Source organism: Chanodichthys erythropterus, chromosome 1 (genome assembly GCF_024489055.1).
Source record: "Chanodichthys erythropterus isolate Z2021 chromosome 1, ASM2448905v1, whole genome shotgun sequence".
In the NCBI taxonomy this organism is placed as follows: domain Eukaryota; kingdom Metazoa; phylum Chordata; class Actinopteri; order Cypriniformes; family Xenocyprididae; genus Chanodichthys; species Chanodichthys erythropterus.
The window spans coordinates 4,740,982-4,862,877 of record NC_090221.1 but is presented as its reverse complement, the minus strand read 5'-3'; the positions used below and the strand labels follow the sequence as shown (position 1 = coordinate 4,862,877).

Here is a 121,896-nt window from a genome sequence, read left to right as displayed (position 1 = left end):
TCTAATACAGCTTTGAATTGTTGTTGTTTTTCAGTACATCAGAATGGGTCCTGTTTAATTTGTTTGTTTTTTCCTGAGCAAAAATTAAATATACATTTTTACCATGATTTAAAGAAGATACCCACTTAAATGTCATTCAGTGTTACAATCTTGTCAGGGATATTTACAACAAAAAAATCTATTCATGCCATAATTATCCTCATTTTTCAGCAAGATTGTTTTTACTTAAAATTATTATATATATACACACACATTATATTATATTATATTATATTATATTATATTATATTATATTATATTATATTATATTATATTATATTATATATATATATATATATATATATATATATATATATATATATATATATATTTTTTATATAATATACACACACATTATATATATATATATATATATATATATACACACACACACACATATATACTCATCAACCCAACAACCCCCTTGGTCTATAACCCCCATTGTGTAATTTGGGCCCTACCCATAATGAACCAAAGATACACACACACACACACACACACACACACACACACACACACACACACACACACACACACACACACACACACACACACACACACACACACACACACACACACACACACACACACACACACACACACACACACACACACAGGCACGCATGCACGCACGCACACACGCACTTAGTTTAGCTCACACAAATTTCACAATTCTTACAAAGCGTTCAGATGTTTTAGTTCAGAAAACCTTTAATAGTAGAATTAGATTTAGCATTATGACATATTTCAATAAATATTGTGTTATATACAGATATAGCAGAAATGGTACATTCCGTTTTTCTTCAAATTGCTCACATTTCTGTACAAGCCAAAAATATCTGCCATTTAATTCTATTCATGCAAAAAATTCCATGTTTTAGTATTGGAACATAAAAATAAGAATTTGCTGTTCTTTTCACTGCTTGGAAGTGCTCTCGGATTATGACAAGAAGCAAATGAAGAGATGCACTTTGTGCCAATACACAATAGAAGCAAATAAACCCCAAAATTAAGGCCATACCAACTTGTGCAAAAATAACATTTTACCCACAGTTTCGCGTACATAAGTTACATATGATCGCCATGCCAGTCATCGCTCAGAGTTCACCACTTCCTGGGCAGCTGCGATCAAATCCAAGGTGGCATTAATCAAAACAACGAACGGACAAATAAAGAAAGAACTAAACTCCACAAACAAAAGAAACATGCCTCAAAAGAAGATTCAGAAACCATCAGGACATTAAATTGATATTTTCATGATTATTAAGCCAAGGAACAAATCGTATTTGCATATAGCACATATTTCACATCACACTGTCCTTGTGTTACTTGGTATAACTCGTCTTGTATATTGCGTGTGAGAGGGCCCGGGGCGTCACTGCTGTCATTTACACACGGAACAGTCCGGCAGCATGGTGAATAGCCTTAAGCAGGGTTCATCAAGAAACAAATCGGTCGTTAACATCAACATGAAGCTCAACGTATTTCTACAAATGTTCTCTAAATGTGTTTTTGACTACATATTTGAGTTTCCCATTTCAGAGTCAAGAATGAGCACATCAAGTGTATAAAGCAACTTTATCACTTTCCACACTGTATGTACACTGTGATGTATATCATACATGGTGTGCCTCTATCAGTCTCACAGATGAAGTTTAACCTGCTGGAAGAACCATCGTTTTCAAACAACAATGATCATTAATACGGTTTGTAATGTCACAGATCCAGTCGTGAACACTCCTTTCAGCACAATTCATCACGTGTGAACATTCAAATGATGTGTGAAATGTGTTCTTGCTACATTGTGCTGCGTGTAGATAGCGTTTCACATTACAACCTTCTTCTCGAGTAGAACTCAGCTTCTGCTTAACGTATATCGTACAGCGAGGTCGAATATATATATATATATATATATAGTTTAATCCAGTGTCTTCACTGGTGAGGTATAAACCAGTTTTCAGATCACACATTTGAGCACTTTATCACAAGCCGATTCATTTGAGGGAGAAGATTTGACATTAATCATCAAAAAATAGCCCTTCAAATTTACCATGATGCCTTGAAATTAATAGAAATAAATTAAACGTGCCATCAATTACCTTCACTCTCAACTGAAATCATATACGTACAACAAAGCATTATGATACCACTATTTGGACCTAGATGGAAGTTCATTTTTCTAGCTAATATTTTCTGTCACAAAATGTACAAAGATATATGCTTGTAGGTTTTCTCCAATAAATGTCTGAAAAACTGAATAAATTACAAATGTTTCAGGTCTTACAAAATTGGTCAAACAGGATGAAATGGAGACAACAAAATCTAGTCAAACGTGAGTTTGAAAACCTGAAAGGCAAACGACTACAGAGTAACAAAACTGCTCTTTGGTTTTAAACAAACAAACAAAAATATCTATGTCACGCATGGCAAAATCTTGCATATCCAACACGGAGCATCTATCACACAGCCTGGACACATGCTCACTTTATATAATGGTGTTTCTCTTCAGTTCGGCAGTCAAACAAAACATTACAAAAGTGAAAAATGACATCTATATCATCTGCGCCACAAAAAAAGCCTCGCCATGCATAGGCAGCAAATGAGCATGACTGGAAGAGAAAATTGAACATGTACGAAATAGCATCTTTTAGGGCCTTCAGAATAAAACGGCCATATTCGACAAGATGAACACTGAAAAATAATTGCATATACGATTATTGCATAGAGAAGCCAGATGAAGATGCATCCTAAATTTCATAAACTAAACCTTTGTGCACTTCTTTATTCTGTTGCACAATGCAGTGTTTATACATATAGTTTGAAAAATCACTGTAATATACATTTGGTTGGAAATATAGATCTAGTATCATGGCACTGGCTGGACGGCTAAACCAAGCTTATAAAAATAACACCGTTGAAGTATGAGATATGAAAGATCCCTTCGCTTTTCTCTCTTCCGCCCGTTTCTGACATATTCCGAGATGATGAAAACGATGGCAAAACAAAAGAATGCAAAGCGAAAAAAATGCTTAAAGGTATATTTTATTTATTTTACATACTGTATATCTATATTTATTTAATAAATTATTTGTGTTTTTTCCCCCTTGTGGTTATTTTAGCATTTAATATAACAAACAATGAACACATGAATAATTTTTTTTTTTTTTTTTTGGTCAACTTGAAAGATGAGGTTTGGCACACGAACAGAACATAATCTGATGTTTTAAACAATAAATAAATAAATAAATAAAATTTTAAATGAGCACAGATAGAGGAACACATTGACCACAGCTCGAATAAATAATTTTTTTTCACTGGCACTCATCAAGATCCATTAATAATCGACATCAGAATGAAACATCGTAAGACCCCAGGACCAAAACAAATCTCGGTCTCTGCAACATTTTCATTGTGTATTCATGGAAGCCCCAAACTGCCTCGAGACCCCAAAAATGTTTCATTTTCAATGACTTTCTTATGGAAGTATTATCATTTAAATATATGATATATTACAGCAGTAATGTTTCTCCATATTCTCGCAATGCAGTGCGTCTTCAAGTTGCAAAAAAAGTTTTCCTCTTGGATTCCCAGTCACAAGTTCAGAAGTTCTTAAGTTGGATATTTACTTTTAGTCATTTTCATTTTTTTAGTAAATATATTGCCACATTCATATATCATGCATTTTACTGCATTGCTATTGCACAGGTCCGGATTATTCAGGAGGACAGGAGAGAAAGAGACGAAAAAAAAGGAATAAATACCTCTGCCGGGGACTCGTCATCACCGAAAGCGAGTGAGAGCACTGCAGTGAGAGAAAGGCGGGCACGGTGGGACGAGGGGAGGGGCATAGAGGCGGGTGTATTCTCTTTACTGCTTGTGAACATCCTCGCTGCGTATGATCTTGTAAATGATCCAGTAGAAAATGTTAAAAATGAGGAAGACCAGCGGAAAGGCCACACGCGACACTGTGTCGATCCGTTTGGCGCGGCTGATGAAGAGCTTGCGCATCTCCTCGACGGTCTTCTCAGGGGGGTTGGTGGAGGTGGGTGCGTTGTTGTTGTTGCCCTTGATGGCCATGCCGTCTTTGGCCTGGAGACACGCCGGACCCATGCCGTAGGCGGCGAAGCTGAATCTGCCGTCTCCCGCCTCGTCCTCCTGCAATACAGCACAGGTGTTGAACGGTCAAGAAACCCATTATACACACGCTCCACCTTAAAGGGGACCTATTATGCCCCTCCCCTTTTTTTTAACAAGATGTAATATAAGTCTCTGGTGTCCCCAGAATGTGTGTGAAGTTTCAGCTCAAAATACCCCACAGATCATTTATTACACCATCTTGTAAATTCCCATTTTTGAGTGGAAGGAAAAACATGCTGTTTTCGTTCATGTAGCTTTAAATGCAAATGAGCTGCCGCAGAAGAGGGCGGAGCCTGTACAGCTCGTGTCTCGGATACTCTAACAAAACATCTGATTGGTTTTGATTACCATCTCTATCACGCACAAGCTCACATGACACTGAAGTTCTTCTTCATCTTGTAAGTCATTTGCATGCGTTTTAAATGCCATAAAAGTCTAAACTTCTGATATATGGTTTTCTGAGTGCACAGCTCCTGTCAGACAGCACATCCTGTGAATCTTAAACTGATTTCTCTTACATGTTTTTAACTGTCAAATAAACACAAGGTTATGTCAAAAACAAAGTTCACAAACACAGTTGGTTATGTCTGTGAATGTAAACAGCAGAGAAAGAAATTGCACTCAAACATTTTTAATTCTCTCATTATTTACTCACAGAAACCATTCACACATCAGCAACAAAATATGGAAACCGCGTTAAAGTTGGAGTATGTATTTTTTCAACAATGCTGTTGGACATTGTTGATATTTGAAATCAACCCAAACAAACCCACCCTTCTCTTCATTGCTCCGCCTCCAAAACTAACCCTTCCAATCCTAACCACCCTGCTCCGAGTCGGTCTCAAATCCATTCGCTGCTGGCAGGCAAGGCAAGTGCACTAACAATGACACTAAACACAGCATTCTCTAGCGGTTGTCAGTGCGCAGTGGTTTACCTGCTCAACTCTCACTATTTGGCCACTGTTACACACGCAATGCGAGTGGATGTCCGTTTATCACAGCTGACGCGCACGAAAAATAAAGCACAGATGATAAACGAAACGACAAGGAAGCACAAAAAATGAACATACATTACACAAGAGTAAATACAAACATTGTTGTTCACCAACAGCACAGCAGCTCCAGACAATCGATGGCACTCAAACCCAGTGTTACTCACATGTGGAGCAGGTTCAAAGCAGCCTCCACATCTGTTTTCAGGCCTTCCCGCTTAGCTCTCTCCAGCGCTGGAAAGCTTTTCTAATATTAATGCTGGTCTTAAAGCACTTGCCCAGTCATAAACTTTCATTCCAGTGATATTCTTTTAAGCTCTCTTGTATTGTGCCTCTTTGTTCAAATCTTCTTCTTGCTCATTCTGTCTCCTCGACCGTCACACGCCCCCTAATGCTGACTGGTTAGACACTTGTTGTTGGTATCGACCTGACTAACTTTCAAACAGTCTTGTTGGAAAAAATACAGTGGAGTTTTAAATTTACCTTTATTGACTGAAAAGTCCATTCAGGAAAAAACGTAATAGCACAGTCAGCATTATATGATATAAATATGCACAATGCTAGAGACTTTGTAAACGGGTCACGTTCTGCGCTCGTCCAAGCAATGACACTGACAAAAGCACGTTAACCCAGGGTTCAGTGTAAAATTTATGAATATCCAGGATTAATTGTTAACCCAAAAGTATGTGCAGAGTAAAACGTGAAGCAAGATGGATTCAGTTTAGTGTTGTCAAAAGTACCGAATTCGCTGCCAAGTCGGTACTTTTGATAACACCAATTCAGTTTACCCAAGGTTTACAATGACCCAGGGTTAACTAGTGTGAACAAAGCCCTTTTCGGACAGGATTAGTTTCACGTGGGGAGGTGGAGTGAAGTAATTTTACCTCAGGATGTCTGTAATATTAATTGGCCAATTCGCATAGGACAAGACATCTCAGTAAAACTAGCAGAAGTGGGAGAGGTAACTCGATTTACACACATCATGTGGGTATACGTTGCTTCCTGATACAATGTGCGAAAAAAACACATATAATCTAAATATATAAACTATAAATAACAGTTAGGTCCAATTTATTAATTAAATTCTGATTAGATTATGATGGTAATAGGCACTTAGCTAAAGATAAAATTAGTTTTGTGCCTCTGACAATTGCTTCGATCTTCTTTTTGCTCTGAATGGTAGGTAGAAAATACTTGAGGTTTGCCACAGACTTGTCCCACCACCTACAACACAAATTAATGTTTCTTCAAGTGCTTTCATGTTTGAAAAATGCTCAGAAAACTACTTTTAAACAGGAAATGATGGAATTTCACCGTACATATTTACAGCGGGTCTATTCGAACTGGATTAGTATTACCTGAGGTAATTTTTACAGAAGGTAAAAGTCGCCGTAATCTTTACTGACATTGTCCGTAATGATTACCGAGATGGCATATTCGGATGGGACTAAAATCACTGAGAAGCTCTGTTAATAATTACTTTACCCCCACCTCCCCATGTAAAACTAATCCCGTCCGAATAGGGCTCAAGTGTGAAAAGCCCTCACATAATGCCAGTACCCAGTAATGGTACAAGCTGACGCCTCAAAAACCACTTGAAGCAATCACAACATTAATCCATACGACCCCAGTTGATAAATCAATATCTAAGTAAAGCAAAAGCGTGATTTTTTTTCCCGATTCTAAAGATTTCAATGGGCATGTCAATCACAATTAAGAAAAATGTGTTGCTGGGCAGAATTTCTGCTGAACTGGCTGGGGGGAAAAAAATCATGCAAAGCAAAACGATACGTCTAAGAATCAGCCAACTGCCATACGTGGGTTCATGAGCTTACATCATGCTTCACAACGTGCTCATGTTTACTTCAAGCGTGAACTCAAACGCACGTATGACCGCTGACAGGCACCAATGGTTTATATTAGAAGTTGCTATATCTGCGTCGTTCCGCTTCATCCACTGGGGTCATATGGATTAATTACTGTCATGTTCGTTTTGTGTTCGTTTTTTTGGGGTACTGTCCACTTCCATTATATGGACTCACATAGATTATTATTTTTCAGCAGTTCATCTGCAGAAAGAAAATCATATACATCTTGGATGGCATTAGGGTGAATAAATGATGAGAGAATTTTCATTTTTTGGTGGAGTATCCCTTAAGTCCTCCAGTCCTTTGAGGTGGATTACATGTTTTATGAGTATTAACTATTGACATGTGGCACAGGGTGCAGTCATAGGTCACAATATTTCACGTTTCAGTTAATGGACTGACCTTGCCTTGCTCCCCACCTCCACATGCTCTTATTTGAGATTCAGCAGATGGACTCTATCTTACACGTTAATGAAAACAGAACCAAAATAACCACCTCGGTTAATTACATTTCAGGGCGGGTAGATATTTCACCAAGATTGTGCCTGTTTAAACACAAACCGCAGAAGCGAAATAGGATCATTATGTTCGTAATGCATGTCTTCAATTTACAGGTGCAAACATCTAACCATCCCGCTCGCTTTTAGTGAAAGATCAGCCATTTTCTACGCAGGACTCCATTTTTAGACACTTTGTCCTCCTTCTGTCCTTGTCTTTCAGCCATCCCATTTATAACTGTTAATGTGTGCCGGGGTAAATGGAAGATCACACTAGGATGTGTGTGTGTGAGGGGTGATGTTATTCCACTGCCCCTTTGTTTTTGTATACGACGCTGTCTTTGATGCCAGGGTGCTACAACCTTTCCTTGTCCTTCAGCCGCACTGGCTCACCATTTGTAAGTATTACGGATGCTCGGCTTTATTTCTGCTGCCATATGATTAATGTGGTGGCTCCGAGACGTGACGTGGAGCTGTAAAGAGGAGCCGGGCTGCAGCACCGCTGCGTCCTGCGTCACTTTCCCTCCCGGCCCGGCCCCTGCCAGATTCATTACCCTCCCTTCCTAATTAAAACTCCGCCATTACTGCATTAGGCGTGCCAGCTGCGTTCCCAGTCCAACTGTTAGAGGCGAGGGAAAAAAACAATAAGCAGAACGCTAGCCTGCGTCCTCGAGGTTTTAAGCGGAGTGCGATATTACTGCCGAACGTCAGAATGCAGCTCACGGCAGCGTTTGCAAATCAGGGGTGTGGCATCCGCCACTATATACAGGACCTCTTGGCTCCTTCATCAATCAAAGCCCGTAGATGTGACTGATGTTTTGATGTCTTTTATTGGGATGTCGTGATTAACGACAGAAACTGAAATGGCCGTAAAGTAGCAGCCTCATTGTATATATCTATATACATTTAAAATGTTTTGCATCAGATGATCGGGAATGGGATGATTTTATATAAAGCATATATTAAAGTGAAAGTCACCTCTATCAAATACATTGATACCGGGGTGATGTACGACATTTATCTATCTGTGTAGGCCATTACAATGCATTGCATTTACATACGTCTGTTGTTTTATCACCTATGGGTGACTTGGAATGAATATTTTACGAACTGCATATGAAACAGATTCAGGCGTTATGCTGATGTGCGCAATGGTTATGAGTCTTGAATGAATATATGTTTACAAAAATGTGATTTTTTTCCTCCAATAAACATCTGTGGCCTCATAAATGCTGGGAATTCAAATGAGAAGCCGACAAATAGCATTTGTTTGGTGCATATCCCTAATGGCCAAAATCATTTTCAACCCTGTTTTGGGACAGCCACTGACATCAGCTGCATTGGTCCAATCACATCTAGAAACCTTTCTATTCCTGTCGCACTGTGCAGTGACCTCCAGGGTATAAGGAGAACTGCTGGCTCAAGAGCGACATTTTAGGCCAAGCATTGATTCTAAATATGCTTACTAATTAAACACTTGCCTTTTGTATTAATAGAGCTACGTCTTGAGCCGCATGCATTTTCTAATATCAAAGCATTTGGCAAAAAAAAAAAAAAAAACGTTTTTAAAACTTTCTGATGAAAATGCAAACGCTTTTTAGAGTTTTCTGCAAGATTGAGTGCAAAAACCTCGTCAATGAGAACTTTTTTTTTTTTTTTTTTTTTAATGCCTGAAATAAGGTTTGTGGTTAACATAAGCTCAAGATATTTTCATAATTTATTCTATGACATAAAATATCATGAAAAAGGCATTTGCTTATTGTCTAAATGGGACTACAGACACTGTCAAGGACATGAAACATTATGTCAAGCAGGAAAACTCTTTTACTAACTTTGGTTTGCTTGTTCTTGCAAACCATTTTAGGTATAATTTTCTAACTTGTACATTTTAAATAAAGATTGTCGGAAGCTTAGTGGTGGTAATGTTTAGGTTGTGCCACCATGGTGTAGTTCATTTATAGTCTACCTTCATTTTTTTCCTCAAAATTCATAAACGTTGTGTTCATTTGTAAAGATTATCTTGATGAACAAAACATGTAAAAATCCTGAATTTTTTGTTTGTCATAGAGCTTATTTTTCGCAATAATCCAAATGCCAATGTAAAAAACTTTACACGTTTTTTTAAAATGAACACGTTAATGGATGATAAATTTTTTCAGTTTTTTTTTCCTATCATCTTTTGGCTAGTGTTACATTATATGGTATTCATGCAAATGCTTTTAAACCATACAAGCACGATAAGACACAAAAGAGATCTCAAATCTGTACCGGTGGGCTGTCTGTGTGACACACATGACTCATGCGCACAGAAAGCCGCTTCAGACAGCACGCCGGTCGCATCGAGTTCTCTATCGTGCTTGAATGTACAAAAACACACAAAATTACGCCAAATTATCAATTATCCTCATAAGCACAGTCTTAAAGGGATAGTTCACCCAAAAATGAAAATTTGATGTTAATCTGCTTACCCCCAGTGCATTCAAGATGTAGGTGAATTTGTTTCTTCAGTCGAACGCAAATTATGATTTTTAACTGCAACCGCTGCCGTCTGTCAGTCAAATAATAGCAGTAGATGGGAACTTCAACTATAAGAGTAAATAAAACTTGCTTAGACAAATCAAAATTAAAACCTGCGTCTCGTGACGACACATTAATGTCCTAAGACACGAAACGATCGGTTTGTGCGAGAAACCGAACATTATTTATATCATTTTTATCTCTAATACACCACTATGTCCAACTCCGTTCAGCTTCCTGTTAGTGAGGTCAAAAAACACGTTCTGTTGACGGAATTGATGTCTCGCCCACATACTTCAATGAGCGCGAGACATCACTTCCGTTGTCAGAGCGCGATCAGACCTTACTAGCCGGAAGCTGAACGAAGTTGGACATAGTGGTGTATTAGAGGTACAAATTATATAAATACTGTTCGGTTTCTCGCACAAACCGATCGTTTCGTGTCTTAGGACATTAATGTGTCGTCACGAGCCACAGGGTTTCATTTGGATTTGCCTAAGCAAGGTTTATTCACTCTTATAGATGAAGTTCCCATCAACCGCCATTATTTGACTGACAGACGGCAGCGGTTGCAGTTAAAAATCATCATTTGTGATCGACTGAAGAAAAAATGTCACCTACATCTTGGATGCACTGGGGGTAAGCAGATAAACATCAAATTTTCATTTTTGGGTGAACTATCTCTTTAAATTCGTTAAAAAAATTAAGTCTTAAATGACCATAAAGTGAAAATAGGATGTGTGTCAGATCTGCGTCAGGTCTTAAAGTGACAGCAGCCTAATGAACATGCCGTTGTTCTGTCATTAATGTTAATCACTTTTGTAGCTTTAATAAGGATTCACCTATACTCAATTTATAATTTATGCAGTGAAAATTGTTCAGTGTTTCTTAACTGCACAGATACAGAAATTATTCATTTTATGTATATTTATCTGTTAGACCTACCTGAAAATCTTAAAGCACTGTTTACAAAGCTACATGGGTCAGAAACAATAACTTTTTTTGTTCATTTTAGAAGGGCAGGTAAAAATCTGAAGTGCTGAGCCCTGACATATTAAGAGCACAGCTAAATGTGACTTATTACAATAGGTTTATGTGAAGATTGTTTTAAGTTAAATTAAAAGTTATGTTTTTCAACATTGTTAAAGAGTTAGTTCACCCAAAAATGAAAATTCTGTCATTTACTACTTACCGTCATGCCGTTCTACACCCGTAAGACCTTCGTTAATCTTCGGAACACAAATCAAGATATTTTTGTTGAAATCCGATGGCTCCGTGAGGCCTCCATAGGGAGCAATGGACACCCCCTCTCTGAAGATCCATAAAGGTACTAAAAACATATTTAAATCAGTTCATGTGAGTACAGTGGCTCAATGTTAATATTATAAAGCGACGAGAATATTTTCCAAAAAAACAAAATAACGACTAATTTAGTGATGGCCGATTTCGAAACACTGATTCGCTCTGAAGCTTCCTGAAGCAGTGTATCGAATCATGATTCCGATCGCGTGTCAAACTGCCAACGGCTGAAATCACGTGACTTTGGCGCTCCAAACCACTGATTCGATACACTGATTCATAACGCTCAGAATTTTCCTGAAGCAGAGTTATGAAATCAGCCATCACTAAATAAGTCGTTATTTTGTTTTTTTTTGGCGCTCTAAAAATATTCTCGTCGCTTTATAATATTAATATTGAACCACTGTACTCACATGAACCGATTTAAATATGTTTTTAGTACCTTTATGGATCTTGAGAGAGGAAATGTCATTGCTCCCTATGGAGGCCTCACTGAGCCATCGGATTTCAACTAAAATATCTTAATTTGTGTTTTAATTTGTGTCTTACGGGTGTGGAACAGCATGAAGGTGAGTAATAAATGACAGAATTTCCATTTTTGGGTGAACTAACCCTTTAAAAATTATAGCTTTCAATTATACTGTAATGTTCAATGGTTATAATTAATGGCTAAAATTGAGAAATAAATCCATCAGTATCAGTGATTCTGGTCTTCATTCTTAGTAAAAAGATGCCATTAAACAAATATTTAAAAACATGCAGTCTGTGTTGTTTCTACATTATTTTGGAGATAAATGTGAAAGTATTACAATATAAAAATATATTAAAAACTTAAAAATGTTAAGTGCAATTAATCGGGATTGATTACATTATTTTTTTATTTATTTTTTTTATTTATTTATTTATTTTTTGTTGAGAGAACCAGAGTGATACCAACTTCCAAAAGTATGTCATCACTGCGGTTCTCAACCCAGAATTCACTTTTCTGTTGACTGTTTCTCTGTAGCTGGCCAGGCGTGCAATTTGATCGAAGTAAACACAAGTTAATAATAAAAATATCCCATCCATAATGCGGTCACTATTTGCATCTCTTATCGTCTGCAAACTCTTGCATTATCAAGGCAACGACTGATGCATTTGCATTACATTCCAAAGAGCTCCGTTATCGCCCCCACAGTGGACAACGAAACCATATCTGTACCGGCTGGGGCGGATCGACATGGAATAGAATGGTTAGAGAAAGGTTGGGAAGGAGAAAGGTTGAGCCTGGCGGTGGAAAAACAGCTTATTTCTTGGGTTTCTAGTATCTTGTGTGTGGTTGATTACACACTCAAGTCAAAACAACTCACCCAAATGTTATATTTTGGTCCCTACATGTGTCTCAGGTCTCTACTTCAAAGTAACTATGGGATTTTTCATCCCATTTTAGAAATCTAATCCTCTCCTGAACAACCGACATGATTTGAGTTGTCATTCATGTCTACAGCACAAGCAGTACTGCTACACTGCTGTCAGAGGTGTGTTAAACCAAGAATCCCTATTACTATATGAACACCACAAATAAACCCTGACAGCATGATCAGGTCCCTGACGCAAAGAGCTTATTTTGCAATAATGACCATCTGACTGTGCATTATCTCAGCTTAAAATAAGTCAACCAATATTTCATGTTTATTCATTTATTATTTTATTCGTAGGAGGCTGGATGTGCAGTCAGTTATGCAAAGTCGTCCTGGTCAACGGACATTACTCAAAAATATTTGACTGCTGAGTGATCTAACTAACCAATCAGAATCAAGTATTCCAGAGTCGCGTAATGCAACAACAAAAGACTGCAGTACTTTGCAGCACACTACAGTCCGGTGCCAAGTCCACTCAACACCTCAGGCTCTATTAAACACTCCAGAGCTGCACTATAATTCAGGCTGCACCAAACCAAATAAAACCACACAAATCAGCCTCACTCTGCACCTTTGCCACCCCAACTCAAGACGGCCAGCCAGAGTGCGACAGTGACTTAGTTATCTCCTCATGCTTATTTGCATAGACAATCACCCCTCGTATGAACGGCAGCTGCAGCGTTCAGAGTTCCCTATGAGCGATCCGCCCTGCATTACAATCAGCCCTAACGAGGTGATTACTCTCCATCAATAGGCTACTCACTAATATGCACTTGTCATTGTTAGGCAAGGCAAAGACATCTGCAGTCCAGAGGTCGCACTGCTTCACCCAGTTATTAATACAGCTCTGTCAGGCCATGCAGTCTGGCACAGGGGCATTCTGGTAGTCTGATGTACTCTGTTATGCACATATTGTGTAGCAATAAACAGAAGGGCTTTTCACACTTGAAATAGTTATTGTAAATTCTGGATAAATGGAATCATGGGTTATCTTGTTTCACTGCTCAAAATTTACCCATGGTTCAGAATTAATCCTGCACTCTAAAAAAGCTGGGTTAAAAATCCCAAGTTGGGTTGAAAATGGACAAACCCAGCGATTGGGTTGTTTTTAACCCAGCGTCTGGGTTAAATGTTTGCCCAACCTGCTGGGTAGTTTTATTTAACTCAACTATTGATTAAAAATTACTGTATTGCTTAATTAAAATGAACCCAAAGTATGTTGGAAATTAATATGTTTAATAAATGAACATTTATTAATAAGCTTAATGAATAATAATGAAACAATAAACATTTATTAAATTGCTTATTAATAAATGTTCACCTTTTCATTATTATTGTTGCCTCTAGTAATTATGTGTTGAATTTCCAACCTATTTTGTGTTCATTTTAAGCCAGCCATATAGTAATTTTTAAACAATAGTTGGGTTAAATAAAACTGCCCAGCAGGTTGGGCAAACATTTAACCCTACTGCTAGGTTAAAAACAACCCAATTGTTGGGTTTGTCCATTTTCAACCCAACTTGGGTTGTTTTTAACCAAACATTTTTTTAAAGTGTGGTTATTCGCAAGATGACGTTTCACACTGTACATTCCTAAACCTTTGGTTAATGGTCTTATTTGCATATTTGCGATGTCAGTGTCATTGATTGGATGAATGCAGCACGTGACCTGTTTACATAACTCTAGCATTGCGCATCATCGTGAAGAAACAGTCTCTTCTTTGTTTTCTGTCAGCATTGGACATTTTCCTCTCAAACACTGAATTTACAGTTTATATACAATGCCAGTGTTTCTGTAACTGTCCAAAGCAGGCAAATATGAGTATGTGATTGGTTGTCTGTTGCTGTAACATTCTAACATTGCATCGTTTCACACTGTATAAGTCTGGCACCACAATGCATTGTTAACACCAAAACAGGGTTTCATAACTCCTGGTAAAAAGTGGTGCTAACCCTGCTTCTAAATGACAAGTGTGAAACGTTCTTCTACCCAGGGTTAAAAGCGGTGTTTAGAACGAAGATGACCCAGCGTTAAGCGCAGTGTGAAAAGCCCTGAGTTGTTTCCAGTAAATAATCTAGATATTAGTCAAAATGCTATAAAAGTACATCATATTAAAGGATGAGAGCTAAATTAAGGTCTATTTATGCAAATAAACATAAACTTGCATCTTCATTTGAACCAAAGAATCTTTGCATCTCTTATGGTGTGTTCAAGTCATGTCAGAAAGATCGTATGTACGAGTTGAACGCACATGAATGCCACCACAAAGTTGTAAATACCAGCGGGAAGCTCGGGATTTTCGTTAAGCCCTGATCTTTATGAGTTGTGGGCATGTCAGTGAGAAACATGGTGGAATAACACAATATTTAGCAGTGACATTGTCAGTTTTTTTTTTTATTTAGAATAAAATAAGCAAATTCCCTGCATGAAATATAATAGCATTGTAATATAACAATATAATATGTAACAATTAAGTTTACAGAGGCTTCATAAATTAAAACACCAAAAAGCAAAACAAGCGTGATGCACATCCTTTGGACTTCATTTTCAAGAAGTAAATTTCAAAAACCTTGCTGTATTTTTGTGTAGTTAATGTAGAGAAGGTACACCGCCATCTTGCTCAGACGAAAACCGACTTGAACGCACCTGATGTCATAAACACGACTTCCCACTTGGTAAATACGAACTTCCCAGGAGGACGTGAACATACCATTGGTTTACTGAGTGTCTGATGCACACAAAACTGGAACATTGGCTCAATTATTATTAACATACTAGCATACTAGTATTTCTGTCATATCTTCATTTGCAAGAAATAGTATGAGTACAATAGTAGAATGCTATTACGTCAAATCACAGTGCTTCATGGGAGTCATGAGTATTCAAATGTTTTATTGTCACAGTTCTCTGATTGGTGGAAATTTCACTGCAGAATCATGGGTAATATAGTTCTTTTTTACCATGAACTCTACTGTTGAACATTTTTATTTAAAAAAAAAAAAGTTAATGGGAACATATGCCATTGATTAATAACAGTGGGTCGGTCTTTAATGGTTTATTGTTAAGTTATGGTTAAAAATCAATTCCTCTATAGAGAAAATGAACCCAACTGGTGCACTATATAGACACTTCCCATGCTTCCCATACTATCCAGTGTAGCTAGGAAAGGATTTGTGGAGGGCAGTGAAGCAACACAAATGAATGCAGTATGTCCAGACTTCATTTATACTACACCCATCCATACTATATAGAACACATTTTTTAATTGGTTGCAAATTAAGTAGTCATTCAGAATAAATATCTATTTCTGTTTTTTTGTTTGTTTTTTTTAGTGAGACTAAGGCGTGAGATTCAGGTTCCACATTGTGCAGTACCTGCTAGGACACTATACTTTATTATTAAAGTAGTTTCAAGATTTATAAATCAATAAATATTCAAGTGTTTTCAGGACAGCTACCGCTAAAACAAGCTTGCTCTGGTGTCAGTCCCATCACTGCTGAGCACATATCTCAGCGCTGTCCAGCAGGGGGAATCCTCTTTCTACACCCGACGCAGAGGTATATGCAGGAGGAGGAGGTCGATAAGCTCCCGTGGTAATGCCGGGGAGTTGTTTTATTGTGTAGTGCAGGGAGGTGACAGCTCCGGGCTGCAGTGCAGAGAGCAGGCACTGACTGATAGCCCCAGTGAGGCAGAATGAAGGGCTGAACCCCAGCCGTGGATCACTGTGGCTGGGGAGTTTCATTAACCAGGGGGTGATAATGATAATGCAGCAAACCTACTGCTGTGCTGTGCCTCCTGAAATGAAAAACACTCCATATACACACGAATATTTAATCATACAACCATGTTCACGTGCCATTACATGGAGGCTATCTGAGAGCGCTCCTGTTAATGGCTATCCAAAACCGTGGAAAACAGACGGAAAAATATTTTCCATTTCCTGCTTTTGAGAACAAAAATGATGACTGGCAAACATACTATACCAATGAAATATTATGATATAGCTACACTGCAGTTCAAAAGACTTTTATTCAGCAAAGATGCATTAGATTGATCAAAAATGACAGTAAACGACAGTTATATTTCAAATAAATGCTGTTCTTTTGAATGTTCTATTCATAAAAAACTAGAAAAAATGTTTTCACAAAAATAACTGGTTTCTACGGAAGAGGATTAGGGATAATAGCGATAATAAAAAAAAAAAAAAAACAACATCTCGAGATTAAGAGAACAAATTCGTTAAATTATGAGAAAAATGTCGTTAAATTTTGAGAAAAAATTCAAGATAAAATGTTGAGAATAAAGTCATTAAATTACAAGAAAAAAGTCGTTAAATTATGAGAACAAATTTGTTAAATTATGAGAAAAATGTCATTAAATTTCGAGCAAAAAGTCGAGATAAAATGTTGAGAATAAAGTCATTAAATTATGAAAAAAAAGTCGTTAAATTACGAGAACAAGTTTGTTAAATTATGAGAAAAATGTTGTTAAATTTCAAGAAAAAAGTCGAGATAAATGTTGAGAATAAAGTCATTAAATTACAAGAAAAAAGTCGTTAAATTACGAGAACAAATTTGTTAAATTATGAGAAAAATGTTGTTAAATTTCAAGAAAAAAGTCGAGATAAATGTTGAGAATAAAGTCATTAAATTATGAAAAAAAAGTCGTTAAATTACGAGAACAAATTCGTTAAATTATGAGAAAAATGTTGTTAAATTTAGAGAAAAAAGTCATTCAATTACGAGAAAAAAACTTGTTAAATTTCAAGAAAAAAGTCGAGATAAAATGTTGAGAATAAAGTCATTAAATTACAAGAAAAAAGTCGTTAAATTACGAGAACAAATTCATTAAATTATGAGAAAAATGTTGTTAAATTTCAAGAAAAAAGTCGAGATAAAATGTTGAGAATAAAGTCATTAAATTACAAGAAAAAAGTCATTAAATTACGAGAACAAATTCATTAAATTATGAGAAAAATGTTGTTAAATTTCAAGAAAAAAGTCGAGATAAAATGTTGAGAATAAAGTCATTAAATTATGAAAAAAAAGTCGTTAAATTACGAGAACAAATTCGTTAAATTATGAGAAAAATGTTGTTAAATTTAGAGAAAAAAGTCATTCAATTACGAGAAAAAAACTTGTTAAATTTCAAGAAAAAAGTCGAGATAAAATGTTGAGAATAAAGTCATTAAATTACAAGAAAAAAGTCGTTAAATTACGAGAACAAATTCATTAAATTATGAGAAAAATGTTGTTAAATTTCAAGAAAAAAGTCGAGATAAAATGTTGAGAATAAAGTCATTAAATTACAAGAAAAAAGTCATTAAATTACGAGAACAAATTCATTAAATTATGAGAAAAATGTTGTTAAATTTCGAGAAAAAAGTCGAGATAAAATGTTGAGATTAAAGTCATTAAATTACGAGAAAAAAGTCGTTAAATTACGAGAACAAATTCGTTAAATTATGAGAAAAATGTTGTTAAATTTCGAGAAAAATGTCAAGATAAAATGTTGAGAATAAAGTCATTAAATTACGAGAAAAAAGTCGTTAAATTACGAGAACAAATTCAAGATAAAATGTTGAGAATAAAGTCATTAAATTACAAGAAAAAAGTCGTTAAATTACGAGAACAAATGTTAAATTTCGAGAAAAAAGTCAAGATAAAATGATGAGAATAAAGTCATTAAATTATGAAAAAAGGCGTTAAATTACGAGAACAAATTCGTTCAATTACAATTTTTTTCTCATAATTTAATGACTTTATTCTCAACATTTTATCTCAAGTTTTTTCTCGTAATTTAATGAGTTTATTCTCAACATTTTATTTTGACTTTTTTCCCAAAATTTAACAACTTCAATCTCGAGATAGTTTTATTTTTTATTATTGCTTGGCCCTAATCCTCTTCCATAGGTTTCAACAATGATAATAATCAGAAATGTTTCTTAAACAGCAAATCAGCATATTAGAATGATTTCTGAAGCATCATACCACACTGAAGACTTAAGTAAACATACATAAACATAAATAAATAAATGAGTTGAGTTGCGTTAGTAGTGTGTTGAAACTCACAATTATGGTAAGGTGGAGTGATATTTTCCAAACACATGCGAAGAGGTTGACAAATCACAACACAATGGTCCAGCTGACCAATCAGAGCACATTGCGCTTTTTGGAAAGAGGAGCTTTATAGACATAGACAGGATCTAAACAGAGCTTTACTGACAGACTGGGAAGAGAGGTGCTGAAAAATAATGTTTTTTTTTAAACATTCAGCCATGAAAACCTATTCTAGTAGACCCCCCAATCAACTCTTTGAAAAAGGGCATAATAGGTCCCCTTTAAAGTATATTCATACAGAAATGTTATTTTAAATTGATGTAATATTTCACAATATTACTGTTTTTACTGTAAAATTGATCAAATAAATGCAGCATTGCTGAGCATAAGAGACTACTTTCAAAAACATGAAAAAGTCTAACCAACTTTTGAACAGTAGTTTTATAATAAAAATTATTTTGTCCAAATAAACAGGATTAGTTCACTTCAGAATTAGAATTTCCTGATAATTTACTCATCCCCATGTCATCCAAGATGTTCATGTCTTTCTCTCTTCAGTCGAAAATAAATGAAGGTTTTTGAGGAAAACATTCCAGGATTTTTCTCCACATAGTGGACTTCACTGGGGTTCAGCGGGTTGAAGGTTCAAATGTCAGTTTCATATGGAGAAAAATTTCATATGGAATGTTTTCCTCAAAAACCATCTTGGATGACATGGGAATTATCAGGAAATTTTAATTCTGAAGTGAACTAATCCTTTAAGTCAATGGACAAAGATGATTTTTGGACCCAGAATGGTGTAGTTATTTACCAGCAGTGTCTAACTGGTCCATGCTAACCAGCCAAACCCTTATTGCTTGTGTTGTGAACTGAAATCTGTAGCATTTAAACCAAACAGCTGGATTTGCAGTTTGCACCATTTGCCCTTGAGTCTGAATGGTGGAAGGACTGCTATCAGCGAGGGCTGTGTAGTCGGTCTCTGTGGATTTACCTGTATAGGGCTAAGGGAACCAGAGACTAATCTCACTGCACCCATTACATGCAGCCCAGAGGCAAACTGAGGATTACAACGGTGGGATTCAGGATTTATTCGGAGCTTTCTGAGCTACTTGAAAGATTTCACCATGCCAACTCACATTATTCTATGAATGGAAGGAGCATTAATGTTTTAACTTCAACTCACATTATGTTGGTTTCAGTCTCAGCATGCTAAATCAGGAGAGAAGATCAATCTGGCTTCCACACATATGACTCCCCCCTTCGGAAAAAAACTTTTTTAACTAGTGTTCAAAAGTTTGGGGTCTGTGAATTGCATTAAATTGATCAAAAGTGACAGTAAAGACATTTATAATGTCATGAAAGATTTCTATTTCAAATAAATGAACTTTCTATTCAAAGAATCCTGAAAAAATGTATCACGGTTTCCACAAAAATATGAAGCAGCACAACTGTTTTCATCATTGATAATAATCAGAAATGTTTCTTGAGCAGCAAATCAGCATATTAGAATGATTTCTGAAGGATCATGTGACACTGAAGAGTGGAGTAATGATGCTGAAAATTCAGCTTTGATCACAGGAAGAAATTACATTTTAAAATATATTCAAATAGAAAAGTTATTTTACATTGTAATAACATCTCACAACTTTACTGTCTTCACTATATTTTGATCAAATAAATGCAATAAATGTATGCCTTTAAAAACATTTAAAAAATCTTTCTGACCCAAAATTTTGAACAGTAGAGTATATTTTCATGTATATGAACCCACTGTGTGAAAAATATTTAGCATGATAATACAAATACACGTTTTTAAATGTTAAAAAATTAAAAAATGACTTTTTATCATTAAAGCTAAATAATTTAATTAATATATATGTCCAGAAATATTTATTAAATGTAATAAAATGTAGGTTTTGCATTAATTTCTGTGGAATTTTCCATTCAAAAATGTACATCAGCAATAAGACCTGAATGTGGCACTGTGCCATTTCCCTCAGACTCTGATTTGCTCTTGGATGCCCTGATGAAATATTTACTGTATTTTGCAACCATGAGAAGATTGAAGGTTTGAATCCAAAACACAGAGAATATTCAGCACTGTGCACTATTGCATGTGCATGGCTTGTAGATAGTGTGCTTGTACTGTAGGGTTTACCTTAAGATGCCTTCTCCTCCTGTGGAAGCGCAGCAGCTCCTTGTGTTGGCGTGCAATGAAGTTGACGGCCGCATACTCCAGCAGGGCAGAGAAGACAAAGAGAAGGCACACTGCCATCCAAATGTCAATGGCTTTCACATACGAGACCTGCAGCAAGACGAAATCAACAGAAATGGCAATGAGCAACGAAGAACAACTCTGAGTCACCGCCTGGCTCAAAGTTCACTCACTGAGTCACTCGCTTACTTAATACTCCAAGTGCTCAGTGAAGTTTCTAGTGAAGAAACTCGCAAATTATGCCCATTATAGGTAAGAATACCTTTCATCTGAATTCTGGAGAGCTTAAAGGACTGTTCTACCCAGACTGAGATAGGGGATCAAAGTGTTAATGAATAAAATATGTCAATTTTAAGAATTTAGGCTTAGCAGCACATCAACAGAGTCTTTATGCATGTTTTTTTTCAGATCGTGATCGCTGTCAGACAGTGGCCCAGTCTCTACGCATACAGGCGATTGAAGTGTGCTCTGGGAGACACGCTGAGAACTGCTTCTCTGGCCTGGAAAAGAGCTGGGCTGCCGGCCCGACCGCCTGGCTGAGACTCACTTTATTTGACAAGCCAGTGACCAAAGTGGTTGTGGAGTTTAGGTGGCATTACAGAGTGCACGGTTCACAAAGCATTGTTGAAATGACGGGGGGCGCGCTGGGGTGAGACAGCACTGATGAAATACTCCATTTGGATCTTCACCGCTAATCTCAGATGGCTTTATTGGAACGGTTAATTGAAAACTTTAGAATTATTTCCATCAATAACACCTACTATTATCAAGACCAAATCCAAGGATATTAAAGACACCATTAAAAACACCTGCATGGTCATTATAGAGAGTATGCATTGATGTCACTTTCCCGCCGGAACACGGCCTCTCAGCTGGACTGAGTGGCAAAAGAACCTGCTGGATGACTGGATTTAATAGGGGAAACTGAAAGGTTGGATTCAATAGTGTTCCTTATAACTTACCAAAGATCCAGTAATCCATTGATACTGACATGCAGCCAGGAATCATGTTTCCAGACATTTATATGTGCCTGATTTCGACACCGGGGAAGCAAATTTGCCTGTGAACACTTTATATAAATACAATATAGGTAGGCCTAAATCCAGGTGATCACTAATATCTCTGTTGTATATGGGTCATTGATGAATAAGGTTTTTAAAAGTGTAAAAAAACATAATGGAGATGTAATTAAGTTTGAAGTTTTATTAAGTGTTAAGTGTTTTTCTAATCAATTAACACTGCTTTTGTCATTTTTTACAAGATGGACAAAACATTTTCCATGTTTTATAGCGGTTGTACTGAATGACCTGATGTTTGAATGACCTTCATGACCATGTGGTCCTTTGCAGGTGTCTGAATGATATCACATCCTGTCACATGATATTGACCGCATGACTTGATCCGAAACGGTCCCTTTATATTGGTTACTCCAAATTTTCTGGACATTCTTTCTCATAACAAAGCAACGACTTCTACACATAATTTTGATAATGTTTTGCACTATGTTGATATATGATGTTATAAAAGAATAAAACTATATACATTTATTACATTTTAAGATATTTTAATCACAAATGAAATGGCTGTATGGCTTTTGGATGGTTAAACCGAATGACCTTTTGACACTTCAAAATCTTTAAAATACCTTTATATGTAGCAAAATATAATTAAAACATTTTGGATTCAATAAAAGAGATCTAGTTGTACTACCTTACATACTTTGGATGTCATATCTTTGTTTTTATTATTATTAAGGCCTTTGGGAAAAAAAAAAAAATCACGTTTGACCCATTTCTCGTCCAGCCCTAAAACTTGTAGTTTTTGTCAGTGTTTATTTAAAAACACCCAATTGCATAGAATATAAGATGGTAGATATTTAATTGATGAGTTGTCAAAACAATATTTACCCCAAAATCCAACATATTGACACAAAATGACAAAGGCAAATCCATGTTTCGCTGCCGAGAGTCCAGTTGTTTCTGTGAATTGCAGCGATCCATTTGCTTCACTTTTCTGTAGTCTGTAAAAATACACCTCAGATTTCTTGTCAAATCTATTTGTAGATAAACAATAAACAATGCCGCCACTCAGTCTTTTTGCCACTCAGCGAGTGTATCCGCAGAAGTCTCAAAATCCATCAAAACGATTGACTTAAAATCATCTGCCAAATATCAAAACTGGGAATAATCTCCCAAGACATTCATGTAAAATGCTTTCGTTTGATAAATCCAGCTAGAGGTATTCACGTCAACCTATTTAAACCTGAACGGTGTGTGTGCCAAGTCATGATGTGTGTAAATGATGATCAACATCTCAAACTACAGCAATATCCCATCTCATCTTAACGCTGCATGTAGGATCTGAAACTCTATGAAGTACTACAGCAAGCTGAGTAAGTACAACAGGTACAGAGAAATGATGATTACAATTTCTGTCCTGTTATGATTGATTGTGAAAAGTCCACAACAACCACACACACAGAAAAAGTGACATCAGAATTACAAATTAAATAAGATGTATTTAAATAAATAAATGGGCAATAATAGCAGGTCATTGAAAAATCATCAGCACAAATTGCAAACCGATCCTCTCTGAGAAAACTGCATTTATTTATTTAATAAAATCACAGCCTTAGTGCGGTTTTCGATTAATCATGCAGCCCTACGTTCTTATTCAGTTCAGTGTTGCCAGATACAACGATGCATGCGACACTGACATTTTTATCATTTTAAGCCTTAAAATGATATTTTATGAGGTTTGAGTTTGGTCAGGATGATGTGTACGCAGACAGGCAGTGGACGGTGATGGAGCATATTGCAGTGGTATACACCAAATAGATTAAAATATGCTGGAGACCCAACTGACCTTGGGAAGAGAAGCTCTAGATCCTGAGCTCTGGGTGGTCATGGTCAGCACAGTTGTGATGCCCAAACCTACACGGGCAGGGGCAGCATCCATGTTGATCCAGAAGGACACCCAAGACAAAATGACAATCAGGAGACTGGGAATGTACATCTGGATCAGATAATAGCCCATCTGTCTCTCCAGGTGGAAACGAGCCTCTATGCAGGTGAACTTCCCTGTAACACAAATAGTATGTGGCTTTAATGTGATTATCTAGTGTTTTTCTTTTTCCATAAAAAAATACCAGAACCAAATCATGTTTGATTCAATTTACAGTTTACCAAACTAAAATAGAGATACTGAATCGGAGCAAAACAGAGAGCTTGACCAGTGTAGTCCAATTCTGAATTAATGACTCTAGTGAGCCTGTTCTATTTAGTGAATCAAACTCATACTGTGCAACCAGTGGAGTCTGATTCCTGAACAAATGACTCTAGTTCAGTGAGCGAAGCAAACATATGCAGCTTACAGACTTCAATCAGTGTATATACTGACTGCTTTCTCCCATATGACAACATGTAGTTACAGATACACGTTATGTGTTTTGCCCTAAAGTCCAAAAAAAAAGCATTGCATTTTAGAAGAATTGTTTTAAATGATCATTTAAAGGGGACCTATTAAGCTCCTTTTCACAAGATGTAATATAAGTCTCTGGTGTCTCCAGAATGTGTCTGTGAAGTTTCAGCTCAAAATAGCTCACAGATCATTTATTATACAATATTGTACACCATTTTTGAGTGGAAGGAAAAACATGCTGTTTTCGTGCATGTATCTTTAAATGCAAATGAGCTGCTGCTCCCCAGCCCGCTTTTCAGAAGAGGGCGGAGCCTGGAAAGCTCGTGCATCGGATACTCTACAAAAACAAAACATCGGTTTGGTTTTCATTGTCATCTCAATCGTGGTCACAGTTTATAAAGCCATATATCAGTCTAAACACCTGAAGCACGTGCACAGAAAGCTGGTTGTCAGACGGTGTGTCCTGTGAGTACTAAACTAAATTCTTTCACATCTTATTGCACTTAAACTGTCAAATAGACACAAGGTTATGTCAAAAACACACAAAGTTCACATAAACACAGTCGGTTATGTCTGTGAACGTAAACGGCAGGGAAAGAAATCATGTGTATATTAGATCCGAGTATTAAAGTGACAGTAGCGTTCCTACTGCTATATATGCTGCTAATGGATTTTTATCATTATAGGGTGTGTTGTGCACACACACTGCTGACACACATTTATGTTCAAACACCATGTTAAAGTGAATTTTGCATAATAGGTCCCCTTTAATATTAATTATCATTAAATTATTTAAACAACAGAATTGCATTTTTTCTTCAAACATCCCGAACTGCTAAAAGGAATCGGAATTGGAACCAGAATAGTCATATCCCATTCCTAGTTTATAGCCCCATGACACTTCCATGTGTGTTCCCACACTATAACTAGACAGCTGAGCTGAAAATGTCAGGGTCAAGGTTCATTTAACTTCCACCATTTACTCAGCTGAACTGGAATTTTCAAGCTATTGCAGTTGTTACAGAGTTGATGCAGCATAAACCTCCAGATTATTTCCTTACTCTTGGGAATATTACGTATTGACTACATTGTTGCATTTATGAATATAGATAAAGACACAAAGGGAACTGCTAGTACTAAAAGCAAACAGAGGTATTGACTCAAACAGAGAGAGCAAACACTTTCTTTGGCCTGCAATGTTTGTTGATCGTAAACAGCCAAGCGAAAAACAGCAGAGATGCAACTGACCAGCACTAAAATTAAAACTACAAGAGTGTCTATTTTTCCCAAGGGACTGCAATCGGATGAGGAAGACAAACTGAGAGGAGGCTGGACTGCAGAGCTCAGGCCTGCTCTGCAAATCAAAATAGATTGCCACTAATAAATCTGAGAAAAACGACACTTTAATTTCTGGTTAATGCTTGACTGGGGAGCAGCAGAGCGCATGTACCGAGTCTGACTGTCCAGTGCTCACGCTGGAGGAACACGACTATGCAGAGAGAGAGAGAGAGAAACTGAGACAGTGAGTGATGATTAGAGAGTTAGGGCATCTTCAGGGTCTTTGATGCGCACAAACACAGAGGTGATAGGTGAAGTGCAAAGTAAGCACACTGAAGAAATATGACCTGTGGCCGCATATGAGATGAAGCTCAGACAGGAATGAGAAAGAGTGAGATAGAGATAATTGAGCAAATATTGAACCTTATTTAAAGGATTAGTTGAGAGACGATGAGAGACGACACCAATTTCATTTAACGATAACGTGACTAAAACTACACGTGCAATATCGTTGACGAAAAAAGACGAGACTGAAATGTGGCTAAAAGACTAAACACTTAAAAAATTATAATTTTTTGTTTTTGTTGAATAAAAGAGACAAAACATTACAAACTGTCTTTACGAGCGGTCATGCTTACGGTTGCCAGATTTCCAGAATTTAAACCCCCTATCAGAGCTTTTCTGTTAAAGAAAACGTTTTACTTAATCTTTGCTATTTGGCAACCCCGCACACAAGCCATCTCTACACTGAAGCGCGGATGATCTGAAAACACAGACAAGTAAGCTGGAGTTCAGCGCTCTTGGAAACTGACTGCACCCACACAAGCCAGAATCGCGCTACATTGTGCTGTTCTCGACAATATAACGTTATCTTTGTGAAAGTGGGTATTTAGCACTTACTAGCATGAAGAACAAATATAGACATACATAAGAACAAACATAGACATGTAGATTTAAGATTAAAACTCGCTTCGATACAAAAACATACCCTTCTGCGAGTTACTGTTTTTAATGTTGATCATATTATACCAGCAAGAATATTGCCCAAATATAATATAATATATAATTTCCCGAATATTAATTTTATACAGTTCAACAAACAAAAGGGTAATATGTACATTTTAAACAGTATTGTCAGTATTTTTGCTCTATTTTGCAACGAAAGCCACAGCAGAACTACAGCACACAAGCTGTGTTTCGTGAATGAATCTGTGGCTTTGACCGAATCGTCAATGATTCATTCCTAAATACCACCGCTTGCTTTGATACTGAAAGAATGAATGACTCGATGATTCACTCATAAAAACAGTGACTTAACTCCACCTACTGGCGGTTTTAATATAATATTTAAAAGTATCACTTAGTTTTTATTGTATTGTATCATTGTATTTATAGCATTTAATATTATATATATATATATATATATATATATATATATATATATATATATATATATATATATATATATATATATATATATATATATATATATATATATATATAAATAAAGGCATTATTTATTTTACAAAGGTATTTATAAAGGTAAAAAATGCACTAGAAAAATCGATTTGCAGTCTAAGTGGAAAAGAGAGGGTACACAGAAGGGTGTTAAATCCCTCAGGGGGTACGACACTCTAGTCTAGAAAGTTTGAGAACCACTGAAAGAGGGTATGTACAATTGCTACTGCTAAGAGTGCAGTGTCAATACAGCCTGTTAACTTGATTCAAATTTTCATAAGCTTACATGAATTGGTCTAAAGAGAAAATTATGACTATTTTGTCTAAAGACTACATATAAAATAGCTATCAAAATGAATGTTGGTAACTGTAGTTTGACTAAAAGTAATGACTAAGACTTGACAAAAATGTGATGACTTTACGTCGACTAAAGCTGGACTAAAATATGAAAGACTAAAAAGACTAAAATGTGACTAAGACTAAGGAGCATTTTCATCTTAAGATAAAGACTAAGACTAAATCAAAAATGGCTGCCAAAATTAACACTGATCTGAGCTTTATAATGGCAGTGAACGGGACCAATGAGTATGAGCTGAAGAAAGTGTCTCCATCCATCATAAACGTACTCCACACGGCTCCAGGGGGTTAATAAAAGACCTTCTGAAGCGAAGTGATGCGTTTGTGTAAGAAAATATCCATATTTAACAGGTTATGAAGTAAAATATCTAGCTTCCGCCAGACTGCCTTCCGTATTCAAGTTACAAAGAAAGTGTAACTGATGCAACGCCGTTTTTTCGTAAGGTATATACTGAAGACGGTCTGGATATTTTACATATAGCTAGATATTTTAGATATTGTTCATCAGAAAGAAGAAAGTCATATACACCTAGGATGGATTGAGGGTGAGTAAAGCTTGGGCTTATTTTCATTTGAAAGTGAACTAATCCTTTAAGTATTTAAATCTGACTGATATTAGTTAGTTCTGGGTTACCTCATGGAAGAAAAGAAAAGTGATATTATCTAGATCGGATATGGAAGAAGCATGTACACACTGATGCTTTTGTTATTGTTTCGATCAAAGCCATTCGCAGTAATCCTGAATAAAAGCTTCAGTGAATGACAACTGTTTTGTCATCAGCGAGACATTACAACATGTTTCATTTTATTTAAAACACGACTCTGCAAATGACAATGTATACGTATTTCACTTCATAGAAAAGGATGAACGACGAACTATAAGAACGACAAAGGATGGTACATTCATTCATAATTCGAAAAACCACAACTTATCCTGTGGTAACTCAAAGTACTTTTTTTTGCCACAACCAAGACTTATAATGCATACATAATGCACATAAATGTTTTATATTTATAATGTTTTAACTGTGTAAAGAGATTTTTTTTTAACATCGGACGTTTTCAAAACAATTCCTTTTTTAAGTTGCAAAACTGTTTACTTCCAAGTCTTGAATGAGACACGTCCATCAAAAGAGAGGGTCAAACACAGGATAGAAAATAGCTTTAACATAACTGTAACAATATAGTAACCTTTTTCAACCTTTTTAAAGTTCTCTTACTCCTCAAGCCTATTATGATATCAGATAAATGTGACAAAAAACAATGCTGAAGAAAAAATAAAGAAATTGTATCCATGTTTGAAAGAAAACAAAAACACAAACTCATTAGCTCAATGATAATAATTCAAGAAAGACAGTAAATCTGCTCTGACTGTCCCTGCTGTTTTGGCTGGCTTCTATTTTCGATCTGAACTTGTCTGGCCTTCAGCAATTTTCCAGTTTATCTGGAGTGTAACAAATCCTGACTGTCAACGCTGACTGAACAGATGGTATTTAACCCAATCGAAAGTTTATGAAGAAGATTCAAAGCAGAGCTGTGGTCCACAACCTTTCACTGAACCCATTTTAGTACCAAGTGCTTTGTAACAATGGATCCAACAATAGTTTGTGTCCAGTCACATTTAGTGCAGTGTCAGCTCTGAACAAACAGTACAGCTTCACATACAGATAAATATCACATGATGAATGACACTTACCTGTATTATAGTGCTTGGTACAATAGCGCAGATCCTTCTCTTCCTTCAGTATAAACTGAGGTAACGTCAGTCCGTCTGCTACCTGCACAGCTCCCTTCTCGTCCCACTCAAATATAAGATCGTTCATCGTGTAGCCAACTAATGGAGGAAAGATGAAACAATAGTGTTGTCCATGACAGCAAAAATAAGAGCTTTATTAGTGAGAGCAGGTCTGAAATTGGATTCGGCACCTATTTTAGCGAGTCGCCCACCTCATACACCTCTGAAAAAAATTATCTCAACATGCATTTCTTGAAAAATCAATAATATATGTAATGTCAAAATATAAAACAAAAAGCATGCATTGATTTTAATGGGAGAGATTTGTTACATAACCACCAAACCTGCTCCATCCGTCACCCACTCCAAATAATTTGCTCATAATTTTCAAAACGCAAAAGTTTCCCCTGCAGAAATGCGCTATAATTTGAGAATCAATAGTAAATAACAGAGAACTGTAATGGCAGGAAGGGCCGGAGTTGGCTAGTGCTCGAAGCGTCTCTCTGCTGACTGCTGAATCTACTTGAAGGCGGCCTTAAATCACTACGCTCTTCATCTGCTGGTGCCAGCCAGTACAACATCCATCTCTGCACCACTGAATAAATCCTCTCCATCTGGCTGAAAGGATCAGGGCATACTTACAGCTCTCCAGCTGCATTATACAGGTCTGCACATCCATAGGGAAATTCTTCAGGTCCATGGGGCAGGCCAGAATCAGTGTTATTCTGAGAACAACAACAGCCACGATCAGCAACAAACTACACAACAGATCAAATTAGACAGCTCTTATTTTCTTCCTTTTTCCACTGGTCAAATGGGTCAAATTTAAAAGGAACAGTTCACCCACATCAGTATTATTTTACCATTATTATATACTTTTATTGCATTTATTTATATTTTGAAGTAGCTTTGATTTTTTTATTTTAATTGTTTGTAATTTTAAGTTTCAGTAGTTTTTATTGCAAATATTTCAATAATTTATATTTACTTCAGTTTTAGTAACTTTAGTATTTACACTTATTTCAGTTAAAGGTGCCATAGAATCCAAAATTGAATTTACCTTGGAATAGTTGAATAACAAGAGTTCAGTACATGGAAATGACATACAGTGAGTCTCAAACTCCATTGTTTCCTCCTTCTTATATAAATCTCATTTGTTTAAAAGACCTCCGAAGAACAGGCGAATCTCAACATAACACTGACTGTTACGTAACAGTCGGGATCATTAATATGTATGACCCCAATATTTGCATATGCCAGCCCATGTTCAAGGCATTAGACAAGGGCAGCCAGTATTAACGTCTGGATCTGTGCACAGCTGAATCATCAGACTAGGTAAGCAAGCAAGAACAATAGCAAAAAATGGCAGATGGAGCAATAATAATGATTACATGATATTTTTAGTGATATTTGTGAATTGTCTTTCTAAATGTTTCGTTAACATGTTGCTAATGTACTGTTAAATGTGGTTAAAGTTACCATCGTTTCTAACTGTATTCACGGAGACAAGAGTCATTGTTATTTTTATTATTAAACACTTGCAATCTGTATAATTCATAAACACAACTTCATTCTTTATAAATCTCTCCAACAGTGTGTAATGTTAGCTTTAGCCCATTAGCCACGGAGCACCATCAAACTCATTCAGAATCAAATGTAAACATCCAAATAAATACTATACTCACATGATCCGATCTTTGTAAAGATCCATTTTGAGCGTTATATTAGCTGTGTGAACTTTGTTTGTGCAGTGTATTAGAGTCGAGAGCTCGGGGGCAGGGAACACGACTATTTAAATGGGCAGCAGCCTGAATCGGCGCATATTTAATGATGCCCCAAAATATAGGTAAAAAAAAAAATTTATTAAATAAATCTATGGGGTATTTTAAGCTGAAACATCACAGACACATTCAGGGGACACCTTAGACTAAAAAACATTCTTTAACACACCTTTAATTCACCCTTCGCCGGGAGTTTGATTGACAGGCAATCATAATGGCGAATCCGCCGGTTCGTTAGTTAGTATATTAACGTCTGTGGACTTGAACTTGAAAAATGACGTATTGATGAGTTGAAACAACATGCCTTCTGATTCTGATGTTCATTCATGTTTATTTCATGCAACTAGAAAGAAATGATTGGTTTACATGTCGCTTGAACTGAGGCGCTACAGCGATCTGTCACGACACATTAAATAACCACAAAATGGTATTTATTGTTTGAATTTCTTTAAAAAAAACTGACAAAATTTGAAAGTGAAAACTTGTCATGTCCTCTTTGCTCCGTGATGTATTTTTCACTGTGTGAAAACATGATGTGTGGCGTGAGAGCACAGTAACTAAGGGGGGGGCGATTCTTTGCGAATGGTCAATTGTCCGTAATTTTAAGTAGGTTTTTTTGTGGGGGTTTTTTGTAAATAATTACTTCTTAATTAATTAATCACAGTTAATGAGCCCCTTTGACTTCCATAGTTATCAACATTCTTCAAAATATCTTCTTTTGTGTTCAGCAAAAGAAAATAATTCATACAGGTTTGTAACAACTCATGGGTTTTCACATTGCGCTAAACCCCGGGTTAACTTCATTCTAAACACTGCTTTTAACCCCGGGTAAAGGAACTTTTCACAAATGTAATTTAGAAGTGGGGTTAGCACCACTTTTATGTGGTGTTAGAATATTACAGCTAGACAACCAATCGCATACTCGTATTTGCCTGCGTTGGACAGTCACGGAAACACTGCATATGGTATATAAACAGTAAATTCAGCGTTTGAGAGGAAAAATGTCAAATACTGACAGAAACTCGACAATTTGAGTGAAGAAGAGACCGTTTCATTCTTACCTTTATAGTCTGAAATGTCCACTCAGGCTAAACTCGATAGTACAGTCAGCTATACGAGGATGGGCAATGCTAGAGCAACGCAAAGGGTGCCGAGTTTATCCAATCAATGACTCTGATGCTGCAAATATGCAATTAAGAACGTTAACCCAAGGGTTTAGGAATGTACAATGTGAAACGTCAGCTTATAAATGCCCAGGATTAATTCTTAACCCCAGGTAAATTATAAGCAGTGTGAAACATCAAGCAAGATAACCCAGGATTCCGTTTTAATGAACCATTTCAATTGTGAAAACCTTATAGAGGGTGAGTAAATGATGACAGAATTTCATTTTTGGGTAAGGCAGAGTTAATAATCATAGATTTAATAGAGTTTACTTGTATTTCTTAAAGGGATAGCCACCTAAAAATGACAAATCTGCCCTTTTTTACTCATACTTATGTCATTCCAATTCTTTATGCTGTTATTTCCATACAATAGCGATTTGATTCATGTGAAAGTGGAGCGTCCCTCACTGAACAGAGGAGGGGGTTTGAGGCATCATCTGTCCCACGCCTATAATGCTGTTTTGGAAACGATGCCACGGCGCTGTAGACGGAGGGACACCACTGTAAGTGGTGAGGAATACCATCTACTCTGACAAGCATACTATGTGGTTAACTTAGTCATGTGACTTCAATAGGTGTATATTTGCCAGAGTTACTTCCTATGTTTTTACAACTGAGGATAGTGTTTGGATGAACACTGAAATGTCTTGTCAATTCTTTTTATGTAATCCAGTGACTTTAATAAAGAGTTTGAACATTACCTGGATGTTTTAAAAAAAAATCATGAATTTGTTTTTTCATCTAACGTTTATATTTTATTAGATTTCAGCTTTATTTTTAATTATTAAACGAAATAATTGTTTATTTTTAGTTAACAATAACAACACAGCACCCAATAATTGCAATCCTGTCATTATTTGCTCACTGTCATCACCGCAGCTCTCAAATCAAATATGGCGCGGGTCGTTTTGGTTTTACGAGACACCTGGTTATGAAACACTGGAGAACCAATAATGTTTGATGTTATTGATGTCCAACCTGAAGCACAGGTGCTAAATTTGATTTGACAGATGCAGTGGAGGTGAAGATTATCAGTGAATAACTTAAATTTCATTCTGTTCCTCACCTCAGACGACTTAAAACATAGTATACAGACCATTTTTTGAAGCTTGTGGTCCCTATGAATTGTTATTGTATGGAAATTACAGCAGACAGAATTGGAACAACATAAGCCTGTGAGGGCAAAAAGGCACATTTTTCATTTTTAGGTGGCTATCCCTTTAAGAAATACAACCAAACTCTATTAAATATATGATTATTAACTCTGCCTCATACGATCCTAAAGCTAGATAAAGAAGCAGCCCAGTGCAGAGCTCCGATTCAATCCTCACTCACGGCTGTAATTACGTCACTATCACAGGATAGTGGTTATTTACCTGAAATGTTCAATTTAACTGTGCGCTGTGGCTGCTGCAGTTTAGAGGGAGTTCACAGCTAAGACCAAACTGATCTGAAAGGTTCATTTGATAGTGTCAAGTTAAGAGACGAGGCTTCCCAATCCACACAGCAATTCGCCACAACCCCAGTCCTCTTTAATGCTACAATGATAAGACACAAAGTGAATTTGGAAATTGGAAATGTGCCAAGAAGGACACTCATATCTTTTTGCTTTAAGCTATTTCATTTTTTTTTTTTAAAGAATAAAGTATTTTTATAATACATACCACACAATTATTAGTTCAGTTTAAAATGAAAATTACCCTAAGATTTACTCACCCTCAAGCCATCCTAGGTGTGCATGACTTTCTTCTTTCTGATAAATCTGAGTTATATTAATAAATATCCTGACGCATCCAAGCTTTATAATGGCAGTGAATGGGGGCAAAGTGTTTGAAGCTCAAGAAAGTGTCTCCATCCATCATTAACGTACTCCATACGGCTCCGGTGGGTTAATAAAGACCTTCTGATGTGAAGCAATGCATTTGTGTAAGAAAAATATCCATATTTAACAAGTTATAAAGTAAAATATCTAGCTTCCGCGGGACCGCCTGCCATATTCAGCTTATGATGAAAGTGTAATGCCACTCACAGTTTAAAACATTTACGCTACGTCCTAAGCCACGCAACGTCAGTTACGCTGTTTTCGTATGTTGAATACGGCAGGTGGTCTGGTTAGATATTTTACTTTATAACTTGTTAAATAAGGATATTTTTCTTACACAAACATATTGCTTCACTTTAGAAGGTCTTTCATTAACCCCCCGGAGCCATGTGGAGTACGTTTATGATGGATGGAGACACTTTCTTGAGCTTCAAACTCTTTGCCCCCGTTCACTGCCATTATAAAGCTTGGGCGTGTCAGGATATTTATTAATATAACTCCGACTGTGTTCATCAGAAAGTCAAATACACCTAGGATGGCTTGAGGGTGAGTAAATCTTTTCATTTTAAAGTGAACTACTCCTTTACGCATGCATACAGTCGAAACTGTACAATTTCAACAAGATACACTACCGTTCAAAAGTTTGGGGTCAGTAAGATTTTTTAATGATTTTAAAAGAAGTCTCTCATGCTCAAAAAAGCTGCATTTATTTGATAAATGCAGTAAAAACTGTAAAAAAAAAAAAAAAAAAAAACGTACAATTTAAAATAATTTTTTTCTATTTTAATCTATTTTATAATGTAATTTATTCCTGTGATGCAAAGCTGAATTTTCCCTGGAGCATAAGTTTTATCAGCTGGCAAGTTTCAATGCACATTTAAGAGTGCAAGTTGCAACTGTTATTACTCTCTAAAAATGTTTGGTTAAAAACAACCCAAATGGGTTGAAAATGGACAAACCCAGCAGTTGGGTTAAATGTTTGCCCAAACTACTGAGTAGTTTTATTTAACTCAACTATTGTGTAAAATTGCTGTATTGCTTGCTTAAAATGAACCCAAAATATGTTGGAAATTAACATTCATTAATATTAAATATAATAGTTAAGCAATTAACATGCATAAAATTGTTTATTAATAAATGATCAACGTTTGATTATTATTGTTGCCTCTAGTACTTATGTGTCTGATTTTCAGTTTCCAACCTATGGGTTAATTTTAAGCCAGCCAGCCATATATATATATATATATATATATATATATATATATATATATATATATATATATATATATATATATATATATATATATATATATATATATATATATATATATATATATAAAGTAATTTTTAAGCAATAGTTGAGTTAAATAAAACTACCTAGCAGGTTGGGCAAACATTTAACCCAACTGCTGAGTTTAAAACAACCCAATCGCTAGGTTTGCATCATGTCAGTCTGTCATCATAGTTATGCATTTCAATTCACTAACTTGCAATTCGATTCAATATCAGTTATTTTGAATATACTGTATATCAGGTACAGTAGGCCTACATGGCAAATTTTCTCAAGAAAAAAAAATCTAATGCTGTATAATGGGAATCAGTTGGTAGGCTACTACTAAGAATTTTTTTTACTAATAAGGTTATAATAGGCCTGATAACTTTAAATTTATTTCTATTCCAATTCATTTTTTGAAATATAAACATTTAAATGGTGGCTGTAAACTTGACGGATTTATTCAAACATGCATAATATAGGCTATTGAAGAACATTTAAAATTATAATTAATATGTAACATGGTGCATATATTCATCAGAATGTTTCTTTCTAGAGTTCACTTTTCTAGCTGACTAACGAGTTTATGGTCACTGAATATGTTTTTCTGAGGTAAATGTGACATTACGTGACACTGTTTACAAGCTGTTATTAACGTCTTTCCACAGTTTAAAGACACACTGATTAAGCGATTATATCTCATGATATGGATTTCATTAAGTTGAACTGTATCTTTTAACATACCTTGAGTTGTTCCTTCAAGTTTATTTCACGCTGTAACTGGTATTAAAGCAGAGCAGAGGATCAGTTCACGTGTCAAAACGGTATGTGTTTTTTATTTATTTTTTTTCCCAAAGTAAAATGGGCAAAATATGAAACTTGAGACTTTGAGAAATATGACACTTTGTTTCATGTCAAAAGCAACAAACCAAAAATCATATTTTGCGATTTATTAGATGGTTACGTATCCTCGCGCTTTTTGAAGTGGGTATACGGAAATCCTTGAACATTCCTAGTGGGTATACGGCGTATACCTGCGTATCACGTAGATTACACCACTGGATCATATGACCCTTCAGAAATCATTCTAATATGCTGATTTGATGCTCAAGAAACATTTCTTATTATTATCAATGTTGAAGACAATTGTGCTGCTTAATATTTGTGTGGAAATCATGATACTGATGATTTTTTTAGGATAACTTTATGAATAGAAAGCTCAAAAGAACAACATTTATATGAAATCGAAATCTTTTGTATCATTATAAATGTCTTTACTGTCACTTTTGATCAATTAAATGTATTCTTGTATTGTATATGTGTTATAATTGTATATATTATTTGGCCAAAACATATCTGTTGATAGTTTTTTTTTGTATAATAATGATTTTATTTTTTACATTTTGCAGAAAATTCTATAAAAGCTGTTTAATGGCAGGTTCCTTTGCGACAACTTACCCCATATAGCGTGACAACATGGCCCACTACTAAACCATGTTATCTCAAAAGGTCAGCTGGTGTTTAATGAACTGTATGTCTTTTTTTTTTTTTTCAAAGGGCACACAGAAATCAATCCAATAAAGCTGGTGTGACAACTAGCCCCGGCCAAGTGTACAAACACACTGTACGATTAGATTATATATTGCTCTCTCACCTTATACTGTACAAAACATTCCCGTTTTTGGAGATCCTCAAAAGCTTGTTGTCAGTGGTAACCTCATGGAAATTAGCTCCCTTTTCATTGGCAAAGAACAGATCGGGTTTCCAAATGGAGTCCAACATGGAGGGATCAAGGTCAAGGGAGTCATCGGGATATTCGCTGTAGGCCAGCCGAGGGTCATTCCACTGCTGTCTCAGGAAAATGTTCACTCTGTAATCCTGTGGCGCACAAAGACAGCCATGTCAACCGATCAGAGGTGAGGAAGAGACACCAGCACATTTTATAAGCTAACATCAGGTTCAGGAACCTGTGAAGTTTCACAAAGACATGCTTTTTTTTTTTTTTGATAGTATGTCTAAACTTAGTCCAGGTAAACTTGGCATCATCCCACTATATATTTTGCTTGAGGTAATTGTTATTCGCACAGGCAGACCGGTGCATAAAAGCAGACACCGTAAAGCAGTGGCATTTCGCCCCAACACACTGCCATAATTGTCAATTCTTCTCCAAAACAGGCATGCAGTTATATCATTTCAGGGAGACCATTAAACTGTCTGGGCAGTAATGTACCTTGGGATGATCCGCACGGCACAGGATATACTGGATGACCTTTGCAATGGCAATCAGCTACAACATGCAAGGACATTTCAGGGCAATTATCCTAATGTAAGGTGACCGGTTCATCCCAAGGATTTCAAAATATTTTGATGGAGGAGAATCATCGGTCTCAGGTTATTAGATTTGCCTCTCGGAGAGCACGGGAAAAGAACAAGTCCCATCGATTTTACTTTGTCAATATTTCTGCTTTATGATAAACAGCCCACGGTCATTGTAGACGCAAAATGAACCCTGCAAAAACAACAGAGCGATACATAGCGGCTTCATTACCGGCAGCATTATCTCCCAATTACTCAGGTGTTATGTAAACACATCTGTTCTCTTGGGCAAATGCACATTACACACATTTAACGTCACAGAAACCACGCATACATATGGCAAAATTAGTAAAACCTTTTGCTCTTGTCTACTGTGATTTTCCGACATCCATTACCACAACAGGACGCCTGCAGTCAAACGCTCCCCTTCAAACACACAGCTAGTTTCCGACAGAATGATTTTGCAAACAAGCGAGGAGTGGGCGCACATTCATCAGCGCACACACAACTTTTTTTCTGATTTGATTTCTCTAGGCTAAGGAGAGTGATTTATGGCAACAACCCACTCATAATGCGATTCAAGCCCAAGGCCAGATCCTATCCTGACGGTGACATATTAGAAAAAGTTTGCACGACTCTTGCGCGCCCAACTCTGCTAACAAATGACGGACTCTGAAATGTACACGTTGCTTCCTCAAGAAAATGAAAGAGCCGGCGAGCTAATTAAATAGCCACTCGCCTCTCCCGTGAGCCCCTTGCCTTATAAGAAGGGTAAACAATTAGGACAGCGAAATGCCGGGGGGGAACGACGGTCTCGGTAGTGGCCGGAGTCGGTCAGGATCATTAAAGGATGAAACATTGTTCTCGACTGCCCTATAAGCACTAAAGATTTATCGATATCACTCGCGTTACCTGCCCCTGCGCCTCCACCTCGCCGCCGCTTGCTCAGTGTGAACACGAGCATGAGCAACTCGGATCAATTCCGCTGGTTATGGAGGAAAGAAAGAGTGGAAAGTACTGCATTTGTTCTGCTTGAAGGGGTTCTGCAAGCTGCTGAAGTTTTGGACCTGCTCAGCTGGTGCCAAACAGGAAATCTTGGCATTACAAGATATTATTTATTTTCGAGGCCCGAATAAAGTATGACCTTCATCTGGTCAATGGCTGAAAATGTCTTTCAACTGCATTTGCATTTATCAATACTTGGAAATTGAAAACAACTATATTGCCCTAGAGGTACTTATTGGCATATGTTTGATAAATCTATAAATATGGAAGTGGCTTTGGGTGCACATGTTAAAGGATTAGTTCACTTCAGAATTCAAATTTCCTGATAATTTACTCAACCCCATGTCTTCCAAGATGTTTTTGTCTTTCTTTCTTCAGTTGAAAAGAAATGAAGGTTTTTGAGGAAAACATTGCAGGATTTTTCTCCATATAGTGGACTTCACTGGGGTTCAATGGATTGAAGGCCCAAATGTCAGTTTCAGTGCAGCTTCAAAGAGCTCTACATGATCCCAGACGAGGAATAAGGGTCTTATCTAGAGAAACCATTGGTTATTTTCTAAAAAAAATAAAATAAAAATGTATATACTTTTTAACCACAAATGCTCATCTTGCACTGCTCTGTGATGCTCCACGCATTACGTTATCACGTTGGAAAGGTCTAAGGTGGAAGTACCGCGGTAGGATGAAAAACTAATTTTCTCCTCCAACTTCAAAATCATCTGATATCGTCGTTTTAACTTTTTTTTTGTAAAGGCCGTTTGACTTAGTCTTTGCACGTTCACTTTGTAAACCCTTGCTCAGTTCTTCCTCCTACGTCACGCGTGACCTTTCCAACATGATTACGTAATGCGTGGCACAGTGCAAGATGAGCATTTGTGGTTAAAAAGTATTTAATATTTATTTATTTTATTTTTTTAGAAAATGGCCAATTGTAGATAAGACCCTTATTCCTCATCTGGGATCATGTAGAGCTCTTTGAAGCTGCACTGAAACTGATATTTGGACCTTCAACCCATTGGTAGCTGTTGAAGTCCACCATATGGAGAAAAATCCTGGAATGTTTTTCCTCAAAAACCTTAAAGGTGCCATTGAACGTTTTTTTACAAGATGTAATATAAGTCTAAGGTGTCCCCTGAATGTTTCTGTGAAGTTTCAGCTCAAAATACCCCATAGATTTTTTTTAATTAATTTTTTTAACTGCCTATTTTGGGGCATCATTAAATATGCGCCGACTCATGTTGCGGCCCCTTTAAATGCTTACGCTCCCCGCCCACATTATGTGAGTATTGTATACTGTTATATTGTTTACATTTGATTTCGAATGAGTTTGAGGCTATGATCTGTGGCTAACGGCTAATGCTACACTGTTGGAGATATTTATAAAGCATGACTGCGAGTGTTTAATAATGAAAATAACGACAGTCTTGTCTCCGTGAATACAGTAAGAAACAATGGTAACTTTAACCACATTTAACAGTACATTAGCAACATGCTAACGAAACATTTACAAAGACAGTTTACAAATATCATTAAAAATATCATGTTATCATGGATCATGTCAGTTATTATTGCTCCATCTGCCATTTTTCACTATTGTTCTTGCTTGCTTACTTAGTCTGATGATTCAGCTGTGCACAGATCCAGACGTTAATACTGGCTGCCCTTGTCTAATGCTTTGAACATGAGATGGCATATGCAAATTTTGGGGGCGTACACCCAGACTGTTACGTAACAGTCGGTGTTATGTTGAGATTCGCCTGTTCTTCAGAGGTCTTTTAAACAAATTAGATTTATATAAGAAGGAGGAAACAATGGAACTCAACTCTTGTTATTTAACTATGCCAAGATAAATTCAATTTTTAATTCTAGGGCACCTTTAATTTCTTCCCAACTGAAGAAAGAAAGACATAAACATCTTGGATGACATGGGGGTGGGTAAAGAATGTGGAATTTTTAATTCTGAAGTGATCTAATCCTTTAAATTCACTGTCTTTCCATTATCATAAAAAGAGTGACCACATAAGGCCCACTGACCCCAAGAATGATAACTATAACAATAACTATTTTAGGCAGTAACATTCTGTTTATTATAAGTGCTATGTCATTATCACTTTCAAGGTGTCAATGTTTTCATCATTAATGAATGGCATTTTTCCCAGCTGATGAGAGTATTAGTAGACTGGTTGTCAGTAAAATGTTAGTTGGTGGAGCATCAAAATAAAATGTTAACAGATATTAAGCAGACAGTCTACTAATTCTATATTTACTGGTAGTTGACAAGTAGTTGCAAAGATACTTATAGCTAGTAGAATTACTAAAGTGGACCTTCAAAATAAAGTGTTACCAAATAGTAAAGCCCACAACACAACTACAACAAAAACGATTATTGGAGTCACCTTCAGGATGATTTTTCCAGCTAATGAATGATAAAAACAGTGACAGCCTACACTCTAAAAACTAATTCAGGGGACCTTTAGTCATTACTTAAATATATATAGTTGTGAAATAAAAAAAAATCAAGTTCTGAAATGCTGTTAGACTTTTTATTTGTAATTGTTATTTTATTGAGCTTGGATGACACACAAATTATGCCTATTGATTCGATATACTATCGTGACTTGTCATAGTTTAACATTTTCAGTTAATCAAAAATGTAAATGTAAAATTCTACATTATCTACAACTACATTAAATTCTGTTAATGTAAAATATAATCTGATGACGTGTAAACGTGTTTCATTGTTTTGAGTTGTATGAACACTTCTTTTAATTTAGACGAACTTAAGTTACGTGAAACAGGGCTGGGATTTATATTTCCCATCACGCTTTGCCCATGGCACTTGAAAGGGGGAGTAAAGGCTAAAATTAAGTGTTATATAATGTTTTTGCGCAAGATTAATGGTAAGGGAGATTTAGCAGTAATTAGTGTTTTGTTATGCTAATTTAGAAGCGTTAATGTGTTAATGTGGGTTTTTGGAGAGTTACCATCATGGTGACAAGCAGTGCTTGGTAAGTTCATGTTGCTTTGAAATGCGTTTTATTGTGTCCAAAAAGTGTCTTCACCTTACTTAAAACATAATGTTAGATCAACTTAAATAGTTGCATTCATGTTGACAATTATTAAGTTCATGTTACTTAGAAATGTGTTTTTATTGTGGCAAAAAAACGTCTTCACCTTACTTACAACTCAAAATATTGCTTTGAATTAATGTAACTCTCCCAATTGGCTTAAGTTAAAAATTCTAGTGGAAAACGTTAACATATTTTTTTTGTTTGTTGAACCAATGTTTTATTTTTTAGAGTGTATCAACATCCATCTGACTTGAAAGAGCTCAAAAATTTTAAGTGATAGTAGCGAGCACTTATAATAAATCGAAGTAAAGTTTAACTATTCTTACAGAATTAGAATGATTATTATTATTAAACTTTATAGTTATCGTGATCATTCTTGGTGTGAATGGGCCTTTACCGAGGGGTCCAAATGTCTGACATTGGATTTTAATTAAAACCTTGAAAGAAAAAGCTAAAACTAAAGAAGCATATTCAAATTTATGTTAATTTTTCAGTTCAACTTCTCACTCAATTTGTTATGCTATTCATATGTATTGACAAAAATTAGAAAAATGCAAAATAGAAGAATATTTCTCATTGTTTTGGAGCCCGTTCATTTGATTTTTTTTTTCTTCCTCACCAAAATGTTATAAGGTTACATATCATGTGCATCACTTTTATTAATATACTCACCATTGTTGTTTCAGCAATAGATCCAAAACTGTTAATAAAAATGTTGCATGTTACGTTCACAGGTGGACCTGTGGAAAGAGAAAAACAACAAAACAACAACAACAAATAAGTTAAATGAGACTGACAGGTTATCCTACACATTTTAATCTTATTAAAATTCAAACCTATTCTTTATGAACAATCAACTACAAATACTAACCAAAACTTACCTGCTAAATAAGCACATTATAATTGACATTAAGCATATAAATCTTATTTTTAAGATACACGGACTGCCTTGGATTTCAAAACAAAGATGCTGTTAAAATATGAAGTAAAATTGTCTAATCATCCCAAGGAGAATGGATCTTGAGGCGAGTCTTCTGTGAAGACAAGGGCCAACAGTATTCTTAGGACAGAACAAACCCTCAAAGGGAAGCCACTGTTCCTCACATTTGTTTTAGAAATATTGGAAGAAAACCTGCAGTCAAAGAGACAGATGTATACGACTGAACAGAAACCATACTTCTGCTGTTAAAAAAACAAGCGATCCATCACATATGGCTCTGTAAACACAGAGAGGGGGATATTTGGAGTGACACGGCGCTCATGGCCTCGTAAAGACCCTGTCAGGCAGCTCCACACTTCTGATTCGGTTAGATACAGTGCTGCTGAGCAGCATGGAGAAACCCTGAACCCCATTTCTCTGCCTGCTGACGAGCCACACGCAGCATCCTAAGGTGCTGAATGAGTAGATTACTGGAAAGAAGCATATTGCAATCTGCAAAGTCTTGCACAATTTATTAGTCACTCTATCAGGCAGCTGAAGTGTAATCCCCGAGAAAACTATTACCTGGAAATAAATTTACCTCATATGTACGATTTGACAAAATTTTGCAGCGTTGCGTCATCAGAAATGTTTTAATTGAGAAATAGATCTTGGATACGTCAGAGAAGTGCCATATTTAATTTAGACAGGGATGAAAACGAAGCTGTGAGGGACAGAAATACAGTGCGTTCAATGGATTGCAAATCGGACCTTATAATACATGCCATTGCAAAGGAGACCAAGTCATAGCCTTGTCTTGTGTTAAATTCAATGTGGCGTCAAACCTCACTAAGGTTTAAATCTAAAAAATATACACAACAACCTAGTGAGCTGCCCCACTGCCCTTCTAAGGGAGCATCCTAAATAGGGCAGTACGATTAATCGAATTTAACCCGAAATCGTGCTTATTATTGCGATTATGAAATCGCAAAGGCTGTTACTTATTTTATGCGCAGCTTGTCAGTGAAGCACTGCTCTGTGATCAGTAATCTGAAAGCACTGCGATTTTGATTAGCTTATAATGTGAATTTGAAAAAGCAACACGCGACTTTGCAAACATGAGAAGCATTTATGAACCCCTTGTCCAACAAAAGACAACATTTAATAACATGTTTCTACTCCAAACTCACTTCATAACATCAGTTGAGTGTTTGAAAACATCCTTCTGTGAGATGATGTGGCTTCTTAGAATAAAGCACGCAACATATAATTTCATAGTATTTTATACAGTAATAAAGGCTATGTTGATTTGCATTGCATTATAAACATACTTTTATTGTCATGAAAATACCCGAGAAGGCTTGAAGAACTCAGATAAACCATATATTGTCGTAGTCGTGTTTCTTAGTCGTGTTTAGTCAAAGCGTTTCAATCTTCTGTTTATTCAACTACAGCGATTTCCAGCGGGGCATATTTGGGCTGCGTCCGAAAACCTAGGTAGCTGTCTTGCTGCCTTGCTGTCTTATAAGATAATGACTTGTATGGCAGCGTTTGTACATGAAGGTGCCTCACGAAACTGACTTCTGAGGCAGTGTAACAGTTTAATGATCTACAGCAATATAGCGCGAGCTTTGGTGAGAACTAAAAGATTTAATTACTACAGTAGTAATTTCTCGATAGAAATGATATCAAAATTGAAATATGTCGGTCAAAATCGTACATTTATACACAAACTGAGCAGCAAACGCAACTCTCGGACGCCATCTTTATTTTTCTAGCTCAACTGTCACAGAATGGAAAGCACAGGATTGTGGGATATCAAAAGCAGCTAAGGATACATCCATGCTTCCTTCAAAAATCGATCTGAGGAAGGTATCTCATAGGGCTGGACGACTAATCGGAAAGTAATCGAAACCGAAATTCAGAACCTCTAACCGACGTGATTTTCCAATGACGGTTATTTTTTTTTTAATCCTTCCCCCTTAAAAACATTACCGCCTGTGTAGCCACATGACTCTGCGCCGCCCATAAAAGCAAAACAGGGAGGTGAACGCCGGTTCAACACAGTGATGGCGCGCGAGCGGTGAGCCTTGCATCTTCACTAAACTTTGTCAGTTGTAGCCTATTTGTTTTATGGTTTGGACATTCAAGCGATTAGACGATCGGATGTGTATTATTATATCGAGCTACCGCGCTCGCGCAGCTGCATTGTGGCACGAACACTCATACAAACAATAGATGCGCAAAACGTGAAGATCGCACACAGAGGGAACGCAGAAACTAGTTGTCAACACTGTCCTGTGATTTATCACTAAAGTAGCTTAGAAACTCAAAACTTATTATAGCATATATTTTTCTACTTTTGAAGGAACTATTTACAACCCACAGCTTCACAATTAATAGAGAGACGGTATGACTCATTCACACAAGCAATCGCTCTTATTACTGGTACTGTACTAATTTATCTGATTTACAACGAGCAGAAATCTGTAAGAAATGTTACGAACCATAGATAAAATAACTGCTGAAAGTGAGCTCACTCAGATCACTCTTTCAAAAAGAAAAAAAATACCCCACCTTTAATAGTCAATCATATTTACAGTACATTTTTTTTTCAGTGAACTATGAAGGCAAAAAAAAAAAAAAACAGAAACAAAATAATCGCTCATTAATCGTAATCGAGGTAAAAGGTTCAATTGGAAGTGAAGCTAACATTGGATTCGGATATGCCTTTATACCTTACTACCTTGAAATGTGTCCTCAGAAGGCAGCATTTTCCAGTTTTAGGACGCAGCCTTAGAGTTTCTGTGCAAGAGCGCCCTCTGGCTTTCAGATGGAGCAGCATTTACTACTGATCACAGAGCCGTGCTTCACTGAGAAGCTGCGCAAACAAAAAAAATGCAGCCTTTGCTAAATATGTTTGGTTTATTTTGGATTTATCGTGCAGCCCTAACCATAATCAAACTAATTTGTAACGTTCCAGACGCCATCAATTGCGAGTCTTTCATGCAGAATGCTAATTGTATTTCAATAGAGTCCGACAGCTAACGGCACAGTTCTTTAAAGGGTTAGTTCACCCAAAAATGAAAATTCTGTCATTTATTACTTACCCTCATGCCGTTTCACACCCGTAAGACCTTTGTTAATCTTCAGAACACAAATGAAGATATTTTAGTTGAAATCCGATAGCTTCGTGAGGCCTCCATAGGGAGCAATGACATTTCCTCTCTCAAGATCATGTACTAAAAATATATTTAAATCAGTTCATGTGAGTACAGTGGTTCAATATTAATATTATAAAGCGACGAGAATATTTTTGGAGTGCCAAAAAAATCTAAATAACGACTTATTTAGTGATGGCCGATTTCAAAACACTGCTTTATGCACTGATTTAGCATTGGAGCATAAATGAATCAATGTGTAGAATCAGCTGTTCGGAGCGCCAAAGTCACGTGAATTCAGCAGTTGGCAGTTTGACATGCGATCTGAATCATGATTCGATACACTGATTAATTTATGCTCCGAATCTCCCTGAAGCAGTGTTTTGAAATCGGCCATCACTAAATAAGTCGTTATTTAGTTTTTTTGACGCTCCAAAAATATTCTCGTCGCTTTATAATATTAATATTGAACCACTGTACTCACATGAACTGATTTAAATATGTTTTTAGTACCTTTACGGATCTTGAGAGAGGAAGTGTCCATTGCTCCCTATGGAGGCCTCACGAAGCTATCGGATTTTAACTAAAATATCTTAATTTGTGTTTTGAAGATTAACGAAGGTCTTACGGGTGTGGAACGGCATGAGGGTGAGTAATAAATGACAGAATTTTAGATTTTGGGTGAACTAACCCTTTAATTTTTCAGTTCAGCGGAATTAATAAGTGTGCGCAACGTAACATTCCATTTTAAACTAAATATAGCATTATTTATGCAAATTCAACATCGCTTTGACCGAAGTCTTGGATTTCTTTTTTTTTTTTTTCACTCGTAGTACATTATCGTTCTCTGTGAAGGTAACGTGTGATGTTGCCTCAGAATTTGGCTTAAACGAGGTATCTTAGCTTAATTCAGTTATGCCTTACCTACACCATTAGTTTTGGAACTGGCTCGAATAGTATCATATTATCCTGTTTGAGCCTCTATACAGTGTCAGGCCCAATAGTTACTTGCTCTTGGCTTATTTCTTCCACTGGGTATTATACTGGCTGTAATCATTTGTCTGTTCTTGGCTTTCCTTGCTGTATGTGACGCAGCGCAGAGGAAATCTAATGTCCTCACCCCCACTGCAGTTCATTTGTGAGCCCAGCCTCCAATAAGGAGAGGAGAGAGAGAGAGAAAGACAGAGCTCATTAACTGTCAGGAAAGGGTGAGTCATCGCCAAGAATGATTTGCTTTGCCATGTTTTTGCCAAACAATCTGCGCCCCGCTCTCCTAAGAGCAGCTCACTGCAGAGAGAAGCAACCACCAGCGAAGGGACGTACAGGTTATTCATATATTTTTCACTCAGCTGTCTTTCCCAGCAAATCAGACCTTAATTTCTGAGCCGTGCCTTCACTCTCATCTCGTAGAGGTGACGGTAGTTTAGAAGCCTCACACGTTTCACTGCGCTTCTCTTTATTACACAGACACAAACAAGACACGCGAGTCGCAAAGATCAGCCTCGTCTTTCCTAGATATGCGCTCATCAGAGACAGAGAAGGAGAAAGTGGGGGAAGAGCGTTTTTCTGGACTGTATTGACGTCGCACAATTAAGTATTTACAAAGAAAAATCAAGACATTGAGAAAGTCATTACTGTGATTAATTTCATGCATAAACAGAACAATCATTAATCAAATGTCCCTTGGGTAAGTATAACCTCCTTAGAAAGCCCATAAATTATGTGCTTGCCGCCAAAGAGAGAGAAGAAAAAAAAAAAAAAAACAGTGAGCAGAGAGACCAATTACTACTTCATAAACCAACAACCACAACTCATCTTTACAGTTACCAGTTTATAGTCTTTCATTATCAAGGTGCATGTCTAAACTGATCAATACCAGAGTCCATCTCTTTACCTAGCAGCAACTGGAGAATGATACGGCCTCAAAAGCCATTAGTCTGTTTTACACCAGTCAGCTGGTGGGAAAATGGCGCACGAGATGTTGTACCCAGAGGACACTCTCAATGCGGGAGCAAAACAGATTTATTACAAACAACGGGCACTTCAGATGCCTCCCAGGTAAGTGGACTACCACAAATGAAAGTGTCTGATATAAATAAAGAAAGCTTAATGATATTGCTATGTTAAAAATCGAGCTGCTCTCAGCAGAAATACAATGGCACAGAGGCATTAAATATTTATACGGCTTCGGGTGTACCTATAAGGTCTTGGCAAGGCAGTTTTTATCTGGAGTGAGATCCACTGGTAACAAAGGGACAGCAAAGTGTCCTACCAGCTTTTCCATGTTAGCACACTGTTTTCATCGCACCTCATTGAATCAACACCGGGGCAAATGTCAAGGGCTTCCTCTTACTCCTCGTGCACCGACATTTGGGCTGATGCTGGGTAAATCTATTGGCATGGGGCAATTTTCAATTTGCGCTGCTCTAGTTACAGTGATAGGGTAAAAAGAAAAGGTGTTAAGGAGCTGAGCTTCTTTATAAAGTGTGAAACAGGAGAAAAAAACAAATCATGTAACTACATAATCCAAAATCCATTTCTATTGAGATTTTGTTGTTTGATGTGATGACGGTTAAAGTATCAGAGGTGATTTCTTCTAGTGTGAAGAGATTTAGAACAACAAAAACTAAATAATACACACACACAAATATAGTACAGTATAGTACAGATAACAACAAAAATGACAGAATATAATATAGAATACTATAATACTACAGAATATAGTATGAAAACCATCCTACACTATAGACTACTATTGATAGGATACTACAAAACGAACATAGAGAATAATACATAAAACAGAATACTACACTAGAATGTGACACAAAAACACAATGCTGTACAACATAGGACAAAAACAGAATACTACAAAGAATATTGTACAGAATAGTGCACAAACAGAATACTATATTTGACTGCTTCTTAAAAAAAAACCTTATACCATGGTTTTTCTGAATAATTGATTCTGATTGGCTGGAAGGTGTGCAAGGAAGTAAGGAATAATTCATGATGGGTCGTTGAATTATTAGAAAATAATGCAATAAAACTTATTTTGTGGCAAAAAAAACATGACAATAATTAGTTTTTTTTTATCCTATTGTTTACTATATTTACTTGCTTGGTCAGTGTCATTGTGTTGCATGTTTCTTTTGCTGTTGTAGGCTGTAAGGATCTTTTTAAATAAGAGAAGTGATATTGAACTGTAATGCAGTCAAGACCTGCTTAGAACTACTCTAGCAGTGCGTTTCCCGGAAAATAATTGCACACCTTAGAACGTTCGTCAACCAATCAGATTCGAGCATTCAGCAGTCCGTAGTATAAAATGCACAGGGAGTTCCAAGTCAGTTTAATCACTGTTGTACATTAATGTGCTTTTTTCATTGATGCACACACACACGCATTCGTCACTCGGAGAGCACGCTGCGCACACACAGGAGCACAGAAACTTATCAACGCTGCCCTGTGACTTTTAGTAATAAAATAGTTTTGGTACTGAATCACTACATTATATTTCATAGCAACAAGGAGGTAACATTGCTGGTTGAATTTAAATAATTTCTATAATTCATTAATTCAAATAAATGTAGTTTTACACGCTACTTTATCTCTATGTCTGATTTAAAGTGGGCAGAATGCTAGATCTAATGCACCTTAATTGACGAAAATAACTGCCATTTTAACTGCGTGCACGGGTACTGCAGGGGGCGCTGGAGATCAACAGGAAAAAAGGCACTCAAGCGCATGAATAGCGGTTGGCACTCTGCCTTTATAAAGTGGCACCGAACGCCAATAACACTGAATCGTTCTTCTTCAGATTCTTGACTTGTCACTGTGTGAACAAGCCCAACATAGAAGTTGCTCGCCATAGAAAAGCACCGATTCGTTCAGCTGACAGAATCACAAGCTACTATTGTGAACAGTGCGCGCTCCGCTGCTCTACGCGTAACTTACAAGAAGCTGAGCTTGTGAGGCGCTGTCAAAACTGTTATATATTGGCGGATATATATTGTTCATCCAAATCATTGCTGAAATATTTACGCTTTTTTTTTATTTATTTTTTTTATTTAAATTAAAAATCTATTATTTTCTCTTAATATAGTTTTCAATGATTCAGTGACATTACAAAGTGAAACTAATGCGGGTGTTTAATAATAGAGGGGGTGGGGGGCATCAGATTTTTTTAAAGGTTTAAAGGTGCCGTAGAACGTCTTTTTAAAAGATGTAATATAAGTCTAAGGTGTCCCCTGAATGTGTCTGTGAAGTTTCAGCTCAAAATACCCTATAGATTTTTTTAATAAATTTTTTTAACTGCCTATTTTGGGGCATCATTAAATATGCGCCGATTCAGGCTGCTGCCCCTTTAAATCTCGCTTGCCTTTAACAGCATAAACAAAGTTCACACAGCTAATATAACCCTCAAAATGGATCTTTACAAAGTGTTTGTCATGCAGCATGTCTAATTTGGATGTTTAATTTTGATTCTGAATGAGTTTGATAGTACTCTGTGGCTAAAGCTAACATTACACACTGTTGGAGAGATTTATAAAGAATGAAGTTGTGTTTATGCATTATGCAGAATACAAGCGTTTAAAAAATGAAAATAACAGTCTTGTCTCCGTGAATACAGTAAGAAACGATGGTAACTTTAACCACATTTAACAGTACATTAGCAACATGCTAATGAAACATTTAGAAAGACAATTTACAAATATCACTAAAAATATCATGATATCATGAATCATGTCAGTTATTATTGCTCCATCTGCTATTTTTCATTATTGTCCTTGCTTGCTTACCTAGTCTGATGATTCAGCTGTGCACAGATCCAGATGTTAATACTGGCTGCCCTTGTGTAATGCCTCAATCATGGGCTGGCATATGCAAATATTGGGGGCGTACATATTAATGATCCTGACTGTTACGCAACAGTCGGTGTTATGTTGAGATTCGCCTGTTCTTCGGAGGTCGTTTAAACAAATGAGATTTACATAAGAAGGAGGAAACTGTGGAGTTTGAGACTCACTGTCATTTCCATGTACTGAACTCTTGTTATTTAACTATGCCAATATAAATTCAATTTTTAATTCTAGGGCACCTTTAAAGGGGGGCGTGACCAAAAAGGTTTGAGAACCACTGCTCTACAGTAAGTACATGTAGTTAATTAATATTACTCAGTACTATTTTGAGTAAGTACAATGTAACTATGTCACCTTAAAATAAAGGGTTACTTTATTTTAAGGTGTCGTTGTTACACTGTAATTATACATGTAAGTACTGAGTAATATTAATTAACTACATGTACTTACTATAAGGTTACGATTAGGGTTTGGTTGGGTTTAGGGTTAGTTACTTATGGTTAGTTACTATGCATAATGTATAGTTATTACTAGGGATGCACCAAAGTATAGGTCACCGATTTTGATTTTTGCTCAATTTACGACAATCAGCATATCGGTTTTAGCAGGAAAAAGGCTGATATAACAAACCGAAGGCACTGAGCTGTATAATATATGTTGCATAATCCTAGCGCTGCTGTCTGCACTTTAATGTTAATCAAATAACAAAAGATCACACGCTATTCTTGACTAAGCAACTTTTGTAGCTTTCATAAGTGTAGCGGACTCAATCCGAATGATGACCAAAACTTTACTGATGTTTAATTTCATCCGTTTTCACTCCAAAAAAAAAAAAAAAAATGCATAATAAGAGCTAAACAAGAAGTGCACATTAAAATCTCTCTCCTTTGCATCATCAACAAAATACAGCAAATGACTCAAAAAACATATTACAACTAACAGTAAACAAATACATACGGATCTTATGCCTTATGCCTAATCTGCAAAATATCTCTGAAGAACTGCTTACACTCCTTGTCAGTCCGTAGTCGAGAACACCCATCAAAATAAGAGTCCCGCCTTAGTAAAGGAGATCTCATACATAAACTTACAAAAAATATTCAAATGTATACAAAAACAAATTAGAAGATTAATCACAATAAAGTCTGTTACAATAAAGTATTAATGTGTATTTAATTTATACAGTGATGAATATGCATTTCTATTTTACATGTATTTACTTTATTTCTGTACCTGAAAACTATTAAACCTACCTAAAAAGAACTGTTTATTTATATACATCTTTTGTTCTGTTGTATTTATGTAGGCCTGCTGAATGTTAAATGGATCCAAACGCCGTTCATTCGAAATTATTTGATCAATGCAGCAATAAACCTGCTAGTATAATGTTTTTGAACTTTGCCGATTTAAAACATGATCAAAATGCAATCTATTTTGATGACAAAATTGTCAAAACACAGGAAGTGACAAATATTGGTATCAGACAATAATTGTTTGTTAAAATCGGTATCAGCCCCCAAAAATCCTATCGGTGCATCCCTAGTTATTACTATAGTAGCTAAATGTAACAACAACACAAAAATAAAGTGTTACCAAATAAAGTGTAACCAAGCGCAATAATCCATTTGAATGCACCTCTGCTTCATGTCAGGTAGTTCTTTGCCTCCACGTCATGCATTAAAATTGTATAATGCACAGCTAGCCGTGGATTATCACTTACATATGATATTACAATACTATTGTAGAATACTACAAAAACAGAGCATAATATAGAATAATAAAAAAAAAAGAATACATAAACAGACTATAATAGTACAAAATATAGTATAGAATAGTACACAAAAACAAAACACTACACCAGAATACTACTAAAACATAATAGCATCAAACAGTACAAAAAATAAAACAGAAAACAGAATATAGAGTAGTAAAAAAAAAGAGAAAACTATACTAGACTACTACTACTACAAAAAAAAAAAAAAAAAAAAACTTCTAAGCATTAAAAAAATGTAATATAGCACAACATGCCCTGAAATGGGTTAGCAAATGACTACGACAAAATGGTTGACAATTAACAACCTGGTTAATGGACATGAAAAGCAGCTATATGGATCCCTGACTGAAACATCATTTTATATTCTATGCGTTTTCTACTTGAAACAACCCACTCCAACAAAACCAAATCCAGATTGAGCAGAAGTCACAGCCATCCATCACTCCAGGTTCGGTTCAGCTAGAGGCGACCCTAACCATTAAGGGGATTGTATTAAAATTCATAAGAGTCGGACAGAGGCGGCTCAGACGGGGAGAGATGCCCGTGCAATGACAGCTAGTTTCAGAGAGAGTGTCTGAGTTAGCATTGTCACATGCCTATAAGTAATGACACACTGCTAAATTACCAGGATCTCTTCCTGCCCCTGAGGCTAGCATCACTGATAGGGGAAACATGACAGCCTTGGAGGAGGGAGGCTGGAGAGAGACATAAATCAATAGGAGGGCTATGGCACCGAGTCCGGAATGGAGAATGAGTCGACTACAGTTTGATTACACTGGATTACCTGGGTAGACTCAGCTGCAGAAGGCATGAGATAAAATGGTCAATATTGCAGTGAAAGTGATTCACAGTGAGGTTAACTGATGGTTTTAATGATATGAGATACTGTGTCAATTGTTTCCGTATACACTGTGAAATAATAAGATTAGCGATAAGAAGAAAATTAGATTAATATGATGAATCTCTATTAAACTGACAGACATCTCAGCTGGACTACCGCTGGGACTGAACTCCTGTACTGTCCAATCCAGATTTCCATTATACTGAAATGCTATTGGAGTTATTTACAAATTTCAGTAACATATATACAGTCCAACCAGTGTTAGGTAAAAGTATAATGCTACTAACCTAAGCACATTTTTTAATAGTGTGAAAGTAATTCAGTTGCTTTGCCATTAATAAGCACATTTTGACAAAATGCTATACATCTCTGCTGAGCAAAACAAAGGTACATTCTAAAAATGGGTTAAAAACAACCCAAGTTGGGTTGAAAATGGACAAACCCAGCAATTGGGTTGTTTTAACCCAGCAGTTGGGTTAAATGTTTGCCCTAACTGTTGGGTAGTTTTATTTAACTCAACTATTGTGTAAAAAATGACTGTATTGCTTGCTTAAAATGAACCCAAAGCATGTTGGAAATTAACATGCATTAATGTGCTTAATAAATTAACATTTATTAAGTGAATAATAAAAATGAATAATAATTAAATGATAAACATTTATTAAATTGCCTATTAATAAATGTTCACCGTTTGATTATTATTGTTGCCTCTAGTAATTACGTGTCTGATTTTTAATTTACAACATATTTTGGGTTCATTTTAATCCAGTCATATAGTAATTTTTAAACAATAGCTGGGTTAAATAAATCTGCCCAGAAGGTTGGGCAAACATTTAACCCAACCGCTGGGTTTGTCCATTTTCAACACAACTTGTTTTTTTTTTTACCTAGCATCTAAGAATCAAACATGCTCGACTAGAATGCATTTTCGTTTCAAATATAAAACATTTTAGCAAATATGTTTGGACGATTAATTGTAATGAACCTGTTCAAAAAAAAAAAAAAAAAAACGAAAAATATAAATATATTTATTATTTATATATAACTTCTTTGTTAGTAACTTGTAGTGTAGCTGTACTGTTTCATTTTCATTTCATTTACAAAATTGTAATAAGCTTGTCGAAAAACATAACTTTAAAACTGAATCCTACATACTGTAGTTATTAAAAAAACGAGTAAAGGAAATATTGTAAGGAAACTAAATGTTTGAAAGTCATATTTCCTTGTGGATTCATAATGAACTTGTTCTTCACTACATTGAGCTATATATTGGAAGCGTAAATGACTCTTAGAGAAAAAAAAGCATGCAATAAAAGACAAACACACTGAATATTCATCATCTGATCAGAAATGCAGCATCCCTGACAAATTATTATTCAAATTATCCAAACACATCCACAACGTGCTACTTCAAGTAGAAACCTTACATGGTCATGACTAATTTTAAGTTACCAAGGCATGAAAAACTCAAAAAGAACATGATTAATAACTAACTGTAACTATAAATAACTCATAACGAACATTATGGTTCTTAACACACTGCTAAAATATGGATACGACACACATTAAACATACCGCAGACATATTTTAGAGCACACCAATAGCTAGCAGTAATCTCAGCTGGGATAAATGATGATTAAACGTTGTGTGATAAATGCAGAATAATACTCTAATGTGATTTGTGGATCCTCCTCCTATGATCATTCATTTGAGAACACTGGAGCCGTGACAAACATCCAGAAGGCTTCACATTAGTCTATATAAAGGGAGGGAGCTGTGTATATAATGTCCTTAATAAAGCTAAATAACAGGGTTGTAATAAGAATCTACCGGCAGCGTTCGACCCACAGGACTAGAGCTGCATCTCCGCAGCCTCAATACTCACAAAAACAATATTACATGCACCACAGCGACAAATGTACATCAGAATCAAATATATTATTTGAATGCAATATGCGAAACCATGGCTTGTTATCTAAAGCAAGAAAATTTGATTAGACGGATAACTGAGTGTTAAGTTTTTTTTTTTTTTTTTCTTTTGTTCAGTCAGGTGTTGAAATTCATTTGTTCTCCCAATTTAATTATAATTAAAGCCAGGATCAGAGGAAAAATCAGTGGTGCACAGATAAAAACACAAAGCTCAGCTCAGGGATAAACTGGTACTAAATAGTGGCACAAAGCTCCAATGCTAAAACAACAACTGGAGGCTACACACACATTTAAATAAACAGTCATTTCCACAGCGAGAGTAAAAGGAAGCTAATTAATAAATAAACGTACGCTATTTTTAAATGTCCTGTTACTCTGATCCTCCTACCAGTAAATAAATGTTAAAAATGATATCCAATTATACCACTAAAGATAAACTAATATCTCTATGCCCATTTGAAGTTGTCATGTTAGCATGCCATTTACAAAAAGATCAGACGCACGTCTGATGTCAGTGGCATTGCGGGCAAATTAGTTATGTTACTCTGAACCATTATCAAAACACACAGACATCTTTATCTCATTAAATCATTTAGCCGTTTCTCAGATGAGATATCGCCCGGATTGCATGAATCAATAAACTTGTATAATCCTGGATAAATAAAAAGGAAGTACCTTTCTTGTGAGTACCATCCGATTTGGAGCCTTGTGGGTCTAATGAAAAAAAGATCAGGATTAATAACATGATATTCTAACAGCAAGATTTTTAGCTTCTTTTTTTTTTTTTCTTTGCGGAACCAACAACAGAAAAAAAACATAAGCAGCATGGCTCACTTATTCTATTTTACACTTGCCAACACTTTGTGCGTTATAGTGTGTGGCAGGGAGTATTGGGTGCTAAGGGCAAACTAAGGGCAAGAGCGGGTAAGGAGGGATGCACTTATTCGTCCAAAACTTCAGAGCGGGCAGGACAAGAGGCAAAGCACTGAAATGAAAGAAAGGATGGGGGTTGCAATGCATATCTGGTCACGGGAGGCAAAGGTTAGCAAAATGCACTAATAGATGCAATACACTAGGAGGGAAAATGCAAAGACTACATGTCAAACTGGCTTCACTTTGAGTTTTGCACAAACTGTAAAAAGATTTTGTCTTGACTGATAGATCAAATTGATTTGCCTGGCATTGGGTTGCAGGACTGTGCAATACAAAAGGAATGGGAACTTACTTTGGGTACCACAAAACAGCTCCCCCTTTTTTGTTGTTGTTGTTTTACAAAGAGAACCAATTTGGGGCATTTTCCCTAAATGTTTAACCTAGAAAACATGTCAGGTCACAGTGCACTATATTCCAGTCATCAAAACCATACAGAAACTACTACAACAGTGTTTCTCTTGTACAGTTCTGTATGGTAATCACAAGGATAAAGATGCTGCTTAAAAAAACACTACCATGCACATGTGTGACCACAGGAAACAACACTGTGGGTGGGCGTCATTTGTGTGTTACGCTAAAGAGAAATCACTCATCCAGTGGATGCTAATTAACATACACAAACATGAAATGTATAGACGGGTGATTTAAGGACTTCAAAAGTCCTTCCTTTCTTCTTCAGCCCAACTGCATGTTCACCAATAACGCAGACGCTGGCATAATCCAGGACTTCCCAAGAGGCTTATCCTTTGTGAAAGAGCTACGGTTAACCATTCAATTCCCAGTCCTCATGACCCGGCATTGATTATCTCATCTAAAGCTCTTAGATAAATGACAAAGTAGAGACAAATATTTTAGAGAAGCCCAGTTAGAGAACATCTGATCCCAGTGCATTTCCATCATCAAGCATACAGAGCTAATTTTGAGAGAGGTCAGAAGAAAAAAAGCATATTGAATGAAGAAAAAAAAAATTCTATTAATACTTTTAACTGAAAACAGTTCTGAAAATAAAACAAAAAAGAATGAATATGCACTCTAAAAATGTTGGGGTTAAATATGGACAAACCCAACGGTTATTTTTTAATTCATTTTTAAACCCAACAGTTGGGTTTGTCCATATTTGACCCAAACATGGGTTGAAACAACCCAGCATTTTTTTTTTAGAGTGTAATATTTTAAGTGTACTGACAATTCGAAATTAACAATTTGTTATATAGACCATTTGGGAGCTGGTGGCAGAAAAACAGTGGCATCAAGTGAATGAATACAAGCAAAATCCATGAAATAAGAGAAAACAAAGTGGTCTCATGCCTTTGACCATCAGAGTTGGAATGCAAAAAAAAAAAGATGATCTTCATTTTTACAGAATACCTTGGTCGAAGATGCCATTTGAAACTAAACGCAGACATTTACGGTTGAAAGCCATTAAACGTACAGACCGGACTGATGAAACCTGCGACGATTAACCTAGTATTAAAGCATAAATTTGATGTAAACAATAGATCTAGGCATTTTTCAAAAATATTGTATTCGAATATTTGGGCTCGTAAATATTCGAATATTCGTTTATTTAAATGAGGCTAAACGAGAAAGACGTTAATGTTTTATTCATCAATCTTTTGTAACCATTTCTGAACAAGCTTACAATTAGTAAGCAATATACGCAACAAGCTTATTATATCTTAAGGTTTTCTTTTAGTTCAAAGCATTAAACAATATGGGCCCTATAATACACCCGGCGCAATGCGACGCAAGGCGCAGCGCAAGTGTGTTTGCTAGTTTGCGTCCGGCGCCGTTCGCGTTTTCCCGTTCAGCGTCACGTCCTTAAATTAGTAAATGCATTTGCGCCTGTTAGTGCGCCCATGGGCGTGCTGGTCTAAAAAAGAGGTGTGTTCAGGCGCATTGCTATTTTAAGGAGCTGAAAATAGACTGCGCCATAGACCAACTCAAACCTGGTCTAAAGTCTAAAGCCAATGGCGCAATATTTTTTGTTAGAGCGCGTTGGTAGAAACTGCGCCTCTGGGCGCGTCCACAGTGTGCGTTGACTTTGCTTATTACACACAGGGATGCGCATCACACAAACATGCCAAATATTAAAAACAAAAGGATTACAGTGTAAAAGAATATTATTGTGTAGGCTACATAAATATAAAAATGTAATGATGAATAGTCATTGCGTGGATTAGAATTAGGCTACCTATTTTCAATTCAGCCTATTACTATAATGATGAACGAAATTGGCTAATTAATTGAACAATCGTGCCAATACACACACATATTAACTGACTGATCGGGCGGAGCTATTTGAAAGCCTGCATCCAACGCAGACGACTGAAAGATTGACTGGCCACTTAACAGGTAATTTCAGCAAAACATCACTCGTTGAACTCCTCAGTTGAATCGGTGTGTTTAATAAGTCAGTGTATTTTATAATGTTATATGTTATATAATATTATATAATATATATAATGTTATATCCTGCTTGTCCCGTAGATGATCTGCTCGCGCGCTTTAACTTCGCGCACGAGCAGATCAGTTTCTTCGCTTGAAAAGCGTTCAGCTTTTCCGCCAACAAATTCCGGCATGTAAATAGCAATCCGCCATGGCGCGAGCGCATCTCGATCTTAAAGGGAATGGGAGATCACACTCTGATTGGTTTACTGAACGTTACGCCTATTACTCATTAAGAGAATAGGGACAACCCATTTCAAAAACGGACCGTTTTTCCGTCGTTAAAATAGCAAAAGTGGATTTGGACACGCCCTGAGTGCGCCTGCGCCGTGCGCTTCACACTTTGCGTTTAGATCGTTAAAATAGGGCCCTATGTGTAAACAGAAAATATTAAGAACAAAAGCATTTAATCTCAAGCAGCGTGAGCGGGAAAAACACTAATAAAGCAGACAGCGCCGCCAGTTATTGTACAAAACGTTCATAATAGGGCTGTCAAACGATTAATCGCATACAAAATAAAAGTTTGAGTTTGCCTAATATATGTGAGTGTACTGTGTGTAATTATTATGTATATATAAATGCAAACACATTCATGTATATATTTGAGAAATATTTACAAGTATATATATTTATTTATATTTTATATAATTTATATTATATATAAATAAAAATATTTTGTACATAAATAACATATTTCTCTTAAATATATACATTAATTTGTGTGTATTTATATATACATAATAATTACACACAGTACACCCACATATATTATGCAAACTCAAACTTTTATTTTGTATACGATTAATCACGATTAATCATTTGACAGCCCTAGTTCATAATACACTCGAGTCAGTATATGGTTATCGTGTTTATATCGCTTCACATGTTCATGTTGAGAAAAACAATAATATCCATATGCTCGGGTGAGAAAACGAGCCGTGCTGACAGATAATAATACATAACTGTATGCTAAGCTAAGTTTCTAACAGTAGCACTTTGTTTTCTGTTCGCAAATATATCTCCCTCGACGAAACTTAAAGTAAGCAAATGTCTCAAAATCATTTTGCTATCAGTTAAGTTATCATCTTGGCTCACTCAGGGATAACATACAGTGATGGACAGCTGTCTTTCCTCATTCGACGGGTGTTTAGATTTCATGTGCTTTCTCATTATGGTGTTGATATTACGATAACTCGGTTTCATTAATTAATTTGATCAAAAGTAATTCCATTTTGTACGATCATCTAAGTAATTCCAAACTTTGCGAGGCAGACGACAATATTATGTGACGATCAAATAAAATAAACTTGTTAAACACGCTCCGCAGCGCCACCTGGTGCATTTAGTTATAACTGCGAGTTTTAGTGCTTAGGATTTATCATGGATTCACTGTATTTATGGCCAGCAAAGCAACATAGTAAAATTCGAATCGTATTTTATTTTTCGAATATTAATTACAGAACGAATATTCGAATATTTGTAATGAATAGATCTACATAATAGTCACATATGCAGGGACATAATGTATTAGCCCTGCAGTTAAATGAGATAATAAAATTATATTTAAACCTATAACATGTTTATTTCACAATTCTGACTTGTTTCTCAGAATTGCAAGTTTATATCATGATTCTGAGGAAAAAAAGTGAGAATTGTAGGATGTAAACTCGCAATTCTGAGGAAAAAAGACAGAATAACGAGTTTCTATCTCGCAATTCAGATTTTTCTTCTCAGAATTGTGATATATAAACTAGGAATTAGCTTTTTTACTTTTATTCTGTGGCTTCCATAGACTGCTATTGCAGAAATGTCATTTTCAGTCACCAGGTAAGCCCACAAACATGTGATCACTGAGCATGTTTACATGCACGCCGATAACTCAAAAATCAGCTTATTGAAATAACCTGTTGTCCCAAACCAATAACCCAACAATGCAAATAAACCGTGTTCACATGACTGGAATAAATCAGGTTATTTCCCAGTAGTGACGTCAAAACATAATAATTTGCGTATCTGACTCAGACTATTTCATTAGTTATATCGGTTGTAGTCTCAGCCTCCGACGTCATGCCCAAGGGAGACATGTATGTCGCGTTATATAATGCCGTTGTGTTGTGATGTTAAATAAAGCATTAAAAACCAAACAGCATAGCAACATGCCGGAAACTTACAGCTCAAATATTATCCTCTCATTCAGTTACAGATGCAGCATTTTGACTGAATCACTTCTACTTCTGCTGAACGAGATGTGAACACATTTTTATAATTCTTTGGGTTCACAATATATTTCCTCCTCCTTTACAGAAAAATGTTTGCACTGCCTGGATGAGCAGTAAGGATGCTTTCCTGTCACGTCACCACACGTGCACTTCAATAAGCCGACAAAAAAACACACGGTTAAACACGGTTAATGCATTCACATGCTGGGCAAAATCGGTGTAAGGGGCAAAAATGGAGCTGTGCAGATTGGTTTATGCTTAAGCCGTTTATAACCTTACTCCGATAAAGGGAAAATAGGTAAACGCATTTACACAAGCACACATGCATTGTTGGCTTATTAAGCATGATCGGGTTAAGAACGTGCATGTAAACGCACTCACTGTTTGCAAACACCCAAATGGTCTCAATATAACCCTCTTGCATTGTAAAAATGATTAAAGTTGTGAAAAAAAAAAAAACATTATTGTAGTATGTTTGTCTTTCTACTTCAAAATGCCACATTATTGTTAATGGTACTTGTCGTTTCTTTGTAATTATTTGTGAAATGTACAAGCAATTTCTGAGTGAAAATTGCAAAGTAAACCCTACACCAATTTTTTTTTCCTTAAGTGTGCAGACAGTGATAAATCGCTCTGGAGTTGCACCCTCAAGTTGAAATGCGAGTAACAGAAGTTTTAAAATTACATTTCCATGGATGATTGTCTCTGCAGCCCTGTGAGAACTGGAACAATTTGTAGGCGATGAGCTAAAACGTGTATGAAAAAAATTAAAATCACATCTAACCTTGCTCTGTCTCGGTGTCATTTGATTGTTCTGTTGTGATGTTTCTTGAGGCCCGCAGCCCCCTCACATCGACGCATTGCTTTCTCTCTCTGCCCGTGAGATAAAAACGCAATTATCTAGCGCGATCCTGAGACGCTTCGTTACCCCCATCGTGGAAATACAGTTCATAGCATCAATGAAAGCTTGCTTGATGTTACAAAAACCTTTATAGCGGCCTCTTAAAGCAGATACATGTATTCTGCTGGGGAAGCTGCTCTCTGCAGATAACTTCACACATCACATAAACAGTCTTGATCAGGATTTCAGTCATTTGTCATCATTTAAACCGAGTGAAAGGCATCAGTAGGTTCACCATTGCCGTTTGTATATGAACGCTGCACCCCGACTCGTTAGAGAATTCCCATTAATCCTATTAAAGTCCCATTAAGCATGTGCTGATAGCACCAAATTAACATCAAGCTCCACCAGCTAATAAGGCTTCGGTTCTGCACTTTACATGAATGAGAAGGAGATGCAAAGAGGTAAACAGAGACATAACGGACATCCAAAAAGAAAATAAAAAAGCAATCAGTAAATATACCGCAGCAGACTGTATATTTACAAAATGTACACTTGTCTCATCGAACCCATTCAGAAGCAAAGTGACACAGTAATCAGAAAGTATTACACTGATCATGACTCTAATGCATGGTGGCAGCTCGTTTGAAACGAGGGACTGTTGGTCTGTGGGAAACCACGGCGACGTGGCGCAAGCAGCCGATGATTGTGCTATTTGGGCGGAATCTGTAGCACCTCGTGGCTGTCGGCCTCGTAGCTCCTCACTGTGACTGATGAGAAGGGACAAGGTTAACGTGGGTACGGGAGGCGCAGCTGCATTCCAAACCATTCATCACTAGCGGCCGCAGATTACAGCTCGAGCTAGAGGCCTGTCTGCGGACGAACAGTCCCCACTCCTCTCCGGTTCACACGTCCCCAATTTGTTTAACGCGGCACTTTGATCTGTCAGCGAGCGCTAAGATATGGTCAATTCTAGGGAAGATGATTTTAAAAGCTGAGGCTTAAGGCTAAAGTGTGCAACATCTGTGGTACTAAACGGAATTAAAAAAGAATAAATAGTGATTTTCAAACGGGTTTCTCCCCTGTCCACTATCAGCTAGACAATCTCTTTTTGGGAAAATGTTAGGGATGCACGATATATCAGCCACCATATCGGTATCGTTAATCGGTCTTATAAGAACATTTGGCCGATATATAAAAGCCGATTTTTTTTTTTTAGATTTATTGGCCAATATGTCGGTTACTGGCTTTCAAATATAAATAATTTTTGGTTATCGGCCGATATATGTTTATTTTTAACGTTATCGTTATCAGTCTGATAAGAACATTTGGCCGATATATTAATGCCGATAAATAATGGATTATTTCCTTCAGTTGAGACACTTCACCATGATGGTTATGAATTGCTTGAAATATGATTGGAATCAATTCAAAAAGGAAAATACATGTACAGCGCATGTTTGTCATATAGGCTACATAATATTATAATGTGTGGGACATGGCTTTTAATGGTGAGACTTTGTTTTTGTTATAAAAATTATATAAAAAATTTTGATTTAGATTTATCGGCCAATATATCGGTTACTGGCTTTCAAATATAAAGAATTTTTGGTTATCGGCCGATTATGTTCATTTTGAATGTTATCGGTCTGATAAGAACATTTGGCCGATATATTAAAGCCGATAAATAATGGATTATTTCCTTCAGTTGAGACATTTCACCATGATGGTTATGAATTGCTTGAAATATGATTGGAATCACTTCAAAAAGGAAAATACAGTTAAGTGCAAAATGTGCAGCGCATGTTTGTCATATAGGCTACATAATATTATAGGGCATAGGACATGACTTTTAATGGTGAGACTTTGATTTGTTATAAAAAATTATATACAAAATGTTGATTTAGATTTATAGGCCAATATATCGGTTACTGGCTTTCAAATATAAAGAATTTTTGGTTATCGGCCGATATGTGTTCACTTTTTTAATGTTATCGGTCTGATAAGCACATGTGGCTGATATATTAAAGCTGATAAATCATATATTATTTCCTTCAGCTGAGATACTTCAGATGTGCACCGGTCGCCATGATGGTTATGAATTGCTTGAAATATGATTGGAATCACTTCAAAAAGGAAAAGTTAAGTGCAAAATGTACAGCGCATGTTTGTCATATAGGCTACATAATATTATAATGTGTGGGACATGGCTTTTAATGGTGAGACTTTGTTTTTGTTATAAAAATTATATAAAAAATTTTGATTTAGATTTATTGGCCAATATATCGGTTACTGGCTTTCAAATATAAAGAATTTTTGGTTATCGGCAGATATATGTTTATTTTTAACGTTATCGTTATCAGTCTGATAAGAACATTTGGCCGATATATTAAAGCTGATAAATAATGGATTATTTCCTTCAGTTGAGACACTTCACCATGATGGTTATGAATTGCTTGAAATATGATTAGAATCAATTCAAAAAGGAAAATACATGTACAGTGCAAGCTTGTCATATAGGCTACATAATATTATAATGTGTGGGACATGGCTTTTAATGGTGAGACTTTGTTTTTGTTATAAAAATTATATAAACAATTTTGATTTAGATTTATCGGCCAATATATCAGTTACTGGCTTTCAAATATAAAGAATTTTTGGTTATCTGCCGATATGTGTTCACTTTTTTAATGTTATCGGTCTGATAAGCACATCTGGCTGATATATTAAAGCTGTGTGCTTGGGACATGGCTTTTAATGGTGAGACTTTTGTTTTTGTAATATGGCTCTAAAAAATTAGGATTTAGATTTATCGGCCAATATATCGGTTATCGGTTTTCAAATATAAAGAATTATCGGTTATCAGTAATATTGGTAATTATTGGCAATATCAAAATTGTCATATTGGTGCATCCCTAGAAAATAACACAGGAGAAAGTAACACTTACCAATATGGTAGACTAGTTAACATCAGTTAATACATTAGGTATAATGGAAAAATAATAATAATAATAATAATAATAACAACAATAATTGTATAATACCCTGCGGTTCAAAATTTTGGGTTCAGTAAGATATTTCTCAAAGATGGTAATACTTTTATTTAGCAGAGATACATTAAATTGATCAAAAGTAAAGATATTTATAATGTTACAAAAGAATTCTATTTCAAATAAATTATTTTGATCTTTCTGTTAATCAAAGAATCCTGAAAAAATAATATAATAAAGAGAAAGTTATTAGGCAAATAATAAGCTGAAACAACTAAATAGTCTTTATTCACATATAATAACCAAATATATATTTTTATATTATTATATAATATAGATATATTATATATGATATATATTCTTGCTGGATATATATTCAAGATACATATTCTTGCTGGCATTGTTTTGATGTACTTTCCCACAGTCTCTGTTGCTATTGGCTTCCAAATAGTTTCTAGTCATTCCCAAAGACTTGCTTTTAATTTATCTTTGAATCCATTAAATTCCATCAATAATTATATTTTAGGATTAGGAACACTACTGTGACTAAAGAGCTTACACATTTAGGATTAACCATTACAGAAACAGAAAAAAAATGATTTTGGTAATCAATATTGTTAGTTTGGGGCAGCTGTGGCACAAACCTTACATTGGGTGGTGATCTAATAAATTTGTTAAGCACTGGATATTTAATGTAAAAATGTAAATGTAAAACTGAACATGGATTAATAAATGCTGTATTGTTCAATGCATTAACTGATATTAATGAACTGAACTTTATTGTAAAGTGTTACCAAAAGTATTTCAACACTTCAGCCTTAATAAAATAAAATCTTACATTAATCATTGACTGAAAAGGTACGTGTAAAAGATTACATTCTGATAACATATCTATCCTGGTCCTAGCTGCATGGGGTGCCCCAAATGTGCCAGGCTATGAGCTTTCCATTTCAATTTGGTCCCAGCTAAATCAGTTGGAAGGATTTCCCACTGAGAGTCCCAGTCATGATCAGTGTAATTTCTTCTCATGCCAGCACATTCGTTGCTTCAGGCAATTCTCATCTTTTTCACTCCCTTTTCACTGTTGCTGTACGACCAAATTTGCAGGAGAGGCAGTAATCAGAGGAGGTGAACCCCTCCACCTCACCATGAGCTGGAAAAAATGTCTTCTCACATCAGATGCTGTTTATGTAGGAGCCTAGGACCCTTAAAAATGTTCTCTCTCTGCTTTTTTACCTCGGAAATTTATCAAGATATGCTGTCAGGCTGCCTGCTTTAGGAATTTTAGGGATGCGTCCTGTCGTGGAGCACAGAAAACTGGCCGATGACGCGCAAGCTTCCGGCTCAGAGTGCAGTTACACGCTTGACCTGACAGCCGTGACGAACCTTTGTATTTCATAATGTCTGGTCTGGTCATGTGACCATGGAACCCATGTGCCCTCATAAAATGAAGTGAATGAATTACATAATGAGATCACGAAGGAGGGCGAGTGTTTATTCAGACAGCGGCTATCAACTGGCACTGTAACTTGATGAATTGAATTGGATTTCTAACAATTAGGGTTTAAATTACACATTGAAACCATAAAGGCAATGCAGAGTTTATGATGTTGAGAATATCTGCTTCTTCAGGGTCAATTTAAGTGAGAAAACAATCAGCCAACTCCGCAATATGACGCCGTTCAGGTTGCAGCAAAACTCAGCAAACAGCAAAATTTAAGATGTCAGAATTCATTCACCATATCACAGCACTGACTGTCAACAAAAATAAATAAATAATAGAAAGAAATTCATTGCCACGAGCAAGGTTAAGATGCAAGGCCTCTCGAAATCAGACGGTGACCCTCTCTGCCATATAAGCGTTCAAGCAGGTTTAACAGTCTGGACAAAGTCCCAGCATACATTACTGTAATGTTCCTATCATTCAGTAATGCTTTTACCTACCTATAGTTTCAAAGGAAGAGCGAGATTGTACATATACACAATATCATTTAGCATAAGTGTCTGCATTGCATGAAACATATCTTGGTAAAAAGAGAACACTTTATAATAACTTTCATTAATCAATAAGTAAATGTTACATAATGCTTAACAGATCAGCAGATCGTATTGCAATGTACAATAATGATTTGTTAAGCATTACATAATTTAAACATTTGCTAAATTTATTATAAAGTGTTACTGGTCAACAAACATGCAAGATATCAAACAACTGATACATTTGACTCTAAAAACTATTTGCATTCAAAAACGGCAATATTCGAATTGAATTGAATATATACAATATATAGATATACATTTTCTTCTGTGAAGAACTTCTGTGTATTGTATAGCTTTTAATCTTGCAATGGTGTTTATGTGTATACAAGACTGTCCCAAATATTTCCAAACTATCATTTAAACATTTTGTAATTTATTTATATGTATTAATAGAAGAGGTATTGCTAAACACCTTTGGGGAAAAAAATGGTATTTCTAAGAATAGCTAAGGAACAGGCAGACTGTAATTTGCAGTGATTGGCATTAATATATTGTTGAATATACGGAAACCTCTGACATGTATCTTGCAGTGGCTATTTCTAACATTGCCAGCACACGTCACAATATAATATATAGGATACCGAGAGTACCACCACAGACATTCACTCAGGATAATGATTCAAGATCACGGAACAGGAACAGGAATGTAGCCAGCTTGGGAACAGGTTTCTTAATATAACTACTGGTCCGTGGTTATTTAGAAAGTATATATTCCAAAATATAACAGTATGTGTCCTGCATTGAGATATATAGCAGGCTGCTATTCTAAAATTATTAAACAATTTTTGGAGTGAGTAATTCAATTTTGGGTTTCAGCTTTGAGTATTATCTGCAGAGGAAAACTAAGCGTGTTGGTGGAAACATATTGGATTATTATAACAACCCTAGGGACAAAATATATACTAAAATGTATTTGAAATACATTTATTTTGTATATTACAAATACATTTACATATTTATGTGCTTAATAAAAAATACCCAGCAATTGTACTTTTGGTATACTAAACTGGTATATATGGGTCAGAGACATTTAGATATCCACATCAATAGAAATTTACAAAAGTGATTTTATATACATAGAAAGCACATTAAATGCAAGTAAAACATCTACTTTTAAGGTTTCAAATAAGTTTTGGGAGAATAAATTGTCAACATGTGTGTGAAATAATGTTCCATTGACATTCAGTGTAGCACTTATATTTATGTAAAAATTGAAACAACATTCCTGAACTGTACGTATTAAAATATATAAAAGAATATATTGAAATATATAAAAGAATATATAAAAGAATAAGTGAGCATACTAAATTGAATTGCATTTTAAATGAGTAAACAATTTACAAAACTGACAAAAGGGCAAAACCTAGGATAGTGGCAAAGTTTAAAAATGTAAAATTACAAGTAGCAGTTTGGGGTAAAAGTAATTAGTCTTTAATAGATTTTTTGTTGTAAATATCTCTGACGAGATTCATTGTTAAATTGAATAACATTTTAGTGGGTGTCTTCTGTAAATCATGGTAAAAATGTATATGTAATTTTTGCTCATAAAACAAACAAACAAATTAAACAGGACCCATTCTGATGTATTGAAAAACAACAACAACATCAATTCAAAGCTGTATTAGTCTTAATTGTGCTAAATTGGAACAACTACTTTTGTACTTAATGTACTTTAATTGTGCAGACATAGAGCTGAGGTCCAACTAAAGTTATACGGAAGTGTATTTGATCATGCTAAGTGTAAGTGGAACTATTGCAAGTATACTTTAGGTAAACTTTAAATATCTTGTATTTAAGACTGATATTATACAATGATCGTACAATCCTTATTAATAGTGATATTAAAACACTTTTAGGCATGATATTAAGAAATGCGCATTGTGCAATAAAGAAATACTCCAAATAAAGTTTAATTATTATTTTTTTCTATCAGCAAGTCTTAAGTGATGCGTCAATGAAAATAGCATGAACATGTATAAAAAAATAAACTTTCACTGTTGTTAGTCTCACTCAAACCATCCTTGTTCACATTACTTAAAAAAACTCATGTAACTACATAAACTTAATTTAACTGAGTTGTTTCTACTAAAAATGAGCATTGTCAGCTTTACTTAAGTGTTTGTTCAGTCAACTTCATATTGCTGAGTGAAACACACAAATTAATATTTACATCAGGAGAGTAAATTTAGGGATTAAAGTGTTATTTTATGTGTTTTTCAGTTAGTTTATGTTAGTGTTTAATGTTTTTGAATTTTGTGGTTACCATTATGGAGAAAAGTGGAGCCTGTGTTTAATCTGTGAGCACTTATATATGCATGTTTATACACTGATAAAAATGATTTTATGGTGAAATAAATACTAAAGAAAAACAAATGTAATTCAGTTCAGGCAAGAATAAAAATAAAAATAAAAAAAAACTAAGTAAATTCTATATGAGTACTCAATTCAAGCTTGTAGAAATTAAAGTGTAAATATCAACATTAGAAAATTAAATAAAACTACTCAACTTTTCTGATACTGGTGTTCCCATCATGCACTGGTCCTTTAATAATTAATGAGGTTGATTTTTCGCTGTTAGCTGTATTTACACTGTTTTATCATTGCTTTTGTGGTTAGGTTTAGTAACTTGTCATTTTGTGACATTCGGAGTTCATTTTCTACTCAAAATGGCACATTCACACAAAAAACAATCAATCGATTGTTACAGTCATTGTGTATTGTGTACCAAGTATTGAGGTCTTTTTTTTTTTTCTTTTTTCTTTACTTAACTTAGTTAACTAGAGTTTACTTAATTCCATATGTGAAATTTACTTAAAAAAATATGCGTGCAAAAACTCGCAAAAGTAAATTTTACTTGTTTATTTTTCAGTGGATGGAATTCCTGCTCTCAATTCAACTGAGTTTGTTCAATTAGTTATTTTTTGAGTGCATTTTGTAGAGCAAATGGTCAATAAATGTGTTCACCTTACGTAATAAACATAACAATCAGTAAACTGCACATATAAATACTATGTAAAAATGACAAATTCAAATGATTTGTATTTTCTCAAAGAAATTTTGTCAGCTTTAATTGAATTTCTTTTGTTCATAACTAAATTGTGATTTGTACAAATAACTCAATATAGTTGCATGGAACCACTTGACACTGCTTTTTTAAGTAAATCTAACAATTAATTTTTTTGAGCGTAGATTTTGGTATAGGTTTTTTTTTCTTTTAATAGGAATACATCCCTTGTTTCCCTTTTTGATGGTGTTCATAGTCTATATGCATTTATCGTATATATTCTTGTCAACTCTTTAAATATGCGTTTTCATTCCTTTTTCAAAATACCCCTTGGCTACATTCCTGTGATATCCAGCAGTGTCTTGGTGGATACACCTACCTTTGAAATTAGGTCTGATTCTTGCATCATAACCAGACACTTTTCCCATAAGCTTGTCCAGGAATTCTGACGGGGGCATGGGAGAGGCAGCTTTCCGAGCCGCTGCTTGTTGGGACGCTGCCAAGCTGTGGAAAGACAGGTGTGTTAAAGAACAGAGGAGGACAGGCATTGCATTATGAGATTGTTTTTTTAATTATTACCACTGCATTTTCTACCCTGAGGCAAACCGATATCTCTGACTCAAGTCACTTATTTAATTTCAAACTGTCATTTTCAATAGAGATATTAAACAATCTCCAGAGCCGAAGCTCTTTCACTCCAGGCCAAATGAGAATCCCTGAAAAAGCTAAATGAACATGGAAATGAATCGAGACCTCGTCATACACTAGTATCCGTGTCTTCATTAGCATTGGAAGCCATTAGAGCTTAATAAGTGATAATAGGGTCCATGTGTATCCCTTTAACACCTCACACTAAAAGTCAGGTCACTAACTGACCTGCGAGTTACATGATAACTTATCCCATGGGCTTTTTAGCCTAAGACCACTTTTAGTGCTGATTAGTCACATTTTTAACTGCTTCCATAGGGCTCTTTATCTGCCCTACATTTAATTGCCAAGTCTCTGTGCTACATGATGGACTTTAATATGTATCGACTTATTCAAGTCCTCCCACATACCTGATTACCACTGAAAACTCACTGGAACAATGGACTTTTTTTTCCATCTACAGCATCAGTGTGTCTGACAAAAATGGAGGATAATAATCATAAAATAGCCTGTGGTATATTGATTTCACCTAAGTCCTTGAGACATGGTCCTTTTCTTGCCAATTTCATGGGTCTTTCTTTGGGGGGAATTGCTCTATTTTCTTAACCAGCCATTGAATCCTGTCTAACTGTTTCGGCAGCATATCCATTATTCTTTCATGTCCATTGACTTTCTGCGTCACTACTTATCCTTTGTTTTTGAAATAACCAACAGTCAGGCTTTTTCCATTCTGCACATCATTATTCTTTCTGCTCATTAACATTTAGTGGTGAAATTGGAGAAGTGTATGGCATTTAAATGCGGATACATCATAGAGAAAAATATTCCGGGAAATGCTGCTCATATCTCTTTTAAAGCTATAAAGATAATGTGTGATTTGTCTTAAAGTCCCCCTGTGGTGAAAATCAAGTTTTTAATCTTGTTTATATGTCTATGTGGTGTTGCTCTAAGACAAACCATGTGCAAATTCATATATCAACACCACTGCAGAGTATTTTCTCTTTAAATCTAAAGACGGTCTCATAAACGCGGGTGTTTCTTACATCACAAACTACCTTGTGACCAATCACGTCAAACTGCCGTCAGGCTTTAGCATATCATTAACTATGATAACACGTGTAACATTAGCAACACATTATTAGCCGTTTGATAACATAGTCAAGCAAAAGGCTAATCATATTAATTACCGTTATGTGTCTGACGTTGTAAAGAGCGAAACCATTGTGCAGCTAATTAGCATATTCATAGATTCGCTTATACTAAATGAAGCAAGGGTGTAGAGTTACATTCAGGCTATTTTAAGGCGTGAAGAATTTTTTTTCCACACACTGTAAAACCGAACAGTGAAATTAATTAAATTAAATGAGTTTGTTTCACTCAAATAATAATGAAAGTTCATTGTACTTAATAGGAAAAAGTTGCATGAACTCAAAATTTCATTGTAGTAAGCTGAACTTAATATGATTGAGTTGTGCTGCAGCAGATTTCTAATTCCCAGCATGCTTTGCGTCAGACCATATAAATAACTGTTGAAATTAAGTGTTATTTTGTGTGTTTTTGCACAAGATTAACATATGGAGATATAAGTGAATGTTTAATGTTGGGTTATGTTGGGATTCAGGGGGGTTCTGTTATGTTAGTTTTGTAGGGTTACCACTGTGGTGAAGAGTAGAGCCTGTGGTTAGGATGAGGATGAGCTGCAAAACATTTAAGACCACATTTGTTGTTTGATTACATATATGCAAGTATGTAATGACAGTCTCTCTGATAGTTATAATAGCATGTGTTATTTGCTATGTAACATTTAACCAAGATCTGAATGTGATGTTTATGTAAATTAACTGTATGTAATTAACATTATGATGAGCTGGGAAAGGGATGCTGGTGATGGGATTGTTAGTGAGAGACACCTGTGCACCACATTGGCCTTGATCCGCTTCCATGGCTCTCAGCCCCGCCCCACTTGTCACAAAAATTTTAAGTTCTACCAACTTTAAAAAAAAAAAAGTTGAGTATTCTGAACTTAATGGGTTTTACAGTGCAGGAAAAAACTTTTTCATATGTCATTTTGGTGATCAAAGATGAGTTTTAAAGGATAAAATGATTGACTACAGGGGGACTTTAAGAACACCATAACAAAAGACACTGTTAATTTAAACTCTAATTTAAACACACTGAACGGTTTTAAAATGAACAGCATTAGAAAAAAGTGGCAATAAAGTTCCAAAAGCTCAAATATGTAGATTAAGGCGTATAAAATAAATTAATTAATAAATTCAGATAAAAATAAAGTGATAGTAAAGACTTTTGCATTGTTACAAAATATTTCTATTTGAAATGAGTGCTGTTCTTTTGAACCTTCCATTCATCTGGAAAAAAAAATCCTGGAAAAAATAAATGTATAATGCTTTCCAAGCGGCTAGCACAACTTTTTTCAACATTGATTATAATAATAAATGTTTCTGAAGAGTCAAATCTGCATATTAGAATGATTTCTGAAAGATCATGTGACAATGAAGACTGGAGTAACAATGCTGAAAATTCAGCTTTGATCACAGGAATAAATTAAAATGTAAAATATATTCAAATAGAAAACTAGAAAACAAAATTGTAACATTTCACAATATATCTGTCTTTATGATCAAATAAATGCAGCCTTAGAGATGTGACGGTGTATGTGTATATATATATAATATTTATATATATATATATATATATATTTATTTATTTTTTTTTTTTTTTATTATACACACACACAGTCAAACCAAAATTCAGACACCTTGAACATTTCATTCATTAAATCAGTTTATTCACTATAGTTTAATAAAATGGTAATAAAATATGACAAGATCTCAGAGTTAAACTATTTCAGAAAAATATTATCTTAATTATGTCAGATAACAAGCAAAACATGGTGAGGTCAAAGTGTCTGAATACTTTTTAGCTCCAAATTTTTATCAATTTTACTGGTAGTCCACTGTATGAAGAATGTTTGGGTATAATATGTCAAAGTTTCCTTTATTTTGCTATCCTTACTTAGAACTATAGTGTCCTGCACCCAGTAAAAATATATAAAAAAAATATCTGAATAATTTTTGGTTTGACTAATAATATATATATATATATATATATATATATATATATATATATATATATATATATATATATATATACACACACACACACACACACACACACACACACACACACACACACACAAAATATATATATTGAGTGTGTGAATTGTTTAACACATTGTGAGAAACAAGTTCATTTGTGTTTAACGTAAAAATTTGCAATGCAAGCATAACGAGATTAGTCATGGCAGGCCAGATTATCGAGTCTCTTCCAGAGCTATTCCTTGTGACTATAGGCTCTTTACATGAACACGCCATCGAAACAATCTTTGTGACAGTGTGAAATCTGAGGATACAGTCTCTATTAGTTTTGGTTCCCTGCATATCCATCTCATTGTAACCAGTAGCTGACACAGGATGGAGGAAGCTAGATGCGTAATGTGGGTTTTAAACTGCATCTTTAGGAATTAATGATTTCACTGATCAAGGCAGCACTGAACAAATGAACCTTGATCGATGCTGGTCATGGCAGTGGAGAGAGCCTGATCCTTCTGCTGATGCAGCAGGAACCAAACCAAAGCATCCTGCCAGAAAATATATGCAAACAACCCAGAGACCTGCATACTTTAATGTGAGGATCCAATCATTAGCCCTAAGTGTAGCTCATTATGTTCTTAGGACCACTGATGAACACAATCCTTATTGATCTTGTAACACTCAAGGAAATCAAAGGCCTCTCTGGCACCAAGATGGCGTTTCTTCAAACCGCTCTCAATTTGTCAATGCGGTTATTGAAGGACAGAAGAGAACATCAGAATGAACCCAAAAGTACTTGATCTTCAAATCTTCACAGACCTCAATAAATAATAACCTCTCAGATTAAAAAAAAAAAAAAAGGTGGTGGATCCAAAATCAAAATGAGTATTGCTAGTGATGGGTCAGTGCTATTTATGGTACAATCCTGTCTTTGATTATTAATGAGGCATCAGGAGTCGGGAGCGAACATTTCTAAAAATAATGGTCACAATTAAGACTATTTATAGCTTTTTTTCTTCAGATATCGAACAAGCCGTCCTTCCCCTCATTTCCATCCCCTCATTTAATGAGAAAATTCGTTTTGAAAAGCTCTACAGTAGAGCACAAAAATGAGAGCATATATGTATCCACTGCTGTTATTACCTGTGCATATATAATTACCAGAGAGACCGAAGCTAAACTCTGATTCTAATCTCTATTAGTAGATATTAACCCTTGCCTTGAGGCAAGTGCAATTTTTTCATAGTTTTCATCATTGAGCTTAGCAGCAATTTAACAGAAAAAGGAATATGCATTAATATCCAACAGCAATGCAACTACACTTTCAAAAGCGGGTCTTCATGCAAACCAGCAAAGAGATTACACTGTTTAAAAAGATAATAATAAAAAATAAACACGTGATAGAGGGACACTGACATTGACACAGCACTACAAAATAAGCTCTCGCTTTGTTTCAGTTTTTTTAATCTCTTTGTACAAAACCTACAAAGCATTTATTCTTAATTTGTTAATAGGTTTTGATGACATACAGTACATCTTTAATGAGTAACAGCAAAACAGAAAATAATGCAAACTAGCTATTTTACCTAAAACAAAAAGGAGAGAATAGACTTTTATTTTGTTGTTTCTTAAGTAATTTTAGAATATTTATAGAGCAACTTTATAAAATAAAATAAATAAATAAAATATGCTTCTTCAAATGTTATATTATATGTATATATATGTATATATATATATATATATATATATATATATATATATATATATATATATATATATATATATATATATATATATATATATATAACATTTGAGGAAGCAAACATTATATAATTATATATAATGATTTTAGGTAGTCATTTTGTAATATGTCGCATTCATTGGGCTAAATTAAGGTTTTCAGTTATATTAAATTGTTTTTTTGTTTGTTTAGATAAGGGGTGTCAAACTCATTTTAAGTTGAGTGCGAGATGGAAAGAAAAAATGTAACCATGTGTGGGCCGAATTAACTTAGTGTGCTGACATTTAGCCTACATTACTATTATCCATACAAACTCTAAATTAATAAGACTAGAAAAACACTTCTCTGTGAAAATTTTTACAGTGAAAGAAAATTTTTCAAATGTTTTAATATTTTTATTAGGGATCCCCTGATTATGATTTTTACAAGTAATAATCATACTTTTTACAAGTAAATTGTCCGATTCCAGTTGCTGATTTTTTTTTTCTTTAAGCATATTTATTTGTTGTTTACTTACTCTATAACAGGCTAAACTGGCCTTTAAAAAACATCTGTAGCCAGCCATTTAAATTTAGAGGCAACCACTACATTTTATTCATGATGCAAACAAAGATGATACACACGTGAAGCATGAGCAGTTATTTTTTCATTCAAATTAGATTGTATAATTTCAAGATTTAAAGGGTTAGATCACCCAAAAATGAAACTTCTGTCATTAATTACTCACCCTCATGTCGTTCCACACCCATAAGACCTTCATTCATCTTCGGAACACAAATTAAGATATTTTTTGATGAAATCCAAGAGGTATATGACTCGTCCATAGACAGCAATTTAATCAACACTTTCAAGGTCCAGAAAGGTACTAAAGACATCGTTAAAGCAGTCATGTGACTACAGTGGATCAACCTGAATGTTATGAAGCAACGAGAATACTTTTTGTGCGCAAAAACAAAACAAAAATAATGACTTTATTCAATAATCTCTCCTCTTCCCTGTCATTATCCTTACGCAGGTGATGCAATAAGCACAATGAATGCTTCCGTGTTTATGTCCGAATGCCGGCTCAGGATTGGCCAAAGCTGATCACATGAGCAGCACGACGCATGCGTGTGATGCTGATGCAGGAGCCGACCAATAATAAGTCGGCTTTCTGACATTGAACCTGGAAGCGCTGGATGTAAACAACTGACACAGAAGAGAAGATATTGTTGAATAAAGTCATTTTTGTTTTGTTTTTGCGCACAAAAAGTATTCTCGTCTCTTTACAACATTAAGGTTGAACCAATGCAGTCACGTTGACTGTTTTAACGATGTCTTTAGTACCTTTCTGGACCTTGAAAGTGTGAAAGTGTCTCGGATTTCATCAAAAATATCTTAATTTGCGTTCTTAAGATGAACGAAGGTCTTACGGGACTTCAAAGCAAAAAAAGAATGGTCTGACTGAATGCAGACTGAATGAAAATGCAAATTCACTCTCTGTCAGTAGGTGGCACTTATGGCACAGCAGCAATATAGCGTTTCCTTGTTTCTGCAGCGCTGTGCTTATAAACACTACTTCGTACGGAAGAAAGAGGACAAGAAAATGATATTAAAACTATTCTGAAGACAATTCCTTTCATAGATACATTCATATAAACCCCCATTTCAATATTTATATTTTTCTTCCTATATTTCGTGAACAGGTACAGTTTTTGCTTTGCTTGCGAGTTGTAATATTCCCACACAAATGACATTTTGGGAAATTATTGCAAAGCAGTTTGTTTGCAATTCTGGAATAGAGATCGGCCAAAATAAAATGCAAAACTGTTCCAATTTATAGCCGGTCGACCAGTGCATCTCATCGTGTTCAAATCATCCCCCGGGCCGGATTGGACACCGTTGTGGGCCATACATGGCATTACCGTCATATTTGAGTGTGATGACTTTACCTCATGTATTTTAACAGCTATGCCTCAGCTTCTCCAGTGTCATGCACACAGCAACCCACCACGTGACGATTTGTGCATGGCAAATGTGCAAGCTAATATGGAAATCAATTAGAGAGATGCAATTCATAGAGCAAATTATGTTTGTGTACTATTTGTATTCGTCAGTGGCATTAGCATTGACAGAGTGATCAATGTTTAGTAATAAGTCTGCATGTGAAATGAGGTTGGAGTGTAGACTGAGATTGGGAAAGAGATATCAATTAACAGGCTCTGCAAAGTTCAGCAACAAGAGCTGAGACTGCAATATCCTGATTCTAGTTCATTAACTAAACAGTGCCCACAGAATGCGAAATAATTACTGCAAACCACCAGCCAGATAAGGTGAATATGTCCATGATATTGTTATAGGGGAGTCTTATGTTTGAGATAATCAGTGTTATGATAGAATAATCCACAAGTGGAGCATTAACCTAGAGCTCGAAATAGATTGCATCTGTCAAATCAAATTTTCCTTTTTTAATTAAACAGCAAACGGAATAAATGTGCATAAAAATGGTGGGATAATGGTGGTAAGATTTTTATAGGCCTATACTTTCTTGTCATAAAATGGATATTTCCTTAGATAGATAGATAGATAGATAGATAGATAGATAGATAGATAGATAGATAGATAGATAGATAGATAGATAGATAGATAGATAGATAGATAGATAGATAGATAGATAGATAGATTTAATTACATTTTCAATCACAACACATAAAAAAAGGTTAGGGGTCTAAAAGTATTATTTTTACAAATGTATTTCAACAGCTTTGTCAAATAATGTTTAATTAACAACACAAAGTTTAAAACTTAAAAACGCTAATTCGCTAACTTAAATATTATTATGATCGAAATCGCCGTTGCGTCAGGACGTAACCATGGCAACAGCTGCCTGATCGTTGTGTTTATCGCCTATCGCTAACATAAATATCCTAGTCATTTGTATTTATAACGTTATTATAGATTTATTTGCACAGTAAAAACACATTACAAAAAAGCGTAAGTGTTTTATTATGCGTTTAAATTAGCTGACTGTATCGCTAACTGCGCCAAAAACGAGCTGCGCAAGACTATCAGAAGATTACTGACAGAAATTATATATTTAGTTTTTTTTTTTAAATCTACCTAAAGTTTTTAATTAAATAGCACACTCCTATACTAATTTATTATATATAGTTTGTTGCCTTCTTATGCCTGTTGATAACTTTCTATTCGTGTAATGACCACTAGTGTTCGCTGTTTAGCCTGGTTTAAAATGAATCCTTCTGACTTGAATGGCTGAATGACACGGAATTATGACTTACTTTATTATTATTTTTTAATTAGCATACATTAGAGTACAACCGATGACAACAACTCAATAATTTCTTGATACGGCGGTTTTGTATTTTAATAAATAGGGTAAAAAATGATCATCAAAAGTAAAGAAACCAGCTATAATCGTTAAAAAAAGAAGAAAAAAAAAGAAAGAAATGCATGCATGTTTGAGTAAAAAAAAAAGGAGCATGGTTACATTAAAACAGCGTGATACGTACCTGAAAAATACAATAGTTTCCCACAAATAAATCCCGAGTGCGAACATTGTGTCAGGTTGGAGATGAGTAGATGTAGTTACAGCTCAGAGCACCATACAATTCCTTCTTCTCTCACTTCTGAGGAGAACAATTCGTCCTTTGCTTGTTTCAGAATCCCAAAAAGGCCAAACAAATCTCAAGAGCATACAGACGAGCTGGTCATTTTCCCGACAACGGCTGTGTAGGTGAAGCGGAGCTCCTGTTTCATACGGGTTGCGGAATTTCAGGTGGAAGCAGCGCTGTGAAAAAACTCGATGAGATAAATTCAGATGTTCATTCCGGACGATCCATAGCAGCATTAGATGCGTAGTCGCCGAGGATATCTAAAGACGCTCCATAACAAACGAAACTATACACTATATCTCATCACTGCGCCGGAATGCCACCAAAGTCACTGGAAAAATATACATACGCGTCTGCTCTTTTCCTCCACGCTTCTTTTTACATGCATCCCAATGAAGAAATGTGTCGCTTTCGAGCCACACGTTAGTTTTAGCTACCTCTGGCTGAGGTAGTCTGATTTAATACGTACTTGTTTCCCTGGAGTGAATTGTTAGTGCTGCATGAAGCTACTTCCATTGTCTGGTCCAGTTAAGAGACGCTGCTCATTTTTTTGTTTCAACGTTTTTCTTGAATCCTCGTCAGAAAAGCCCAAATGTTGATATTTCGGCACACAGGGTCTGTTCCATCGCTCAAAAGCCCCTCAGCCTCACAGTATTTCTTGCTGCAGTCATTTACTAAACTCAAAAAGCACCTCACACACTCTCAACACACGCCCACATGCTGCTGTCATTGGTCTGAATGGCACTCCAGACAAATGCCTCCTCCACGGATTGGAGATTGGCATTTGCCATATGTTGGACTTTGAGGGATACAATGTTTTGGTCAGTTTATATTTGTATGTATTGCATAGTTTTCAGAAATATATTACAAAAATATATGATGACTAAGAGCTGCAGTGACTATAACTCTGTTTAAGCCTGACTAACCAGCTTGGATAGAGCTGTGTTTATTAGATTGTTAAAGACCTAAACTACCAAAAAAGGAAAGTTTTTTTTACACACATACTTTGTCTTAAAAGGTAACACTTTACAATTAGGTTTCATTTTAGTTAAGGCATGTGCGAACATTTTTATTTACTAACATTAAAAAGATTAATAAATGCTGTAAGAATATATATATATATATGTATATATATATATATATATATATATATATATATATATATATATATATATATATATATATATATATATATATATTACTATGGCTACAGCCAACTGTCTGGTTACTTACATTCTTCAAAATATCTTCTTTTGTGTTCAACTAAAGAATGAAACTCGGACAGGTTCGGAACAACATGAGGGTCAGTAAATGATGACAGAATTTTCATTTTTGGGTGAACTATCCCTTTAATGTTGTTAACTAATGTTAAAGGGTTAGTTCATCAAAAAAAATGAAAATTTCTGTCATTAATTACTCACCCTGATGTTGTTCCACATCTGCAAGTCCTTCGTTCATCTTCGGAACACAAATTAAAGGTGCCCTAGAATTGAAAATTGAATTTACCTCGGCATAGTTAAATAATTAGAGTTCTGTACATGGAAATGACATACAGTGAGTCTCAAACTCCATTGTTTCCTCCTTCTTATGTAAATTTGATTTGTGCAAAAGACCTCCGAAGAACAGGCGAATCTCAACATAACACTGACTGCGATGCAACAGTCGGGAACATTAATATGTATGACCCCAATATTTGCATATGCCAGCTCATGTTCAAGGCATTAGACAAGCCAGTATTAACGTCTGGATCTGTGCACAGCTGAATCATCACACTAGGTAAGCAAGCAAGAACAATAGCGAAAAATGGCAGAAGGAGCAATAATAACTGACATGATTCATGATAACATGATATTTTTAGTGATATTTGTGAATTGTCTTTCTAAATGTTTTGTTAGCATGTTGCTAATGTACTGTTAAATGTGGTTAAAGTTACAATCGTTTCTTACTGTATTCACGGAGACAAGAGCCGTCGCTATTTTCATTTTTAAACACTTGCAGTCTGTATAATTCATAAACTCAACTTCATTCTTTATAAATCTCTCCAACAGTGTATAAGGTTAGTTTTAGCCACGGAGTACTATCAAACTCATTCAGAATCAAATATAAACATCCAAATAAATATTATACTTACATGATCTGAGGCTGCATGAGGAACACTTTGTAAAGATCCATTTTGAGGGTTATATTAGCTGTGTGAACTTTGTTAATGCAATGTATTATAGAGTTGCGAGCTCGGGGGCAGGGAGCGCGAGCATTTAAAGGGGACACACGCTGAAACTGTGCATTTCCAATTATGTCCCAAAATAGGCAGTTAAAAAATTGAATAATAAAAAATCTATGGGGTATTTTAAGCTGAAACTTCACAGACACATTCAAGGGACACCTTAGACTTATATTACATCTTGTGAAAAAGTGTTCTATGGCACCTTTAAGATATTTTTGATAAAAATCTGATGGTTCAGTGAGGCTTCATTGACAGCAAGATTATTAACACTTTCATTGCTCAGAAAGCTACTAAAGACATATTTAAAACAGTTCATGTAACTACAGTGGTTCAACCTTAATGTTATGAAGCGACAAGAATACTTTTTGTGCGCCAAAAAACAAAATATCGACTTTATTCAACAATATCTAGTGATTTCAAAACACTGCTTCATGAAGCTTTTGTTTCGAATCAGTGGTTCGAATGTGTATCAAACTGCCAAAGTCATGCAAACCATTGAAATTTCGAAACACTTATGATGTAACGAAGCCTCGTTTACTGAAATCACGTGACTTTCATGCTCTGAACTGCTGATTCAAAACAAAAGATTTGTAAAGCTTCGAAGCTTCATGAAGCAGTGTTTTGAAATCACCCATCACTAGATATTGTTGCACAAAAAGTATTCTCGTTGCTTCATAACATTAAGTTTGAACCACTGTAGTCACATGGACAACTGTTTTAAATATGTCTTTAGTAGCTTTTTTTTAAAAAATTTGTGTCCTGAAGGTGAATGAAGGTCTTACGGGTGTGGAACGACATGAGGTTGAGTAATTAATGATAGAATTTTCATTTTTGGGTGAACTAACCCTTTAATATATTATATTATTAATATAAAGTTGTTATTTTTATTTTGTTTTTGTGCACAAAAAGTATTCTTGTCGCTTCATAATATTAAGGTTGAACCACTGCAGTCACATGACTGTTTTAACAATGTCTTTAGTACCTTTCTGGACCTTGAAAGTGTTGGTTAAATTGCTTTCTATAGACGAGTCATATACCTCTCGGATTTCATCAAAATATCTTAATTTGTGTTCCGAAGATGAACGAAGGACTTACCAGTTTGGAGCGACATGAGGGTGAGTAATTAATGACTGAATTTTCATTTTTTAGGTGATCAAACCCTTTAACAAATGAGATCTTATTTTTAAGTGTTACCTCTTAACATCTTTGAGGGGGAAAATGAATAAATAACAAAAGTATAATCAACAACTATTAATTTCTTAACCATCAAAAAGATGCAGTTCATTCAACTTGTGTATGGCATGTTGTCAGACAATATAAGTTGTCACAATGAAATATATTATAGGCAAATAATATAGGTAATTATATTTTCAGCAAAATTAAACAGAAAAAAATTGTTATATTTACGTTAAATAAACAGAAATACACAAAAATACAAAGTTTTGACCAACTTGCATTTTAAACACAACTTGCCTTGAACGCACTTTAACCTTTTTGTTTAAATATACCTTTATCGTATAATACTATTGTCTGAATGTATGCTACTTGTTCACTTGTTAAAGGGTTAGTTCACCCAAAAATGAAAATTCTGTCATTTATTACTTACCCTCATGTCGTTCCACACCCGTAAGACCTTCGTTTATCTTCAGAACACAAATTAAGATATTTTAGTTGAAATCCGATGGCTCCGTGAGGCCTCCATAGGGAGCAATGTAATTTCCTCTCTCAAGATCCATAAAGGTAGTAAAACCATATGGTAGTAAAAACATATGATTCAGATCGACACTGATTAATTTATGCTCCGATGCTTCCTGAAGCATTGTTTTGAAATCGGCCATCACTAAATAAGTCATTATTTTGTTATTTTTTGGCACTCCAAAAATATTATCGTCGCTTTATAATATTAATATTGAACCACTGTACTCACATGAACCGATTTAAATGTGTTTTTAGTACCTTTATGGATCTTGAGAGAGGAAATGTCATTGTTTCCTATGGAGGCCTTGCTAGAGAAAACACACATTGGTGTAATTTGACTTATTAGTCAAAACCATATAGTTTCTGAGATGTGACAACTAGCCCCGGCCTCCCCTTCGTCATTCTTGAAACGCACATCAGGAGTGAAGTTGACTGCAGCTGTGTTTCATAGGCCTGTCCTGCTCAATGTCACGTCACTGCAGGCATAATAACAAGCCAAATGTTTGCCAGCGCAAAGCTGCAAGTGTAAAAAAAATGACGTAATCATAACAAACATATGTTTCGAATAGACACTGTCACAGTGCAATACAGTCAGCACCAATGAATAAGATACCTGACAATGGAATAGCCTCTTGCTTGTATTCATTTTTTTATTAAGTCTCAAATCTGTTATATTATTGTATATATCTTGAAGTTTTGTTAAAAACGTTCACTAGATCTGAGATCAATTACAGCTGTACCACTTGTATTTGTTCTTACAGAAGTGTGACTCATAGACGCTCTGTATATCTCTGTCAAACTCTACAACACCTTGACAGCTCTAATATTTCATGATGAATAAGAGTCTAGAAATTCAGTTAAATTTTGTTATTCGTGACAACACAAACAGAACAGAAAGAAGTGATTAAAGATATCAACAGCTCAGCAGCCGAGACTGGGGGTAGAGTCGCCCGTTCTGCATTGTTCCCACTGCTGATGTTGTAAGTGGGCCAAAACACTGACAGGATTGAATAATGTCACTTCTGACTGCTTTGAATATAGTATATTAAAAACTTTGAATAGGAGGTTAAGATTAAAAAAGGTTATAAAACTGCTAACACAAGCATTACATGCTGAACAAGCTGACAAAATGACTAATCGAAGAAAACACATTTATAAAACATTTATTTCCGTTCACATGTCTGTGTTGTACAGCACCGGAGAAACCAGGATCATTTTATATATGATCAAATCCTTGAAAAATCCTTGACCTTTTTCTATCCATAAAAGACAAATCATAAAACACATTAGTCGTAAAGTATATCTAAGGGACTGAATTAACATATCTAATTTTTATCTAATAAGAAAATGCTCCTAATTTAATCTAGTCGGTTTTATATGAAGAGTGGGACGAATGTCAATTTTCAATGGTGCTATGCAACAAAACACCGTCACTTATTGTTCAGGCTCAGAAACATCTTACTTTCTTCTCACATCTCCATCAGTGGGAGGTGAATGAGCTGACTGAATCATTTAGATCAGTATTTCCCAATCCACGGGACACGGAGTACCCCAACACCGCACACTGTCTTTCTAATGTAACTGGGTAGGCATACAGTATGAAATTATTTTATGTATATTAAATTAACTTTCTGTATGCTCTACTGTATCAGTTGGGATCATTACCTTTGAAAGGTACAGTCTAGAATTTAATGGTTTTATTGTAAGAAAAAAAATACTTACCCCAAACTTTTGAGTAGTAGAGCATGTATTGCATGTATCTCAATATTCAATTCTGACTGGCTGTAAGGTGTGCAATAAAACTGTTTAATGCACAAGCAGTTCCAAGCCAGTTTAATAACCGCTCCACAGACTTGTGCGCTGGAGAAACAAGCTCACCGCCATCTATAGAACTGTGTTTGGACTTCCGTTTTTGCATAATTCTGTATATCTCTATGGCATCGCTGTCAAAGAGTAAGTAGTGAGGTTTACTTATTGTAGAGTTAACAAAAGTTATCATGGTCATTGTAACGTTTGAAGCGGATGTCATAAATTAATATTTTAAAATAAGCGGTGCATTCATAAATCCGTAAGATCTTACCTTCATACTGTGGAAATACAAACAGGAAAACAGAAAAGAAAGGGGGCGTGGCTACATATGTCATCTGGCAGGAACATTCAGGAGCACAGAAACGTTTTTTTAATGCTGCCCCGCAACTTTTATTAATGAAATACCTTCGTTAGTGAATCACTATTTCTCAGCAATGAGAGGGTAACATCACTGATTTTGAAGTAATTAAACTTACAGCGAACTCTCTCTATCGATAATGAATTTAAACAATTTCTATAATTCATTCATTCAAATGAATGTAATCTTACACTACTTTAACTCTATGGGCCCTATTTTAACGTTCTAAACGCAAAATGTAAAGCGCACGGCGCAGTTGCACTCAGGGCGTGTCCAAATCCACTTTTGCTATTTTAACGACGGAAAAACGGTCCGTTTTTGAAATGGGTTGTCCCTATTCTCTTAATGAGTAATGGGCGTAACGTTCAATAAACCAATCAGAGTGTGATCTCCCATTCCCTTTAAGATCGAGATGCGCTCGCGCCATGGCGGATTGCTATTTACATGGAGGAATTTGTTGGCGGAAAAGCTGAACGCTTTTCAAGCGAAGAAACCGATCTGCTCGTGCGCGAAGTTAAAGCGGGCTTGCAAATGCAGGCTTTCAAATAGCTCCTCGCGATCAGTCAGTTAATATATATGTGTGTGTATTGGCACGATTGTTCAATTAATTAGCCAGTTTCGTTCATCATTATAAGTACTAATAGGCTGAATTGAAAATAGGTAGCCTAATTCTAATACATGCAATGACTATTCATCATTACATTTTTATATTTATGTAGCCTACACAATAATATTCTTTTACACTGTAATCCTTTTGTTTTTAATATTTGGCATGTTTCTGTGATGCGCATCCCTGTGTGTAATAAGCAAAGTCAACGCACACTGTGGACGCGCCCAGAGGCGCAGTTTCTACCAACGCGCTCTAACAAAAAAATATTGCGCCATTGACTTTAGACTTTAGACCAGGTTTGAGTCGGTCTATGGCGCAGTCTATTTTCAGCTCCTTAAAATAGCAATGCGTCGGCAATGCGCCTGAACACACCTCTTTTTTAGACCAGCACGCCCATGGGCGCACTAACTGGTGCAAATGCATTTACTAATTTAAGGACGTGACGCTGAACGGGAAAACACGAACTAGCAAACACACTTGCGCTGCACCTTGGATTATCCCTTACATATTATTCAGCAAGGATACATTAAACTGACAAAATGTGACAATAAAGATATGTATAATGTTACAATATATTTCAAATAAATTTCTAATAAATGCTGTCGTTTTGAACTTTTCTATTCATCAAAAAATCCTGAAAAAAGGTTTCCAGAAAAATATTAAGCAGCACTGGAGTAATGATGCTGAAAATTCAGATTTGTCATCACAGGAATAAATTACATTTTAAAATATATTAAAACAAATTTCACAATATTACTGTTTTTACAGTATTTTAGATTAAATATATGCAGCCTTGGTGAACTTTTTTTGAACTTATATATTTAAAGGTTTATACCAAAACTCCACTATTACTAGTGAACTAGTTGAGATGCTGTTTTATGAATATTGTTTAGGCATTTCCATAAGCCCCAGTCTGAGTCTTACCTGTAAATGAAAAGTGGGTTTTTGTAGCAGCTGGCGTATCACTATGACTTAATCAAAATGACTTATGATGGTCCATAGCCTACACGGCCCTCTTTAGTTTTAGGAAGCAGACATGGGGAATATTCTCAGTGTAATCAAGGATGTGTTTCCTCAGGAAAGGCTTTGAAATGAAAAAGATGAAAATGTGTTGTATGCTTCATCATAAACAAGGAGCTTTTTCAGTGGGAAACACAAAGGCAGCACAAACTCATAAGTTCAATGTAGCGTGCTCATATTATCTCTCTCTTGATGAAACAGCTTGCTGGTAATCATCTCTATACATGTGGTTCAGCAGCAATAGAAATGCACAATAAAACATCTTCTGCATGCATTTACAGCCGATAAATTAAACTGGTAAATAATGTAAGGAGAGAGATCTGACCTTTGGAGGTGCTCTATTCTGTACAGCTGGCATCAGACCGACCTACCTATTTATATCTTAAAATGATCTGGAAAAGGCTACTCATTGGGGAAACGGAGATGTAATTTTGCTCAAGCGTGACTGAGGTTCCCTAGCTTTTTCTACATCCTGGTCATATTGAAACACAGACCCATTTTAGCAACTGGGAAACACACTCCATCTCTGCGTACAGCAGGATGGCACATAACGTTGATCATTCATGCTGAATGGGCACACCTGTGCCCGGGATCGTGCATCCAGGAGCAAGGACACACTGGAGAGCCAATGCTAGCAGGTCACACATGCCAATTCTGGAAACTGTCAGCGATTTTTCTGCCCTCGCTGCAGCATCGTTACAGATTTCCCTTTAGAAGGAATACCCTGCAGCCGAGACGATTTGCTAGTTACGAATCCTCCCTCCATCTGGCTTCAGTTTTAGGGGAATATGTGTCTAGCATTTGTTATGGGGATGATAAATCCACCTGTCTCTGGAGTGAAAGAGCACATCCTCTGGTTCTCATTCAGGCTCAAAATGATCAGAGGGAGCGCGTGTCGCTGATGCCGTGTGACAAATCGGCAGAAGCCGATGCGAGATTATTTGTCTGTTCTGACAAATTCGTTTATGTGTTAACCGAGTGGCTTATGAATGACTCCACCAACTTGCCAGAGTAAATTACAGCATCTTGTATCGGAAGCGAGAGCGTGCGTCTTGTAATCCGATGCAGCGGTGCCATCATGTCTTCAGAAGTATCTCATGCATATAAAGGGAGGAGAGCTGGCTCATTAATTTTAACAGGTGCTTTTTCAAAGCATCCACATGTACTGTTGTCGCACACTTAAGATGGCTATGAAACCACTCCCTGACCGCAACCAACCTTAACCTTGACTGATGGCACAACCGCCTCTGGCAATCACATTAAAAGCCACATTTGTTCATATTCGCACAGGGAACCACATTTTGCAATCTCCTTAATTTAGCCAGACTGATAAATCGTAGGGCTGGTGCTTTACTGCCACAGCATGTTATGTCCCCAGCATTGACTGCCCTTGAAATGAGCACTGTCCTATTTCAAAAATAATACATGAGATGCGTGTTTTGAGGTTGCAAAGACCTCTGAATACGACCGCTTGGGGTGATATCACTGGGAATCTAAAAATCTGATGCAGGGGCCACTATAGGCGGCCCATCTGATGTCATTAGGGGCCAGTGATGTTCTAGTTATCTTGGAATAGAGCTACATTAACTGTTTTCCTGTAATGCAAATGCTTTAGAAGGATTTCAAGAAATCCAAACAGATAAAGAAATCATAATATTGCAATCTATAAAACAAGTTATATTTAATAACATATTGAACACACTTAGAAAAAGCAGGACACCAAGGCAAGGCAGCAGCTGATTTCACTACCAGTGCCAATTAGCTGAGAATCAGCTGGGTTAGTGCATGTTGATAGGTTAGAAAAAGGCGTACCGCCTCTGAATGCAAACATCTCATGATGGGCAGAGGCAAACAGCTCTCCCAGGACCTTCGCAACAAGATTGTTGTGCTACATAACAGCAATGGTCACTCCTAAATGTTCCTGTAAGCACCATTGGGGCCATTATCTGCAAGTGGAAGGAAAGTCACTCCACCATCAACCGGTCACACACAGGAGCTCCTCGCAAGATTTCTGATTAGGCTTTGCAGAAGGTTAGTCAGAAGAGTAGCCCAAGAGCCAAGGAGCACTCGGAAAGAGCTCCAGAAAGACTTGGAGGCAGCAGGTACAGCTGTCACAGAGAAAACAATAGGCAGTGCACTCCTCCACCACGATCCATGCACACTCACCCCGGAAGACTCCATTAAAGCATGTTGAATCTCGTTTGAAGTGTGCTGTACAACATTTGGAAAAGCCTGGGAGAATATAGTCTGGTCAGATACTACAAAAAATGTTGGCAATAAAACTGGACCTTTCTGGCTTTTAGTCCATGTCATCTTTGAGATAATCTGTATGTTCCTGGATCAACATCTTTTGTTGGTCCTGGAACAACATTCCTGTCCATCAGAAGGAAATTATAGATGAATAAGAATGGTGTAAAAGCACCTAACCCTGGTTGTAAGCCTAAACTTGACATAAACTGTAAACTTGACTCTCAAATCTGATTGGTTGATTGGAATGTTGTTCCAGGATCAACAAGGGAGTAGAAAACATTCTCCATCAAATGCTGGGCTTTCAGTCAAACTCTGTTGTGCAAAAGTATCAGTGATTTGGCAGAAGCAGCCAAATGAGGCAGATGCCAATATGGACATTTTGCATGACTGCCTTTATCCTTTGAGACCATGAACAAGGCTAAAACACAAAAGAAAATACAGGCTAAACTAGAACTTTTTGGCAATAATACTACACGTTTGGAGGAGAAATGGCTCTGCACGCATAACCTGATATTGCTGAGTTCAACACGTTCCTGGGTCAACATTTTTTTTGTTGATCCAGGAACAACATTCAAATCAACCAATCAGATTTGAGGGACAAGTTTACAGATTATGTCAAGTTTAGGCTTAAAATCACGAATTGGTGCTTCTACATCAGTGTTATTCATCTATCATTTCCTTCTGATTTTTGGGATAACTTAAGGGTAGGGTTAGGTTTAGGGGTAGGAATAGGGTTAAGACTAAATTTTCAGACTAGAATGTTGTTCCAGGATCAACAAAATATGTTGACCCAGGAACGCATCTAACTCAGCAATATCCGGACGTGCGGCTCTGCACATGACCCTAAAAATACCACACCAACAGTGAAGTTTGGAGGTGGAAGCATCAAAGTATAGAGCTGTTTCTCCTCTCATGGTACTGGCAGAATCCATATTATTGAAGGGAAGATGAATGGAGCCATGTACTGAGAAATTCTTGAGATGAATCTGTTGCCATCCAGCAGGATGATGAGGATGAGGGTGGACCTTCCAGCAGGACAGCGATCCAAAACATACTACAGAGGAGACTCTGAATTGATTCCAGAGGAAGAAAATAAAGTTGTTTGTGGAAGGAACTGAAGATCAAGATACACAAGACGGAATATTCAAGATTTAAAGACGGTCTGTTTAGAAGAATGGACCAAAATCCCACCTGAGCACTGTGAGCGATTGATTTGTTCATTCAGGAAGCGCCTTGAAGCTGTCATTGTAATATATATATATATATATATATATATATATATATATATATATACACATTCAAAAGTTTGGTGTCTTTTCTTTTAAAGAAATTAATACATGCATTAAAAGAGAGTAAAAAAAAAAAAAAAAACATGCTAAAAATCAAAGAATCCTGAAAAAATATATCATGTTTTTCACAAAAATATTAAGCAGCCCAACTGTTTTCAACATTGATAATGATCAGAAATGTTTCAGCATCGAATCGTCATATGAGAATGATTTCTGAAAGATCATGTGAAACTGGAATATGTTAATCATCTTTTTTAGCTTTGCCATCACAGGAATAAAATACATAAATACATTTATTTATTAAATAGAAAAAAGTTCTTTAAATATTACAGAAATATTACTGAATTTTTTTTATCAAATAAATGCAGACCTTATGAGCATTAGAGACTTCAAAAACATAAAAAAGACCCCAAACTTTTGAACAGTAATGTGTTATGTCTGTAAAAACATTTTTCTTCTTTTCTTCCTGCATCTCAGTACAGCCACAAATTTTGAAACCCCCTGCTCTAAATGATAGATCAGCAAAGATCAGCCCAAAGGTATGTATTACAACACTGTCTGTTTGTACTGATAATATCCGTGCCTCCATTACCCAGCGTATGAATGTCAATGATCAATTTCATTCTAGAGAAGAGAAATGAGAGTGTCTCCGTCGTTAATTGCACTCTTAAGGCGTTAGGGTGAGCGTGCTGAGTTGAGCTCTCTACTGCTTCAGCAGAATCAATGATCAGGGAGAGTTCCTGCAGTGTGTCAAGGTGGAGAGATTATGACAGGTAAGAGAGAGAGAGAGAGCAGGACAGGAAAAACCTTGTAAGATACCTAAACCACATGGTGGTACTTGTAAATACAATGAAAGTTTTATGGTTCTCCTTCCCACCACAGTAGGAGTTTATTTCCAGTGGGCAAGTGTAATATCACCTCATCCATTGCTAGACGATGACCTCTAATTTGAACTACAGCAAAAGGGAATGCAGATGAATAATGCATAAGTCTTGTCTGCTTGTACTGCTCGTCTGAGACGAATGCAATTACACGTCCCTTAGGAACTAAACTAAAGTTACTGTATAGGGAGGATTCATACGTGAAGAGTGAAGGACCCTGAGTAAAAAAGAGACTTACTGTAACTGTTCAGCTGAGATCAAATAACTGTTTTAGTGCATAAATCCAAAGGGACATTTCAATTCACGCATATCCTATGTATCAAACCTGTGACCTTGGCATTGCTAGCGTCACAGTCTACTGCTCTGGAGTACAAGAATATTATATCATGACAGCACAGGAAAACACTGACGCTGATGGCACCAAAAGAATGACCACAGTCCAAAACCCTTCACTTGGCTGTGACGCCAAAGTCAACAGACAGGGAAAAAATATCAAGGCCATTTCACACTTGTGATTTACATGAATAATTCATCAGAATTCAGAGCTACTTTTAAATGGCTGTCAATGGAGAAAGATGCTTTGTGGGTTCAGATGTTATTGTTACAGTATCTACCAACAGGGGCTAACAGGGCCATGCTAAAGCCCAAATCATACTTCAGTTTTGATGCAAACTTAGCGTATGCATTCAGCCAAACACGTAACCTTTCAAAGTGTTTGTGACACATGCACGCTACAAAGTTTCAACCTTGGTCAGTGTCTGAGATATTGTGTTTCTCTTACAAAATTCCTTGGATGCGTCCGAAAGCTGAAAAATGCTGCCTTTAAAGGACGCATGCTAAGGTAGGAACTAGGAAGGCATCAAGGCACGTCCGGTGTGAGTCCCCCCAGGAATCGGCTCTCCTTTAGGACCCCGAGTGATCCCATTGGTTAAACGGAGTTTTAATGGCTAGTATCTTTAGCGCCTGATTATAATTCCTGCAAAATCACAATATGACGGGGTATGTATCAGGGGTAGGGCGAAAAAATCCATCTCATTTGCTCCTCCAACTTCAAAATCGTCTAACATCATTGTTGTTGTTGTAAAGGATGTTTGACTTTGTCTTTGCGCATTCACTTTGTAAACACTTGCTCGGTTCTTCCTCCTACGTCACACCTGACCTTTCCAACGTGGTTACGTAATGCTTGGTGCATCGTAGAGGTAGTGCGAGATGAGCATTTGTGGTTAAAAAGTATATACATTTTTTTTGTAGACATTGACCAATTGTTTTGCTAGATAAGACCCTTATTCCTTCGTCTGGGATCGCCCTTTGAAGCTGCACTGAAACGGACATTTGGACCAGTTGGTAGCTGTTGAAGTCCACTAAAAATCCTGGAATGTTTTCCTCAAAAACCTTAATTTCTTTTCGACTGAAGAAAGAAAGACATGAACATTCCATAAAGTTAAAGTTTTTTTTTAAGAGTAGGTATTTTAAGTTTCCATTGTAAATGTCTTGACGTGGTTGTTTCATGCTCTCAGCAGTCAATAATTCATGGTACAAAACATTTTGGTTGGCACAAATCTTGTTTATCTTCACTGCAAGTGAACCCATATTTAATCTAGTTTAGCCTGTATTTTCTTTTGTGTTTTAGCCTTGTTCATGGTCTCAAAGGATAAAGGCAGTCATGCAAAATGTCCATATTGGCATCTGCCTCATTTGGCTGCTTCTACCAAATCACTGATACTTTTGCACAACAGAGTTTGACTGAAAGCCCAGCATTTGATGGAGAATGTTTTCTACTCCCTTGTTGATCCTGGAACAACATTCCAATCAACCAATCAGATTTGAGAGTCAAGTTTACAGTTTATGTCAAGTTTAGGCTTACAACCAGGGTTAGGTGCTTTTACACCATTCTTATTCACCTATAATTTCCTTCTGATGGACAGGAATGTTGTTCCAGGACCAACAAAAGATGTTGATCCAATACAGCAACCAGCATACAGATAATCTCAAAGCTGAAATGGACTAAAAGCCAGAAAAGTCCAGTTTTGATTTCATGGGCTCTCTCTACGCTGAGAGATTCAGTGATTCAGGACAGCGAGCATGTGAGCGATCTGCCGATCGATGAACCTGGCCGTCTGCTGAGATCGAGCATTGTGCATCTTCTGCATTAACATCATTGATCAGCAAACGCCCCTGTGCTGACCAATGCCAAAGAGGCTGTTGAAACCAGTCTGCCTAGATGCTTCAAAGAAAGACAGTTTGCATAATCCAGCTGTCAGTCTGAAAAACCTGTCCGAAACCGAGTCATTCGTGTAATGAATACGGCCTTCTTTTATCAGGTTTTCAAGACATTAGAATACATGCAAATTTCTGCATAGATTAAAGGAACATAATGGCAGCTTTCAGGTTCCCCAGCAGGGGTGAATAGAAATGCTGTCATTAGCTTTCTGTTGGGGTAATAATTGGCAAGGTCAGCAGCAGCTGACATATGCTTGTCCTGCTAAATGCTATCAAACAGATCTGACTTGCCCGAGAGAGGAGAGTCAGCCAGCAAGGGGATCCGAGGAGCTGAGACAATTCCACTGAATCATCGACTGTCTTGTCCACATCTTCCTGTGGAGAAAGAATTTGCAGCTCACCAATTGCGTTCGATATCCCAGGTGTCTCATACATAAGAAACAAATGCGTGAAGGTGCTGATTGCTTAGATGAAGATCCCCTCATTTACCTATGAAGTGCTGTTTATGAAAGCACACCGATTACATGTTGTGCATGATTGGTGCTTATGCAATTAGTATAAATAGAGCGGGAATAAACACAAAATTGCAATTGGCTCCAAAAATGAAGAAGAATGCAACTAGCCAGACGTTTATAATATTTTCTTGCTGCTCTTCATGGGATTGTTCCATGTAGGCTACAGCCCAGCTGTATTCCCAGAGGGCATTACAAGCAGATGCAGCAAGCAGGAAGTCGGAATGAACAAAAGCCAATCCGTGCGCCGCAAAATCAAGTCGGAATCATCACACAGCACTTGATGAGTCACATGGCGGGATGCATGTAGAGTCCTCTGTGCAAACACAGTCCAAGACTCATTACTTGAGCTGTTAATGAAATGCATATATGAAGAAGTGATTAGCGGCGAGTTTCGTATGAGAGCTGAAGTTTGACTTGAAGCTGCTTTAATAGTGAGTGATATGAATGACATTCCAATTATAAAACTCTCACTTTCCCTCTCACTTTTCAGGAGATAATCATTTTAAAAAGCTTATTTTGCTTGGCCGCAGTGTAAAGGACAATAAATGGCAGCAGGGCACATAAAATGACGACTTTAAAAGCTAAGCAGTAGACTTTGCCAACCGGTTGCTTTGGCAGTCGGCTGATTAAAAGCACAAGTGATAAAAGCTTGTACCAACATTCACCTTTCTGGAAATTAGTTCAGGTGAGTGTCACATGATGTAATTGCACCTGGAACAGTTTGCGCTCTGAGATGTTGACAGAAAGCAAACTTCATATGCCTTCGCACTTTTCATATAGTTTCTACACTACTTCGATGTCATAATAGTAGTCTCTTTTTAGATTCTTTTTATGTTTATTTTTAATTTCTAGTGGTAAATATTACTGCTATTAGCAATAGTAATAATTCTGCAGGCAATACTTCATATTAGTGATGAATGCCATCACTTCAGACTGATAGTATGATGAAATGTTGTATTTCCATCACAGCTAGGATTACACATCACGAACTAGGTGATGGATTATTTAACATAGAGAAATAAGACTAGTTGCAAAGTTTGGTTTATAATTCTTGCCAGTGGTGCACATTTTGATTTAGTGGTACAGTACATTATTCTGAAGCCTTTATGAAACAGAAACGTAATTGAGCATTACATTGTTCAAACCAGAGTCGACACTGATGGAGAGACTCAGGAAGAAGTTACAACTTTTAGAACGAAACTGGACGTTTCTGAATGTTTAGTGGATAAATTTATGTAGTTGCTGTGGAGTCGATTCAACTCATCCACTAGCATGTGCCGTCATGTTCATCTTTTGTGCAAATCCAGCGTTGAATTGACCCTTGTTTGTAAAATGATGGCATGACAACAACACTCTACTACAACAACTCTTCCTCTTCTCTAAAGCAGCCCAACATGGCCTCACTCCCTTTGTTGTGTGTTCTCAGGGGCGGGGTTTATGTAAATTTTAGGATTAGTGATGTCACTAAGAAACTTGTTGTAGTCCCTACCAGCCATTTGTTGTAGTCTTTAAACAGAGAATTCTTTAAAGGAAAATATCTCCCTTTGCAACATTACACACTAACTAAAGTTAAAAAAGTAAAATCATAATCAACCTTTAACAGTATAACAGACTACTAAATAAAATGCATAAAAATATCAGTTCTCACTCTTTATTTCCTAATAATATGTTTTAGAAAAATGTAAGTGTATGATTTTTATCATCAAAGCTCTGTATTTTTAATTATTGGGGCAAAACTTATAATGAAATGCAATACAATGATGATTGAGAGATAAAAAAAAAAAGTCATATTTGATACTCACATTTTAACATGATTTTTCTAAAAAATATGTATCAGTAATCAAGTAAACTTAAGTTGCTTCAGTCCAGTAAGTGGTCATCTTGAAGTAATACTAACAATATAAAAGTTATTCGGTAACATTTTATTTTACAGTGTCATTGTTACATATGTTAAATGTAGTTAACTAGACTTTATGCATAATTACATGCAACTAACCCCAAACCAAACCAAACCCTCATCCTAATCCTGAACCTATAGTAAGTATATGTACTTAATTAATACTACTCAGTAGTTAAATGTATAATTATACTATAATACTGACACCTTAAATTAAAGTGTAATCTATATATATATATATATAATATATATATATATATATATATATATATATATATATATATATATATATATATATATATATATATATATATTATAAAATAATAGCAAAATTAAAATCATTGGAAAAAAACAACAACAGCCTAAAAGGCCAAACAGTAAATATTTCGAAGAAGTTCCCTTGTTGAGATTGTAACGCAGCTTGTGTTTGATCAGTTTTCGGGCCTGCATTACAACACTACAACATGAAGCAAATTGCAGCTCTGTCGTGCCTCAGAATCACTGCACCGTCACTCCTGGTTTCATCAGCGTGATTTCATAGGATGGAGGCAAGGGCCCCGCTGCTAATTACACTGAGTGCTTTGTTGTGCGTTCTGCAGTTCTGCTCTCTGTGATGGTCTCTCACTGGTCTTGACATTCACATCAATAGCAGTTTGAGAATGATGGATTTTCACGGCCTGCAACACAAGCTGCCTCTTGATTAAAAATTCTGCATGTCTTGTGGTCACGAGGTCCATGTGGAAGGTCAGACGTAGGGAGGCGAATCTGGGATTCAGAGTGAGTTTGTGACTGTGTTACTCATTCAGATGGAATCAACGGTATCCTCCGATATGTCAGAGCTATAATACTCAAAGGCATTTAGTCATGATGACTAATCCTGCATTAGTAAGATGATGTCCTAGTTAGTTCAGTGGAGGATTCCCTTTGAGACATTTCCCATGATTAACTTAGTGGAAAATAAAAATTGTACTGAGAATTTCACTAAAAAAAAATGTGGGGTGAAAGATTGCACCACTTCAGCATAGGTTATTTTAGTGCAAAACTTAATGTACTGTAATTTACTACTATATATAAATTTCTTCTTTATAATGAACACAATTGGAGTTATATTAATAAATATTCTGATGCATCCAAGCTTTATAATGGCAGTTAATGGGACCGAGGTGTATGAAGTTGTATACATAATAAATATATATTATAAATAATATATTCAGAATGTTTAGGTTTAAAGATTATGTTCTTTGCATCAATCCAAGCGACATTAGGCTAAGATTCTCTGATGCTCCACAAGACATTCATGAAAGAATCAGTATTTTTGAAAAAACTAACAAACGACTGAGCGAATGATTCAATGACTCTCTCAAAATGTCACTTGGGTGCTTTTCGACTGGAAGGCTGCATCATAGTGAGACTGGACTAGTCTACATGTTGTACGTTGTATGAACCAACCTAGTTTACATGAAGATGCCCCCACTTGTTTAGTTTCTGAATGGATCTGTGTTTTTGAATGAATTATTTGATTCAGTGATTCACTTTTAAAAGACATAGTTGTGTCCCAAAGGACGCACTAAACACTGTGCACTTAAACATTATGTACTTATGCAGTATGTACTCAACCGTGTAGTTTATGAATTTTATAAGGATATTTTGTCATTTCTACGTCAGAGTCTGACGCCCCTCCCCCTCCGATATGTAATTAAAGCTGCATTCCACGCATCCTTTGTTTCGATTAAATTAAAGGATTAGTTCACTTCAGAATTAAAATTTCCTGATAATTTACTCACCTGCCATGTCATCCAAGATGTTTATGTATTTCTTTCTTCAGTCGAAAAGAAATTAAGGTTTTCGAGGAAAACATTCCAGATTTTTCTCCATATAGTGGACTTTAACAGCTACAAATGGGTTGAAGGTCCAAACTGCAGTTTCAGTGCAGCTTCAAAGGACTCTTATCTAGCGAAATGATTTTCTAAAAAAAAAAAAAGAAAAAAGAAAAAAGAAAGAAATACTTTTTAACCACAAATGCTCATCTTGCTCTGCTCTGCGATGCGCCACACATTACGTAATCATGTTGGAAAGGTCATGATGTAGGCGGAAGTACCGATCCAGTGTCTACTAAGCGTATGTGCAAAGATTAAGTCAAACGGGCCAATGGGGATTTTGAATTTGGAGGAGAAAATGAGAAGGAGGTTTTTGCCCTACCACAGTACTTCTGCCAACATCACGCGTGACCTTTCCAATGTGATTACATAATGTGTGGTGCATCACAGAGCTAGTGCAAGACAAGAATTTGTGGTTAAAAAGTACATACATTTTTTTTTTTTTTAGAAAATGACCAATTGTTTCTCTGGATAAGTCCCTTATTCCTCGTCTGAGATTGTGTAGAGCTCTTTGAAGCTGCACTGAAACTGACATTTGGGCCTTCAACCCGTTGGTAGCTGTTGATGTCTGCTATATGGAGAAAAATCCTGGAATGTTTTCCTCAAAAACCTTAATTTCTTTTCGACTGAAGAAAGAAAGACATAAACATCTTGGATGACATGGGGGTGAGTAAATTATCAGGAAATTTGAATTCTGAAGTGAACTAATCCTTTAAGTGCATCATCCAGGAATATAAAGTGCACTTTTTCTTTTTGGAAAAGAAACTTTCAGTGCAAACACACTGCTCACACTATTTATAGGTACTACAAAACAGCATAGAGTAGTGCATAAGTATGCAAATTGGGATGCAAGTAATCAGTTGTCTCCACCTACTGGCACAACAATGCAGAAAGATTCAAAGCACAGAATGGAAAATCTTAAAATCAGATTAGAATGAAACAGAATTTTTATTTTTATTTTTTTTTTATCATCAAATGATGGAGAAAAGTGCTGTAACTAGCATATATACAGATGCACTGTGTATTCACATGCACTTTTGGCATTTCAAACGGCTGATTCAGATGTCTGGATTGCACTGGTGCAGTCCTAAAGTAAGGCAGATCATGTTAGTCTACTGCATTCTTCACCTCCTACAGTAGCACTCAGAACAGACCCAAAAGATGGAGAATTACACTGTTCAAATTACATTCAGGACTAATTTTGCATGTGTGTTTGCCTGATTTGCATAATTCCTTTTGCGAATTGGGGGTTAAAACAACACACACACACACACACACACAAAAAACGCTAGTCGTTTCTAGTGAATTCTCCCATGTATCTTTTATGAAGTTACATTTCTGGATGTATGACCACATCATGAACTCATAAAAACCATGCTGATTAGTCTCGACGTGCTCTATTAAGAACGGAGGAAGAAAGAATGGGGGAGGAAAGAACACATTTCCTCACAAGACAGTGCTTCCAGGAAGAAGAAAAAAGGGAGGGTGCTTCCTCAACACCAAGGTGTGTATTTTATGACTTCATTTGGTCTGGGACAGGCTTCAGTTGCAAGCCATATCCTGCCTCACATCATGATGAATTGTGGTATACGGCAGGCCAAGATTAATGCAATTCACGGAACAGCTTTTCTGGTGACCCTGTTATCGATACCAAGGACTCACTCCAAATTATTCAACATCTTCGCTCACATTAGTTTTGTGGCCAAGGCTGTCGGAGTGAGAGACGGCAAATTCTCAGCGCTAACTACAGAGATGTTGTAAATAAAGGTCTGAGGACATATTGGAGAGGGAACTGCCCCCCGTCCCCATCCCCCGCCCGCCCCGATCGCTGCACTGCTGCATTCAATCTATGTAGGTCTGTACTGCAGCTAAATTTACATTCTATGTGCTGTGACTGTCACAGGCTCTTGCCTCCATTCAGGTTTATTGCCATCAGATTCTCTGCTGAACATGGTGCTGCACGAATATACTTCATTTGGAAACTTTTTTACTTGATGTCAATCTGTCAGCGTGTTCCCTATTCCCCAAATGCGCATTCTGGAAATACTGCCTGAGTCGGCCACATTCAGCTCACCCATTCTTTCTTCAAGACTACTTTTGCCCAAGACTAAAGGGACACAACGTTTCTGCAAAATTGTGAAAATACATATTTATGATGTTAAAGTAACCCAGACGTTTGTTGTATTACGTAACTTGGGCAAAAACATTATCACAAACTTTTCACTGCATGCAAATTATTTTACAATGGGATTTTTTTTTTAAATGTCTTTAACAGATTTTAAACCTAGATAAAACATCCCACAAATATTGCAGGTTGGTCTGGGTTTATTGATCTACCTAGAGAGATCCTACACTGAAAAATATTTTTTACTTGCTAGTAAATTGCTAGTAAAGTTCACAATTAACAAAGTAACAGCAAGTAAAGATTGAATTAAACTTGAAATTTTAAAGTAGAAAGACTGAAATAGTGTTGTGAAACATGAAAAATGGTTATGTCAACATATTTGTCATTAAATTGCTGCAAAGTTGCAGTTTAGAACTACATATATTTGGCCATTCTAATAAGGAAACTGCATATAATCATGGTTTGGTACTTTTTTAATCACGGGATTGGTTTCTTGAACATTTTTAAAACATTGTACTGCAACCTAACTGCAACCACAGTCAATCTGGTGAATGTAATTTCACCAAGTACAATATGTTCCTGAACAACAATATTTTGTTGATCCTGGAACAAAATTCCAATCAACCAATCAGATTTGCAGGACAGGTTCACAGTTAATGTCAAGTTTAGGCTTGTGCTTCTACACCAAAGTTATTATCCCATCATTTTCCTCTGATTTTAGTGATAAACTATGGGTAGAGTTAGGTTTAAAGGCGACCTAGAATGCCCCTTTAACAAGATGTAATATAAGTTTCTGGTGTCCCCAGAATGTGTCTGTGAAGTTTCAGCTCAAAATACCCCATAGATCATTTATTATAGCTTGTCAAATTTGCCACTATTTGGGTGTGAGCAAAAACAGGCATATGTCCCTTTAAATGCAAATGAGCTGCTGCTCCCGGCCAGAGCTGGAGGGCGGAGCTTTAACAGCTCAACAACAACAAAGCTGGAGAATCTCACACAGCCAAAATGAGGATTGTCAGTAACAGTGTTCAGCCTTACATTGTTCAAACCGGATTCAACACTGATGGAGAGACTCAGGAAGAAGTTACAACTTTTAGAATGAAACTGGATGTTTCTGAATGGTTAGTGGATAAATTTATGTAGCTGCTGTGGAGTTGATTCAACTCATCCACTAGCATGTGTCGTCATGTTCATCTTTTTTCGTTGAATTGACCCTCGTTTGTGAAGCAGTCCGGCGTAAAATGACGGCATGTCAACAACTACTCTACTCTACTACAACAACTCTTCCTCTTCTCTAAAGCAGCCCAACATGGCCCCGCCCCCTTTGTTGCATGTTCTCAGGGGTGGGGTTTATGTAAATTTTAGGGTTAGTGATGTCACTAACCTGGGAAGAAGCTTGTTGTTGTCCCTACCAGCCGTTTGTTGTAGTCCTTAATCAGAGAATATCTATTTTATCACCAAATAAACAAAAATCTCCCTTTGCATTGAACTTTGAGCTTCTTAACTTTGCAGATGTTGTTTATGCTCAAACAGCAACATTACACACTAACTAAAGTTAGAAAAGTTGAATCATAATCAACCACCATTTAAGGGTAGGGAGAGGGTTAGGACTCAATTTCAAGACAGGAATGTTGTTCCAGGATCAACAAAGTATGTTAATCCACAAACATGTCTTAAGCCCTGACGTGTATACAGGCATTCGACGCATGTTTTGAGCAATCTCTCACCAAGAGTTACAACCCCTGTAAACATCTTTGTATTCTTTCATGCTAGAGTTGAACAAATGAGGGTACTTTCTAACCTTTTCACACAATCTCTCGTCTATGTAGGCTTCCATTGTCGCTGTAGCTTGCATGCGTTCCTCTCTGCTCTTTATGTACTTTTTCTTTGACTACCTTGTGAATTGATGCCCCCAGGGCACGTTTGCCACCTTGTGGATAAACTAATTGCTGCAAAAAAATTAAATGCGCATGAGCGACCTGTGTGTACAAAGTGCAGTGTTTAAAAAAATCTGGCGGTGCGCATACAGAACATGCATACTCTTCTGGTAGCAAAATTTGCGGTGCGCGCACTGTACGCGTAAAAAGTGAACTATACTTTGGGCGTTACTTGGCAAAATCATAGTGACCCCAAAATTCAATGTTGAAAAAAAAAATGTTTTGTGCTCACTGGACTGCCAGTAAACAGAATTTTATTTAAAAGACTTGTTTGCATACGTTTAGTCTGCTGCATCCTACACAACTGAGCATTAAGAACCAGTTTGCAATCTGGGGAATTGTGGCATGCAAAATGTAAGCTTTCTTTTTTCTTTCTTTCTTTTTTTTTTTTTGTGGGGCATATTTGCACTGTTACATTATTTGCATAATTCCTTTAGTAAACAGGGTGCATAAACAACGCAGACGGTGCATGCAAAGTGACAACTCATTTTGAGTTCATCTGGTAAATTATAGAAAATTCTGTGAGGCAGTGATATTTAATTTTTTAAAGCAAAGCAAAGCAAGTAAGCATTTTAAGGTTGTCCTTCTTTTCTAACTCTTTTTGGTTTGGTTTTTGGAAAAGAGCAAGCTTACCAAGGTCTTTTTTTAAAGAAAGAGAATCAAACATTGCTTTCACTTTTTTATTTGGATCTTGTTTGGGAACAAAGAGCAGCCCCTGGAAAAGTCAACCTTTGTAAGAGCTGCGCTTTTGTTTCTGAGGCTTTGAAAACTGTAGTTACCAATGAATATATTTCTTGAATACTGATCAAGCAAGCCTCTCAGAAACAGGAGACTGTGGGCTACGTTTAGGTAAAACATAACTTTAATCTCACTGCCTGTAGTTCTGATATATGAAGATTGTTTGCTCATTTCAGGACGTTTCAAGCATGAGTGTGTTTCAGTCTTTGGTCACGCTTTGAACATTACATTGTCAGTTTAAGGCTGTCTGAACATAATACAGCAGATGTTCATGGACAGTCTGTTTGCTGAAGTGAGGAAGTGCCTGTCTAAGGACACAGTGTGAGCATGAAAACATATGAAGCCTCAAGACAAACAGAAAAAACAGCATTTAGAATGATTTACTTCAGAGACGGATTCCATTGATGTGTGTCAGGGGTTTTGCAGGTACTGCTTGATCTTTACTCTCGGCTTGCATCTAAAGCTGGGATTTCCAAAATAATAGAGTAGGACTTATATGGAGCACTATGGTAAATGTGTTCATGGAGTGAAGCCCAGTTAAATAATTCACAAAGCGTACAGTCCACGGACACTACTTAGGTTAACAACCTGTCACGCCTGTCAGCTGGAGTGCCATTGATAGCCACCAGAGGGAACTCCTTCTGACTTACTTGCTTTCCCATCTTGAACTTCAATTTCCATAACCCATTGCCTGGACTTATTATGGTTTAATCACTTTCTGTGTCTCATTAAATGGTTAAACTCTGCCTATATAAGGCCTATATTTGCACTCATTCTTTGCGAAGTCTTGTATGTGTCACACTGCATTTCTGAGCGCTCTTCTGGTTTTGACTCTTTTGCCTGGTTATTTGGATTACCCTGCCTCTGCCTGTGCTTTCTGTTTGTTGTCTATTTGGATTGTTTACCTGTGTCTTTGACCATGTGTTTGTTATATGAATGTATGATTCTGGATTACCCTAATAAATGCTGCATTTGGATTATCAACCTTGTGTGTCAGAGCAGATATGTAACATAAACTAAAAGTTTAGATTAAAACAAATAGGTGTCAATAAAGTTGTGTGTTACATGCCACATTGGTTAATACTGTAATTCATGTTAGTAATTTCATCTTGTTTACCTGGATATTGTAAATCTGAATTTCACTGGATATATGTTGACTATGTCAGGTAAAAGATTTTTCTGCAAAATTCAGATGAAGCAACTAGTAGCTATGAGTGGCCAAACATCTGCAATAAAACATATGTCCAGTTAATGGATGAGTTTAACATTAACTACCTGGGTGAGTTTCCTAGTTTAATTGATTCCAATCCACATTCTCGACTCAATTGCAAAATTCAGTAACATCTGATTCACAATAAAGAATCAGTCAAGAGTCATTTGTTTGAGAATTAAACAACACCAGTCCTATTGTATGATTGCAAATCAATAAAAAGATTCACATGCTCTCGTTTCAATTCCATTTGATCTGATTTGATTCTGCAGACTGGTTGTTTCTGATTAATTAAAACAAACTATCACATGTTAGTGAATCATACTCCTGTTAATTGCGACTCAATAACAAGACGGCGGAGCAACACTGCTGAAAAGTGGTCCAGGAAACATAGATACAGGGAAGTTTTACCTTGGTACATTATGAACATATTCATATTTAAAAAGTAAGTCCTAATATGCAGTTGATGAGTTCAGCAGAAAAGCAGTGACATCTGCAGAATGGGAAGCCTTGAAAATTGCCACTCAAAATTGTGAGAGTGAAAGATCAATGCATGGATTTTAAGAATTGCTTCAGAATCAAACAAAGATCGTGATTAATCAGAAAAGGGATCATTTTCCCCAGCCCTACATATGAGGCTGAATATATGAAAGCTTCTTTCATGATTGATTGTCATAATCCAATGCTTTAACTATTCAAAAGTAGCCGATCTCAAACACGCATAAACATGACTGCTACTTCACAGACATATGATGCCGAGCTGTTTAATTAGGGTTAAAAAATGTTTCAACCATCCATGCATTAAGAATCTTTAAATGCATACAATACAGCTGATATAAGGCATAATGACATTCAGTTTTCATCACAAGTTGACTGGCAGCCTGTTTAGGTCCAAGAAAGCAACAGTCGTCATTTGGACTAGATGCATCTGTTGGCTCCAAACCAGACCACATGCCCTAAAGGTGCCTGATAACTTAATTAGACTGCCACCTGGGACTGTGTAACTCACTTTGTTTTTCAGTTAGATGTGGCATAATCAAATTCATCATGTGTATTTGTCATAAGAGTGGACCTCGCTGAAGCTAACAGCTCTCTATGATGTGTAAACAGTGAGTAAATGCACAGCAATTTATTGGCGATTAGAAACCTGAGGGTGCAAAAATGGTCAGCATTGAGAATTCTCCATCTTTTCCGAAATGTCTGATTAAGGACTTTAATTAGTATGCAAATTAACCTGCTTTAGTGCTGACTTCAAATGGGTGGCTAAAACCTTTTTAAATCAATAAAGTAAATTGGGATTGGGCTGCCATTAGAGCTGGGTAATATCTAAATAGAATGAAAGGTGGAAAACAATTCTATGGCATGGAAAAGCAATGATCAATGTAAAGTAATAATCAAAATATTCATAAATCAGGGACAGTGAGAGATTAATATTGCTCAGGTGTTTATACTTGCTCTCCTAAAATTCTAGAGACATAAGAAATTTCAGTTGTTATTAGTGAGAATTTTTATTTTGATGACAGAAATTAGTGTGTATTTGCCAGTTTCTCTCAATTTGCCATTTAGTAAGAGGCAGGACAACAACAGCAAACTACCTGAAACAGCAACAGATTTGATGATTGCTTGTGTGAGGGGGGAAATTTTAAATTTCATGGCATCAACACATCTCAAAAACGTTAGGGGACAAGGCCATGTTCACCACTGTGTGGCGTCCCCTCTTCTTTTTATAACAGTCTGCAAACATCTGGGGACTGAGGAGACAAGTTGCTCAAGTTTAGGAATAGGAATGTTGTCCCATTCTTGTCTAATACAGGCTTCTAGTTGCTCAACTGTCTTAGGTCTTCTTTGTCGCATCTTCCTCTTTATGATGTGCCAAATGTTTTTTATGGGTGAAAGATCTGGACTGCAGGCTGGCCATTTCAGTACCCGGATCCTTCTTCTACGCAGCCATGATGTTGTAATTGATGCAGTATGTGGTTTGGCATTGTCATGTTGGAAAATGCAAGGTCTTCCCTGAAAGAGACGACGTCTGGATGGGAGCATATGTTGTCCTAGAACTTGGATATACCTTTCAGCATTGATGGTGCCTTTCCAGATGTGTAAGCTGCCCATGCCACACGCACTCATGCAACCCCATACCATCAGAGATGCAGGCTACTGAACTGAGCGCTGATAACAACTTGGGTTGTTCTTGTCCTCTTTAGTCTGGATGACATGGCGTCCCAGTTTTCCAAAAAATTTGATTTGTCTGACCACAGAACAGTTTTCCACTTTGCCAAAGTCCATTTTAAATGAGCCTTGGCCCAGAAAAATAGCCTGCGCTTCTGGATCATGTTTAGATATGGCTTCTTTTTTGACCTACACAGTTTTAGCCAGCAAGTTTTTAGCAGCAATTCTTAGCAATTTTTCTCTGAGAAACTCCTTTCTGATATTGTTCAACTATTTTTCACCACAGCATTGGAGGAATTGGTGATCCTCTGCCCATCTTGACTTCTGAGAGACACTGCCACTCTGAAAGGCTCTTTTTATACCCAATCATGTTGCCAATTGACCTAATAAGTTGCAAATTGGTCCTCCAGCTGTTCCTTATATCTACATTTAACTTTTCCGGCCTCTTGTTGCTACCTGTCCCAACTTTTTTGGAATGTGTAGCTCTCATGAAATCCAAAATGAGCCAATATTTGGCATGACATTTCAAAATGTCTCACTTTCTACATTTGATATGTTATCTATATTCTTTTGTGAATAAAATATAATTTTATGAGATTTGTAAATTATTGCATTCCTTTTTTATTCACAATTTGTACAGTGTCCCAACTTTTTTGGAATCGGGTTTGTACATTTTGTGCACCAAAAAAACAAAATAGCGACTTTATTCAACAATATCTATTAATGGGTGAATTTCAAAACACTGCTTCATGAAGCTTCACTAATCTTTTGTTTCGAATCAGTGGTTCGGAGCATGAAAGTCACATGATTTCAGTAAACGAGGCTTTCTTACATTATAAGTGTTTTAAAATTTCAATGGTTCACCACTGGGGGGCGTGACTTTGGCAGTTTGATACATGCTCCTGGCAATGGAGGCCTCACTGAGCCATTGGATTTTATCAAAAATACCTTAACTTGTGTTCTGAAGATGAACGGAGGTCTTACAGGTGTGAAACGACATGAGGGTGAGTAATAAATGACAGAAATTAAATTTTTGGGTGAACTAACCCTTTAAAGTATATTATCCAGCGATATTCCTTGAGTGCGTGACAGCAATTGAGTTTTTTTCTTTTTTTTTTTTTTTAAATCCCAAGTAGGATAGACATATAACACAAAAGCACTTCAGAAGACCTGAGTTTGTGTACTTGTTTGTTTTCCATTCCCCTCTCTCCTTTTCATTCACTGCTTCATAACAAAGGCATAAATGCCATGAATATAACTTAAAAAAATCCAAGGTAATGTCTTTATTAGGCCTAAATCACCATGGGGCTCTTCATGAAGCAATTCAGCTCATTTTCGTTCAGATCAACCCTTCAAGGACACAGATATAAAACATGTAGAATTTGCCCATAAAAATCAAAGCGATAAACCACCATTTATCCTGCATGTTGTTGATCCAGCTTTAAACTCTTCATGGTGGTGTTCCATGTAAGGAGAGCTTTTACACCAGGTCTTTTTCTGAACTCTCTGTGGTCTCATTTAGCGCTCTTTCGCTCTTCCCACCACATTCCTCCACAGCACTATCATGCTCTGCTCCCTGGGCACACATGCACTCTCTCTCTCTTCGTCCATCACTCACATAAACACCCCACACACAATCATAAACCCCAAACACAGCTACACTCAAAACAGGAAGATGCACATTTAGCTTCGAGACTGAGCCTCTAAATTCATACATTTCCGCCAGATTCAGAACGCCGCTGCTTATTACTCATTCTATCGATGGCAAGATTTTGCAGCACCTTTGCAGGTAATTAATCATTCTGTCAAAACCCAGGCTTGTTATTCACTGCATGTGCATTTTAAAGGCATATCTACAGCAGAGATTGCTGGCTCAGATGCAGCACCGCACTGGCCATGCACAATAGATACTGGCCAGAGCTCAGCTCTGGGTATAATTACATACATTCAAGACATCTCAAGGGGAAAAGGCTCTGGATTTCATGTGGCATATGTGCTCTACACTCAGGTAGTGCATGAGGAATTACCCTCTCCACCCAGCATGGCAGCTACATATTCTGGTAGCGATGGAGGTCATGTCCTCATGCAGCAGTTTTGACAATGTGCCTGGAGTAAGTTGCTAATTCAGTCACCGTGCTGCCCCATCTCCCTCCCTCTCTCCCTCACTGTCCCATCTCTTTTTCTTCCCACTCTCATTTATATATATATATATATATATATATATATATATATATATATATATATATACATACACATGCATTTTAGGTTATGAAACCTTCAGCTGCACAATGCTTCTACATAATGCTTCCGTATAGGCTCCAGGAAAAGAGCTAAGCCGGCACACATTTTTAATTTGTCCTGACATAAGTGTGAGGTTTCAGTGGCAGCTTCATTCAGTAGCTGTCATTCCAGTGTATAGGACATCTGGACCACGGTGTTGTCACTTTGTAGGTCGTATTTGACTTGAAGAATGTCTCTCATTATGACTCTGGGCTACTGAGGCAATTTCTCAATTTGAAATTGAAAGAAATCCCATTTTAATCCATGTTTTAAGAGCATTTGCCAGATACGCACTTATGCAGCATTCTTAAGATTTCCAACACGTTTTCTTTTCTTTTTTTTTTTCTTACAGAAATAATGGAGAATTATATATGGCAACTTAATTGATTTGTTCTTAGAATAGAATGATTTTGTACTGGCAGCACTGATAAGTGCACGTGTAAGACAAATTATGTGATATGATGGGATCTAATGGCACAGCTTAATGAAAAATGTGGTCCATTTCTGGTCCAGTGTATGAGGATCAAAAATATATGCCTATTTCTTTTTATTGATTACATTGATTGAGCAACAAAATGTGTGTTAAATCGATCAAAGTGAATGTATCATGGTTTCCACAAAAATATTAAGCTGCACACTTGTATTCAACATTGATAAGGATAAGAAATGTTTCTTGAGCAGCAAATCAGCATATGAAACCCAGGACGACAAAACCAGTCATAAGTCACACGGTTATTTGTAGCAATAGCCAACAATACATTGTATGGGTCAAAATGATCTGTTTTTCTTTTATGCTAAAAATCATTAGGATATTAAGTAAAGATCATGTTCCATGAAGATATTTTGTAAATTTCTTATTGTAAATATGTCAGAATGTATTTTTGTGAGTGGATATGCATTGCTAAGGACTTAATTTGGACAACTTTAAAGGCGATTTTCTCAATATTTTGATTTTTTTGCACCCTCAGATTCCAGATTTTCAAATACTTGTATCTCAGCCAAATATTGTCCTATCCTACCAAACCATACATCAATGGAAAGCTTGTTTATGCTTATTTTAGCTTTCAGATGATGTATAAATATATAAATGTATAAAACTATATAAAAATATTACAATGATTTCTGAAGGATCATGTGACACTGAAGACTGGAGTAATGGTGCTTTGTCATGAGAGGAATAAATTACATTTTAAAATATATTCAAATAGAAATAAAATAAAGTAAATTTAGCCTTGGTAATTGAATTAGCCCAAATAAAAAGGAGGCTTTTACCTAAAGAAAATCCTTTAGCTGTAACTGAAAAAAATTTATTTAAATACCTTCAACAAAAAATAAAATCATGAATAAGTTTTAGATGATGCAACATTTTAAAAATGTCCTCAAAATTTGATCTTTTGTCATTGCAGGCAATGACCCTAATGGACAAACACAATGTGAAGTGGCAAACAGCATGTTCAAGTTTGACTGTAATATTGTGACAATTGCAATAAATATACTTTATTACCAAAAAATGCTTAACTCTGATATAGAGTAATTTTTATTGTTATAACAAAAATGTTATAATGCCAATACATACATCAAGGCCTAAATAAAAAAAAAAAACATTGAGGAATCCTCTGCAGCCATCTAGTGGCTATAGTTAAAAATTCATGTTATTTTAATTTTAAAAGTGTTTGTTTTCTAGTAGATGGCAGCTGTCCACTAAACCAAGGCAAATTGTTCATGTTATTACCATGAATGAAACTGAGAATGTATATGAATGTATTTATTTATTTATTTATTTATTTAAATGATTCAAAATTGGTGCAAATAAATAATAATAATAAAAATTCCAAAACGGCACAACTTTATAGTAAAAACATTAATAAAGTGAGCAATATTATGTTTATGTTACAAAATTAAATTTTAATGTCTGCTTATGTAAGCTAGTTGGATAGAAAAATAAATAGTTTCCCAATGTGTAATAGCAAGCAACATAGCGTAACATAACATAAGTGATATTTTCATTATTTGCCTAATATTATAATGAGATGAATGATAGCTGCATACATGCCTTTATCTTATGCACTTATCTGAATTGGGCTCTTGGTGGCTTAGACCATAATTTACCATAATTTCAATTTGCATTCATTTAGAAGTTCTCAACCAACCCCCGCCCCTTTTTCTCGTACTTTCGAGTGAGATTTCTTCTCCCTCCCAACTTAGCTCACAATGCTTTTGGGAAACGCAGCCCTGAACCATTTGCTCTAGTTTCCATTACTTTATTATTTCCATCCGCTGTAGGACTCACTTTCTTTCCCGCAGTCGTCGTTCAATCGGCACGCTTCACTGGATCGTTCTCAAGTCAAAAGGTCAGTGCAGATCTGACAAAAAGAGAAGATCTCTGCTGTAGACACCTTAGTTCAGCTCCGTTTACTAGGAGTAAGCAGCCTTGTTTAACCTTGCATACTGGCAGTACAAGGTGCTAAATATACCTCTAATCCAGATGAAATTACTGTTTTTCTCTCAAGCTCAGGCCAGGATAATGTATATCAGAGTGTGATAGCGGCAGAATCCCTCTATCAGAGTTGTACAAAAGTGCTGATTTTTCTGCTCTGTGCCAGAATGGGAATTGCTTGAGATTTGAAGTTCACAGACCTTTGGATTTGTGGGATTTACACCTTGCTTTACATGTATAAATATGTGGGAATACAATGCTGAATGGGAGATTTAGGCCTCAAAAGGAGATAAATAAAGAAAAGTGAAAGTCTCTACAGGCATTCAGTCCAAAAAGAGGCAGCATAGCAAACTCAGCACAGTAGATAAGGAAGAGAAACATCACAGGTACATTCAGTGCTGCGAGAAGGATTACAGGTTGAGGTGTGCTTCCATTTATTTGTATATTGTTATTGAGGAATTTTTGATGTCATTTACACTGTTATGGACCACTTTGAATCTTTCTGTTCATTATCTGACTTTACTAACTAGCCTTGATTTGAGATTGAAAATTAAATACGAAATAGAATTTTGACTAACAGGTTACAGCACTCCATTATTTTCATTTTACAGTGGGCCATTCAAGCATTACTAATGGTGCTGCTAATGGCTGTGCAGTGAATTGGTACAAAGTAGGTCTCACTTGATAATAGCTAGTGAAGTCTGGTCAAACGGTTGACATTTAACTGACATTTATTAGGGCGAATTTCCCGCCATCTCAGGAGATACACCACACATGTCCTAACCAACGGTTCTGCCTGTCTTCTCGACTTAATGCATGAATGTAGGCCTGAGTTTGCTTTTTTTATGTTGAAAGGGGATGATTTTTACACTTTTGTAGCTTTCTTTTCTTTTCTTTCTTTATTGATGGATTGTTTGCAATATAAACATTATAAGGACATGTTTTACATGGCAATTTTCTTCTCTCTCTGATTCTCAGAATTAAAGGGATAGTGTTGAGGCGATATGACCAAAGCTTACTTCTTTCTTAATAGAAGTCATTTTATTTAACAATAATGCTGTATATCATGGTACGATTTGGGTGTGAGCAAAACACACAATTTAAAAAAAATAAATAAATAAATAAAAAATTTAAATGCAAATGAGCTGCTGCTGCCGTCCCCCTTTCCAGAAGAGGGCGGAGCTTTAACAACAAAGCAACAACAAAGCTGGAGAATCTCACGCAGCCAAAATGAGGATTGTCAGTAACGGTGTTCAGCCTTACATTGTTCAACACTGATGGAGAGACTCAGGAAGAAGTTACAACTTTTAGATGTTTCTGAATTGTAAGGATGGGCGATACCACTTATTTTGTTTTTGATACGATACCGATACTTTCAATGTTAATATCGCCGATATCGATACCAATACCTCTATTATGAACTTATAGATTTTAACATTTGTTCAATTATTGAATTACTAAGAGTAAAATGAGTTATGATACTTGCATTTTAACATTCAATATGCCTTAATTGCAGTTTATTATATTTAATTATATTATATTTTTGTTCACACATGGTTAAAATGTTACTTGGTAAACCATGGAAAATCTACAAATAAGCTTCATTTTCAGAATGAAACATTTGTATTCTGACAGAACAATATGAACTTTTAACATTAAATTTAAATAAATGTAATTGCACAAATTATGTAGGCTACTATTTCATTTTTTTGTATTGTGAAATAATATTATGTTTTTCTGTCTTCTGTTAAGCATTGTTCTGGGCTGCGTTTCCCAAAAGCATCAATGGTTTCTTACGATACTACACGCAGCCCTGTTTGAATGTAGTGTCGACAGTGAGCGAACGCTCTCTGTGATTGATTGGTTCTGACTTGCAGCATTTGCGTGTGTTCAGATAAGCAGGAAAATGCTTCTACTTCAAATTATTTGCTAACATACTGTAGGTTATTTGTCAAATTCAATGCATATTGTATGCATTAAATTTATTGTTAAATAAACAAAATAACTGGTAAAAAAAACTTAGTATCGATATTTTAATTTGAGTATCGATACTTTCAATACTCAATGTCAATATCGATATATCGATACTTCATATCAATCTGGTCATCCCTACTGAATGGTTAGTTGATAAATGTATGTAGTTGCTGTGGAGTTGATTCAACTCATCGATGTGCTGTCATGTTCATCTTTTGTGCAAATCCAGCGTTGAATTGACCCTCGTTTGTCAAGAGGTCAAGTCAAGGCATATCGATCTTCTATTGGTCACACATCTTCACATAATATGAATTTGCAGGTCAGAGTTCATCAAACTTGAACTTTCACTCTAAAAACTGCTGGGTTAAATATGGACAAAACGTACTCGGTTACTAACGTAACCTCGGTTCCCTGAGATACGGAACGTGTACTGCGTATGGGGGAAGGTCTCCCTTTTTCCCCGCTGCTGAAGCCTTTTTCAATAACGCAGTGTAACTGCACCGTCATTGGTTCACTCATAGACAAGTTGTTGAACCAATGGCGGCGCGGCATAGCTGCGCGGCCTATGGCGACAAAGCGCGCGAATATTCCCGCCGAAATGGGCGGGGTATAGGGCTATATAAGCAGGCGTTTCGCCATAGGATTTCAGTGTCAATCGACTGAAGCGACGACCCTGAGCCGCAGCCTCGTGGCACGGCAAGTGACGCAGTACTCGTTCCGTATCTCAGGGAACCGAGGTTACGTTAGTAACCGAGTACGTTCCCTTTCGATACTTCACTCGTACTGCGTATGGGGAACGAATTCAACCACGCCGTGCCACGGCTGGGAACGATATAGCTTGCATTTGGCCACCCAGAGGGGGGCAAAAAGGACAAGCGGAGGCAAAGCCTAACCGAACCCATGGTTACACTGAAGGAAGATACTTCCTATGGTGGCGTGAAGCGGGACCTGTTGGAAGCCGCTAATCACACCGACAGGACCCGAGCTTGTAAGGTCGGGACATCGAGGTGATAGAACCTGACAAAGGTGGACGGCGAAGACCAGCCGGCCGCCTCACAGATGTCTTGGATGGAAACTCCGTTGGACCAAGCCCACGAGGAAGCCATTCCTCTAGTGGAGTGGGCCCTGACTCCTATGGGGCAATTAGTGCCCAGTGAGGAGTAGCACAGGTTAATAGCATCCACTATCCAACGGGAAATGCGTTGTTTCGAGACCGGAGACCCTTTGGTGCGGCCGCCAAAACAAACAAAGAGCTGATCCGACAGTCTGAAAGACTGTGATCGGTCTATGTAGGTCCTCAATGCCCTGACTGGGCAGAGTAGCTGCAGCTCTGGTTCGTCCGCCGAGGGAGGAAGAGCAGAGAGCGAGATGACCTGAGCTCTAAACGGAGTTGAGAGCACTTTAGGGACGTAGCCATGCCTAGGTTTCAGAACGACCTTAGAGTCACCAGGCCCGAATTCGAGGCATGCAGGGTTCACAGAGAGGGCCTGCAAATCGCCAACACGCTTTACCGATGCTAGTGCTAGTAGCAGAGCGGTTTTTAGTGTTAGGGGCCTGAGGTCGGCTGAACCCATTGGTTCAAATGGGGCTCCTTTCAAGGCCCTGAGGACCAACGAGAGGTCCCAGGAGGGAATAGTGAGAGGGCGAGGAGGATTCAAACGCCTAGCACCTCTCAAAAAACGGATCACGAGCCCGTTTCGTCCCACCGATTGGCCAGCAATAGGAGCGTGGAACGCTGCAATGGCTGCTACGTAAACCTTAAGCGTGGAAGGGGAGCGCCCCATTTCCAAGCGTTCTTGGAGGAAAGACAGTATGGAAGATACGTCACTCTCCACAGGGTCTATGTTGCGTGTTGAACACCAATCAACAAAGACTGACCACTTCTGGTCGTAGAGGCGCCTCGTAGATGGGGCTCTAGCCTGAGAAATGGTATTTAGGACGTCCTCGGGGAGGCTAGTCGGCTCCCATCGAGGGACCAGAGGTGCAGAGCCCAGAGCTGCGGCTGTGGGTGCCAGATTGTTCTGTTTGCCTGAGAGAGGAGGTCCCGTCTCAGGGGAATCGGCCACGGGGCTCTTAGAGAGAGCCTGAATAGCTCTGAGGACCAAACCTGGTTCCTCCAGAGCGGGGCCACCAGAAGGACTCTGTGCTGGTCTTCTCTGATACGCCTGATGACCTGGGGGATCAGTGCGATCGGAGGGAAAGCATAAAGGAGCGTGCTGGGCCATGTGTGGGCCAGAGCATCTACTTCCTTCGAGAAAAATGTTGGGCAATGAGAGTTGTCTTCTGAGGCGAAGAGGTCTACCTCTGCCTTCCCGAAGAACTCCCAGATCGTGAGGACCACTTGGGGGTGGAGCATCCACTCGTCGGAGGGGATGTTGCTCCGTGACAACATGTCCGCACCCAGATTGTTCCTGCCAGGAACATGAGTCGCTCTGAGCGACTGAAGCCTCGGAAGAGCCCATTCCAGCAGTCGTTTCGCCAGAGCGCATAAGCGGCTGGACGAAAGACCGCCTTGGTGGTTCAGGTATGACACCACCGTCATACTGTCTGACCGAACTAGAACATGACGTCCCGTCAAGTAAGCCTGAAAGAACTGAAGGGCTTTCATCACTGCTAGCATCTCTAGACAGTTGATGTGTAGATGGCTTTCCTCGTGGCTCCACGAGCCGAAGGCCGGTCTGCCCTCGCACACAGCGCCCCAGCCCAAGTTGGAGGCGTCTGTTGAGAGCACCGTCCTCCGTGAGACCGCCTGTAAGGGGACTCCGCGTTGGAACCATACTGGATCCATCCAAGGTTTCAGGGCTAGAAGACAGGCCCGATTGACCTTGAGACATAGGCGGCCGTGCCGCCATGCGCTGGGAGGAACCCGGAACTTCAACCAGTACTGAAGAGGCCGCATCCGAAGAAGGCCTAGCTGCAGCACCGGGGAGGCGGAAGCCATCAGCCCTAGCAGCCTCTGGAAAAACTTCAGAGGGAGATAGGCTTTGTTCGTGACAGATGCCGTGAGCTGCTGAATTGCCAGGGCGCGCTCTGGCGAGACTACTGCCGTCATACGGACCGAGTCGAAAACTGCTCCCAGAAACGAAATTCGTTGAGTGGGGCATAGCGAGCTCTTGGCTAAGTTGACCCTGAGACCCAGGCATTGTAGATGGCTGAGGAGCACGGATCTGTGGCGTTCCAGCTCGTCTCGCGAACGGGCTAAGATGAGCCAGTCGTCGAGGTAATTCAGAACCCGGATTCCCATCTGTCTCAGAGGGGAAAGCGCCGCGTCCATGCACTTGGTGAAAGTGCGGGGAGCCAGGAGACAGCCCGAAGGGCAGGACCGTATATTGGTATGCCACCCCTTCGTATGCGAATCTCAAGAATCGTCTGTGACGGGGGCTATCTGGATGTGAAAATACGCATCCTTCAGGTCCAGCGAGCAGAACCAGTCCTCGGGGCAAATGTGCGCGAGGATCTGCTTCAGCGTCAGCATTTTGAACTTCCGTCTCATGAGGGAGTGATTCAAAAGCCTGAGGTCTAGGATGGGTCTGAGACCGCCATCCTTTTTGGGGACCAGAAAGTAGCGGCTGTAAAAGCCTGTCTCGCTCTCTGACGGAGGAACCATTTCCACAGCTCCTTTTTCCAGCAACGACATGACTTCGGCCCGGAGGACATGAGCGTCGTCCGGATTGACCGATGTTTGAAGCACCCCGGCGAAGCGGGGGGCCGTCGTGCAAACTGGAGCGAGTAGCCCTGGTTTACGATCCCCATGACCCATTCTGACACATCGGGGATGGCCTGCCAGGCCTCGGCCCGAGTGGCTAGGGGTTGAATAATGTTGGGTGACAGACCGCCGTTGAGAGGGTCGTACACCGCGAGGGGTGGAAGAGGAAATTTGCTCTTTTTGTGATGAGGTAAAAATTTGTCCGCCGTGAAAACGGCGTTTGGGAGTGGGCGCAACAGGTGTGGGCCCAGCTGTCACTTGGAGTATGTTTCCCACGCCCGGAAATAAACGAGGCGGAGGGGAAATTACCCGTGGGAGCTTTTGGGGTGGTCCGGTCGTAACGGGACGGTCCCCCATCCTCTTCCTGTCCGACGAATCAGGACGACTTCGGAGGCACCGGGTCCAACACAATCCTGGGCCGGGGTCCCTGGCGCCTCGGGAAGGGAGGGCGCTTCGCAGGGCGCGAGCGCTGGCGATGCTCCTGGGGCGGCGCTGCCTGTGTTGCAGGTGGGGCTGGTTTGTTCTGCTGAGCCGGCGCAGTCCTGGGGCGGCTAGACGCAGAAGCGGAGCTGGAGCGCTTAGGCAAGAAATGCCTCATAGCCTGAGACGATTTCTGCGCGGCAGTAAAGCGCTCAGTGAAGCCATCCACTGCAGGCCCGAAGAGACCAGAAGGCGAGACCGGGGCGTCTAAGAAGGCCGTCTTGTCTAGGTCTTTGATCTCCGTTAGGTTGAGCCACAGGTGGCGCTCCAACACGACCAGGCTGGCCATGGAACGACCGATGGCCTGGGCCGTAGCCTTCGTAGCTCGCAGGGCAAGATCCGTGGCGCTGCGGAGATCTTTGAAGGCTGGCGCGTCGATTCCAGACTCATCCAGAGAGCGGAGGAGTTTGGCCTGGAATGCTTGAAATATGGCCATGGTGTGGAGCGCAGAGGCAGCTTGGCCCGCCGAGGTGTAAGCCCGTCCAGCCAGAGTAGAGGTGGTCCGACAGGGCTTGGAAGGAAGGGCCCTCTTCGTCTTCCAACCCACAGCCGCGGGAGGACAGAGGTGAGCAGCCACCGCTTCATCTAGGGGTGGCAAGCGCTCGTATCCCTTCTCCTCGGCGCCGTCGACGGCGGTGAGGGCGGAGCGGTGCGTAGTGTGGAGGCGGGCAGAGTAAGGAGCGCGCCACGACTTCGTCAGCTCTTCGTGGACCTCAGGAAAGAAGGGCGCTGAACGCTGGCGAGGTGCTTGGCGGCGGCCTGGCAGAAACCATTCGTCCAGGCGGCTGCGAGACGGCTCCTCTGGAGGGGCCCACTCGAGGTCCAGCTCTTCAACGGCTCTAGACAGGATGCGGAAGAGCTCGGCATCCATGCCCTGGCCATGCTCGATGGGTTCCAAGGGAGGCGGTGGAGCGGGGTCTTCCGGCTCGCCAGCCCATCCTTCCGCTTCGGAAGCCGCAAGAGACATGGAGTCGTCTTGTTCGTCGTCTGTTCCCCCGAATGAGACGAGGTCACTCGCTTCTGCGGAGGGACGCTGCTCAGGGGCGAGAGAACAGAACTGGAGAGAGTTCCCTGGGAGGAGAGGGCGAGGCACGCGGGGGCTGGGCCGGCGTGAGCTCGCTCAACTCCTGGCGCTGAGTCGCTCTACCCCGCTGTCTTTTCCTCGCCGGACCGCGGGAGGAAGGAGACGGGAGGGCGCGAGCGGCGAGATCGCCCTCAGTGAAGAAGGCGACCCGCGAGCGCAGGGAAGCGAGACTCATACACTCGCAGTGCGGGCATGAGTCTCCAGCGAGCGCGCCGTCTGCGTGGGGCTTGCCCAGGCAAGCGACACACTCGCTGTGTCCATCGTCGTCGTGCAGGGGGGCCCTGCAAGTACCACATGAGTGGCGGGGCATCGTGAGACGCCGCTGCCGTGAAAACGGCAATTGGGTGGCTCTTTTAGAGCGGCGAGGGCCGCGGAAGCTCTTAAAGCGGTGAAAACCGCTGGAAATCGCTCTTTTAGAGCGGCGTTTAAGCCGCGGATGAAGCTCTCAGGCGGCGCGCCGGATGGCGGCAGGGGACGCACAGGAAGCGGCCGGAAGCGGGAAGCGGGAGGCGGCGGCTCGGCGACGGCGCTAGAAGCTGCAGTCCGCGAGGGCGCCGGCGCTTTCTTCCACCGGCGAGTCCAGGCGAGTCCGCTGCGGGAGCCTCTTCAGACGGCGGCGAGAGCAGAAGGCGGCGAGCTTCTTCGGCTTCAGGCGGAGATCAGCGAAGAGAAGTAGATGTCGTCGCTGAAGGAGAAAACACTGAAATCCTATGGCGAAACGCCTGCTTATATAGCCCTATACCCCGCCCATTTCGGCGGGAATATTCGCGCGCTTTGTCGCCATAGGCCGCGCAGCTATGCCGCGCCGCCATTGGTTCAACAACTTGTCTATGAGTGAACCAATGACGGTGCAGTTACACTGCGTTATTGAAAAAGGCTTCAGCAGCGGGGAAAAAGGGAGACCTTCCCCCATACGCAGTACGAGTGAAGTATCGAAAGGGAACCAGAGATTGGGTTGTTTTCACCCAGCCATTTTTTCAACCAATTTTGGATTTATTTTTTTAGCCAGCAATATATTAATATAGTAAAAGGCATGTTTTTGCTCACCCCCAAATAAGGGCAAATTTGTGGGGTATTTTATGCTGAAACTTGACCAGACCAGAGACTTATATTACATCATGTGAAAGAGGGCATAATAGGTGCCCTTTAACCCAACCTGCTGGGTTTGTCCATATTTTACCCAGCTTGGGTTTTTTTAACCCAGCATTTTTTAGAGTGTTGGAAATGCAAAACTTTTTTGCACGAGCTTGCGGAACAGAAGTAAATGGAACGTAAAATGTAGGTTATTTTACTAATAATTAAAATAAAACAATAATTGTAAAGGAATCAATAAAACCATTTGATTGTGTTATGTCTACCTAGTACATGAAGCTCTTTTATCCTAAAAGACCAATAAAAACCTTGTTTTCTGACACATGTCTACAATAATATTAAAATAATGAAAGTAAAGTTGACAAAAGCCTGTCTGGTGTGTCTGGGTTTCCCATGTGCGTTTGGTGATGTCGTGCTGGCCCAGAAGCAGATTGTTGTGCTCTCCCATATGAATGAGCTAATGAAGAAAATGGAGCAAAGATGAGCTTCCAGATACACCAGGTTTCCCTGATACATTGTTGTTAAATCTCCCTAGCATTGCTTTCACAGTAGCAAAACAACAACCTCCAATCCGCCACGGCACTGGGGTCTCAACTGCGGCAGGCTTCCCTCTCTGTCCTGCTCAATGACAAACCATCTGGCAGCAGCCAAGCATTTTTAATGGCTTCATTATAAGAATGTTTCAGCTGCAGAAGCTCTGACGGCAGGGCCGCTTCACTTGCCATATAGCAAACAGGCCAATGCCAGCAATAACTCACACCGTGTGTCGTTATGCTAATCGCTAAGGCCAGGTAAAACCGGACAAGTAATTTTTCATGACCATATATATATATATATATATATATATATATACACATGTCATCCCAGCCATAAAGAGAGAAAAACTGTGTGATATTCAGGGCAGCACAATATTTCAATATTTTAATCAAATCAATACCACGATATGGCTAACGCAATTGTGAAATCACGCAGACTGTAATTTAAAGGAATAGTTCACCCAAAAATGAAAATTCTGTCATTATTTACTAACCCTCATGTAGTTTCAAACCTGTATGATTTTTTTTTTGTTCTGCTGTACACAAAGGAAGATATTTTGAAGAACGTCAGTAACCAAACAGACCTTGCCCCCCACTGACTACCATAGTATTTATTTTTCCTACTATGGTAGTAAATGGGGGGCGAGATTTATTTGGTTACTAACATTCTTCCAAATATCTTCCTTTTTGTACAGCAGAACAAAGAAATTCATACAGGTTTGAAGCAACTTTCAATTTTAATTTTCTATCTCTTAATTAAATAAAAAATATGCCTAAAAAACAGTGCAGAGTTTTACTCTGAAACTGGCAGTGCATACATTAATTTAGCTGGCAACCCGTCAAAATAAAAGGTTGATGGTTTAAAGTCGGCATTAAAAGGAAGTTGTAAGTCTTTGATTGGATGCTTGTGGTGTGCTTTTGCTGTGATGTCATGTGAGTGACAGGTTGTCCCGCCCTCCTGCCAGTAAACACATCATCAGAGATGAGAAGAGACGTCGCTGCAAGAGGCAGGGGAAGTTATTTTGATTCAAGATTAGGCATATGAATTAAAAAAAGACGTGCATTGATAAATCAATTAGAAATAATAAAGAAAACATAACTATTAGAATTGTAATTTTACATTTATACTATAAAATATTTTTTTTTAAATACTTTATTTTACAGTGCAACATTTTTACAGTATTACAATATATTTCTTTTTTAAGATATATTATTTAATAATAATTACATAATAAACAAACAAATAAATACATAATCTCAACCCTAAAAGAATGGCTAGCACACACACACACACACACACACACACACACACACACACACACACACACACACACACACACAAAGTTTATTCTTTAAAAAAAAAAAAAAAATCACTTTTATTTTGCACACCCCAACAAAATCACCCCACTCATTATAGGATGATTAATTCTTCCCAGAGCTATTCAAGTCATCCGGTGAATGTTCCTGTATTTCATCATATTGCAATATACATCTCAGAAAAATCGTGCAGCCCTAGTGCTATTAGTCATAACTCTATTTAGTCTGGGTTTGACACAGGCTTTACATATCCAATGGAGACTGTGTGTATTATAAAGTCAGTCTACCAAAGGCAAATGTTTATCCGGCGTGTCATGTGTGCAGTCTCACCCTCTGGTGCCAGGCCATGGAAAAAAGCTTCAAGCAAAGACTGCAAATACAAATACGGAAGCAAATACGATGCACCATCTGGCCAGGGCGCTGATATCCCATATTCATTTGTTTCAGAGTGACTGGGCATACATCTAGATGCAACAAGCCAGTCGTTAACATTAGCGATTTTTACTCCGAATCTGTCGGCGACAGCACAGGAATACATTACTCTTGCTGGAACTCTCCTGGAGGCGAGCTTGGTACAGTGTGACAGCATGCTCACGCTCCCACTCTTAGACACACGGAGATAAAGGGAGATAGAGAGAGGAGTGTGCAACATAGAGGGGGGATCGAGAGATACAGCTATTCCCAGCATTACGCCAAGGGCTTTTAATTGGAATGTGCCCTGGAAAGCCCTGAGGGTGAGTGATGAATGAATGAGATGGCTCAGGTCCCCCCCAATATGGGTTGAGTCAGCACTACTTTAGCTGCATGAAAACACTTAATGGCTCATAAACTTGCAGGCCAGCTGAATTTCCCATTGGCTTTGTTCTACGATGCTGAAGACCGATATCTCGTCCTGCCAGCATTCGGCCAAACCTCTTGTTGTGCCGGAACGCCAGGATTGTTTTATTTTATCACTTTCATTTTCCTGTTTTTATATGCTTCTCTCTCTGAGGACAGTTATTTATCATGGGCCCTGCTGAGAGGGAAAAGCACAACAAAGCACAAACTCAGAGATGGGGAATGATTTATCGCCTCTAGCATTGCTCCACTTTTTCTCGCCGGAGCTGAACACAGTAAAAAATTCACCCCTCCGCTGCTGTCGTGCAAGACTCAGGCCCCCTGCAGGACCCCAAAGCGATCCCATTGGCTGAAAGAACTCGTTTTGGGTATTCTTCCGGTGCCTGATCGGAAAGCGGCCAATGTCACTTGATGATTAATGTAGCCTAAACCATGAAGATACATCAGTTAAGGTGTTTTATATCATAGACTATATGATTTTGATACTGAAGCAACAAATGGTCAAATATTTATTTTTCTTATGTTTTCAGTTAGCATAGCAACTATTTGTTCC

The 121,896-nt window shown here is 37.3% G+C and overlaps 1 protein-coding gene across 2 annotated transcripts; it reads right to left on the bottom strand.

Moving 5' to 3' along the window:
- Positions 1 to 3,089: 3,089 nt before the first annotated feature.
- Positions 3,090 to 78,793, bottom strand: glra1 (glycine receptor, alpha 1). 2 transcript variants are annotated; one of them, XM_067367126.1, is made up of 10 exons: positions 78,672 to 78,793; positions 70,040 to 70,164; positions 42,378 to 42,445; positions 36,968 to 37,191; positions 29,914 to 29,996; positions 29,233 to 29,370; positions 23,889 to 24,103; positions 20,967 to 21,113; positions 13,267 to 13,274; positions 3,090 to 4,210 (listed from the first exon to the last, which is right to left on the bottom strand). In XM_067367126.1, the coding sequence occupies exons 1-10, from the start codon at positions 78,716 to 78,718 to the stop codon at positions 3,907 to 3,909; spliced, it is 1,359 nt and encodes a 452-aa protein (XP_067223227.1). In that variant the 5' UTR covers positions 78,719 to 78,793; the 3' UTR covers positions 3,090 to 3,906. The 2 variants fall into 2 exon arrangements, with proteins under 2 accessions (XP_067223227.1, XP_067223315.1); XM_067367214.1 differs by lacking the exon at positions 13,267 to 13,274 and having other exon boundaries at positions 3,090 to 4,194.
- Positions 78,794 to 121,896: the final 43,103 nt, after the last annotated feature.

Excerpts from the sequence above, each read along its gene's own strand:
- glra1 (XM_067367126.1), bottom strand. The coding sequence starts at position 78,718 with ATGTTCGCACTCGGGATTTATTTGTGGGAAACTATTGTATTTTTCAG. Across the intron at positions 29,997-36,967 it reads AATGTTTTGTACAGTATAAG|AATAACACTGATTCTGGCCT; the intron begins GTGAGAGAGCAA and ends TGTTGTTCTCAG. Across the intron at positions 29,371-29,913 it reads TATAATGCAGCTGGAGAGCT|TTGGCTACACGATGAACGAT; the intron begins GTAAGTATGCCC and ends TTCCTCCATTAG.